Source organism: Corythoichthys intestinalis, chromosome 13 (genome assembly GCF_030265065.1).
Source record: "Corythoichthys intestinalis isolate RoL2023-P3 chromosome 13, ASM3026506v1, whole genome shotgun sequence".
NCBI classification, from domain to species: Eukaryota; Metazoa; Chordata; class Actinopteri; order Syngnathiformes; family Syngnathidae; genus Corythoichthys; species Corythoichthys intestinalis.
In genome coordinates, this window is record NC_080407.1 from 8,480,867 (window position 1) to 8,595,192 (window position 114,326).

The 114,326-nt window shown below is 37.5% G+C and overlaps 2 protein-coding genes across 7 annotated transcripts; both read right to left on the reverse strand.

The window, feature by feature from the left end:
* Window positions 1-2,411: 2,411 nt before the first annotated feature.
* On the reverse strand, window positions 2,412-85,272 carry kcnc2 (potassium voltage-gated channel, Shaw-related subfamily, member 2). 6 transcript variants are annotated; one of them, XM_057854800.1, is made up of 5 exons: window positions 84,503-85,272; window positions 20,829-21,762; window positions 20,581-20,751; window positions 8,775-8,869; window positions 2,412-5,911 (listed from the first exon to the last, which is right to left on the reverse strand). In XM_057854800.1, the coding sequence occupies exons 1-4, from the start codon at window positions 85,061-85,063 to the stop codon at window positions 8,808-8,810; spliced, it is 1,728 nt and encodes a 575-aa protein (XP_057710783.1). In that variant the 5' UTR covers window positions 85,064-85,272; the 3' UTR covers window positions 2,412-5,911; window positions 8,775-8,807. The 6 variants fall into 6 exon arrangements, 5 of the variants coding, with proteins under 5 accessions (XP_057710783.1, XP_057710781.1, XP_057710784.1 ...); XR_009066649.1 differs by having other exon boundaries at window positions 5,853-5,911; window positions 8,775-13,680; XM_057854801.1 differs by lacking the exon at window positions 2,412-5,911 and adding an exon at window positions 13,598-13,680 and having other exon boundaries at window positions 6,850-8,870.
* Window positions 85,273-91,754: 6,482 nt separating this feature from the next.
* ccdc107 (coiled-coil domain containing 107) lies at window positions 91,755-110,812 on the reverse strand. The gene is made up of 6 exons (XM_057856288.1): window positions 110,460-110,812; window positions 106,923-107,140; window positions 104,256-104,325; window positions 104,048-104,138; window positions 103,879-103,982; window positions 91,755-99,146 (listed from the first exon to the last, which is right to left on the reverse strand). Exons 1-6 carry the CDS (start codon window positions 110,599-110,601, stop codon window positions 98,830-98,832), a joined length of 942 nt encoding a protein of 313 aa, XP_057712271.1. The 5' UTR covers window positions 110,602-110,812; the 3' UTR covers window positions 91,755-98,829.
* Window positions 110,813-114,326: the final 3,514 nt, after the last annotated feature.

A 114,326-nucleotide genomic window follows, 5' to 3' on the forward strand; every position in this document is an offset into this window, starting at 1 on the left:
CGTTAAAATATTTGACGTAATTAACGCACATGCCCCGCTCAAACAGATTAAAATGACAGCACAGTGCAACGTCCACTTGTTAGTTTTGTCACCCTCTGCTGGTGCTTGGATGCGACTGATTTTATGGGCTTCAGCACCCGTGAGCATTGTGTAATTATTGACATCAACAATGGCGGGCTACTAGTTTATTTTTTGTTTGAACATTTTACAAATTTTATTAAAACAAAAACATTAAGAGGGGTTTTAATACAAAATTTCTATAACTTGCACTAACATTTATCTTTTAAGAACTGCAAGTTCTGCAAGACAGCGATTCATGCCAGACATCCCATGAATATGACTGAACTACAGCAGTTTTGTAAAGAAGAATGGGTTAAGATTAGTCTTGATTGATGTGCTAGACTGATCTGCAGCTACAGGAAGCTTCTGGTTGAAGTTATTGCTGCCAAAGGGGGGGTGCAAAATATTAAATACGATGTCATTGTTTGCATACTATCCTCATTAAAATATGAAAACCTATAAATGTTTGGGTGGTTTTAGTTATAGCAGACACTGTTTTTTCATCTGTGTGATTTTGACAAAGATCAGATCACATTTGATGGAGATTTTATGCAGAAATGTAAGAAATTCCAAAAGGTTCAGATACGTTTTCATACCACTGTACAGGGGGTAAGATTGTTAATACGCCACTATGTAGACACTGTTTCTTCCCTTTTGAAAATAAGGACAAAATACATCCATATTGAGTGTTTACACTTCCGTGGCAGGATTGATTATAAAAGATCACAAATTTAACAATGATTTTTGGTTATGGCAAATGTTGGAGCGGTCATCTGTTGCCAAGCAGAACAAATAAAAGCTTTTTTTCTCCCGCCTTTTAAACTGCGACTTTGAAATAAGTTAAAACACCAGTTTACACATGCTCTCTTTTTTTTTTTTTAATGAGGAAAAAAAACAGCGAAGTACTGACTGTTTACATCGCCGTGGCACGTCTGTGGCAGTTTCCATGGGAACCCGAGTAAAGATAGTTGAAATGCCTCAGAGATACACTGCCACAAATGTTGCCTAGGAGTGCTCACCATTCCTCCTAAACCTGTTGAAGACCCCGAGTATAAATAAAAACAAAGAACCATTCATTAAAAGATAGTTTATGTGAAACTTTCACATGGTTTTTACCTTTATACACATTATTCTCAACATGATATACAGTGTCTTTTTTTTTTTTCTTCAATCATTTGACTTTTTTTAGCATGCACTTCAGAAGGGCAGCAAAGGCTCCACAAACACAAGACGTCAAACTAGAATTTTTTCCTTACAAGTAAAACATACAAAACGTGAACTCTGATTCAAAATGTGGACACAATGGAGAAGCACAGCATTGGACAACCATGACTTTTACGTAAGGGCCTTGAACAGTAAGACACAAAAATACATGTTCTGGATTCAGAAAAATAAACAGATTTTTTTCCCCGCCCAAGTAACAACATCATTCTAAAAATACACAAAGAACGGTACTCCTTTGTCAAATTCAAGAGTAAAGCAGCGTGTGTACTACACAAGGAGGATCGTGGGTAGAGGTTGACATCAAATATGCCACCTGACAGTCCTCTCCGTCAATCCTATTATATTTTTTCCCTTCAGCCCTCGTGTTTTGTACTGAAATCACAGTGTGGATTGGCGCTTTCTATCTCTCACATTATTGCACCTCTAACAGGGAACGTTTGAAAGGATGGAAGGTTTTTTTGGATTATTTTTAGAGTTAGGTCAATCACAAGAGAACAATCAAAATTTTAACCTGGGTTAAGATAAAAATCTACAACTCCTAGCAAAAAGTATGGAATCAGCAGTCTCGGAGGAGCACTCACTCAGACATCATATAGAACAAACTCTGATAAAAAGCTTGAAAAAATACCGAATTAGTTCAAAAGTGCAACTCTTTAGCATTCAGAAACACTAAAAGAAATGAATAAAAAAAACATTGTGGTGGTCAGTAATTGTTACCTTTATAGAGCCAGTGCAGTGAAATATTTATGTGGAATCAATGCATTCTGAGGAATAAAATATGGAATCATGAGAAACAAACAAAGAAATAATAATCAAAACTAGGGTTGTTCCGATCATGTTTTTTTTGCTCCCGATCCGATCCCGATCGTTTTAGTTTGAGTATCTGCCAATCCCGATATTTCCCGATCCGATTGCTTTTTTTTTTGCTCCTGATTCAATTCCAATCATTCCCGATAATTTTTCCCGATCATATACAGTACTGTGCAAAAGTTTTAGGCAGGACACCTGCCTATACATATATATATATATATTTTATATATATGTATATATATATATATATATATATATATGTATATGTGTATATATATGTATATATATATATATATATATATATATATTATGGCATAAAACACTCAGGTGACTTGAAGTTCCACACTGAGACCCCCAATTTAGCCAACTTTCAAAATTGTCCAATATGCATGTGTGATACATCATTGGAAAGCTTAAAATCTCAATTTTCTGGGGAAAGAAACATTTTTAGCAGGAGGGCATTTTAAAAAAAAAATAAATAAAATTTTAAACAGCAAAACCCTATCTGGAGGCGAGAGCATGCGAGAACAGAATTACAGACGCCATGACTTTAACGACATATTATCGCGCGCTTACTTTGTTTCGATCCAAATACTCCACGTAGCATGTATCACTGAGTGTCAAGACACAGTTGTGAATGGCCACAACTGGATTTGTTTGGGATTTTATGGGTGAAACATGGTAATATAACAAGGGTCGCGATGCAGAAATCGCTCACATTAAGGAATGGTCGAGATTTTCTTTTTGATATATTTACCCTTTTAAAAGTTTTTTTTTCAACTTTTTTTTGTTTGGATCAATTATTTATCATCTAACATATCTGAGAAAATGTGACAGTAACAAAAAAAATTCAATTAAGCGATAGTTATGAGGTAGATATCTGTGACTTTTTTACAGACGCCATTTTTTTTCATTGTGACATAATTTGTTTAAAAGTTTAAAATATGTGAGTGAATAATTTTTTTAAGTTTTTTTTTTTTTAAACGAAATATGAGACATAAATGAATGATTCTAAGCTAAAAACGACAGACATTTTGAATAATGAATATAATTAATTACCTTCATTTTATGGCTGGGTTGAAACAAAAGCGGTTGCGCGACGTCTGTAAACGGGGGTTTTCAGGGTAAAACGGACAAATTGAAAATAGTTCGGGGGCTTCATGTGCCATGAATCTGCTATGGCAGCATATAGACATATTGTTCTATGAAACAAAACAGTTGTTTCCCCTTAAAATACAGTAGTTTCTTTTAAAGAGGAGTGCAAGAGCAGAAACTGCTTTTTCAGCCTTGTCTGTGTTTTCCGCCATTATCTATACATATATATATACAGTATATATAAAGTACTGTGCAAAAGTTTTAGGCATGTGTCCTGCCTAAAAGTTTTGCACAGTACTGTACATTTTGGCAATGCATTAAGAAAAAAATGAATAAAACTCGGACGAATATATACATTCAACATACAGTACATAAGTACTGTATTTGTTTATTATGACAATAACTCCTCAAGATGGCATTTACATTATTAACATTCTTTCTGTGAGAGGGATCCACGGATAGAAAGACTTGTAATTCTTGAATGATAAACGTGACTTTGTATATTGTGACTAAATATTGCCATCTAGTGTATTTATTGAGCTTTCAGTAAATGATACTGCAGCCATTTAACTTCTGCCCAAATGCATGATGGGAAGTGCAACCATGACTGTGCGTAGGGGCACCAATTGATATATCTTCTCTGCGTTGGGAAAGAACATAGGGTGTTAAGAAAATGATCAACTACAACCTTTCTTCCCCACATTGCCTCCCACGTTATTTTTAATTGCTGAGAGCGGTATTGTAAGGCTTTAGCCACAAAAAAAAATGACTCAAAAGGCTGTCAAAATTCTCTCTACTCATTATACGCTGCCTTTTAGCGCTATCTATAGGTAAAACGGCGTCTTTATAGATTGAACGCGACAATGCGTGAGTGGGTCGTGCAGCGCATGCGTTAATTATTTAACGTGATTAATTAAAAAAAAATAATCACCGCCGTTAATGCAATAAATTTGATAGCCCTACTTTAAGCCAAAACTACTCTGGATGAGTGTAAGACATTTTGTCTGTAACGTTAAATACAATTAGTAAACGATTTAAATCAAAAATATATATACAGCATATTTAAAAAAGGCATGTCCGATATTTTTTTGCCGATTCCAATACTTTGAAAATGACGTGATCGGACCCGATCTCGATCGGGACATCTTTAATCAAAACACATCTCTATTATTTAGTAGCACCACCTCTGTTTTTTATGACAGCTGTCCAATACAGATTCTTGACTCTTGACAAGGTGATGATGCTGGAACTTTTGTTTGGTGCTGTTCCAGTGAGATTTACAAAGAAAACTGCCTGAAGAAAACATCAAAATTCCCTCAGTCCTTGATGATATGGGGCTGCTCTTTAGCATTCAGAAACACCTTGTCAGATTCTTGACTCTTGACAGTCTCTTTAAATGTGGTGGAACGGGAGATTCGCATCATGGATGTGCAGCCGACAAATCTGCACCAACTGTGTGACGCCTTCATGTCAATATGGACCAAATTCTGGACCATTGTTGAATCAATGCCACGAAGAATTGAGGCAGTTCTGAAGGCAAAAGGGGGTCCAACCTGTTACTAGCATGGTGTACCTAATAAAGTGGCCAGTGAGTGTATATTTCCCTGCACTTGGTCTATAAAAGTAACATTTACTGACCACCACAATGTTTTTTATTCATTTCTTTTAGTGTTTCTGAATGCTAAATAGTTGCACCTTTGAACTAATTCATTAGTTTTTCAAGCTTTTTAACCGAGTTTGTTCTACATGATAAAATGTCTGAGTGAGTGCTCATCCGAGACTGGTGATTCCATACTTTTTGCTAGGGGTTGTATGACTTGAAATAAGTTCCATTTCTCGAAATAAAAAGTCTCATAAGTCAAATGAGAAGAGAGTAACAAGTGTGTCTTATTTAAGTTGTGGCTCTAAATCACTTTTCATTCATCCGATTGTTTTGGGACATGGATGTGCTACTGTGCAAAAGTAGCCATTTTAGAAGTCCCACCTTTTTTCATGTTTACTTCTGCTACACATTTTCTCCAGACGCCCCCCCAAAAAAGACATTTGGAAGAATGAATTCATTTAGCCGCCAACTCATGAGGAGTCATCCGGTCATAATCATTTGGTTCAGGTGAAGATTTGCAGCACTAACTCAGGGTTGTTGCATGGTTCACGGACAGTGGGAGACTTCTACAATGGCGCTTGCATCACAGGAGTAAGGGGCCACTTTTTCATCTGTCTCCATTTCCAAACGTTTCTTCATAATATACACACATACATTAACACACAGCAGAGCAACCTACTGAAATTTTACCAAGAGTAACAAAAGCAGGGATGTCACATTGACTCAACTTAGCACAGTTGTCTCTCTATACCGTATATACTGGATGTTCAAGTTCATAATATGAATACACTCCATTTTAGAACACAAAGTGCCTCGACTAATACACTTATTGCAAGGGGGGGTATCATAGCGAGAATGGAGTGTCTGACTGTGCAACTTGGCAACCAACAGCGTCGATAACCAAATGGGTGTTGTCGGTGACTTATTTACACAAGGCGATTGGAGCACGTGTCCTGTCCCGCTCAGGATTAAATGCTTGTCACAGTCCTCCTCGCTCAATTTCCTTGTCCGTGTACTGATGCACGGGCCGGGCACTCGTCTCCTAGTGCCTTTTGCGTCCACCCCGTCTTTTATTGTCCTGTAGGAGTGGTTGGGATGCCTCCAAATGGGGTCTTGCCACTGCAATAGGTCCTCATTATGTTACAGTCTCATCCCGGGTTTGTTATTCAAACAGTAAATTGGTTTGCTTTTATCCTTCTCATCCTGTCTCCATACGCATCTTGCCATGCATATCCCATTTTTTTGTAATACATGCACAAGGATGAAACATGGTGTATATTACTATTCTTGTGTTTCAGATGGAAGAAATCAATAATTTAGTCAACGGACAAGGAGAAATGTTTTTAAAGAGTGCTCTTTTGTTATTTGATTTTTGGCCAATCTATGTGCAAAATGCATCATCTGCAAGCCAGTTGCTAGGCAACCCTTTGGCTACTGCTAAAGACTTAATGTTGGAATGGGTGCGTGCACACACCTGTTTGAGCGCACAAGTAGTAAAGTCAAACTAGAAAAAAATCCATGTGAAAAAAGGAGGTCTGAAATGTAGAGACTTGAGGTGAGGTTTCAATATTGAGGGAAGGGGGGATATAACATGTTTAGATCAATTTGGCACCCAAAGTAAAGCACTACTCACTGTATGGGTCTTAAGTCAATTTCGGAACTTCACGTTCATGCTATCGAGTTGATAAATCCGCAAAAGTGCTGTCACAAGTTGAACAAAGGCTTAATAGGTGTCAAGAACATTAAAGATGAGGAAAATTATTTTAGTCTAGGTAAAAATACAAACTGCATGACGTTACGGGATCTTCGAGAGACAGCGAGAACCAAAAGTGGCATTTGCCATGTGCCAAAATGGATTTTGCCATGTGGCATTTTTTTGCCATGTGCAAAATGGATTTTGCCATGTGGCTTTTATTTATTTATTTGTTTTGCCATTTTGCAATTTTGCCATGCGGCATTTTTTTGCCATTTGGCTTTTTTTTTTGCCATGTGGCAAAATTGGTTTTGCCATGCGGCATTTTTTTTACATGTGGCAAAATGGAATTTGCCATGCGGCATTTTTTTTTTTTGCCTTACGGCATTTTATTGCCATTTAGTAAAATGGATTTTGCCATGTGGCGTTTTTTTGCCATGCGGCAAAATGGAATTTGCCACGTAGCATTTTTTTTTTTTTTGCTATGTGGCGTTTTTTTGCCATATGGCAAAATGGATTTTGCCATGTGGCATTTTTTTTGCCATGTGGCAAAGTGGAATTTACCATGTGGCATTTTTTTTGCCATGTGGCAAAGTGGAATTTACCATGTGGCATTTTTTGCCACATCGCAAAATGGACTTTGCCATGTGGCATTTTTTTTACCATGTGGGAATTTTTTTTTTTTTGTGGATTTTGCCATGTGGCATTTTTTTTTTCCATGTGGCGTTTTTTTGCCATATGGCAAAATGGATTTTGCCATGTGGCGTTTTTTTTTGCCATATGGCAAAATGGATTTTGCCATGTGGCATTTTTTTGCCATGTGGCATAGTGGAATTTACCATGTGGCATTTTTTGCCACATCGAAAAATGGACTTTGCCATGTGGCATTTTTTTTACCATGTGGGAATTTTTTTTTTTTTTTTGGTGGATTTTGCCATGTGGCATTTTTTTTTTTTTGCCATGTGCAAAATGGATTTTGCCATGTGGCTTTTATTTATTTATTTATTTTTTCGGTTTTTTCATTTTGCAATTTTGCCATGCAGCATTTTTTTGCCTTGTGGCATAATGGAATTTGCCATGTGGCATTTTTTTTGCCTTGCGGCATTTTTTTTGCCTTGTGGCATTTTTTTTGCCCTGTGGCAAATTTTTTTTGCCATGTGGCAAAATGGAATTTGCCATGCGGCTTTTTTTTTTTTTTTTTTGCCTCATGGCATTTTATTGCCACTTTGCAAAATGGATTTTGCCATGTGGCATTTTTTTGCCAGTTGGGAAATTTTTTTTGTGGATTTTGCTATGTGGCATTTTTTTGCCATGCGGCAAAATTGATTTTGCTATGTGACATTTTTTCGCCACTTGGCAAAATGGATTTTGCCATGTGGCATTTTTTTGCCGTTTGGCAAAGTGAAATTTGCCATGTGGCATTTTTTTTTTGCCACATGGCAAAATGGATTTCGCCATGTGGCATTTTTTTGCTATGTGGGATTTTTTTTTTTTTTTTTGTGGATTTTGCCATGTGGCATTTTTTTCGCCATGTGGCAAAATTGATTTTGCCATGAGGCATTCTTTTTTTTGCCATTAGCCAAAACTGATTTTTGGGTATGTGGCAAAATGGATTTGGGTTTGTGGCATTTTTTTGGGGGGTTATATGGCATTTTTAGGGGGCATATGGCAGTTTTGCTGGCCATGCATGTCCATGCCATTGACCGCCATGCACGTCCAAATTTTCCATTCATTTTAAATGGCAGAAAAACATGTTTGGCTGTGATTTTTGGCCATCCACTTATCATTACAGCGCATTGACATTCAACGGACACCCAAATCAGGCTATGCCATTGACGGCTATGCACGTCCACATTTTCCATTCATTTTAAATGGCAGAAAAACGTGTGGCTGTGATTTTTGACCATACACTTTACATTAGAGTGCCAAAAGAATGCCACTTGGCAAAATCCATTTTGCCACATAGCAAAAAAAATTGCCGCAAGCCAAAAAAAATGCCACATGGCAAAATCCATTTTGCCACATGGCAAATACCACTTTTGGTTCTCGGCCCTGCTTGGATCTTCTGCGATCCCATTCAGTTCAATTACATGTTCACATTATTTCAAGGCACTTTGCTAACACATGAAATAAAACCAACTACAAGCCCACAAAGGTCTCCCCTTCTGTCGTCTCATAGATTATTGAGTGACCTCCATCTTTGAGTGCATACAACCAAAACCACTAACATTTGGAGCCAATAACTAAGAGATATCTGCATTGAACCCATGACCCATGCAGAGGGGTTACCTTTCTGCCAAGGGCGCTGCTTTCCCAAAGCCATTAAGATAGAACGCCACTCTCTGCTTGTGTGAAACCAGTAAACACCATCTCTTTGCAGTTATCTAAGAGTGAACAACCAGAAACATACAACTTTTACGTGCATATATGTGCCGTCATGCGGAAAGGAAAGAACACCCTCTTTCTCGACTTTGTGCAACGGGACCCAAAATTCATTAAACACAATGTCAGCAAGTGAGCGATGACTTTTCTGTAATAACACTGATGGATATCTTTCAGTTTGACTAATGCAAAGTGACAATTTGTTTAAGTATAAGGGCCAAATGGAAATGAGTTTTCTTTTTTTTATTAATTAGGAGGAACAAATTTGAAAGTTACTCAAGTCAGAAAATACTAAAGTTAGAATTTAAAGTTGTCTCGGAATGTTACCCCCCAAGAAATTCCGATAATGTGGCAATGATACAAGACTGCATATGGGTTATTAGTGGCTGTTTGCCAACTTAAAGTAACATCGCCTAACTTAATGCACAGGTCCTCGTACTCAAGGGTGTAGGTTTGGGCTCAACATTGGTAGGGACGATATAACAGCATAACATGAATGTACACTTTTTGCTGGGGACGGGACATTAATAAGACCAAACAGATTGGGTAAACGGGGGTCAGGGCTACATTTCTCATGGATATGAACCTTATTATTTGATAGGCTAACTGATCATTTTCTGTTACGCCCCTCATAGGAAGACACTGTGCGCTCATGCGCTGGTCCTCATGGGAAACGCAGTCTTAAAAAAGACTACCGCTTTTGCCCACCAGCGTCGCTAAAATCGACCAAAACTGAAAAATTAACAAGTGTTGCTTTAAGACCACATAAACAAAACAAAAATGAAAATGGGGTAAAAGGGGGTAAACCTCGGTTCACTACATTTCTCACAGTTTAATTAACGTTAACAGCAGAAAATACATACAAAAGTGGAGGACACTTCTTTGTATTCCTACTCGAGTTTTGCAGGTTAGCAAATTCACACAGTTTAATGTTATGCAAACTCTGATGCAGGTTGTAGCAAAATTTCAGTCGCAAAATTAGAGGTGTGTCCCCCAACTCTATAAGATTGACGTCTTTTTACATGACTTACAGTGGCTGCTGCTGGCGGGAAAAAAAACTTTGAGTGTTAAAGTCTAGTTCACAGTTTAATGTGTCAGATTCTTCCACTTTAACAAAATATTACTATTTGTTCGTATTGAGCCCACACGTCTAAAAGTTGGTCATCTTTCACCTAAATCAAGAAAAAAATTCATTCAAATAATGTTTTCCACAATATTCTTGAATTAAGAACATTTCTGACAAGTTTTTCTTTTAAGATTAAATATATGAACTTTTTGCTTAAAGTTTATTACGCTTATTTTCAGCAAGCTGTTTTTCTTCAAGAAATCTCAGTGAGTAAAATCGACTTGAAGCACTGTAGCAGGAGCAAAATTAGTGGAGTGTTCCCCACCTCCACAACATTGACGTCTTTTTACATGGCTTACAGTGGCTGCTGCTGGCTGAATTTTTTTTTTTTTTTTTTTTTTTTTTTTTTTTTTTTGAGTGTTAAAGGCTAGTTAACAGATTAATGCGTCAGATTCTTCCACTTACTTTAATCAAATATTACTATTTGTTCATATTGAGCCCATACATCTAAAGGTTGGTCATCTTTCACCTAAATCAACAAAAAAATTCATTCAAATAATGTTTTCAACAATATTCTTAAGAACATTTCCGACTATTTCTATTTTCAGCTGTTTTTCTTATTTCAAGAAATCTCGGTGAGTAAAATCGACTTGAAGCAATGTAGCAGTAGCAAAATTAGTGGAGTGTTCCCAACCTCCACAACATTGACGTCTTTTTACATGACTTACAGTGGTTGCTGCTGGCAGGAAAAAAAACTTTTTCAGTGTTAAAGGCTAGTTAACAGGTTAATGCGTCAGATTCTTCCACTTACTTTAATCAAATATTACTGTTTGTTCGTATTGAGCCAATACATATAAAAGTTGGTCATCTTTCACCTAAATCGAGAAAAAAAACATTCAAATAATGTTTTCAACAATATTCTTGAATTAAGAACATTTCTGACAAGTTTTTCTTTTAAGATTAAATATACTGTTAAGCTTATTTTCAGCTAGCTGTTTTTCTTATTTCAAGAAATCTCAGTGAGTAAAATCGACTTGAATTAGTCGTAGCAAAATTAGTGGAGTGTTCCCCACCTCCACAACATTGACGTCCTTTTACATGACTTACAGTGGTTGCTGCTGGCGGAAAAAAACATTTTGAGTGTTAAAGGCTAGTTAACAGATTAATGCATCAGATTCTTCCACTTACTTAAATCAAATATTACTATTTGTTCGTATTGAGCCCAAACATCTAAAAGTTGGTCATCTTTCACCTAAATCAAGAAAAAAATTCATTCAAATAATGTTTTCAACAATAATCTTGAATTAACAACATTTCTGACAAGTTTTTCTTTTAAAATTAAATATACTGTTAAGCTTATTTTCAGCTAGCTGTTTGTCTTATTTCAAGAAATCTCAGTGAGTAAAATCGACTTGAATTAGTAGTAGCAAAATTAGTGGAGTGTTCCCCACCTCCACAACATTGACTTCTTTTTACATGACTTACAGTGGTTGCTGCTGGCGGGGAAAAAAAACATTTTGAGTGTTAAAGGCTAGTTAGCAGATTAATGCGTCAGATTCTTCCTCTAATATTACTATTTGTTCGTATTGAGCCCAAACATCTAAAGGTTGGTCATCTTTCACCTAAATCAACAAAAAAATTCAAAAAAATTCATTCAAATAATGATTTCAACAATATTCTTGAATTAAGAACATTTCTGACTATTTCTATTTTCCGCTAGCTGTTTTTCCTATTTCAAGAAATCTCAGTGAGTAAAATCGACTTAAAGCACTGTAGCAGTAGCAAAATTAGTGGAGTGTTCCCCACCTCCATAACATTGACGTCTTTTTACATGACTTACAGCGGTTGCTGCTGGCTGAAAAAAACTTTTTGAGTGTAAAGGCTAGTTAATGGATTAATGCGTCAGATTCTTCCACTTACTTTAAGTAAATATTACTATTTGTTCGTATTGAGCCCATACATCCAAAAGTTGGTCATCTTTCACCTAAATCAAGAAAAAAATTCATTCAAATAATGTTTTCAACAATATTCTTGAATTAGGACCATTTCTGACAAGTTTTTCTTTTAAGATTGAATATACAAACTTTTTCCTTAAAATAAATCTGTTAAGCTTATTTTCAGCAGCTGTTTTTCTTATTTCAAGAAATATCAGCGAGTAAAATCGACTTGAAGCACTGTAGCAGTAGCAAAATCAGTGGAGTGTTCCCCACCTCCATAACATTGACGTCTTTTTACATGACTTATAGTGTCTGCTGCTGGCTGATTTTTTAAATTTATTTATTTATTTATTTTTATTTATTTATTTTTTTTGAGTGTTAAAGGCTAGTTAACAGATTAATGCGTCAGGTTCTTCCACTTTCTTTAAGTAAATATTACTATTTGTTTGTATTGAGCCCATACATCAAAATGTTGGCCGTTATTCACCAAAATCGAGAAAAAAAATCATTCAAATAATGTTTTCAACAATATTCTTGAATTAAGAACATTTCTGACTAATTCTATTTTCCGCTAGCTGTTTTTCTTATTTCAAGAAATCTCAGTGAGTAAAATCAACTTAAAGCACTGTAGCAGGAGCAAAATTAGTGGAGTGTTCCCCAACTCCATAACATTGATGTCTTTTTACATGACTTACAGTGGCTGCTGCTGGTGGAAAAAAAAAACTTCTAATAACCCTGCTCTTTGAAGGGGGCGGATGAGGCGGCATGTTGGCGACATGTTGTTTTTTCGTCGAGTCAGTGCGTGTGTGTGTGGGCGGGGGAGGGGTTAAGTCATCAGCCAATCAAACGTGAGTTTGAGGGGGAAAAAATGGACTAGCACATTCAGCAAGTGAAAAGGGGTTAAATATAAGTCTGAACATAATGAAATAATTCACTTAATAATGGTAGGGTCAATTGTGTCCTTACAACGTATGGGAAGGCAATCTAAATTACATATATAACTGAAATCATTATAAAATGCAAATAAGGTTGCTTAGAAGTTGGTGGGGACAATTTGAGCATCCTGAAAAGTTGCTAGTGTTATGACCCTACCGTCCCTATGCAAACCTACACCCTTGCTCGTACTTAAAATCTGCCGTTCTTCCCTTTTCAGATGGCCGCATATATATGACATTTTCACAGTGTGCCTGGTGTGGTCTCCACTGGCAACATGGCTTGCAGACAACGATGGTTTACAGAGTGAAGTCCATGCAAAAACATGAGCAGGTGAACAGGACACAGACGTGTGTGATCTAGTGAATGACAAATGCCCCATCGGGGGGGAATCAAATCAATCTAAAATGGTGAAAAAAACATCTCTATCTCGCTCTTATTTTTGATGGAAGCACGTTTTCCCACAAGGCAATGAAATAGAGCAACATCTTATATTCCTGATTATAAACATGTCCTTTATTATTAAATGTTATGGCTGCTATTTCAAAAGCCACCGTTCAGTTTTTATTGCGATATGACAATATGTCAATCAAACAAAGAAATTTCAAGTGATGATAGCCAAGCACACTTATCAGTCTTTGCTACATGTGTTTAACACTAGTCATGATATCTAGCAGATAGTTCAGTTAGTGATCGTAAGGTATGGAATGCAAAAAAAAATTGTGGTGGCGCAGGACATCTCACAGGATGGAGGGAATAGGGGAACGGGAGCGCCGGAGTGGGCAGGGTGATCCGTACGGAGAGGTGACTGGAGACAACCTGAGGGCGTTACCGGTCACGCCCGCTATGTTGTTTAAACTCCGAGATTTCTCGTAGCCTTCGGAAGGCGTGCGACAGAGAGGTGGAAGTGGTGGTGGAAGGCAGTGGTTGTGCAGGACATGAACAACACACAGGCAGGCAGGCAGGCAGGCATCCAATTCCAGGCCGAGTGAGCCATGGCAAGACAGGAGACAGGAGTGAAACAGCAGCTTTCCAGCAGTTCCCGTAATTGTGAGCGCATGCACAGTTCATTGGAGCCTTGGACAAAATTATCTTTAGCGTGGCATGAGGCAAGCCGGGCGATTAATCGATAAACAATGCCGTTTCTTCAGTCGGTGTCAAAATAGAAAAACAAGCCGTAAGGTTTTAATATTTCATCACTCTTTGAGTGAGCAGTCTCCTATTAACTGGCGGCCTGTGGACCCAAGCCATCAATTTTCATCAGTGAATTTTTAACAAGTTTAATAACTACCCTTACAGCAACGTCTCCTCATATCACACTAATGGGGAGTTTAAATATTCATATAGGTAATTGGGATGGATGGGTTTTAAAGCAACTTTAGATTGCTTTGACAGAGCATAATTCTGTGAACCGTCTTCTGTTAGAAATAGGAGTACAGTATTCAATGCTTTAGATCACAATGTACAACCCCGAGCAAAAAATATGGACTCGCCAGTCTCGGACGAGCACTCACTCAGACATTTTATCATGTAAGACAGGGGTCCCCAAACTACAGCCCGCCTCCACATTTTGTGTTTGTTTTTTTTTCTCAATAGTGTTATTTATTTCCTTGCTTTTTTTCTGTGAAGAACCCACAGAGGGTTATTTGGCTATTACCTAGTTAATTAATAGTAGGGCTGCAGCTATCGAATATTTTAGTAATCGAGTAATCGACTGAAAATTCTATCGATTAATCGAGTAATCGGATAAAACATATTTTTAGGTGAAGAGCAATTATAAATATACTAGGGCTGTCAAACGATTAAAATTTTTAATCGAGTTAATTACAGCTTAAAAATTAATTAATCGTAATTAATCGCAATTAATCGCAATTCAAACCATCTATAAAATATGCCATATTTTTCTGTGAATTATATATATATTCTGTCAAATAAATTGTTGGAATGGAAAGATAAGACACAAGACGGATATATACAATCAACATACGGTACATAAGGACTGTAGTGGGCATTTCACTCTACTGTCATTTAAATCTGTCTATGCTGTCCTCACTCCGAAGCGTCTACTTTTTCCAAAGCTAGACAGCTAGTGAACGACGCCTTAATAATCAGACTTCTTCCTTTTTCATCTGATTTATTAATAAAATGGCCTCTAACCATTGTCCTCTTTAGAACCGTTTACGTAAAACTACAAAAAAAAAGTAAACAAGCATTGCATTAGCAACAACGTTAGCTTATCACGCTATACAGGTTGACTAAACATAAACAAAAAGCGTCTCATACAAAAAATATAACATTTCGCTTATTAACATTATATGTACATTCTTTGCAACAACCATACTTACAGACAAATCTTTTCCAAGGATCATATAAGCACAACAGAGACGTCGTGCAGCCATATTGAACTGGCAAGAAAAAAATAAACCATGTCGCAAAGCGACCACAAGAGTTCGCTGTTAGACAGCACAAAACGCCTTGCTGTAAAACTTACCAAAAGGCAGAATACTGTCTGAGAGGGACATGTGCGTTAATTGCGTCAAATATTTTAACGTGATTAATTAAATAAATTAATTACCGCGCGTTAACGCGTTAATTTTGACAGCCCTAAAATATACACGAGAAAACAAGACATTTCATCTAATCTTGAACCATTTTCAGTCAATCAATGTCTTTATTTTCGATGTATATTGTTGAAAACAGCCAACAATTGCATCTCAGATGTAACTAGAAATTTTAAAAAAGACTAATTCACTGCTTTCACTCAAAAAACTTTTAGATCTTATTAAAAAAAAATATATATATATATACATATATAACCTAAAAATGTGGTTACGCTTGATAACACACATCACTTAAAAGTTTTTTTAAAAATTTTCCCACGTGTGTCAATTGAATTACTCTTTGTGTCAAGCCATTTTAAGTTCTAGTTAAGTTTTAAGTTAGTCTAAACTGTAAGTCCTGATAGGATTTTGAGTTTTTGCAGTGTTCAAAATAAATGTGTGATACAGGCTGTATTGGAGCACATTAGGGACCAGTGCTACTTGGTGTTTTATCCAGCAATGACTACTGAGCTAAAATTGATAGTTAGCATTATTGAGTTTTTATTTGACACCCTCATCACTCCACAACGCTATGTTATGTTAGCGCTCTTTATTAGCGCTTAGCGCTCTACTGCTTTAAGATGGCGGCTGTTTACTAACGCTGCCCAGACGCGGCTGAGTCTGTCATTTCGCATCTACTTCAACATTCATGTGATCTCTATGAGACTCATCAGACGGTACCTGTTACCAACGTAGCATCGTGCGGGCTAGTATTTAGCAACGTCGGCGTCGTTTGTGGCGGCTGTCGGCTGCAGTAAGTTTTTTTTTTTTTTTCCCTTCTTCCTCTCCGCACGTGACAGCGCGTTGTCCCGCATTAAAAGTAGTCAGAGCAAAACGTGATGCTTAGAGCTGTCAAAATAAACGATTACTCGAGGTGAATAAAATTACTCGGATCAGTTTTTAAACTCGAGTTACTCGAGTTGCTCGAGTACTCGTTTCAGCTCTAATTAATAGTGTTATTATTATTATATTATATTATATTTAGGGTTGTTCCTATCATGTTTTTTTGCTCCCGATCGTTTTAGTTTGAGTATCTGCCGATCCCAATATTTCCCGATCCGATTGCTTTTTTTTTTTTTTTGCTCCCGATTCAATTCCAATCATTCATGATATTTTTTCCCGATCATATACATTTTGGCAATGCATTAAGAAAAAAATGAATAAAACTCGAATGAATATATACATTCAACATACAGTACATAAGTACTGTATTTGTTTATTATGACAATAAATCCTCAAGATGGCATTTACATTATTAACATTCTTTCTGTGAGAGGGATCCACGGACAGAAAGACTTGTGACTTTGTATATTGTGACTAAATATTGCCACCCTGACAAGAGATGTGTTTTGTTATTTCTTTGTTTTTTTCTCATGATTCCATATTTTTTTCCTCAGAATGCAGTGATTCCATAAACGGTGGGGCAAATAAGTATTTAGTCAACCATAATTGTGCAAGTTCTCCCACTTGAAAATATTAGAGAGGCCTGTAATTTTCAACATGGGTAAACCTCAACCATGAGAGACAGAATGTGGAAAAAAACAGAAAATCACATTGTTTGATTTTTAAAGAATTTTATTTGCAAATCATGGTGGAAAATAAGTATTTGGTCAATACCAAAAGTTCATCTCAATACTTTGTCATATACCCTTTGTTGGCAATAACGGAGGCTAAACGATTCCTCCATGCAGATCTCCTCTAGAGCAGTGATGTTTTGGGGCTGTCATTGGGCAACACGGACTTTCAACTCCCTCCACAGATTTTCTATGGGGCTGAGATCTGGAGACTGGCTACGCCACTCCAGGACCTTGAAATGCTTCTTACGAAGCCACTCCTTTGTTGCCCTGGCTGTGTGTTTGGGATCATTGTCATGCTGAAAGACCCAGCCACGTCTCATCTTCAATGCCCTTGCTGATGGAAGGAGATTTTCACTCAAAATCTTTCGACACATGGCCCCATTCATTCTTTCCTTTACACAGATCAGTCGTCCTGGTCCCTTTGCAGAAAAACGGCTTCAAAGCATGATGTTTCCACCCCCATGCTTCACAGTGGGTATGGTGTTCTTCGGATGCAATTGAGTATTCTTTCTCCTCCAAACACAAAACCTGTGTTTCTACCAAAAAGTTCTATTTTGGTTTCATCTGACCATAACACATTCTCCTAGTCCTCTTCTGGATCATCCAAATGCTACCTAGCGAACCGCAGACGAGTCCCTGGCGGCGCATTGTGTTACTGATAGTAGCCTTTGTTACTGTCGTCCCAGCTCTCTTTAGGTTATTCACTAGGTCACCCCGTTTGGTTCTGGGATTTTTGCTCACCGTTCTTGTTATCATTTTGACGCCTTGGGGTGAGATCTTGCATGGAGCCCCAGATCGAGGGAGATTATCAGTGTTCTTGTATGTCTGCCATTTTCTAATTGCTCCCACAGTTGATTTCTAAACACAAGCGTTTTACCTATTGCAGATTCAGTCTTCCCAGCCTGGTGCAGGTCTACAATTTTGTCTCTGGGGTCCTTCGACAGCTCTTTGGTCTTGGCCATAGTGGAGTTTGAAGTGTGACTGACTGAGGTTGTGGACGGGTGTCTTTTATACTGATAATGAGTTAAAACAGGTGCCATTAATACAGGTAAGACCTCGTTAGAAGAAGTTAGACTTCTTTGACAGCCAGAAATCTTGCTTGTTTGTAGGTGACCAAATACTTATTTTCCACTCTAATTTGGAAATAAATTCTTTAAAAATCAAACAATGTGATTTTCTGTTGGGTTTTTTCCACATTCTGTCTCTCATGGTTGAGGTTTACCCATGTGGACAATTACAGGCCTCTTTAATCTTTTCAAGTAGGAGAAGGGCCAGCCCAGGCCATTTGGGGGCCCTAAGCAAAATAATGCAAAGGGGCCCATATTTTTGGCCCACCATTTCGTCACAGTGTACTATATGTCCATATTTTGTATATTAATCAGATTTTGTTGCACTGCATACTTCAAACTTCTCACCCCCAAATGATTGTCAGTACTTACAGTAGATAGCGCCAAACCTTTTTCTAAAAGAGGAAAGAAAGAAGTTAAGGAAGAACTTTTATTTTTTTAAGCTTGTAATCAAGTATCGAAACTCACAAAAGTCAAATAAAGCAAACTGTAGTCAACAAAATAGAATAAAAATTAAACAATTGCCAGATTGGGGGCCCCATAGTGGTCAGGGGCCCTAAGCAGCTGCATAGTCTGCGTATTGGCTGGGCCAGCCCTGAGTAGGAGAACTTGCACAATTGCTGGTTGACTAAATACTTATTTGCCCCACTGTACATTTCCCTGCACTTGCTCGATACAAGTAACATTTACTGACCACCACGATGTTTTTTATTAATTTCTTCTAGTGTTTCTGAATGCTAAAGAGTTGCACTTTTGAACTAATACATTAGAGATTGTTCTTCATGATAAAATGTCTGAGTGAGTGCTCATCCGCGACTGGTGATGCATACAGTGCCTTGCAAAAGTATTCGGCCCCCTTGAATCTTGCAACCTATCGCCACATTTCAGGCTTCAAACATAAAGATATGAAATTTAATTTTTTTGTCAAGAATCAACAATAAGTGGGACACAATCGTGAAGTGGAACAACATTTATTGGATAATTTAAACTTTTTTAACAAATAAAAAACTGAAAAGTGGGGCGTGCAATATTATTCGGCCCCTTTACTTTCAGTGCAGCAAACTCACTCCAGAAGTTCAGTGAGGATCTCTGAATGATCCAATGTTGTCCTAAATGACTGATGATGATAAATAGAATCCACCTGTGTGTAATCAAGTCTCCGTATAAATGCACCTGCTCTGTGATAGTCTCAGGGTTCTGTTTAAAGTGCAGAGAGCATTATGAAAACCAAGGAACACACCAGGCAGGTCCGAGATACTGTTGTGGAGAAGTTTAAAGCCGGATTTGGATACAAAAAGATTTCCCAAGCTTTAAACATCTCAAGGAGCACTGTGCAAGCCATCATATTGAAATGGAAGGAGCATCAGACCACTGCAAATCTAGCAAGACCCGGCCGTCCTTCCAAACTTTCTTCTCAAACAAGGAGAAAACTGATCAGAGATGCAGCCAAGAGGCCCATGATCACTCTGGATGAACTGCAGAGATCTACAGCTGAGGTGGGAGAGTCTGTCCATAGGACAACAATCAGTGGTACACTGCACAAATCTGGCCTTTATGGAAGAGTGGCAAGAAGAAAGCCATTTCTCAAAGATATCCATAAAAAAAGTCTGGTTTAAAGTTTGCCACAAGCCACCTGGGTGACACACCAAACATGTGGAAGAAGGTGCTCTGGTCAGATGAAACCAAAATTGAACTTTTTGGCCAGAATGCAAAACGATATGTTTGGCGTGAAAGCAACACAGCTCATCACCCTGAACACACCATCCCCACTGTCAAACATGGTGGTGGCAGCATCATGGTTTGGGCCTGCTTTTCTTCAGCAGGGACAGGGAAGATGGTTAAAATTGACGGGAAGATGGATGCAGCCAAATACAGGAACATTCTGGAAGAAAACCTGTTGGTATCTGCACAAGACCTGAGACTGGGACGGAGATTTATCTTCCAACAGGACAATGATCCAAAACATAAAGCCAAATCTACAATGGAATGGTTCAAAAATAATCGTATCCAGGTGTTACAATGGCCAAGTCAAAGTCCAGACCTGAATCCAATCGAGAATCTGTGGAAAGAGCTGAAGACTGCTGTTCACAAACACTCTCCATCCAACCTCACTGAGCTCGAGCTGTTTTGCAAGGAAGAATGGGCAAGAATGTCAGTCTCTCGATGTGCAAAACTGATAGAAACATACCCCAAGCGACTTGCAGCTGTAATTGGAGCAAAAGGTGGCGCTACAAAGTATTAACGCAAGGGGGCCGAAAAATATTGCACGCCCCACTTTTCAGTTTTTTATTTGTTAAAAAAGTTTAAATTATCCAATACATTTTGTTCCACTTCACGATTGTGTCCCACTTGTTGTTGATTCTTGACAAAAAATTAAAATTTTATATCTTTATATTTGAAGCCTGAAATGTGGCGAAAGGTTGCAAGGTTCAAGGGGGCCGAATATTTTTGCAAGGCACTGTATACATACTTTTTGCTAGGGGTTGTATGGTGCACCAAAACAAGGCAGAAACAATTTGTATCGTATACGTACCTGTCTTTCTTATGCCTCCATCTGCGGGACAGTTATAATCACTAGCAGCGAGTAGAAAACACGTCCCCCCACTCCGGCGGTCTTGTTCCCGGGTGCTCGACCTTCGCATGGGGACCCTCTCCTCTGGAGACATGGTCAGGTCGCTGCCACCGCTACAGTCCGCTGACAGAACTGCGAGTGGTGATTAGCAAGACGTGCACACTCCTGATGGTTTAATAATATTAATTCGATTGAATTTCTTGGCTTACCTGAGCGGTTGCGTTCAAGTACCCTCCCGCCTTTGACGTGGCACAGGTCACCTTGAGTGCTGTTACAGGTGGTGGTGAGATCTGCTTTGCAGTAGGTCGGGGACCCTCCCTGGACTGCCTGAGGAATATGTTTCTTCCGCTTCTTGGGGAGCTTCTGCTTGGCCATAGCCAAGGAGTAGTACATCCCAAAGTTATTGACGATCACAGGCACTGGCATGGCTATCGTAAGCACTCCAGCCAAAGCGCAAAGCGCGCCCACGACCATGCCAGACCACGTCTTTGGATACATGTCGCCGTATCCCAGAGTGGTCATGGTCACCACGGCCCACCAGAAGCCGATGGGGATGTTCTTGAATTTTGTGTGGAGGCTAGCCGTGGGATCATTGGGCTTAGCGCCAATGCGTTCGGCGTAATAGATCATGGTGGCGAATATCAACACTCCCAACGCCAGGAAGATGATTAGTAACAGGAATTCATTGGTGCTGGCTCGCAGCGTGTGGCCTAATACTCGAAGGCCCACAAAGTGACGGGTTAGCTTAAAGATACGAAGGATACGAACAAAACGCACCACCCTGAGGAATCCCAACACATCCTTGGCAGCTTTTGAGGAAAGGCCACTCAGGCCTACTTCCAAGTAGAACGGAAGGATCGCCACAAAGTCGATGATGTTAAGCAGACTCTTAACAAATTCCAACTTGACCGGGCAGAAGGTCACCCGCACCAGGAACTCAATGGTGAACCAGAAGACGCAAACGCCTTCCACATATGTGAGAGCGGGGTCGGTCTCAATCTCGTACTGCGGTCCCAGATCCGGCAGGCTACTGTTCCGCGTGGCCTCCGTCTTGTTGATGATGGTGTGGAACGCCTCGTGGGTCTCCAAGCAGAAGGTGGTAATGGAAACCAGGATGAAGAACAAAGACGCAAAGGCAATAAACTGCAGGGAAAAAAAGAAGAAGAAAGCACACATACTAATTAATAGGGTTGTTCCGATCAAGTTTTTTTGTTCCCGATTCAATTCCAATCATTCCCGATAATTTTTCCCGATCATATACATTTTGGCAATGCATTAAGAAAAAAATGAATAAAACTCAGACGAATATATACAGTACATAAGTACTGTATTTGTTTATTATGACAATAAATCCTCAAGATGGCATTTACATTATTAACATTCTTTCTGTGGGATGGATCCACGGATAGAAAGACTTGTAATTCTTAAAGGACAAATGTGACTTTGTATATTGTGACTAAATATTGGCCTCCAGTGTATTTGTTGAGCTTTCAGTAAATGATACTGTAGCCATGCCCAAATGCATGATGGGAAGTGCAACCATGACTGTGCGTAGTGCTACCAATTGATATATCTTCTCTGCGTTTGGAAATAACATAGGGTGTTAAGAAAAAGATCAATTACTACCATTCTTCCCCACATTGCTTCCCACGATATTTCTAATCGTAGGGAGAGGGATTGTAAGACTTTAGCCAATTAAAAAAAGGCTCCAAAGGCTGCCAAAATTCACTCGACTCATGTTACGCTGCCTTTTAGCTCTCTATATAGGTAAAACGACACCATTACAGATTGAACGTGACAATGCGTGAGTGGGTCGTGCAGCGCATGAATTAATTGCATTAAATATTATAATGTGATACATTTTTTTAAAAATAAATTAACGCTGTTAACGGGATAAATTTGATAACTCTACCTTAAGCCTAAACTAAACACTCTGGATGAGTGTAACATATTATGTCTGTAAAGTTAAATACAATTAGAAAACGATTCAATTAAAAAATACACTGGATATATATTTAAAAAAAAGGCATGGCTGATATATTTTTGCCAATTCCGATACTTTGAAAATGACGTGATCGGACCCGATTGATTTGGACGCCGATCGATCGGGACAGCTCTAGTTTTAATATAAAGTTTCTATAACTTGTACTAACATTTATCTTTTAAGAACTACAAGTTTTTCTATCCATGGAGCGCTTTGAGAGAATGTTAATAATGTTAATGCCATCTTGTTGATTTATTGTTATAATAAATACAGTACCTATGTACCGTATGTTGAATGTATACAGTATATCCGTCTTGTGTCATATCTTTCCATTCCAACAATAATTTACAGAAAAATATGGCATATTTTATAGAGTGGGTTGAATTGCGATTAATTACGATTAATTAATTTTTAAACTGTAACTAACTTGATTAAAAATTTTAACCGTTTGACAGCCGTATCCAAAACGTACAACATTCGTATTCATCACGGATAGAAAGACTTGTGACTTTGTATATTGTGACTAAATATTGCCATCTAGTGTATTTGTTGAGCTTTCAGTAAATGATACTGCAGTCATTCAACCCAAATGCATGATGGGAAGTGGAACCATGAATGTGCGTAGTGCTACCAATTGATATATCTTCTCTGCGTTGGGAAATAATGTAAGATGATAAGAAAAAGATCAGTTGCTACCTTGCTTCCCCACATTGCTTCCCATGATATTTCTCATCGTAGGGAGAGGAATTGTAAGCCTTTATCCAATTATCCAAAGGCTGCCAAAAGTCACTCTACTCATTTAATGTTGTCTTTTATCTCTCTAAAGGTAAAACGGCGCCATTACAGATTGAGCGCGACAATGCGTGAGTGGGTTGTGCAGCGAATGCATGATAATTATTTTTTTTTTTAATTAATTACCACCGTTAAGGGGATAAATTTGATAACCCTACCTTAAGCCTAAACTAAAGACTCTGGATGAGTGTAACATATTATGTCTGTAATGTTAAATACAATTAGAAAACGATTTAATTAAAAAATATATACATATTAAGAAAAGGTATGGCCGATATTTTTTTGCCGATTCCAATACTTTGAAAATGACGTGATCGGACCCGATCGATCGGGACATCTCTTCTTATTAAGGTTGACTCTAACATGTCCGTTTATTTGCTGTTATACTGGCCTCCCTACAAAAATCAAGGTAAATCATTAACTCATGAGCAAGAGAATAAACACAGACAAGTTTAATTAACTTGCTTCAGTTTAAATCGCCTCAAGAGAGAGAAGCAATCTATTAACAAGTGAAACAAACGCACACACTTCTCCCTTTGCCCATGTTTACTCGAGGCACGGGAATATAGACGCCTTCAGATTTCATCCATTTATGTAATTTGATTAAAACAGTTCAGAAATAGCCTCTCTTTCTAACATATTTGATAGTAATTTGAGCATGTAGAGGACATGTTTAGCATGCAGAGAGTGTACACTTGGAATCGGTATGTCAAGAAGCGTGTCGCCGTTCCAATCACATGCTAGAGTAGTGCTTTTGCATGTTTTATGTCTCTAATAAATAACGGCGTGTGCTTCTATTTTTAATTTACCAAAGTCAAGACTAAAAACTGCATTGAACTGAATAAAAGGCTGACAGGATCAGTCAGTACCTAATATGACGATAGTGTGTTCCAAAATAGCACTGTGTGGTGGATACCTCTAACGCCACAATTAAGTGTTGTTCCAAAATCTGGTGAATTAGTTATTTATTTGATATTTTGAGTTATTGGGACATGTACAGTGCTGGCCAAAAATATTGGCACCCTCAGCCTATAGCTAAACAACTGCGAACAACCGCTTTCGGTATCCATCAGTGTGATTCTTACAATGCTCTGCTGGAATTTTAGACCATTCTTCTTTGGCCAATTGCTCCAAATTGCCATTTTCAGATCTCTCCAGAGATGTTCTATGGGATTCAGGTCTGGACTCATTGCTGGGCACTTTAGAAGTCTCCAGTGCTTTCTCTCAAACCATTTTCTAGTGCTTTTTCAAGTGTGTTTTGGGTCATTGTCCTGCTAGAAGACCCTTGACCTCTGAGGGAGACCCAGCTTTCTCACACTGGGCCCTACTTTATGCTGCAAAAATTGTTGGTAGTGATAAGATCATTATTAAATATTTGCTTTTACCAATGAAAGCTCACAATAAAGTATTGATTGCTATAATAGTATGTTCTATCATTGATGGCAGTAAATAGACATTTTTGTCATTGATAACTGTAGATATGTTTAGTTCTTGATAAAACTGCCTTGTCATTCTGACCGGTTTAAACCGGCCTAGGTTCCACAGGTCAACTTCGAGGACAAGCCACAAACATTGAGAAACTAAACTGTCTGGGACATTTAAGAAATCATATTGTGGCATTTTATTACTTGCCAAATGGTAGCAGTACTGGTAGCAGTACTGCTGACCAATTTATTAAGTCTGTGTGCGGGCCAGACGTTATTGATTTTATGACAGAGGCTGAAGTTTGACCAAGGGCCGCATTTGGCCCCCGGGCCGGACTTTGGACATGTCTGTTTAACGTGATTAATTTTTAAAAAATTAATTACCGCCCGTTAACGCGATAATTTTGACAGCCCAAGTAAAAATGATAATGATTTTTTTCCCCCATTCTCTTTTGTGTTTTTTTTTCATTGGAAGCCAAATAAATGAAGATATTACTAACAAAGTATGTGTAATTGCAATCATTTTCTGGGAAAAATTAACAATTATCTGACAGAATTGCAGGGGTGCCAATACTTTTGGCCAGCACTGTATTTTCTAATGGAAGCACACTTTAGTTGATATTTGTCTGAATATCTACTTGGTTTTGTTTTTCCAATTTGAGGTAATAACCACAGCTGTTGAAGACCTGGCACCTACCATCTGGAGGGGTGGTAGATTTTAGTTAATTCAAGTATGAGTGTTTGGGGTAATTTTTCCACTTTTTGTTTAACTGCACATTGGTTGATTTATTGTTTGAAGTTAATGTATGTAATTTTTACATGTGTTATTTTATTAAGTTGACAATGTTTGGGTAATTGGTTATCATACCTCCCTCCCTCAGGTGGTCGTTTAGTAGAGTCTGTCCTTATTTAAACGGCCACAGATTTGTGTCTGGAATTCAGTTTGGTTGAAATCCATTGTTAAGTTGATCCCTTTTATGTCGGTTTATGATATTTTGTAAAACTGTTTTTCTGACTTTATTAAATTGCATTTTCACCTAAGTTGAAACACCAATGTCCTTGTCATAGGCAGAGTTTGACTTTTGGAGTAGGGGGGGCACAACGTGTTGATGACCTCGAAACTCAGTGTCAACAATAAAATTAGCTTACAAGGATATTTATGATAAGTTGACAATGAGCGTTTTTTGTTTGCCATCATTCTTGAGGGAAATTCTAAATCAGGCTGCTAAGGCAATAATTTTTGACAAGATCGTCATCTATTGAATATGGTAAGCCCGCCGGTGTCGTGCCAATGTAGTTACCCCAGTCAAAAATTGTCTCCCCGAGGTGCTGCCATATGGAGGTAGATTTTTGTCTTTATGATTCAATAAAAAAAATTGCTTCAATTAAAAAAAAATTTCAATCAAAATATATATTTTCAACTAGGGCTGTCAAACGATTAAAATTTTTAATCGAGATAATTACAGCTTAAAAATTAATTAATCGTAATTAATCGCAATTCAAACCATCTATAAAAGATTCCACATTTTTCCGTAAATTATTGTTGGAATGGAAAGATAAGAAAGATATAAACATACAACATACGGTACATAAGTTTTTTTTTTTATTATAACAATAAATCAACAAGATGGCATTAACATTATTAACATTCTCTTAAAGCGATCCATGGATAGAAAGACTTGTTGTTCTTAAAAGATAAATGTTAGTACAAGTTATAAAAAATTTATATTAAAACCCCTCTTAATGTTTTCGTTTTATTAAAATTTGTAAAATTTTCACTCAAAAAATAAACTAGTAGCTCGCCATTGTTGATGTCAATAATTACACCATGCTCACTCATGGTACTAACCCATAAAATCAGTTGGACCCAAGCGCCAGCAGAGGGCGCCAAACATCAAAAAACAAGTAACGAGCGGACATTATACTGTACTGTCATTTTAATCTGTTTGAGCAGGACATGTGCGTTAATTGCGTCAAATATTTTAACGTGATTAATTTAAAAAATTAATTACCGCCCATTAATGTCATATTTTTGACAGCCCCCATATTATTATTTTCAACCAAAAAAAAGTCGCTTCAATTGAAAAAAAATGTGTAAGAATGCAAAAATAAATTTGAAACTAAAAAAAAACAAAAAACAAATAAATGCATGTGAAAGCTATTTTTCGTTTTTTTGTTGTTGTTTTTTCTTGTGATTGAAGCAAATTTTTTGATTGAAGTAATGTTGATTTGTGTTTGGGACACATTTTGGCAAGGACATTTTTGTCTTTAGTATTCAATCAAGAAAGCCGCTTCAAAAAAAATTTTTTTCAAAAAGAAAAATCAATCAAAGAAAAAGTTTTTCACTGCGACAAACTATTTGAGATTGAAACATTTGCATTTGAAGACTTAACTTTTCATTGAAAAAGTTTTCTTTGATTGAAACAATCCATGTTTTGGCCATATTATGGGTAGGACATTTGTGTAAAAATCAATCCCCCAAAAAGTTGCTTCAATCAATAAAAAAATATTTTCCATCAAAGAAAAAAATTGCCCTCCCCTATTTTTTTTAATCTATTATTATATGCAAAGCAAATTAGTGCTGCAACGATTAATCAATTAACTCGAGTATTCGATTAGAAAAAAAGATTCAAATTAAATTTTGCTGCTTCAAGTATTCGTTTAATTATTGTGGCGTTGTCATGGTTTATTTTGAAAGTGTTTGCCATCAGTTTTATAGATTTGAGTGGTTACACCGCGCTCTAGTCTGCCTCATTTTACATGGCTGAATCCAGCTGTTCCATGTTAAAGTTTTTGTTTGCGCTGTTTTTTTTTAATGCATTCGTAATTTAGTTTATGGGTGTATTTAGCCATTTTTAGTGGGTATATGTGTCTGAACCATTTGTTAAGAGCATTGTAAAAAAAAAAAAAAAAAAAAAAAAATTAACGTTTTATAGCATTTAAGCTAGTGGACTTTTGCTATGTAAGTTAGCCAATTGTTCCTTTGTTGTACATAGATCCTTATTTAATTGTTTTTCTATACCGTTTGAGGCTCAGCTCAGGTATTTTAATTTTTCATGTTACTTATCCGATTACTCGATTATTCGACAAACTAGTTCATCGATTAATCGACTACTAAAATAATCGATAGCTGCAGCCCTAAAGCAAATGACCATCTAAGGTGCTAGTCACATGATCTGTTCAAAATATAATTTTGACCCATTATAAAAATATATTGTTTTGTTCATTTCATTCATTTTTGCTGCAGTTTTATTGCTTTACAACTTTTATATTTATGTATATATATATATATATATATATATATATATTTTTTTTTTTTTTTTTCAGAAAGCCAAAATCAAATAACTTTTCTGTGTGTGTATATATATATATATATATATATATATATATATATATATATATATATATATATAGGAAAGTCAATTGAATGCAATGACACTTTTCGGCCACCAGCTTATGGTCCTTGTGTATGTTTGGTCCACAACAACCTGCAAGCAGTTTCCACACTAACTATCGTGAGGCACACAAAAAACCAATTATACTGGAAGCAGTTACGCGCTTGAGAAGTAAAGCAAAAGCTCTCACGGTAAACACCATTTAACTTTTAGCCTCTGAAATATTCTTCCAAACAGAGAGTTTGGTCTACTCAGCAGATACAAACATTTCCAGCCAATGAGCAAAAAATACACGTTTTCATAGCTTTTAGATGATTAAACTCATACGACCAAAACAGAAAAAACTCATGACTAATTCAGAGACTGCAGAGAACACTTAGTTCAGGTACCAGAGTTGAAACATTGCTTAACGAATTGGAATTTAACATAGTACATCAGCTCCGAGATTATGCACCATATGTTTTCTTTTAAAAAATTAAATTTTACCAGTAAATACGATAGATAGAATGATAGAATAACTTTATTTAGAATTTGGCCATTTTCAAAAATGAGTTTATTGTAAATGTCAAAAAAGGAATGTTTTATGGTGTAAACATCATAATGTTTTGTCAGAAGTTGGCTTACACACTCAATGTCATCTTTGAATGCACTGCAAAATTGTTCTCGGTCACTAAATCAACATGAAAGGTTTAAAGACACAACAAAGCTCTTAATTATATTACGTATTGTCTGCCCAAAAGTGACAGTCAAATCAACATAGCATTTATTTACGTGACCCTTTTAGACGTAGACGACGGGGAAAGTGACTGATGTGTCCTTTTGTTTATTCATCGTGCTGTTGCACTGGCTGGGAGTCACATTGAGCAGAACGGACTGTTAAGTGTGTACTCTGTGGATTCAAGTTGAGGAAAGACAATGATAACCCAACGTATAACGATGTCCAAATTGAGGTCAAGAATTAATTGATAGTGAGGAAATGGTAAGGCAGGACAAACTTTTACATTAGAAATTCTCTTTGAGCCCCTCACTATTTAGGTCGATTTTGATTGTCTAGGTCTTTAAAATGCATGGCTGGTCTTGTGAATGACATGGGTACCAGAGAATGAGAGTATTTTGACCACATATGAGGGCTCTGCAGTATAATCTTAATAGCAATGATAAAATATGATTATTAAAACACTAGACAAAACACATCTTGGTTTTGTTGAACAATGGACCGGTCAGGCAGGCAATCGGGTGGACAACCTTTTTACTGTATGTTTTAGTGTTGGTAACTGCTCAGTATGGTTGTCTACCTCATTTGCTCCCCAAAACGTATAAATATGTTCTATTTTCAATTGTTTCAGTGTCACAAAAATGAATTTATACGTCTTTTACGTTTTTTTTTTTTTTTTTCACAAGTCATCTCTAGGTTCGCCCCAAAGCACAACGCTCAAAATCCATTTTAAAACAATAAAACTGGACACTGGAGGGCAGTAGCGCATTTGGTATGAACTCATATCATTTTGACGCAACGGGGTGACCTACTCTCATCACGTCTCATCCCGTCTTTCCTGTTCAGTTTGCTTGTGCTGCTCTTTTTGTGAAATATAGACAGTGCTGTCATGCTCATTAATGGTTCTCTCAAATTCAATTTGAAAGGGATGAACAGATGACATGTTTATGTTGCTAGAGCCATACTCATGTGACGTCACCGCCCTGCGACGTCAACAACTATGGCGACCTATTAGTTAAACTCATTTTACAAATTGTATAAAAATGAAAACATGAAGAGGGGTTTCAATATCAAATTAAATTTTAACTCATAATGAAATCCAAGTCTTTCTATCTGTGGATCACTTTAACTATTTCCCTTTTCTTTTAAATCAAAATTTTCCTATTTTAAAACCATTTTGCTGCTTGTGTGTCACTCAGTACAGGAACAGAAGAGGGATTACCATTTTTTATCCTAATTAATTAATCAAAAGTTAATGCGTTCCATTAAATCTGCTTGCTGTGTAACAACGGCTGGTCTGTAGGAGGGAACAGTTCATGCCGGGAAATAGGCATGATGTCTTATTTTTTTTCCCAATGTCTAAAATTAAACGCCGGTTTTATCAATATTATGTCGTGCATTTAGCTGAATGGCTCATTAAAGCCCATTGTTGCATAATTTAACTGCCAAGTAATTGATGTACACTGTATCTCAGCCTCATTCTATTGAGACTAACCTGGATAATGTCATGCATTGAAAGAAAAGCATGCAGAAAATAAAGCCCGGGAGAAAAAAGTCCCAGAATATCCAATCCAAAATTTGCTTTCATCAAACATAGTCTTCCCTTGATCAGCCGCCACCATGGTAACGCTACCTTTATCTGTTTTTTTTTTTCCTTAATCACTATTCAAGATGGTGAATTGGACTATGAAGTTCAGAAAGATGAAAAGTTGTGCTACCTGAGGTCACAAAGAGGATAAAGATTTACAGCTCACATAGCATCCGCATGTAATACAAAGTTGGAAATCCGTCACCAGTGTTGTCACGGATTACTTAAAGTAATTTAATTACTGATTACACCTCAAAAAAGTAATCTAGTTACTTTACTGATTACTTTATCAAAGTAACTAAATTACTTTAAAAGTAACTTATCAGTTACTTTTTACCAGTTTTTCTCCTATTGCTGCCTCAACATAAGAATAACAGAAAAATGTCATCGCGTGTGTTTTCCGAAATTTCCAGGTTCGCGGTGAATCAGTAACAGGCACACTTTTGCAAAATACACAATGTTTATTGATTAGAAAATGCAGAATAAATGAGATTTATTGATTACAATCCCACAAAAGCAAGCAAACAAGTATCAAAAATAAGCATAACAAGGGTAACTATGACGCTAGATCGAGTTTATCAATCCCAGAATCCCCGCGAGACCGTTACAGCACAACCAGGTGTTGCTTTAGCAATGAAAATCGCTTACCGTGACAAATGGGCGGGAGCCAACGCTCCGGTAAGGCGTCGAAGGAAACAAAGCCAGGCGATCCGTACGTGACCCGCTGGCGGACTTCACGGATCACCCGGAAATGTCCGGTTTTTGTAGGGACGCCCGTCTAATGACAAAGCTACTTTGGTTCAGCCCCTCGAAAAAAGGGGCTTTTCCTTGCGTGGTTCCCAGCTTGTGCTGTCCGGTAGCACATGTTGTGTTCCCACGGTAAATATTATGAGTGCAAAACAAGTTATCTCGTGAGATTCCCTCCTAACTTATGGGACTCAAGCGCGTACTATGGTGCAAAACAAGTTATCTCGTGAGATTCCCTACTCAGGCGCGTCTCCGAACTATGGAAACAAGGTGAAAAACAATACTTGTTGCAATCTATGTCACAGAAGCAATCATACAACACAAAGGCAATATGTACCCTAATTTTCGGACTATAAGCCGCTACTTTTTCCCCTCATTTCGAATCCTGCGGCTTATAGTCCAGTGCGGCTTATTTGATGATTTATTTGGGTTAAAGGTAAAACGGGATCATAAGACTGTCATAAGAACGTCATAATTATGACATGACACTATCGTGGGCATTACTGAATACTTATGACGGATGTCAATATATGTCATGGCATAATATGTGACTCCATTTATGTCTAGCTCAGATCTTTTACGTCCTTTCAAAAGTGAGATAATTTGCTGGATGACACTAACCGACATCTATTATAAGCATTCAATAATGCTTATGACAGTGTCATGTCATAATTATAACAGTATTATGGCACCACTACCCCCAAAAATGTTACCAAATACAATAGCTAGCAATTAATGAAACAACTGGAACAGTAACTGAAGAAATAAATAGCACAGAACATGAATTTTAATTGGTATTTACATCTGTAGTGCCGCAATGCATACTAGGAGGAATGTTGGATGACAACAGTTTTGACAGCAGGTGGCAGCAGAGGTTGACTGTCTCCCCCAAGGGAGCAGTGATGGCCAAATGAAGATTTTTGAAACAATAAGGCATTGCAGCCAATTGGTTCAAAGCTTCATGGTGGTTCATTTGGTTTCATGACTGTCTTATAATGCCTTTGTCAAATTAAGTGTTACCAGTTAATATCTTTTGGTGGAAATATCCCATAATAAAATGAGGACAACTTATAGCCCAGTGCGGCTTATCTATGAACAAATGCCGTTTTCATGTCAAATTTGGTGGCTGGCGGCTTATAGTCCAGAAATTACGGTAATATTTTCCCCCATCAAGCAGACATTGTTTTTTCATCTGTGTGATTTTGACATAAATCTCATTTGATGGTGATTTTATGCAAAAATGTGAGAAATTCCTAAAGGTTCAGATACTTTTCTTACCACTGTAGGTTCCCGCTAACTTTTCGGAGATATTCTACTTGGGTAGTTGTGATGGAATTGTAATGTTTTGAGTTATGCTTAATCATGAGCATAGAAACCCATACGGAACTACTCAACCTGTTTCTTATCCAGTGTCATAGCATTGCTGTGATCCTATTGTCAGGTGGCAGTTTTAAACACTTGCCGTCACGTTGGCTCAGACATGCTTTCGGCTATTAAAATATCAAGACGGCTCAGTCTAATGAGGCCACACGTCTGCCTTCCCGTCCGCGTCTTTCTGATCCCTGCTCTGTTTCCGATTATCCCGTCAGACTTTCTGATGTGTCCTCGCCTTGAAATGTGATTAATGTCAAGTTTGGTCTCGCGGGATTTGGGAGCTGGGATTTAAACACACCAAATCAAAGACTTGTGTCTTTTATTGAAAATCTGGCCTGTCAGTGCCCTCATTTGGAGATATGCATGTCATCACAACTTTTTGGGGAGACGTGCAGTTTGGGGATGTGTTGGATATTACTTTAATATCCCAAATGTGGCATTTTAGAAGAGAGGAAAATGTTTTCCCTTCATGTTTAAAAATGGGGATCACAGCAGACAAATATTTAGAAGTCTTCGCAGAACAATTTTTTGGAAAAACCTAGCCAGTGAGTCTTTTATGCTATAGAAAAAACCGCTAATACATTGTAAACCTCAATGGCACATCGCTATAGGCAAGCTGCTGAAATATTAACGGCGACATAAGCAGATGAAAGGCAGACAGTTATATTTAGTATCGCAGTATCACTGGGACCTTTCAGGCAGTATTTTTAACTCACACCGATGCTGTAATGTCTTTTCAGTGGATGATTGTTCATTGACTACACTTGTGGCCAGCTGTTTACATGCATTAACTTATTTGCTCAATGCCCTCGTAGGCGGAGTTTGACTTTTGGGCCAGGGGGGGCACAACATGTTGATGACCCCAAAACGCAGTGTCAGCAATAAAATTAACTTACAAGGAAATGTATAATAGTAAGTTGAAGATGAGCATTTTTTGTTTCCCATCATTCTTGAGGGTCGGCGTCGTGCTAATGTAGTTACCACAGTCAAAAATTGTATCCCCTGGGAGGAGCCATATGGAGGTAGATTTGTGTCCTCATTATTCGATCAAAAAAAATGTGTTTGAATTAGAGCTGTCAAAATTATCGCGTTAACGGGTGGTAATTAATTTTTTTAATGATACACGTTAAAATATTCGACGCAATTAACGCACATGCCCCGCTCAAACAGATTAAAATGACAGCACAGTGCAATGCCAATTTGTTACTTGTGTTTTTTGGAATTTTGTCGCCCTCTGCTGGCGCTTGGGTGCGACTGATTTTATGGATTTCAGCACCATAATTATTATTGACATCAACAAGGGCGAGCCACTAGTTTATTTTTTGACTGAAAATTTTACAAATTCTATTAAAACGAAAACATTTAGAGGGGTTTTAATTAAAGTTATACCGATACTTGTATCAATCGGCAGGGGGCGCCGATCCGGCCCAAATTAAAGGTATCGGTATCGACGAGTACCAACATTTTGGGCGCCGATACCATCTACTGGCATGATGGCATCACTAGAACGCAAATATACTGTCCTCCCCACGTGAGCTAACTTCCCCAAATCTTTACATCTGTATGTCTTTGTCTTGAAATTACCAAACGAAATTTATACCTTCGTCTTCAATAGTACGGATGTACACCACAAGGCATATCCGCGATATTGCGCTACTCATCTAACATGGCATTCACAAACTATTAGCATGCGTAAGCTAATGCTTGCTGTTGAAGTGCCGATGGGATCAGAAAGGTTAAGACCGTGGAAGACTAAGCAAACTCATGGTTTCATGATGAACAATGAGTGGCACATTAAGAGCGCCGTACTTCAAACTCGTCCTGTTTATGAAAGTCGATTGTCATATGCTGGTGTTGTGCAGTAATGAGCAGAAGTGACTTCTGTGGCCAGAAAACACTCAAGCGGCGCAGCGCGCACACTAGATATCATCAAATGGCAACCTAGATGTCCTATGTTAGATCCCATGCCAACTCTCGCGTGCACACACTAGATATCATCAAATAGCAACCTAGATGTACTGCATTAGATCCCATGTCATTAGCTGCGTGAGCCCAGAGCGACGCGTAGTCCATATACTACACTGATGAAATAGAAAAAGCCATGACTGAATGGAAGTTAAGCAGGCCTAATCAATCCATACCAGTGACTATCGATAATGCTGCAAATACTGTTAATTCCGTACATGTTACAGATAGACTCGGACCACAAATAGGATGTTTTGCTTATATGGTAAATATAGCTGCTAAGAGAGCTGCAGCAAACAACAGTGTGCCCCACTTTACAAACAGTAAAGATTGTTCTCAGCACTTATGTACAAAATTTCTTCAGATCAGTAAGAAGTAAGCACATAAATATTATGCACTAAAATGCTTTTTTATATGATTGCACTGTTATTTTTGCTTGTCAGCAAAAAATAAATAAATAAATAATAATAATAACAGTTGTATTTTCTGTTTCAGAGCATTAAATGTATTGAATTGTATCGAAAATCGTACTGAACCGTGACTTAACTGTATTTTTGCATCCCTTATACGTATATACATTATATATATATATATGTTTTGTTTTGTTTTTTTTGCAAACAGAGTGGTATCGGAATGGTATCGGTATCGGCCGATACTGCACAGCCAGGTATCTGTATCGGTATCGGGCCCAAAAAATGGTACCGGTGCAACACTAGTTTTAATATGAAATTTCTATAACTTGTACTAACATTTATCTTTTAAGAACTACAACAAGTTTTTCTATCCATGGATCGCTTCAACAGAATGTTAATAATGTTAATGCCATCTTGTTGATTTATTGTCTTAATAAACAAATACAGTACTTATGTACCGTATGTTGAATGTATATATCCATCTTGTGTCTTATCTTTCCATTCCAACAATAATTTACAGAAAAATATGGCTTATTTTATAGATGGTTTGAATTGCGATTAATTACGATTAATTAATTTTGAAGCTGTAATTAACTTGATTAAAAATTTTAATGGCTTGACAGCCCTAGTTCGAATGCAAAAATAAATTTGAAACTCAAAAAAATGCACTTGAAAGCTATTTTTCCTTTGGATATTTGTTTTGATCGAAGCAACTTTTTTGATTGAAGTAATGCTGTTTTGCATTTGGGCCACAGATCATGTGACTAGCAAACATGGCAAAATGTGTCTGAGGAGAAATTTTCTACATGTCCGTCCATGATCAAACCTAAGTAAATATTCCTTTATTTAAAGAAAGTTTGTAGTGTTTACTTTGTCACCGCTGTATTCGCGTCCATTTTTAACATAAAGTTGCAATTTCTGATAGGGTGCGATATTTGACAGAACACCTGTTAACACCGATGGGCGTACCATATTCAATGGATGACGAACTTGGCGAAAAGTATAGCTGTCCTAAGCAGCCTAATTTAGAATTCCCCTAAAAAAATAATGGGAAACAAAAAAAACGCTTATTTTCAACTTATTATTATTAGGGCTGTCAAAATTATCGCGTTAATGGGCGATAATTATTCTTTTTTAATTAATCACGTTAAAGTATTTGACGCAATTAACGCACATGCCCCCGCTCAAACAGTTTGTCCACTTGTTACTTGTTTTGTTGCCCTCTGCTGGCGCTTGGGTGCGACTGATTTTATGGGCTTAAGCACCCATCATCCATGAGCATTGTGTCATTATTGACATCAACAATGGCGGGCTACTAGTTTATTTTTTGATTGAAAATTTTACAAATTTTATTAAAACGAAAACATTAAGAGGGGTTTTAATATAACATTTCTATAACTTGTACTAACATTTATCTTTGAAGAACTTCAAGTCTTTCTATCCATCAGCCGCTTTAACAGAATGTTAATAATATTAATGCCATTTTGTTGATTTATTGTTATAATAAACAAATACAGTACTTATGTACCGTATGTTGAATGTATATATCCATCTTGTGTCTTATCTTTGCATTCCAACAATAATTTAAAGAAAAATATGGCATATTTTATAGACTGTTTGAATTGCGATTAATTACGATTAATTAATTTTTAAGCTGTAATTAACTTGATTTTTAAAAAATTGAATCGTTTGACAGCCCTAATTATTATAATTATTCTTGGAAGTTAATTTTATTGCTGAAACTGCGTTTCGGGTTCATCAACATGTTGTGCGCCCCCTGGCCCAAAAGTCAAACTTCGCCTATAAACTTCTCTGATGAACATCCCGACATTTATAGTGATGGTTTTGTATCCTTTCCCAGCTTTATACAAAACAAAAATCATTGATCGCAGGTTTTCAGACGGCTCTTTTGACCGAGCCATCATGCACATAAGACAATGTTTCTTATCAATACATTTCTTACCAGGTGTGTGTTTTATAGTGGGCGGGGCAGCTTTATACCACTCATCAGTGATTGGGCACACACCTGATTTAAAATGTTTGGTAAAAATTGGTTTTAATTGCTCTTTAAGTCTCCATAGACAAAGGGTTCACTTACTTACTTTCCACCTTCTGTCATTGTTTGCATACTATCATCATTAAAATATGAAAATCTATAAATGTTAGGTTGGTTTTAGTTAAAGCAGACAGTTTTTTCATCTGTGTGATTTTGATGAAGATCAGATCACATTTGATGGTGACTGTACCATGAAATGTATTAGTTACTGTTATAAACCTCTAAAGCTTGTCAAACAATTTCTGTCCTCCCGTCCGCAGCGTTTGTGCTATTTACGGTTGCGTGTAGAAATGAGATGTCGGTGGACGTATTTGTCATGATTAAAAGCCTAGTTGGCAGGCATTCTCTGGGCCCTCCCAAGATTTACTGAATACATGAATACATTACTGACATTAAAAAAAAGGCAAATGTGCAATTACACGGCGAGTGGAATTGAAAGAAAATGAAGCGTCTCCTTTAATGTGTGAGCATTTTGGATTTCATCAGTTTGTCAGAGCCAGAACTAGAAACGTTTTTGTACCCCACTCCAAAAAAAGTCAGGAGTTACAAAAATTGTAATCTTCCAACAAAAAACAGGTCTTCGTTCTTCTTCATTCATTGTCGGAGTGCACGGCAGAAGCTCGAGAAATGAGGTAGGGACATTGGCTGTTGCTATGACGATGAGGAATGTGCGGAGTGCTGTGACAAAAACACGGGAACAGATCTGACAATGCCCGCGCCGGTCGACCCTGAGCGAAGACGAACTGAACTCTGTTTTTTATGAGGAAGAAGCAACGCGCCAGCTTCACTCTTTGCTATCCAATTTCATTCTAATGCTTTGTATCATGAAAAATCAGTATGATCAAAATCTTCTAAAACCAGGATGCTAATGCAAATAGAGGTGATGTTACTCTGCGGCCTCTGGCTTTATGTGAAACACCGCTGTTGAAATGCGACACGCCTTGTTTCCTTGCCACTCAAAGCCAAACATTACATTCACTCTGATCTTTAGAAGAGTTATTTGCAGAACAACTGCCTCCAATATCAATTATTCAATTTCTGGGGTGTTTTAAGGCCACGCGCTTAAGGCACATACATGATAAATTAATACGACAGAAGTTGCCGCTATTTTTTGATGAGTGCACCGATTGTACCATATTCGACTTATTGTGCTGAAATTTGGGGAAACTGTACAGATGATGTACAAAGCGTCTAAAAATAGCCATCCGTATAACTTACAAATTGGCTTCAAGGCTAAGGAACCGAAATATGATTTGAGAGGGAAAAATGTATTTAACTATAGCTATGCAAGAACAACACTAAAATCATTTTCGATCCACTTCACTGGTGTTCAATTTTGGAATAACTTGGATTCTGGAGTGACCAGCTCAGGGTCGTTGGCTGTTTTTAAGTGGAAATATAGTGGGGCAAATAAGTATTCAGTCAACCACCAATTGTGCAAGTTCTCCTACTTGAAAAGATTAGAGAGGCCTGAAATTGTCAATATGGGTAAATCTCAACCATGAGAGAATGTGGAGAAAAAAAAAAGTCACATTGTTTGATTTTTAAAGAATTTTTGTGCAAATTAGAGTGGAAAATAAGTATTAGGTCACCTACAAACAAGCAAGATTTCTGGCTGTCAAAGAGGTCTAACATCTTCTAACGAGGTCTAATGAGGCACCACTCGTTACCTGTATTAATGTCACCTGTTTTAACTCCTCATCGGTATTAAAGACACCTGTCCACAACTTCAGTCAGTCACATTCCAAACTCCACTATGGCCAAGACCAAAGAGCTGTCGAAGGACACCAGGCACAAAATTGTAGACCTGCACCAGGCTGGGAAGACTGAATCTGCAACAGGTAAAACGCTTGGTGTAAAAAAATCAACTGTGGGAGCAATTATTAGAAAATGGAAGACATAAAAGACCACTGATAATCTCCCTCGATCTGGGGCTCCATGCAAGATCTCACCCCGTGGCGTCAAGAACGGTGAGAAAAAATCCCAGAACCACACGGGGGGACCTAGTGAATGACCTACAGAGAGCTGGGACCACAGGAACAAAGGCTACTATCAGTAACACAATGCCCTGCCAGGGACTCAAATCCTGCACTGCCAGACGTGTCCCCCTGCTGAAAGCCAGTACACGTCCAGGCCAGTCTGCGGTTCGCTAGAAAGCATTTGGATGATCCAGAAGAGGACTGGGAGAATGTGTTATGGTCAGATGAAACCAAAATAGAACTTTTTGGTAGAAACACAGATTCTCGTGTTAAGGGGAGAAAGAATACTGAATTGCATCCGAAGAACACCATACCCACTGTGAAGCATGGGGGTGGAAACATCATGCTTTGGGGCTGTTCTTCTGCAAAGGGACCAGGACGACTGATCTGTGTAAAGGTAAGAATGAATGGGGCCATGTATCGAGAGATTTTGAGTGAAAATCTCCTTCCATCAGCAAGGGCATTGAAGATGAGACGTGGCTGGGTCTTTCAGCATGACAGTGATCCCAAACACACAGCCAGGGCAACAAAGGAGTGGCTTCGTAAGAAGTCTTTCAAGATCCTGGAGTGGCCTAGCCAGTCTCCAGATCTCAACCCCATAGAAAATCTGTGGAGGGAGTTGAAAGTTGAAACTCCAAAACTCACTGCTCTAGAGGAGATCTGCATGGAGGAATGGGCCAAAATACCAGCAACAGTGTGTGAAAAGCTTGAAGAGTTACAGAAAACGTTTGGCTCTGTTATTGCCAACAAAGAGTACATATCAAAGTATTGAGATGAACTTTTGGTATTGACCAAATACTTATTTTCCATCATGATTTACAAATAAATTCTTTAAAAATCAAACAATGTGATTTTCATGGTGGTTTTTCCACATTCTGTCTCTCATGGTTGAGGTTTACCCATGTTTACAATTACAGGCCTCTCTAATATTTTCAAGTGGGAGAACTTGCTAAATTAGTGGTTGGCTAAATACTTATTTGCCCCGCTGTATAAATAATTTATATTAAACAGTTATACTGCTGAACTGTACACGAGGTAAAAAGTTAAATAAATGAATAAAATGTTAAATGCAAACGTGGCTAAACTTGACATCTCTGTCACAAGGACAGACTTTCATTGGTTCTGTAAGCCCTCGAATGGACAGCAAACTCTGATTGTTGATAATAAGTACTGTCCCAAATCTGTAAAGACATGGAATTGGTAAATTGGTCACTAAGTGCTCTGGACAAAAACTTCTCTACAATGCGAACAAAACCTGGACAACGCCTGAACGAATCAACAAAATGAACTAACTCACACTGAACTATGTACTAATCTACCGGATCAAATCAACAAAAAACGACTATTGAGAAAATTAACATCTACACAATCAACGGGAGGGTGGGGGGAAAAACTTGTTTTACAGCTTAAAAATTAATTAATCGTAATTAATCGCAATTCAAACCATCTATAAAATGTGCCATATTTTTCTGTAAATTATTGTTGGAATGGAAAGATAAGACACCAGACGGATATATACATTCAACATACGGTACATAAGTACTGAATTTGTGAATTATAACAATAAATCAACAAGATTGCATTAACATTAACATTAACGTTCTCTTAAAGCGATCCATGGATAGAAAAACTTGTTGTTCTTAAAAGATGAATGTTAGTACAATGTATAGAAACTTTATATTAAAACTAGAGATGTCCCGATCGATCGGGTCCAATCACGTCATTTTCAAAGTATCGGAATCGGCAAAAATATATCGGACATGCCTTTTTTTTTTAACATATATATCATTTTTAATTAAATCGTTTTCTAATTGTATTTAACGTTACAGATATAATATGTTACAATTATCTAGAATCTTTAGTCTTAAGGCTTAAAGTAGAGTTATCAAATTTATCCCGATAACAGCGGTAATTAATTTTTTAAAAATGTATCACGTTAAAACATTTAATGCAATTAATGCATGCGCTGCACGACTCACTCACGCATTGTCACGTTCAATCTGTAATGGTGTCGTTTTACCTATATAGAGAGCTAACAGGCAGCGTAACATGAGTCGAGTGAATTTTGGCAGCCTTTGGAGCCTTTTTTTAATTGGCTAAAGCCTTACAATCCCTCTCCCTACGATTAGAAATATCATGAGAAGCAATGTGGGGAAGAATGGTAGTAATTTTAAGTAATTTTTCTTAACACCCTCTGTTATTTCCCAACGCAGAGAAGATATATCAATTGGTAGCACTACGCACAGTCATGGTTCCACTTCCCATCATGCATTTGGGCATGGCTACAGTATCATTTACTGAAAGCTCAACAAATACAGTAGATGGCAATATTTAGTCACAATATACAAAGTCACATTTATCCTTTAAGAATTACAAGTCTTTCTATCCGTGGATCCCTCCCACAGAAAGAATGTTAATAATGTAAATGCCATCTTGAGGATTTATTGTCATCATAAACAAATACAGTACTTATGTACTGTATGTTGAATGTATATATTCGTCCGAGTTTTATTCATTTTTTTCTTAATGCATTGCCAAAATGTATATGATCAGGAAAAATTATCGGGAATGATTGGAATTGAATCGTGAACAACAACAAAAAAACAATCGGATCGGGAATATCGGGATCGGCAGATACTCAAACGAAAACGATATTATCGTTTTACTAAAATTTGTAAAATTTTCAATCAAAAAATAAACTAGAAGCTCGCCTTTGTTGATGTCAATAATTACACCATGCTCACTCCCCAAACCCATAAAATCATTTGGACCCAAGCGCCATCAGAGGGCGCCAAACAACAAAAAACAAGTAACAAGCGGATATTACACTGCTGTCATTTTAATCTGTTTGAGCGGGGCATGTGCGTTAATTGCGTCAAATATTTTAACGTGATTAATTTAAAAAATTAATTAGCACCCGTTAACGCGATAATTTTGACAGCCCTAGTTTTGGATTGTTGCCTGTCCACGTCTGAAACAACAACTTTCTAGAGATTGCATTTTGCTTTTGTTTTGTTGTCTTCCAATACGTCAATTAAACTTTGCAGTTTCTGTAATTGGCCTAACAATTACTGAACACTTGGTGCTGCCTTTAGGGGTTTCACAAGGATCAATATTAGGGCCCCAGCTTTTCTTGTCTATTGCTGTGTTGACGACAGATTTATCTTCAGTTATATATTTTTTGTCATCTGCTGTATTCAATAAACCATAAAACGCAACAGAATAACTTCTATTTTAGCTAGGCAGTTCTACTTTTGGATCAAAACTCCAGAGAACATAGTCACATTTATATATGCAAATGTGCGATGACAGCGTGCCAAAACGCTGTCTGGAAGAAAACCTACCATTAGTGCAATAATTGCATTTCTGTCTGAAAGCTGATTAGATAAAAAGAAACAAGGAGACAAGCGAGCGCAAGGAGGGAGGCTCACGACGCCTCCAAAAAGGAGGCATGAAAAATGGAAGACAAAAGCAGATTACAGACATCGTCAAGGAGGAGCGAGTGACGATAATGAATGTTGCCGCTCATTGCGGCTCGCTCCGATTCCGACCGTCCATTGTCCGACGATTCCTCTTTAAATAATACAGATAAAATGGAAAAGCTCTCATCACCCGCGTCCATTAAGCCAAATCGCACTCTCTTCTGGAAGAAAAAATCTCTTTAATGATTTATGGAGCGGCTTCCATTACCATCAAACAGACTGGCAAAGTAGCAGCGCCATACAGCCGGTAAAAGGTTGAGCATTTTTAATGTAAGTATTAAAAAAAGACAAAGAAGGTATTAACATTTTGCTCCGTAAAATACAATATAAACAGAAAGCTGTTCATGAAGACTGCACCATCCTGCTTGAAACTCAAAACACATTTGCCTCTTTGTAACAGACATTTGATCCTCTCAAAAACTCAGCAGCCCCTTAGCGGATATTTATCAACACCAGGCATTATGGCCGAACTTATCTGGCACTCCGCATCGAGTTAAGGCCGATTACCCTGGAGGAAGGAAGCAGCGTAACGGCCAAAGAGAACTCAACTCTTAGGCTCTTCTCAAGGCTTAGAAGAGGAGCGAGCAAACATGACTAGAGAGAGAACTATAGCAATGATTATTACAGAAAAATCTCACAAACTTGACTCAGCTTTGAAAAATAAACTAAATACCGTATTGGCCCGAATATAAGACGGCCCTGATTATAAGACGACCCCCTCTTTTTCAAGACTCAAGTTTGAAAAAAGACTTTTTGAACACCAAATTAACTTTTATACAGAAAAAAATTGGGATGGAATGAAATTTTATTGTCATCATCATCGGTATCATTGACAGTCATTGACAATTACAAAATGTGATGTGATTTGCACGAAGGAACCGAAGAAGACAAAGGCGGACGGGATGAAGCACCAGAAAAGCTCTGTTTGCACCAGGCGGCCGCTAACCTCATTCGCTTACATAGTAGCATGGTACTTTGACAATATACGTAAAATAAATGCTAACTGCATGGTTTCTTTGCTTTTAACCAAGAATCGAGACTGTTTTATGTCCATATCTATAAAGAATTTAGGGATTTAAGTTTTTATTCACAAGAATTTTCACCAGAAAAGCTCTGTTTACGGCAGGCGGCCGCTAGCCTCATTCGCTAACAGAGTAGCATTGTACTTCCACAATATATGTAAAATAAACGCTAACTGCACGGTTTATTTGCTTTTAAACAAGAAACGAGACTGTTTTACGTCCATATCTATAAAGAATTTAGGGATTTAAGCATTTATTCACAAGAATTTTTGTCGGAAAGGCTCAGTTTACGCCAGGCGGCCGCTAACCTCATTCGCTAACATAGTAGCATGGTACTTTGACAATATACGTAAAATAAATGCTAACTGCATGGTTTCTTTGCTTTTAACCAAGAATCGAGACTGTTTTATGTCCATATCTATATAGAATTTAGAGATTTAAACATTTATTCACAAGAATTTTTGCCAGAAAAGCTCTGTTTAGGTCAGGCGGCCGCTAGCCTCTTTCGCTAACAGAGTAGCATTGTACTTCCACAATATATGTAAAATAAACGCTAACTGCACGGTTTCTTTGCTTTTAAACAAGAAACGAGACTGTTTTACGTCCATATCTATAAAGAATTTAGGGATTTAAGCATTTATTCACAAGAATTTTTGTCGGAAAGGCTCAGTTTACGCCAGGCGGCCGCTAGCATCATTCGCTAACATAGTAGCATGGTACTTTGACAATATACGTAAAATAAATGCTAACTGCACGGTTTCTTTGCTTTTACCCAAGAATCGAGACTGTTTTACGTCCATATCTATAAAGAATTTAGGGATTTAAGTATTTATTCACAAGAATTTTCACCAGAAAAGCTCTGTTTATGTCAGGCGGCCGCTAGCCTCATCCGCTAACACAGTAGCATTGTACTTCCACAATATATGTAAAATAAACGCTAACTGCTCGGTTTCTTTGCTTTTAGCCAAGAATCGAGACTGTTTTACGTCCATATCTATAAAGAATTTAGGGATTTAAGTATATATTCAGAAGAATTTTCACCAGAAAAGCTCTGTTTATGTCAGGCGGCCGCTAGCCTCTTTCGCTAACTGAGTAGCATGGTACTTTGACAATACAGTATACGTAAAATAAATGCTAACTGCACGGTTTCTTTGCTTTTAACCAAGAATTGAGACTGTTTTACGTCCATATCTATAAAGAATTTAGGGATTTAAGTAGGGCTGTCAAACGATTAAAATTTTTAATCGAGTTAATTACAGCTTAAAAATTAATTAATCGTAATTAATCGCAATTCAAACCATCTATATAATATGCCATATTTTTCTCTAAATTATTGTTGGAATGGAAAGATAAGACGCAAGATGGATATATATTTTCAACATGCGGTACATAAGGACTGTTTATTATAACAATAAATCAGTTCTAAATCAGTTATAGAAATTTTATATTAAAACCCCTCTTAATGTTTTCGTTTTAATAAAATTTGTTAAATTTTCAATCAAAAAATAAACTAGTAGCCCGCCATTGTTGATTGCAATAATTACTTACACTATAAAATCAGTCGCACCCAAACGCCAGCAGAGGGCAGCAAAACTCCGCAAAACACAATTAACAGGTGGGCCTTTCACTCTAGTGACATTTAAATATGTCTGAGCTGGGCAAGTGCGTTAATTGCGTCAAATATTTTAACGTGATTAATTTAAAAAATTAATTAACGCCAGTTAACGCGATAATTTTGACAGCCCTAGATTTAAGTTTTTATTCACAAGAATTTTCACCAGAAAAGCTCTGTTTACGGCAGGCGGCCGCTAGCCTCATCCGCTAACACAGTAGCATTGTACTTTGTCAATATACGTAAATTAAATGCTAACCACACGGTTTCTTTGCTTTTAACCAAGAATTGAGACTGTTTTACGTTTTAGGGATTTAAGCATTTATTCACATGAATTTTCACCAGAAAAGCTCTGTTTATGTCAGGCGGCCGCTAGCCTCTTTCGCTAACAGAGTAGCATTGTACTTCAACAGTATACCTAAAATAAACGCTAACTGCACGGTTTCTTTACTTTTAACCAAGAATCGAGACTGTTTTACGTCCATATCTATAAAGAATTTAGGGATTTAAGCATTTATTCACAAGAATGTTCGCCAGAAAAGCTCCTGTTTACGTCAGGCGGCCGCTAGCCTCATTCGCTAACAGTATCTAGTGTATAATGATTATAAAGGTCTATTCTATTCTATAATAAGTTGTGATTGGATATAGAATTTATTAATAATCTATTTACATATTATTTATAATTGATTCTGCATGTTTACCTCAAGTATTAAGTTTCTGATGTTAAATTGAGTGATTTATTGGCTGTTGAAAGCTTGCAGTAAACAAAAAATAAGTTGCTATTTTGGTTTAAAAACTTATATGATATGTTAAATATTGCTATTGATCCTGAAAATATAGATGATTATCTCTGCCTTTGGTGATTTTTTTTTTTTTTTTTTTTTTTTTTTTTTTTTTTGTGCATCTCGTTTAACATCTGAGACTTTTATTGCCATTTTAAGTTGTGTCATACTTATATAAAAGATAATTAATGGGGATTTTATGAGGGAACGACTTTGAATTTTTTGATGCCGCTGCTCATGGAGCCTCATGGAGGTGGGTTTTAGGTCGGTAGCTAGGGTTGTTCGATCATGTTTTTTTGCTCCCGATCCGATCCCGATCGTTTTAGTTTGAGTATTTGCCGATCCCGATATTTCCCGATCCGAATGCTTTTTTTTGCTCCCGATTCAATTCCAATCATTCCCGATAATTTTTCCCGATCATATACGTTTTGGCAATGCATTATGCAAAAAATGAATAAAACTCGGACGAATATATACATTCAACATACAGTACATAAGTACTGTGTTTATTATGACAATAAATCCTCAAGATGGCATTTACATTATTAACATTCTGTCTGTGAGAGTGATCCATGGATAGAAAGACTTGTAATTCTTAAAGGATAAATGTGACTTTGTATATTGTGACTAAATATTGCCATCTAGTGTATTTGTTGAGCTTTCAGTAAATGATACTGTAGCCATGCCCAAATGCATGATGGGAAGTGCAACCATGACTGTGCGTAGTGCTATCAATTGATATATCTTCTCTGCGTTGGGAAATAACCTAGGGTGTTAAGAAAAAGATCAATTACTACCTTCCTTCTCCACTTTGCTTCCCACGATATATCTAATCGTAGGGAGAGGGATTGTAAGGCTTTATCCAATTAAAAAAAGGCTCCAAAGGCTGCCAAAATTCACTCTACTCATTTTACGCTGCCTTTTAGCTCTCTATACGTGTAAAACGGCGCCATTACAGATTGAGCGCGACAATGCGTGAGTGGGTCGTGGAGCGCATGCATTAATTGCGTTAAATATTTTAACGTGATACATTTTTGAAAAAATTAATCACCGCCGTTATCGGGATAAATTTGATAACCCTACCTTAAGCCTAAACTAAAGACTCTGGATGAGTGTAACATATTATGTCTGTAACGTTAAATACATTTAGAATACGATTTAATTAAAAAATATATATATTAAAAAAAGGCATGTCCGATATTTTTTTGCCGATTCCGATACTTTGAAAATGACGTGATCGGACCCGATCGATCGGCATCATCTCTATCGGTAGCAGCTTTGGTTTTGAAAATATTTGAATTTGAAGTTTTTGAAAATCGGCCCCGTTTCCTGTGTCATGTCAATAGGTTATGAAGTCTATGGTTAGAACCCTCAAGCGTCAAGGTCCAGAAGTGAAACACCAATGATAAAAAAAACAAAAAACAGCTTTGTTTTCCCCGGAGGTGGCAGAGATAAGCGACACGTTGACGGACGGATGGAGTGAAGAGGCAGCCCTGCAGATTGATGTTTATGTGAAATGAATTGCCAGGGGAGGTCGGAAGGCGGATACTGTATTGTGTTCCGGGATATGATAAGACGACGGGCCGGGAGCTATCGGTGTGTGTAGAATATCTGCGGACAAGCATGAATGACTTCAATATGGAGGGAAAAAAACGAAGCTTGAAAGCACAATTTTAAAAGGTTTTCAGCAAGATATGGGACCCTGAACGTAGCTTTTTCTTTTTTTCTTCTTTGGCTCTCTCACCATTGTGTCTGGGTGTCACCTTCTGGCATGAAAGCATGCCAAGGAAAACATCGACACTAATCCCTCCCCAGACTCTCCCCTAGGTTTCCAAATTCTCCCGCCTCAAGGTCAATGCCATCAATGGTCTGACAGACAGAGGAAGGAGATGTTTATTCAGGACTTGCGACCTAAAAAAGGATAGAACTCCTTTTTCAGGGGTGAAGTTTTCAGCCAAACCAAACAAAAACAAAGGAATGACTCATTTATCATTTTAAAAAAAAAACAGCAATTCAGAGTCCTGACTGATTTGCATAGTTTCATATGTCTTGTTAAAATGAATAACTAAATAAATGAATTATTTGGCTATTTGCTGGATTCAATAAATTGGAAATACCTGCCAGTTTTGTGACGAAAAAAAGGAGGACATGTGTTGCTTGGAGGTAGGAAACACTTTATATGCACTGTGCAAAACGCACACTAGACAGCATTAACGAGTACATACAGTATTTTTTTTTTTTTAACAATGCCTAAGGGCGGAGTGTGACTAAAAGACACAAAGGGGCTAGTGAATAGAGCCTGGTATCTCAAAGCAAAGATGTTTGCGCCTTGAGGTCCACCTTGTCCATCCCGATATCCCGATAATCACTGTCTGACCTCATGCTACTACCATTTCACACTTAGACGCCATTCATTAAAGTGCTAAAAATATTTGTATCAAACACGAGAGGAGGAAGGTGGTAAAACGGACGCCTGTGACAAAGCAATACAATTAACACTTAAGGGGAATTTTCATAGAGGATACAGTGCTGGAACCCCTGCAATTTTGTCAGATTATGCTCAATTTCTCCCAGAAAATGATTGCAATTCCAAATGCTTTGGTAGTAATATCTTCATATATTTTCCTTGCAATGAAAAAACACAAAAGAGAATGGATAAAATCAAAACCCTTTGAAAAATCATGTGATGCTTCACTAATTTTTGTAATTAACAGCACCAGTTACTTACCCGTGGCACGTAACAGGTGGTGCCAATAACTAAATCACACTTGCAGCCAGTTAAAATGGATTAAAGTTGACTCAACTTATGTCCTGTGTCCTTGTGTGTACCATATTAAGCATGGAGAAAAGAAGGAAGACCAAAGACCTGTCTGAGGACTCGAGAAGCAGAATTGTGAGGAAGCATGGGCAATCTCAAGGCCATCTCCAAAGACCTGAATGTTCCCGTGTCTACCGTGCTCAGTGTCATCAGTAAGTGTAAAGTCCATGAAGAATTCGGGGAGTTAAGCATTTATTCACAAGAATTTTCGCCAGAAAAGCTCTGTGTATGCCAGGCGGGCGCTAGCCTCATTCGCTAACATAGTAGCATGGTACTTCGTAAATCTACGTAAATAAATTGTAACTGTATGGTTTCTTTGCTTTTAACCAAGAATCTAGACAGTTATACGTCCATAGCTATGAGGAATTCGGGGATTTAAGCATTTATTCAAAAGAATTTTCGCGAGAAAAGCTCTGTTTACGCCAGGCGGCCGCTAGCATTATTCACTAAAAGAGTAGCATTGTACTTTAACAATATACGTAAAATAAACACTAACTGCACGGTTTCTTTGCTTCTAACCATGAAACGAGATTCTTTTACGTCCATATCTATGAAGAATTCGGGTATTTAAGCGTTTATTCACAAGAATTTTCGCCAGAAAAGCTCTGTTTACGCCAGGCTGCCGCTAGCCTCATTTGCTAACATATTAGCATGGTACTTCCTAAATATACATAAGATAAATGCTAACTGTATGATTTCTTTGCTTTTAACCAAGAATCGAGACTGTTTTACATCCATAGCTATGAGGAATTCGGGGATTTAAGCATTTATTCACATGAATTTTTGCCAGAAAAGCTCCTTTCACGCCAGGTGGCCGATAGCCTCATTCACTAACATAGTAGCATGGTACTTCGTAAATATACGTAAAATAAATGCTAACTGTACAGTTTCTTTGCTTTTAACCATGAATCGAGACTGTTTTCCAACCATATCTATGAGGAATTCAGGGATTTAAGCATTTATTCACAAGAATTTTCACCAGAAAAGCTCTGTTTACACCAGGCTGCCGCTAGCCTCATTCACTAACATAGTAGCATTGTACTTCGACATTATACGTAAAATAAATGCTAACTGTACAGTTTCTTTGCTTTTAACCAATAATCGATACTGTTTTACGTCCATATCTATGAAGAATTAGGGGATTTAAGCATTTATTCACAAGAATTTTCGCCAGAAAATCTCTGTTTATGATAGGCGACTGCTAGCCTCATTCGCTAACAGTATATAGTGTATAATGATAATAAAGGGCTATTCTATTCAATAATAAGTTGTGACTGTATATAGAAATTATTAATTATCTATTTACATATTATTTATGATTGGGTTAGGGTTTCATGTTCCCTATCCGATTACTCGATTATTCAAACTAACTAGTTCATTGATTAATCGACTACTCAAATAATTGATAGCTACAGCCCTAATTACTTCAATCAAAAAATTGCTTCAATAAGAAAAATTGACTTCAATCAAAAAAAAGAAATTCGATTCAAATTTATTTTTGCATTCAAACACATTTTTTCTTATTGAAGTGACTTTTTTAAATTGAAAATATATATTTTGATTGAAGCAACATTTTCTTTTTATGATCGAATAATGAAGACACAAATCTACCTCCATACTGCTCCGCTCAGGGGATACAATTTTTGACTGAGGTAACTACATTTTCACGACCCCGGCGGACGTACCATATTCAATGGATGATGATCTCGGTGAAAAGTATAATTTTCCTGCCAGCAGCCTGATTTAGAATTCCCCTCAAGAATGATGGGAAACAAAAAAACGCTCATTTTCAACGTATTATTATAACTATTCTTGTAAGTTAATTTGTAAGTTTCGGGGTCATCAACATGTTGTGCCCACCCTGCCCCAAAAATCAAACTCCACCTATGATGTCAATAGGTTATGAAGTCTACGGTTTTTAAATCTCTTTCCAAGTTCTTCCCTATAGAAACTGAAATGGATTTTGCATGAACATGCAGATGTGAACCAAGATAATGCATGATCCCAATTTAAGCATTCTGATCCCCTCGTAAAGGATAACCCTGAAAGAGCCGTCTAAGAATATCCATCTAATGGGAAAATAAACATGAATGTGGGCCAAGTCAGTAAGGCACAGTGTAGAGGGAAAGCCAAGAGAGCTGGCCAGATTTGAGCTCATCCCCAGTGTGTCTGGTTTTTTTTGCTCCAATCCATTTCTGATTGATCACCACGTCTGGCTCAACAGGTATCTGGAGCTCATGTGAAAAATAGATGGATTACAACAACAGGTGGACGAAAAATGCACACAGAAAAGATGAGTGGGGCTTTGACGGGAACCAAGTATCTTAAGGTGTGATGATTTTAGGGCACTTTAATCCCCTACAATTAGCGTCTAGGTAATACAAGATGAAAACCATGCTGCCTTAATGTGTAGGCACAAACCGGCTCTATCCAAAATTGTAATCCATTAGCATCCTCACCAAGTCATTTTAAACAACCAGACACAGACAGAAGGCTTGGGCTCAGACAAATGTATCTGCCTTGGCACGGCTGCAGCATACATTATTCTGACATTACCAAGCAAAATCAGCATTAAAATTGATGTGTCATCCTCTCGTCTTTGTTACAGCTCCTGATACTGTACATGAGCCCTGGGCGCTGATCAATAATAGATAGGTTATCAGGAATACAATAACCCTTACGCTAATGCCCACACCCATAGGAGGATCTACTATTCAGTCGAAGTAGGCGATCGCCTTAGGCCCCCAACCAGTAGGGGGCCCCCAACTTATCCCAACGAGCAAGGGCTTGGGCCACCGGAGCCAGCAGCATCCCCAACTATTTGTCAAGTATAATTATGTCAGCATACCAAACAAAACAAAAAAATAATAAAACAAAAAAGAAAGCCATTTGAATGCTGCATTTATATTATCTCTCCCCCCCCCACACACACTACAATGGACTGTTCCACGATGATGGACTGAGTATCAGTCGCTTAGCTTCATTTAGCGCCGTTGAGCTTAGCTTAGCTCCGCTTAGCTCTTCGTTAGCTTCACTTAGCTCTCCCGCGTTTTTCACACCACTAAGCTCAATATTTTTACAGCTCACTTGCTACTTTGCACGTCGGCTATCGTTTATTTCGAACACATGAGCGAACGTGCTCTCCATGAGAGCCAAAGTGCAGTGAAGGAGACATTGCGAACAGGCCGCTAATGCCTCTTTTAACTTTCTTCTTCACACCGAACATAAAATACACGACAGCACACCCTGTGGCAAAACAATGCAGTACAGTTCCAATCACTCATAAAATAACACTCAGCAGCTGGTTAACAGCATTTTCTAACGATAAAAAAATTTAATCTGTTAGTGACACCACAAGCAATGATGAAGAATGTTTTTTTACGGAGTGTAAAGCTTTCGGTTAGCGGTTTAGTCAACGTACCTCCGGTGAACATTTCAAAATAAAAGCATGTCATGTTTGTCATATAAAAAACGATTTCTGGAGTTAATCCCACATACTTCAGAATTAATATTATAATCTGTTGAGTAAATACTACAGAATACAGATTCTACACTAAGAATAGCTTTCAAATGACACTCTTTATGACAAATTTGATTGGCAATGAATAATTATTATTACACTATTATTATATATAGTAGTATACTATAATAATAATGCTAGAATTTTTCAATTGTTTTGAATAATGTTGGAAAGGCAAAGTCAGTGTTCTGAATCTGTTTACTTTCCATTCTTTTGCACTCGTAAATGCTATCAGCATTTAACCTCATTGTTTATTTGTGATTAATTATTGTTATTTACATGATTATTTGTACTTTAATAAAGAATTTAAGTGTTCCAAAATGGTTTTGTGAATTAATAAGCGTAAAAAAAAAAATTTCATTGCTAAATTAGTAGGAAAAAAAAGACATTTATTCGATTAGTCGACTAATCGTAAAATGTACAATGTGATTTTCTGTTTTTTTTTTCTCCACAATCTGCCTCTCATGGTTGAGGTTTACCCATGTTGACAATTACAGGCCTCTCTAATATGGGAGAACTTGCACAATTAGTGGTTGACTAAATACTTATTTGCCCCACTGTACGTTGTTACTTTGTGAGTTTCAATGTAAATAAAACAACCCGGCTTGGCTCAGTGGTCCGACACTCTTTCTCAGACTCCTGTCCGAGCTCGCTACACAGTCAACATTTAAACGAAACGGATCGCCGTTACGTTCTCTTCAAGACAACATCGCCATATCACGAAAAAAATTATTTACCACACGAAACTTGATTATTATATCACTGTTGTTCGGATTAGGTAATATTGTGCTGGTCCATGCTTACAATGGAACATGAATCATGATGAATTTTTTCTGTCTCCGTCCCTGTAGCCGTGAATAACGCGCTCCCATGATTTTACGAGTAAATTTTGGGGAAAAAAGTGCACGTTATATTCAGGAAATTATAGTATTTGTGTCACTTTTGATTAACTATGTTCTTAAATAAACAATTAATTGGTTCAAAGGTGGAAAATAATAAGATTGATGGTGCACAAGAGAGAATTTTCCAGGACCAAACTGGGTAAGTGGGTCCTCTTTCCTGACAAAAAGAAGAGTTGTGACTCACCCAAGCCTTTTCTGTTGCTCTACTTTACACTAATGGAGAAAAATAGACCTACTGGAAATATCCAGACATTATAAAACATCCCCAAAAAATCCAGTCCTGGGCACCACACATAAACACACCAATCATTTTGACATAGTAAAGCTATAAACAGAAGGACAGTTCTAACTTTTTATATATCAAGTTGCTGATATGGGAATTTATTTTCGCATTTTAAGTCCACCAATGAAAATTCTTTCTACATATGAATACGGCAGACTAACAATATGCTAAGAGGAACATTGAAACAGGTCATTGTGTTTGTAATGTTGAATAATAAAGATAATTGTGTTCACAACAAACAAGGTTCAAACATTTTTATTTATTCTTTTTTAAACTGTCCTGTTCAGCTGTTTGACACAGAGAATGGAAGTCTAAGTGTCTGGTTTGCCTGAACAGTTTTAATGTTTCACATTGAGAGTATGACATATTCCCATTGTGATCATTCAACATACCTCGTTTATTATGACAAAGCAGCGAACAGGAAGGGGCAATGGGGGAACAGAAGGAAACAAAAGAAACACAAGAAAAGAAAGAAAAGAAAGACGAACAACAACAAGAAATACATTGAACGCCTACACTAACTATGAATATGTTGGTGCTATTGTCAGCTAGATGTATTTCTGGTTGACACCATGTGGTGGGACTGTTGATCAGGGAAAGAAGGGGAGCGGGTGGGGGAGTCTACAGTCCAGATCTCTCAGGGTGCAGACCAGGGGTCCCCAAACTTTTTCCTGTGAGGGCCACATCACTTTTTCCTTCTCTGATGAGGGGCCGGGTCAGTTTGTAACAGAAAAAGTGTGACGATTGCAGGAGTGCCTAGATGTAAACATTTATTGTTTTTCAGAAAGCCACAATCAAATAACCCTTTCTGAATTTGTCACGGAACAAAAGTAAATAAAATAAAAATAATTATAATATAATTAATATACAGGGCTGTAAAAATTATCACGTTAACGGGTGGTAATTAATTTTTTAAATTAATCACGTTAAAATATTTGACACATTTAATGCACATGCCCCGCTCAAACAGATTAAAATAACAGCACAGTGTCATGTCCATTTGTTCTTGTGTTTTTCGGTGTTTTGTCACCCTCTGCTGGCGCTTGGGTGCGACTGATTTTATGGGCTTCAGCACCATGAGCATTGTGTAATTATTGACATCAACAATGGCGAGCTACTAGTTTATTTTTTGTTTCAAAATTTTACAAATTTTATTAAAACGACAACTTTAAGAGGGGTTTTAATATAAAATTTCTATAACTTGTAGTTCTTAAAAGATAAATGTTAGTACTAGTCTTTCTATCCATGGATCGCTTTAACAGAATGTTAATAATGTTAATGCCATCTTGTTGATTTATTGTTATAATAAACAAATACAGTACTTATGTACAGTATGTTGAATGTATATCCGTCTTGTGTCTTATCTTTCAATTCCAACAATAGTTTACAGAAAAATATGGCATATTTTATCGATGGTTTGAATTGCGATTAATTACGATTAATAATTTTTTTTAAGCTGTGATTAACTCGATTAAAAATTTTAATCGTTTGACAGCCCATAATATAATATAATATAGTTATTTTTATGTAATAAAACACTATTAATTAAATAGATACTAACCAAATAACCCTCTCTGGGTTCTTCACAGAAAAAAGCCAGGAAATAAATAACACTATTGGAAAAAAAAAAAAAAGTGTTCAGGGGGCCGGACCAAATGTGGAGGCAGGCTGTATCCGGCCCGCGGGCCGTAGTTTGGGGACCCCTGGTGCAGACAATTAAAAAACCGTGTGGCATTTTTAGGTTTTAGATTTTTAGGATGATCGGTGAACTAGTTTGTCGCGTAATCGAATGAGTAACATGAACAATTAAAATACCTGAGCTGAGCCTCAAACAGTATAGAAAACATTAATTAAATAAGGATCTATGTACAACAAAAGAACAATTGGCTAACTTACATAGCAAAAGTCCGCTAGCTTAAATGCTATAAAAGGCTAACTTTTTTTTTTTTTTTTTTTTTTTTTTTTTACAATGCTCTTTACAAATGGTTCCGACACAAATACCCACAAAAAATGGCTAAATATACCCATAACCATAAACTAATGATTTTGCTCATGATTTTGCCACCACCAAACTTCACTGTTTTGTGGCAAAAGGTGGATTTTTCAGATGAATCTTCCATTGAATTACCCCACAGTCGCCGCAAATATTGCAGGAGACCTATTGGAGCCCGCATGGATCCGAGAGTCACTCAGAAAACAGTGAGGTTTGGTGGTGGCAAAATCATGGTCTGGGGTTACATCCAGTATGGGGGTGTGCGAGAGATCTGCAGGGTGGAAGGCAACATAAATAGTCGGAAATATTAACAAATCTTAGCTGCCTCTAACATTCCTAACCATAAAAAGGGACAAATTCTGCAGCAGGATGGTGCTCCATCGCATACTTCAATCACTACCTCAAAGTTCCTCAAGGCAAAGAATATCAAGATTCTCCAGGACTGGCCAGCCCAGTCACCAGACATGAACAATATGAAAAAGGAAGCATGGAAGACGAAACCCAAGAATGTTGATGAACTCTGGGAGGCATGCAAGTCTGCTTTCTTTGATGTTCCTGATGACATCATCAATAAATTGTATGAATCCTTGCCGAACTGCATGGATGCAGTCCTTCAAGCCCATGGAAGTCATACAAAATATTACATTTAGATCTCATAGCACCACTACTTAATTTGCTTATGTTATGTAACATATTTTTGTATTTGAAGTACATTTTTGTTAAATTTTCACAATAATTTCTGTAGGCGACAAAACTTTTGTCTTGCCAAAATTTGACCTTGAAGTCTTCATTAAATGATCAATCTGTGGAACAAATATATTTTTGTACATTCAGCATCATTTGGGAGGGTCTTAGCTTTCTGATGGACCATTTCTGAAACCAATTGAATAATTAAAAGGCAGGTTATTAGGAATTGTTTCTACAAAATGGATTAGCGACAAGACTTTTGTCAGGGACTGTACAGGATAAGTGATTGGGATGGGGAGAGCGTACACAAATCATCTCTGTGTTCTAGAAACCAGTAATCGTGTGAATCACTTGTGAGTGTAAGCCCGTCGGCAACCGACCCTACGCTGCCCGGGGCCCCCCACCTGAGTGCACCCAATCACATCCAGACGCGCGGGTACGGCCCTCATCCAGCCAAGATTCAAACTTTTTCTGAGTGAAAGTTGATAGACAAAAAGTCACCCCAACAACACATTTATTTGAACAAATATATAAATACAAGAGTCAAAAGAAAAACAGGGCCAAGGAATAAAACCTAAAGGCTAACTTTGTCATTTTCTTTGCCATTTAATAAACGTGACATCAGTCAAGTCCAGTTTAACACAATATATCTGAGGATAACTCAAATTGTCGTTGTTCCGTTATAAAAAATGTACGAGAAGCTTCATAGTCCTTCTTATCATATCGATTTAAAGGTTTCAAAGCATCCAGCAGTGTTCAGCACTGGCCTCTTTCATAGAAGTGAGTAACCTAATTCATCACAACCTATAAACAACATCATAAATCACCGCATGAGAGGATGAAGGAACATTAGTAAGGGTGAATTACCCACCGGCTGATAAACAGGAGATTGTGATAACATTTCCAGGAGTCTTGGACAGGATAGAGACACCTCTCTTGGGCTCAGCGGTAGGGTAGTCAATCCCAACCCAGAAGCTGTGGGTTTGATTCCCCGCCCTTGTGATCACGTCTAAGTATCCTTAAATAAGTATTAAGTTAAAAAAAAATGTGCAAGTAGCATTTATTTTGCGGAAATATTGCCAACTATGAGGCTAGTCACAAAAATTAGCCACCTCCATATGTAAACTAAGAAGAAAATTCCTGCGAATAAATGCTTCAATCCCTGAATTCTTTGTAGATATGGACGTAAAACTGTCTCGATTCTTTGTTAAAACAGCAAAAAAACGGGCATTTACGCATCTATTATACATATATATATGTCGAAAAATGACGCCAATGCCGTAGCGGTTCCCATTCTCCTATTCATTTTTTTTCACAACGTTTTCAAATTCATACAGGGTACGAAAAATATATTTACCTTGAATCCTCGAACAAATCATTCCTGAGACAATCCTTCCTGTTTGTATGCGGTACAGCTTCAAAAATTCAAGCTTGAATCCAGTTGAGACATGAGCGTGTGCCATCTTCGTCTGACTATACTAAATGAAGCTCGGCCCCCTCTGATAAGGCGTGACGCAAAGAATGACGAAATGTCACGTCAATAAGTAATGAAGTCTATTCCTTGATACACTAAATTTCTTACGGCTGAGTAGAGTTAACTATATTTCTCAGTTTAATTAACGTTAACATAGTAGAAAACACACAGAAGGTCACTTCTCCTAAGCAGCTTCCGACTCCGTTAGCAAGTTCACACAGCTTAATGTAATGGTAATGCTGAACTGTGATGCAGGTCAGACTTTCAGTAGCAAAATTACCGTAATAAATATATATATACAGTGGGGCAAATAAGTATTTAGTCAACCACCAATAGTGCAAGTTCTCCTTCTTGAAAAGATGAGAGAGACCTGTAATTGTCAACATGGGTAAACCTCAACCATGAGAAACAGAATGTGGAGGGAAAAAAACAGAAAATCCCATTGTTTGATTTTAAAAGAATTTATTTCCAAATTAGAGTGGAAAATAAGTATTTGGTCACCTACAAAGAAGCAAGATTTCTGGCTGTCAAAGAGGTCTAATTTCTTCTAACGAGGTCTCCACTCGTTACCTGTATTGATGTCACCTGTTTTAACTCATTATCGGTATAAAAGACTAGCCTGGTACTCCAGACTCATCGCTGTTCCAGCTATTGAGTCTGACTACCATTAAGCAGATAGAATTTCCAGGGCGGAGCAAGTCACAGCAAACAGACAGCGGAGTGGACCAATCAGCGACGGGCGGATGTGACGTTAGAAACGCGATGAGGGACTTGCGCGCGGAAGTAAACATACGAGGAGAGCGGAGTTTTTTCAACATGGCTAGCGCGAGACAGACTGCTGTAATTGACTTGTGTCGATGTGTTTTGGGTAATTTAAAACTGATTTTACCGTGGATTGGAACATATTCTCGGCTCTCCTGTTCGCCATCTGTGTTGTTGTGGAGACGACTTCCGACGCGGAAGAGTGACGTTGCTCGTTAAGAACACGTCATGCAAATAAACGAATCTGATTTGACGATTGATTTTGCACTTGCTCGAGAGGCCGTTAATTGGCTGGGTCCCAGACTATTCTGTCAGTGTTTGAAAAATACAGGGAGAACAGTCTGGCCGTGCCAGGCAAATAAAAGACACTTATCCACAAGCTCAGTCAGTCACACTCCAAACTCCACTATGGCCAAGACCCAAGAGCTGTCGAAGGACACCAGTGACAAAATTGTAGACCTGTACGAGGCTGTGAAGACTGAATCTGCAATAGGTAAATCGCTTGGTGTAAAGAAATCAACTGTGGGAGCAATTATTACAAAATGGAACACATACAAGACCATTGATAATCTCCCTCGATCTGGGGCTCCACGCAAGATCTCAGCCCGTGGCGTCAAAATAATAACAAGAACGGTGAGCAAAAATCCCAGAACCACACCGGGGGGACCTAGTGAATGACCTACAGAGAGCTGGGACCATAGTAACAAAGGCTACTATCAGTAACACAATGCGACGCCATGGACTCAAATCCTGCACTGCCAGACGTGTCCCCCTGCTGAAGAAAGTACACGTCCAGGCCCGCCTGCGGTTCGCTAGAGAGCATTTGGATGATCCAGAAGAGGACTGGGAGAATGTGTTATGGTCAGACAAAACCAAAATAGAACTCTTTGGGTAGAAACACAGGTTCTCGTGTTTGGAGGAGAAAGAATACTGAATTGTATCTGAAGAACACTGTTGAGTTAATTATCGAGGGTTGATTGAATATTTGCTTGTGCTCATATTTACCTAATACATATTTTTTTTATTGATATAACCAGTAAATGATTATTGCCTGCTATAATAGGTTGTAGTCTAATGTTTAAACTGTTATAAAGTATTAAAGAGGGTCGGGGTGACAACTGCCTTGCTTCATGGCCGCAACATTGCGTAACTAGACCTTCTGGGACATCTTCAGCATCTTACGTCTAGACTTTCGAGGACATCTTCCATTCGAGGACATCTTCCATGGCCGCAGCGTTGCATAACTGAAGTGTCTGGGTCATTCTGACCCCTTTATCTAAATGCCCTTGCTTACACACGTGTATTTAGTTAGTTCCGCCTACATGCTCACACATAGCCAATCAAAATCACATGGGTGTCTCCAGCTTGCTTTCCCCCTACTGTTAGGGCGGCACCTTTCTGTGTTAGGACAAGCCCCTAGTAAAAGAAAGAGCAAGGAGTTTAGTTTTAGATCAATTTTGGTGACTAAACAGCGTAATCTAGCAATTCACTGTCTAGCCTTGGCCAAGAAAACTGAGTGTCTTCTCTCCTTATTATTGGGTAATTTTACAAATGTCTACCTAAGGATCTATTTTTGAACTTGACAAACACCATACCCACTGTGAAGCATGGGGGTGGAAACATCATGCTTTGGTGCTTGATTTGCAAATAAATCCTTTAAAAATCAAACAATGAGATTCTCTGGGGTTTTTTTTCAAATTCTGTACCTCATGGTTGAGGTTTACCCATGTTGACAATTACAGGGCTCTCTAATATTTTCAAGTGGGAGAACTTGCACAATTAGTGGTCGACTAAATACATATTTGCCCCAATGTAAGTCAAAAGAACTCTACTGTATAGTTCATTTTGTCAACGTCATCTTGCGATCAATCCGTGCTGTACGCCTGCAACAGGAAGTGCATTAGCTTGGTGGTGAGAAGGCGGGACCGGAGAGCAAAAGCTGGCCAGATGGCGTCAAGGCGGGGCGCTGCCAGCGTTACCAGCGTCTTGCCGTCTGCTCGCCAAAGATGAAAAGTGGAAGTGGAGAAAATTCCCATGATGACTAATGCGATATCAACGTTTGCCTGCATTTCCACACTTTTTTTTTTTTTTTTTTTTAAACATTATTGTTCATTTACACTGTGAGTGACCCAAATGGAGACCGTTCGTCTCTTCGTTTTGACCACTTATGGCCCTACTTAGAGTACGATTTCCATCTTTGCAAGACGCTTCTAATGGAACGAGATGCGCGGTTTGAAACAGAGCAATTAACATCGTTGTCCACGTTGGGTGATAGTGGCTAAATGAGGGCGAGTTATATTTGTAAGTGTGACAGCACGACATTTAAATGTGATACCACAGCAGTAAACAAATTGTGAAATGATGTGACACAGAATTGCTCATAACTGCTGGCAAGACTTCTGTTTGAAATTGTGTCTCCATTTAGCTTTTCAGCATGACCCTGAGATATCCAACCTTATTTGTCAGCAGGTGAAGATGACAGATAGCAGGAAGTGAAGGAAAAAAACAGGGAAAAAAAAAGGAGCAGAGTCATTGTCCTCAGATATCACTTTCACCCCGAAACTGTACTGCGAATGATTTAGAGGTAAACAATTTGACTTTGGCAGGATTGCACTTCCATCCTCGATCGCAGAGTTTCAGTCACAGGTCTTCTAAGGTATCACTGTGACTGCAGCTCAAGGACATGAAGATGCTGATTAAAAAGAACTTCTTGTATAACGTGACGAATACATTCATTTAATCATTATTTTCCAATATTTCTTATATATATTACTTACAAGCTGCATTCACGATGATAAACATTAAAATAAAAGGCTATTGTAACAGGCTCCAGGAGTGGAAACCCAATACGGTTTAAGTTGTGAAGGAGACCGTCTAACTGTTTGTATTACTCTAACACACCCAATATAAAATAAATAGCACTTATACCATAGTTTAAGGAAAACATGTAGAATATAGGGCATAAGGGATAAACAACGCCTTCTTATCACGGAAGCCCAGCGCGTGCGTCATACAACTAACTGAGCGAGATTGACGCTGACAAGCACACGTATGAACCACCAAGTCTCGCAATCAGTTCTCCCGGACAGTCCACAACAAATGGCGGGACGGTCTGTCGAAACACAAGGACCACAGGAGAATATCCCAAAATCCCAATATCCAACTGATGACACGACTGACAAGACTCCAAGAGCCCCTTTGACGCAGAGGTGGCAAAATCCACAACCCTCATTACCCGGACAACATTAATTATCCTCCTGTCCAATCCACAAACAGACAATAATCACAAACACACCCTTCTTACTGCCCACGGCCCGCCCATAAGCGGATTTTATGGGGGGCCAGGCACCCCCACGGTGGCCAAAAAAATGTCATTGCATGTAATTGCCTTTCCTATATATATAAAAGTTGTAAAGCAATAAAACTGGCAGAAACACGAACCGCTAGGCCTAGCCGCCAGCGCACCCACATGAAGGCATCGGAGGGAAGGTTTTTCCACGCAAGGCTGACACACGCGGACCTGCATGTGTTACACTATCCATATTCTGCATAGCAATAGATGAGCTCGCCAACATTTGTCATGACCAAAAACTGTTGAATTTGTTAGTTTCTATATTCAAGCCTGCAACTGAGAGCTAAACAGTCAGTATGCTGCATTTTCCCTGACTTCTTACTTCTATATCAGTCTACATCATCTTCTAGTGTCTACATTGGGGGTCCCCAACTACGGCCCGCGGGCCGAATACGGCCCGCCTCCACATTTGGTCCGGCCCCCTGAACAATTTTTTTTTTTTTTTTTTCCCCCAATAGTGTTATTTATTTTCTGGCTTTTTTCTGTGAAGAACCCAGAGAGGGTTATTTGGTTATTATCTATTTAATTTATATTATATTATATTATATTATATTATATTATATTATATTATATTATATTATATTATATTATATTATATTATATTATATTATATTATATTTAGGGCTGTCAAAATTATCGCATTAACGGGTGGTAATTAATTTTTTAAATTAATCCCGTTAAAATATTTGACGCAATTAACGCACAAATGCCCCGCTCAAACAGATTAAAATGACAGCACAGTGAATGTGAAAATGTGTACTTGTGTTTTTCGGACTTTTGGCGCCCTCTGCTGAAGCTTGGGTGCGACTGATTTTATAGGCTTCAGCACCCATGAGCATTGTGTAAGTAATTATTGACATCAACAATGGCGGGCTACAAGTTTATTTTTTGATTGAAAATTTTGCAAATTATATTAAAACGAAAACATGAAGAGGGGTTTTATTATAAAATTTCTATAACTTGTACAAACATTTATCTTTTAAGAACTACAAGTCTCTCTATCCATGGATCGCTTTAACAGAATGTTAATAATGGTAATGCCATCTTGTTGATTTATTGTTATAATAAAGAAATACAGTACTTATGTATCGTATGTTGAATGGATATATCTATCTTGTGTCTTATCTTTCCATTCCAACAATAATTTACAGAAAAATATGGCATATTTTATAGATGGTTTGAATCGCGATTAATTGCGATTAATAACGATTAATTAATTTTTAAGCTGTAATTACCTTGATTAAAAATTTTAATAGTTTGACACCCCTAATTATATTATATTATATTATATTTTGGGCTGTCAAATGATTAAAATTTTTAATCGAGTTAATCACAGCTTAAAAATTAATTAATCGTAATTAATCGCAATTCAAACCATCTATAAAATATGGAATTGAAAGATAAGACACAAGACGGATATATACAGTAGAGTCAACATACTGTACATAAGTACTGTATTTGTTTATTATAACAATAAATCAACAAGATGGCATTAACATTATTAACATTCTGTTAAAGCGATCCATGGACAGAAAGACTTGAAGTTCTTAAAAGATAAATTTTAGTACAAGTTATAGAAATTTTATATTAAAACCCCCCTTAATGTCTTCGTTTTAATAAAATTTGTAAAATTCTCACACAAAAAATAAACTAGGAGCTTGCCATTGTCAATAAATACACAATGCTCATGGGTGCTGAAACCCACAAAATCAGTCGCACCCGAGCGCCAGCAGAGGGTGACAAAACACCAAAAAAGACTAGAACAAATGGACATGACACTGTGCTGTCATTTTAATCTGTTTGAGCGGGGCATGTGCGTCAAATATTTTAACGTGATTAATTAAAAAATTTAATTACCACCTGTTAAAGCGATAATTTTGACAGCCCTATATATTATATTATATTATATTATATTATATTTATTTAGGGCTGTCAAAAGATTAACATTTTTAATCGAGTTAATTACAGCTTAAAAATTAATTAATCGTAATTAATCGCAATTAATCGCAATTCAAACCATCTATAAAATATGTCATATTTTTCTGCAAATTATTGTTGGAATGGAAAGATAAGACACAAGATGGATATATACATTCAACATACGGTACTTAAGGACTATTTGTTTATTATAACAATAAATCAACAAGATGGCATTAACATTATTAACATTCTGTTAAAGCGATCCATGGAATGAAAGACTTGTAATTCTTAATAGAAAAATGTTATTACAAGTTAGAGAAATTTTATATTAAAACCCCTCTTAATGTTTTCGTTTTAATAAAGTTTTTAAAATTTTCAATCAAAAAATAAACTAGTAGCCCGCCATTGTTGATGTCAATAATTACTTACACAATGCTCATGGATGCTGACTCCTATAAAATCAGTCACAACCAAGCGCCAGCAGAGGGTGGCAAAACTCCATAAAACACAACAAGTGAGCGTCTCACTGTGGACTGTATTTAAATCTCTCTGAGCGGGGCATCTGCGTTAATTGCGTCAAATATTTTAACGTGATTAATTTTTTAAAAATAATTACCGCCCGTTAACATGATAATTTTGGCAGCCCAAATTATGTTATTTACTTTTGTTCCATGACGAATTCAGAAAGGGTTATTTGATTGTGGCTTTCTGAAAAACAATAAATGTTTACATTCAGGCACTCCTGCAATCGTCACACTTTTTCTGTTACAAACTGACCCGGCCCCTCGTCAGAGAAGGAAAAAGTTAGGTGGCCCTCACAGGAAAAAGTTTGGGGACCCCTGGTCTACATACTGTAAAAATTCATTGGTTGCGATTGATGCCCAATCCATTTTCACTGTGAGGGCCTGACACTAAATGATCACATTGAAATATGATCAGCCTCTCCGATTTTCAAAGCCAATGAGTTAATAAGGAGAAGAAGACAAATTACAAGTCACTTCTACATTGACCTTAAAATCCGGACATGGCAGCCCTTTCTGTCACGGACTGTAACAAGTCAGGCATGAACATCCTCCTCTGGTCTAGAAGGTCCTTTGTGTCACCAAAAGTCTGAATCCAGTAGAGAATTACTAATATGATAGATTCTGCTATCAGTGAACCATAATAGAAACTTCAGAGAGAGAAAAGTCTGCAGGGTTGGGGTCACTTGGCTTTCATGTAAGGCTGAAAGAACAAGATACGAATCTTTTTTTTTTTTGTATTCCCTCTGTTCTGATGTGAACGCTGACACAAAAGTATCATCTTTTATTCATACACCTTATTTTTGGTGGATATATAGAGGGAATATGTGCCCACACTTAACTTTTGATCTCTTTCCCAGCATTCAGGGAGGATTCTGTTACCCGCCATCGTCAATATCCGGCTGGCACACCTTGCTTTACCATATGTCATCGTCATTAGTCAGTGACCCTTGAGAGTAATGAAAGAAATTGCAGTGATGTTTACAAGTAGATGTCTGGAGAAGGGGCTGCAGTATTGTACTTGTTTTCAGCCTCCTAAGTACCTTGGAGTGCTCTCAGTTGATTTTGAGGGCAGGAACTCAATAAATTGTAGAATGTTGCAATTATAGCTTGTATATTGTTTGGATTACCGTAATTTCCCGAATATAAGGCGCACCCGTGTATAACGCGCACCCCAAATTTACTTGTAAAATCTAGGGGAAATTATTGTACCCGTGTATAACGCGCACCCTAATTTTAGCACCAATAAATAGAAGAATACAAGAAAACAGAGCTCGTGTACAGATACAGAATTGTCATTTTACTGACTGGTGAAACACAGCACAAGCATAGCACATTGGTAGTTTAAAACATTACCGTAAACCAGGGGTCCCCAAACTTTTTCCTGTGAGGGCCACATATCTTTTTCCTTCTCTGATGAGGGGCCGGGTCAGTTTGTAACAGAGAAAGTGTGATGATTGCAGGAGTGCCTAAATATAAAAAATTTATTGTTTTTCAGAAAGCCACAATCAAATAACCCTTTCTGAATTCGTCACGGAACAAAAGTAAATAAAATAAAAAATAATAATAATTAGAGTTGTTCCGATCATGTTTTTTTGCTCCCGATCCAATCATGATCGTTTTAGTTTGAGTATCTGCCAATCCCGATATTTCCCGATCCGATTGCTTTTTTTTTTTTTTTTTTTTTTTTTTGCTTCCGATACAATTCCAATCATTCCCGATAATTTTTCCCGATCATGTACATTTTGTCGATGCATTAAGAAAAAAATGAATAAAACTCGGACGAATATATACATTCAACATACAGTACAGAAGTACTGTATTTGTTTATTATGACAATACATCCTCAAGATGGCATTTACATTATTAACATTCTTTCTGTGAGAGGGATCCACGGATAGAAAGACTTCTAATTCTTAAAGAATAAATGTGACTTTGTATATTGTGACTAAATATTGCCATCTAGTGTATTTGTTGAGCTTTCAGTAAATGATACTGTAGCCATGCCCAAATGCATGATGGGAAGTGCAACAATGTGCGTAGTGGCACCAATCGATATATCTTCTCTGCGTTGGGAAATAACATAGGGTGTTAAGAAAAAGATCACTTACTACCTTTCTTCCCCACATTGCTTCCCGCGATATTTCTAATTGTTGAGAGAGGGATTGTAAGGCTTTAGCCATTAAAAAAAAGGCTCCAAAGACTGCCAAAATTCACTCTACTCATTTTACGCTGCCTTTTAGCTCTCTATATAAGTAAAATGGCGCCATTATAGATTGAACGTGACAATGCGTGAGTGGGATGTGCAGCGCATGTGTTGATTGCGTTAAATATTTTAACGTGATTAATTTTTTAAAAATTAATTACCGCCATTGACGCGATAAATTTGATAGCCCTACTTTAAGCCAAAACTAAAGACTCTCTGGATGAGTGCAAGACATTTTGTGTGTAACGTTAAATACAATTAGAAAACGATTTAATTAAAAAATAAAATAAAAAAAGGCATGTCCGATATTTTTTTGCCGATTCCGATACTTTGAAAATGACGTGATCGGACACGATCGATCGGCATCCTGATCGATCCGGATATCTTTAATAATAATATAATATAATATAATATAATATATAGGGCTGTCAAAATTATCGCGTTAACGGCCGGTAATTAATGTTTTTTAATTAATCATGTTAAAATATTTTACAAACAGATTAAAATGACAGCACAGTGTCATGTCCATTTGTTCTTGTCTTTTTTGGTGTTTTGTCACCCTCTGCTGGCGCTTGGGTGCGACTGATTTTATGGGTTTCAGCACCATGAGCATTGTGTAATTACTGACATCAACAATGGCGAGCTACTAGTTTATTTTTTGTTAGAAAATTTTACAAATTTTATTAAAACAAAATAAACTGTGAAATAGACTGTGCCAGTGATTTCTGTAAGTCTTTAGCAGACACGCTAGGATTTTTTTACCTCTCTGAGTACTCTGCGCTGAAATCTCGCCGTCATCTTTGGTGGACGGCCATTCCTTGGGAGAGAAGCAATAGTGCCAAACTCTCTTCATCTGTAGGCACTTTCTCTAACTGTCGATTGATGAACATCCAGACTTTTAGAGATGGTTTTGTATCCTTTCCCAGCTATATACAAATCCTTGATCGCAGTTCTTCAGACAGCACTTTTGACCGAGACATCATACACATCAGACAATGCTTCTTATCAAGACATTTCATACCAGGTGTATGTTTTATAGTGGGCAGGGTAGCTTTAAACCACTCATCAGTGATTGGGCACACACCTGACTTAAAACGTTTGGTAAAATTTGGTTCTTCTTTGGCAAAGGGTTCACTTACTTATTTTTCCCCCTTCTGTCATTGTTTGTATGCTATTCTCATTAAAATTTGAAAACGTATAAATGTTTGCGTGGTTTTAGTTAAAGCCGACACTGTTTTTACATCTGTGTGGTTTTGACAAAGATTCGATCACATTTGATGGTGATTTTATGCAGAAATTTGAGAAATTCTAGAAGGTTCAGATACTTTTTCATACCACTGTACCATGAACTGTATTAGTTACTGTTAACAACCTCTAAAGCTTGTCAAACAATAGTTTTTTTTTTGTCTATTATGCCAGTTCCCGTTACTGTATAAAGAAAATTCTGCATTCTGACAATGTGTTTGTGGTGCAGGAAAGCACTGGGGGCAAGTCCTACGAAACCCTGACGATGAGCGTCACAGTGAGAAAAATATGATACACATGAATGTTTCAGTGTCAGACTGTTTTACGTCCATATCTATGAAGAATTCGGGGATTGAAGCATTATTCACAAAAATTTTCACCAGAAAAGCTCTGTTTACATTAGGTGGCTGCTACCCTCATTCGCTGACAGAGTAGTATTGTACTTACTTACATATATACGTAAAATAAACACTAACTGCACGGTTTCTTTGCTTTTAACCAAACATTGAGACTGTTTTACGTCTATATCTATGAAGAATTTGGGGATCTGAGCATTTATTCACAAGAATTTTCGCCAGAAAAGCTCTGTTTACATTAGGCGGCCGCTAGCCTCATTTGCTAACAGAGTAGCATTGTAACTTCGACATATATACATAAAATAAACGCGAACTGCACGGTTTCTTTGCTTTTAACCAAGAATCAACACTGTTTACGTCCATATCTATGAAGAATTCGGGGATTTAAGCATTTATTCATAAAAAGTTTCGCCAGAAAAGCTCTGTTTACGCCAGGCGGCCGCTAGCCTCATTCGCTAACAGAGTAGCATTGTACTTCGACATATATACGTAAATAAACGCTAACTGCACGGTTTTAACCAAGAATTGAGACTCTTTTACATCCAATCTATGAAGAATTCGGGGATTTAAGCATTTATTCACAAGAATTTTTGCCAGAAAAGCTCTGTTTACGTCAGGCGTCAATCAGCTGTGTTTTATAGTGGGCAGGGTAGCTTTAAACCACTCATCAGTGATTGGGCACACACCTGACTTAAAGCGTTTGGTAAAATTTGGTTGCAATGGCTCTTTAAGTCTTCTTTGGCAAAGGGTTCACTTACTTATTTTCCCCCCTTTTGTCATTGTTTGCATGCTATCCTCATTAAAATAAGAAAACGTATAAATGTTTGGGTGGTTTTAGTTAAAGCAGACACTGTTTTTACATCTGTGAGGTTTTGACAAAGAGCCGATCACATTTGATGGTGATTTTATGCAGAAATGTGAGAAATTCTAGAAGGTTCAGATACTTTTTCATACCACTGTACCATGAAATGTATTAGTTACTGTTAATAATCTCTAAAGCTTGTCAAACAATACTTTTTTTTTTCTATTGTGCCAGTTCCCGTTACTGTATAAAGAAAATTCTGCATTCTGACAATGTGTTTGTGGTGCAGGAGAGCACTGGGGGCAAGTCCCACGAAACCCTTACGATGAGCGTCACAGTGAGAAAAATATGATACGCATGAATGTTTCAGTGTCAGGCCTAAACATCTGGCCTATAGCTCAAATGAATTTCAGCATGGTGACATCGCTTGACTGCCTGCAGGGGTGATCCGAGACAGGGAGCGAACCTTTACCCCATCCATAAATGCATGATACATATAACATAAACCAGACTAAAAGCACAGCTACTGTATAATCCATAATACACTTGGGCGTTCACCTGCCAAAAGCCTAACAGTGCAATAGTGGTCCAAGTCCAAATAATGATGATTTATTCAGAAGATTGCTTTGACAAATATTAGAGTGAGAGAATATTAGAATAATCCGTTCTGTTGTAAAAGATTTGGTGCAATACTGATCTAAGTCCAAACAGATATTAATTACAGTGGGGAGAACAAGTATTTGATACACAGTAAATGGGAAAACCCATTGGCAGTGTATCAAATACTTGTTCTCAGTCAATGGGAAAACCCATTGGCAGTGTATCAAATACTTGTTCTCCCCACTGTATATTCATTTTACATGCATCATCATATTCATCTAAAACAGGGGTCCCCAAACTACGGCCCACCTCCGACCCCTAGAACAATTTTTTTTTTTTTTTTCAATAGTGTTATTTATTTCCTGGCTTTTTTCTGTGAAGAACCCAGAGAGGGTTCTTTGGTTATTATCTATTTAATTAATAGTGTTATTATTATTATATTATATTATATTATATTATATTATATTATATTATATTATATTATATTATATTATATTATATTATACTATATTTTGGGCTGTCAAACAATTAAAATTTTAAATCGAGTTAATCACAGCTTAAAAATTAATTAATCGTAATTAATTGCAATTTAAACCATCTATAAAATATTCCATATTTTTATGTAAATTATTGTTGGAATTGAAAGATAAGACACAAGACGGATATATACATTCAACATACTGTACATAAGTACTGTATTTGTTTATTATAACAATAAATCAACAAGATGGCATGAACATCATTAACATTCTGTTAAAGCGATCCATGGATAGAAAGACTTGTAGTTCTTAAAAGATAAATGTTAGTACAAGTTATAGAAATTTTATATTAAAACCCCTCTTAATGTTTTCGTTTTAATAAAATTTGTAAAATTTTCAAGCAAAACATAAACTAGTAGCTTGCCATTGTTGAGGTCAATAATTACACAATGATCATGGTGCTGAAACCCATAAAATCCTTTGAACCCAAGCGCCAGCAGAGGGTAAAAAAACCAAAAAAACACAAGAACAAATTGACATGACACTGTGCTGTCATTTTAATCTGTTTGAGCGGGGCATGTGCGTTAAATACGTCAAATATTTAAACGTATTAATTTAAAAAATTAATTACCACCCGTTAACACGATAATTTTGACAGCCCCCTATATATTATATTATATTATATTATATTATATTATATTTTGGGCTGTCAAACAATTAAAATTTTAAATCGAGTTAATCACAGCTTAAAAATGAATTAATCGTAATTAGATGAAATTCAAACCATCTATAAAATATGCCATATTTTTCTGTAAATTATTGTTGGAATTGAAAGATAAGACACAAGACAGATATATACATTCAACATACTGTACATAAGTACTGTATATGTTTATTATAACAATAAATCAACAAGATGGTATGAACATTATTAACATTCTTTTAAAGCGATCCGTGGATAGAAAGACTTGTAGTTCTTAAAAGATAAATGTTAGTACAGGTTATAGAAATTTTATACTAAAACCCCTCTTAATGTTTTCGTATTAATAAAATCTGCAAAATTTTCAAACAAAAAATAAACTAGTAGCTCGCCGTTGTTGAGGTCAATAATTACACAATGCTCATGGTGCTGAAACCCATAAAATCAGTCTCACCATAGAGCCAGCAGAGGGTGACAAAACACCAAAAAACACAAGAACAAATGGACATGACACTGTGCTGTCATTTTAATCTGTTTGAGCGGGAAATGTGCGTTAAATGCGTCAAATATTTTAACGTGATTAATTTAAAATTTAATTACCACCCGTTAACGCGATAATTTTGACAGCCCTATATATTATATTATATTGTATTATATTATATTATTATTTTATTTACTTTTGTTCCATGACGAATTCAGAAAGGGTTATTTGATTGTGGCTTTCTGAAAAACAATAAATGTTTACATTTAGGCACTCCTGCAATCGTCACACTTTTTCTGTTACAAACTGACCCGGCCCCTCATCAGAGAAGGAAAAAGTTATGTGGCCCTGATCTAAAAGACAGAATGTCTTGACCATAGTGGAGTTTGGAGTGTGACTGACTGAAGTTGTGGACAGGTGTGTATTATACCGATAATGAGTTAAAACTAGGGCTGTCCAAATTATCACGTTAACGGGCGGTAATTATTTCTTTTAATTAATCACGTTAAAATATTTGACGCATTTAACGCACATGCCCCGCTCAAACAGATTAAAATGACAGCACAGTGTCATGCCCACTTGTTACTTGTGTTTTTTGTCTCCCTCTGCTGGCGCTTTGGTGCGACTGATTTTATGGGTTTAAGCACCGTGAGAATCGTGTAATTATTGACATCAACAATGGCGAGCTACTAGTTTATTTTTGGATTGAAAATTTTACAAATTTTATTAAAACGAAAACATTAAGAGAGGTTTTAATATAAAATTTCTATAACTTGTACTAACATTTATCTATTAAGAATTACAAGTCTTTTTATCTATGGATCGCTTTAACAGAATGTTAATGTTAATGCCATCTTGTTGATTTATTGTTCTAAATAACAAATACAGTGCTTACGTACAGTATGTTGAATGTATATATCCGTCTTATCTTTCCATTCCAACAATAATTTACAGAAAAATGTGGCATATTTTATAGATGGTTTGAATTGCGATTAGTTACGATTAATTAATTTTTAAGCTGTGATTAACTCGATTTAAAATTTTAATCGTTTGCCATCCTATAGTGGAGTTTGGAGTGTGACTGACTGAGGGTGTGGACAGGTGTCTTTTATACCGATAATGAGTTAAAACAGGTGCCATTAATACAGGTAACGAGTGGAGCCTCGTTAGACCTCGTTAGAAGAAGTTAGACGTCTTTGACAGCTAGAAATCTTGCTTGTTTGTCGATGACCAAATACTTATTTTCCACTCTAATTTGGAAATAAATTCTTTAAAAATCAAACAATGTGATTTTCTGTTTTTTTTTCCACATTCTGTCACTCATGGTTGAGGTTTACCCATGTTGACAATTACAGGCCTCTCTAATCTTTTCAAGCAGGTGAACTTGCACAATTAGTGGTTGAATAAATACTTGTTTGCCCCACTGTATGCCTTGTTTTCCCCCGTTAAAAATTACCATAATGGAGTAAGCCCACTCTAGATCTCATTGGCTCACTTACTCTTCTTCGAGACGTTTTAAATGTTCAGACTCACATCTCGTGGATGCCAAATCTGGCGCATTATATGTGATGCCAAATAATTTAAGGCCTTTTGCAAGTGAGTGTGCAAGACATTCGTTTTGTGTTTGAGAGTGTTTGAGGGTGGAAGAGAAGAAACGGGAAAGACAAGACAGGGACCGCAAAACCCGATGGGAAATCCGTATATAGCTGTGAAGGAAGACTCCATTCAAGCATAATGAACAAGTTGCCTTTATTAACTATCTAACAGGGCTTTTTCTCTGTTGCTCTGCCTATTTTCAATTTCACCAAGCTGTTACGGTTACCAGCATGGTTATGCCACCATGATTGGCGGGGCAGATTAACATGACTGACAGGGGCTCCAAACATGCCCGACAGGGTGCCGACACTACCCACGCTCTGACGGCCGCTCACCCTGCTTTCCTACTCGAACGTCAGGTTCGCTGACGTTTACGCGTCGACCTTTATTAGCTCAGATATTTTATTAGCACGACGACTGTTTCCGCCTCGGAAGCTATACAATGGAATTTGACAGGTTTTTTGCAGATGTAGTCCGGTTTCGATAAACTGTTGGCGACCCCGTGGTAATACCTTTATCTACTGTCGGCCACTTTTTGAAAAATATGAAGACATTTGCTCATTTCCAAGCAAAAACCTTGTACGGAAATGGACACTCATGAGGTTATCTTGTAGCTCTAGTTTACACATGGAGGCGGCAAATTTTCGTAACTGACTAGCCTAATAGTTGGCAAAATTTACATAAAATAAAGGCTAACTGCACGGTTTCTTTGCTTTTAACCAAGAACCGAGACTGTTTTACGTCCATATCTTTGAAGAATTCTGGGATTTAAGCATTTATTCACAAGAGTTTTCGCCAGAAAAGCTCTGTTTACGTCAGGAGGCCGCGAGCCTAATTCGCTAGCATTGTACTTCGACATTTATATGGAAAAATAAACACATACTGCAGAGTTTCTTTGCTTTTAACCAAGTATCGATTTACGTCTATATCTATGAATAATTTGGGGATTTAAGCATTTAGTCACAAGAATTTTCACCAGAAAAGTATGTTTCTTTGCAGGCGGGCGCTAGCCTCATTCGCTAAAAGAGTAGCATTGTACTTCGATATATATACGTAAAATAAACGCTAACTGCACGGTTTTAACCAAGAATTTAGACTCTTTTACGTCCATATCTATGAACAATTCAGGGATTTAAGCATTTATTCACAAACATTTTCACCAGAAAAGGTCTGTTTACGTCAGGCGGCCACTAGTCTTATTAACTAACAGAGTAACATTGTACTTTGACATATATACCTAAAATAAACGCTAACTGCACGGTTTCAACCAAGAATCGAGACTGTTTTACGTCCATATCTATGAAGAATTTGGGGATTAAAGCATTTATTCACATTAATTTTCGCCAGAAAAGGTCTGTTTACGTCAGGCGGCCGCTAGCCTCATTCGCTAACAGAGTAACATTAGACTTACTTACATATATACGTAAAATAAACACTAACTGCATGGTTTCTTTGCTTTTAACCAAGAATCGAGACTGTTTTAAGCATTTATTCACAAGAATTTCACCAGAAAAGCTCTGTTTACGTCAGGCGGCCGCGAGCCTCATAAGTTAAGAGAGTAGCATTGTACTTCGACATATAAACATAAAATAAACGCTAACTGCGCAGTTTCTCTGCTTTTAACCAAGAATTGAGACTTTTTTACGTCCATATCTATGGAGAATTCGGAATTTAAGCAGTTTTTCACAAGAATTTTCGCCAGAAAAGCTCTGTTTACGTCAGGCGACCGCTAGCCTCATTCGCTAACAGAGTAACATTGTACTTTAACATATATACATAAAATAAACGCTAACTGCAAGGTTTCAACAAAGGATTGAGACTGTTTTACGTCCATATCTATGAAGAATTTGGGGATTTAAGCATTAATTCACAAGAATTTTTGCCAGAAAAGCTCTGTTTACGTCAGGCGGCCGCTAGCCTCATTCGCTAACAGAGTAACATTGTACTTCAACATATTTACGTGAAATAAACACTAACTGCACGGTTTCTTTGCTTTTAACCAAGAATCGAGACTGTTTTACGTCTATATCTATGAAGGATTTGGGGATTTAAGCATTTATTCACAACAATTTTTGCCAGAAAAGCAGTTTACGTCAGGCGGCCGCTAGCCTCATTCGCTAACAGAGTAGCATTGTACTTCAACATATATATGTAAAATAAACGCTAACTGCATGGTTTCAACCAAGAATTGAGACTCTTTGACGTCCATATCTATGAAGAATTCGGGGATTTAAGCATTTATTCACAAGAATTTTCACCAGAAAAGCTCTGTTTTTTGCAGGCGGCCGCTAGCCTCATTCGCTAACAGAGTAACATTGTACTTCGACATATATACGTAAAATAAACGCTAACTGCACGGTTTCTTTGCTTTTAACCAACAATCGAGACTGTTTTACGTCCATATCTATGAAGAACTCGGGGATTTAAGCATTTATTCACAAAAATTTTCACCAGAAAAGCTCTGTTTATGTCAGGCGGCTGCTAGCCTCATTCGTTAACAGAGTAGCATTGTACTTTGACATATATAGGTAAAATAAACGCTAACTACATGGTTTCAACCAAGAATTGAGACTCTTTTACGTCCATATCGATAAAGAATTCGGGGATTTAAGCATTTATTCACAAGAATTTTCACCAGAAAAGCTCTGTTTTTTGCAGGCAGCTGCTAGCCTCATTCGCTAACAGAGTAGCATTGTACTTCGGCATATATATGGAAAATGAACACAAACTGCACAGTTTCTTTGCTTTTAACCAAGAATTGGGACTGTTTCACGTCCATATCTATGAAGAATTTGGGGATTAAAGCATTTATTCACAAGAATTTTCGCCAGAAAAGCTCTGTTTACGTCAGGCGGCCGCTAGCCTCATTCGCTACCATAGTAGCATTGTACTTCGACATATATATGGAAAATGAACACAAACTGCACAGTTTCTTTGCTTTTAACCAAGAATCGAGACTGTTTTACATTCATATCTATGAAGAATTCGGAGATTTAAGCATTTATTCACAAAAATTTTCACGAGAAAAGCTCTGTTTACGTCAGCAGGCAGCCGCTAGCATCATTCGCTAACAGTATATAGTGTATAATGATAATAAAGGGCTATTCTATCTATAATAAAATGTGATTGTATATAGAATTTATTAATAATCTATTGACATACTATTTATTTTAATTGATTCTGCATGTTTTCCTCAAGTATTAAGTTTCTGATGTTAAATTGAGTGATTTATTAGCTGTTGAAAAAATTTAAGTTGCTATTTTGGGCAAAAACTTCTATGATATGTTAAATATTGCTGTTGATCCTGCAATTATAGGTGATTATCTGCATTTGGTGATTTTTGTCTATCTATCTAGTTTAAAATCTGAGACTTTTATAGCCATTTTAAGTTGTGTTATACTTATATAAAAATAATTAATTGGGATTTTATAAGACTTTTGTAAGACATGGAGACTCATATATGGCTGAGGTAGGTGCTTGTTTTGGGTATTAGGTCGGTAGCAGCTTTGGATTTGAAAATATTTGAAGTTTTTGAAAATAGGCCTCCTACGAATCGGCCCCGTTTCCCGTGTCATGTCAAAAGTTTATGAAGTCTATGGAGGTGCTACGATGGAGTTTGACGAATTTTCGGTAGCATGTCAGAGGCACGTAAGTAACACGATGCAAAGACGACATATAAGCCGTCACCTCGCCCATTGTCCAAACAGCATGCAGAGTCACGCTTCAACACGCTTCATTTTCAATGCATCGGCACCTGGAAACTAACAAGCTGGCACGCAATGGTTACCCGAGCAATAAGGGGGTTCATGGTCGAGCGGGTTCCTGAAATCAATCTGTTTCACAGAGCAGACGGATCTCAATGAAAACAGGCCGTGGTGATGAGCAATGATGTTGCCATGACAACGCGGAGGCTGAGCGTGCAGCCCGGCTTTGGTGTCTTCAGGCGTGCGGCGGGCGGCACCCAGACGGGTTGGATTTTTAACCTCTTAAGTGGCAGAAAGCAAGCGGCGGTCTCGGATGAGATCATAGACGAGGATGGGAAGCGGACATGGGGGTGCGTGGGTGAGGGCGAGGCATGTGAGGCTAAAGGAAAAGAGTGGGGCGGGTGCCTCAGCACGGATACGGAAAATGGAATCGGTGGTGCATGGTTGAAATTTGTCTTTCTTTAGTTGTTACCGTCACAATCCAGCAAGGGCCAACTACAGAAATATGAGAGGAAGGACAAATAGGCACATTGACATACAGATAACACAAAACATAAAAAACACTAACATCCATACACATATTTTTTTTAATAAAAATTACAACATTAAAGTGACACAAAAAATGAAAATATCTTCATTTTTTATTCCCATAATGCATCAGATTTCTGCACTTCTGAAGAAAAACATGAAACAAATCTCACGCAAGTTGGAACCCGCTGCTTGACGATTAGAGAGGCTGCGTGTGTGAGGGAAGAGAGAACAGGATGGCTACAACAATAGAAAGAGCGTGGGGAGCCCACAGAAACACGACTGCTGGCAGGAGTACTTGCAAGTTCATTAAAGGGACATTCTTTTACTTTGGGGCTTTGAGCTCGCCTGGAGAGACAAACTCATTGTAAAAAGCATCTTTTGGTCAATGGAACAAAGTGAGAAAACGGTAAAAAAGTGTAAAAAATGTAAAGGTTAGTTCATGACTTAGCCAAAAGAGGAAGTTGAATCAGCTACAAGCTGCTCCAATTTCATCAAAATGGAGGAGTATCTTAGCAACACTTCATATGTAGGCAGTTGCCACCTATATTGTCCTGTATGTAGTTATGGGGAGCCGTTTGTAAAGTAGCACATGCTGAAAATTACAACAACATTTTCTCACATTTAGCGCCGCATCGGTGTTTAAAATGTGGTGTGAAAATGTTAGAGTCACTTTTTTTGCACATTTACGACATTATTTAGCCGTTTATATATTTATTTTTAAATAACAAGTATTAGGCTTAAATATTTAAATTGAGAATTTAAATCTTTAGTCTAAATCTTAAATGTAAATCTCACATATATCTTAAATTTAAATGTTAAATATAAATCCTTAATCTAAATGTTAAATCTAAAATGTTAAATCAAATCCTAAATCTAAATGTTAAATCTAAATTCTTAATCTAAATGTTGAATCTAAATCTTAAATATAAATCTTAAATATAAATCTAAATGTTAAATCTAAATTCTTAATCTAAATGTTAAATCTAAATCTTAAATCTACATTTTAAATATATGTCTTAAATCTACATCTTAACTATATATCCTAAATGTAAATCTTAAATATAAATCTCAAATCTAAATTGTAAATGTTAAATGTAAATCCTAAATCTTGAAACGGTTGGAACTAAATATTTATGTAACATGTAAATTCATATGACTGGTGACCGGAAGTTAAAAAAAAAACAACAACAAAAGTTGGAGCAGCTCAGTCTGTGTTTGCATATTAGCTAAATATTTAGTTTCACCCGTTTCAAGATTTAGATTTAAGATTTAGATTTAGAAAAGGGACTCTAAAATTTTCACACATTTTAATAACTGCTGCGTTAAATGTGAGAAAATGTCGTCGTAACTTTCAGCATGTGCTGCTTTACAAACAGCGCCCCATATGGAGTAGCTGAGTAAATATTCAAGAGTCATTGTTGCAGGCATGCTGTCACCTACAGTGAGGCAAATAAATATTTAGTCAACCACTAATTGTGCCAGGTCCCCACTTGAAAATATTAGCGAGGCCTGTAATTGTCAACATGGGTAAACCTCAACCATGAGAGACAGAATGTGGAAAATCACATTGTTTGATTTTTAAAGAAGTTATTTGCAAATTATGGTGGAAAATAAATATTTGGTCAATACCAAAAGTTCATCTCAATACTTTGTTATGTACTAGAGATGTCCCGATCGATCGGGTCCGATCACGTCATTTTCAAAGTATCGGAATCGGCAAAAAAATATCGGCCATGCCTTTTTTTTAATATACAGTATATATATTTTTTTAAATTAAATCATCTTCTAATTGTATTTAACATTACAGACATAATATGTTACACTCATCCAGAGTCTTTAGTTTAGGCTTAAGGTAGGGTTATCAAATTTATCCCAATAACGGCGGTAATAAGTTTTTTAAAAATGTATCACTTTAAAAAATTTAACGCAATAAATGCATGCGTTGCACGACCCACTCACGCATTATCGCACTCAATCTGTAATGGTGCCATTATACCTATATAGAGAGCTAAAAGGCAGCGTAACATGAGTCGAGTGAATTTTGGCTAAAGCCTTACAATCCCTCTCCCTATGATTAGAAATATCATGGGAAGTAATGTGGGGAAGCAAGGTCACATTTGATCTTTTTCTTAACACCTTATTTTATTTCCAAACGCAGAGAAGCTAAATGAATTGCTAGCATTACGCACAGTCATGGTTCCACTTCCCATCATGGTTCCACTTCCCATCATGCATTGGGGCATGGCTGCAGTATCATTTACTGAAAGCTCAACAAATACAGTAGATGGCAATATTTAGTCACAATATACAAAGTCACGAGTCTTTCTATCCGTGGATCCCTCTCACAGAAAGAATGTTTCTTTCTTTCAAATTTCTTTTTATTGGTTTTACAAAATTACAAAGCAACCTCCTCCCCAAACTACAAAAAAAAAAAGTTTCACAAAGTTGTCCAACACAACCAACCATGAAGTCTAAGTCTAATCGTAAACTTCCAGAGAGCCATAAAATGTTCTTCCGTGCCATCACTTCCAATACCATAATGGTTACAGAATCAAAATACAATACAATACAATACATTCAAATGTCCCACCAAACAGGAGCAGCATGGAAAGCGACCGTACCATTGCCCACCCCCATAGCTAAATTAACAATATAACAGTGCATATATCATTCCTGCACTTGTATAGCGGTGTTGTCAAAGAATGAAAGAAAAGGTCCCCATGTACTATAAAATTTCTTTTCAGAACCGCGAAGAATATATCGGATTTTCTCGAGCCTAAGATTCATCAGCACATCCCTTATCCAATGCGACATTGTGGGTGGGGCAGCCTCCTTCCACCTCAGAAGAACCAAACGTCGCGCCAAAAGGGTGGTGAAAGCTCAACAAATACACTAGATAGGCAATATTTAGTCACAATATACAAAGTCACAAGTCTTTCTATCTGTGGATCCCTCTCACAGAAAGAATGTTAATAAAGTAAATGCCATCTTGAGGATTTATTATCACAATAAACAAATACAGTACTTATGTACTGTATGTTGAATGTATATATTTGTCCGAGTTTTATTCATTTTTTTCTTAATGCATTGCCAAAATGCATATGGTCTGGAAAAATTTATCGGGAATGATTGGAATTGAATCGGGAGCAAAAAAAAGCAATCGGATCGGGAAATATCGGGATCGGCAGATACTCAAACTAAAACGATCGGGATCGGATCGGGAGCAAAAAAACATTATCGGAACAACCCTATTATGTACCCTTTGTTGGCAACAACGGAGGCCAAACGTTTTCTGTAACTCTTCACAAGCTTTTCACAGGCCCATTCCTCCATGCAGATCTCCTCTAGAGCAGTAATGTTTTGGGGCTGTCGTTGGGAAACATGGACGTTCAACTCCCTCCACAGATTTTCTATGGGGTTGAGATCTGGAGACTGACTAGGCGACTCCAGGACCTTGAAATGCTTCTTACGAAGCCACTCCTTTGTTGCCCTGGCTGTGTGTTTGGGATCTGAAAGACCCAGCCACGTCTCATCTTCAATGCCCTTGCTGATGGAAGGAGATTTTCACTCAAAATCTCTTGATTAGGGCTGCAGCTATCCATTATTTTAGTAGTCGATTAATCGATAAACCATTAGTTCGAATAATCGAGTAATCGGATAGAGAACATGAAAAATTAAATTAACTGAGCTGAGGCTCAAACGGTATACAAATAAATGAATAAATGAGGATCTATGTACAACAAAAGAACAATTGGCTAACTTACATCACAAAAGTCCGCTAGTTCAAATGCTATAAAATGCTAAAACTTTTTTACAATGCCCTTAACATATGGTTCAGACACATATTCCCACAAAAATAGGCTAAATATACCTATAAACTAAATTACGAATGCATTAAAAAAAAATTCCTCAAAACAGAATGTTGCTTATGTTGGTCTTAACAGGGAGCACCTGGATTCAGCCATGTGAATTGAGGATGAATAGAAGGCAGTGTATCCCCCCAAATCAATAAAACTAAATGCAAACACTTTCAAAATAAACCATTACAACGTCACTTTAATTAAACGAATACTCGAATCAGCAAAATTTAATTCGAATATATTTTTCTAAGCGAATACTCGAGTTAATTGATTAATCGTTGCAGCTCTACTCTTGATACATGGCCCCATTCATTCTTTCCTTTACACAGATCAGGTCCCTTTGCAGAAAAAACCCCCCAAAGCATGATGTTTCCACCCCCATGCTTCACAGTGGGTATGGTGTTCTTTGGATGCAATTCAGTATTCTTTCTCCTCCAAACATGGGAACCTGTGTTTCCACCAAAAAGTTATATTTGTTTTTATCTGACCATAACACATTCTCCTAGTCCTGTTCTGGATCATCCACATGCTCTCTAGCGAACCGCAGACGGGCCTGGACGTGTACTGGCTTCAGCAGGGGGACACGTCTGGCAGTACAGGATTTGAGTCCCTGGCGGCGCATTGTGTTACTGATAGTAGCCTTTGTTACTGTGGTCCCAGCTCTCTGAAGGTCATTCACTAGGTCCCCCTGTGTGGTTCTGGGATTTTTGTTCACCGTTCTTGTTATCATTTTGACGCCATGGGGTGAGATCTTGCGTGGAGCCCCAGATCGAGGGAGATTATCATCTATTTTGTATGTCTTCAATTTTCTAATAATTGCTCCCACAGTTGATTTCTTTACACCAAGCATTTTACCTATTGAAGATTCAGTCTTCCCAGCCTGGTGCAGGTCTACAATTTTGTTTCTGGTGTCCTTCGACAGCTCTTTAGTTTTGGCTATAGTGGAGTTTGGAGTGTGACTGAGTGAGGTTGTGGACAAGTGTCTTTTATACTAATAAAGAGTTAAAATAGGTACCATTAATACAAGTAACGAGTGGAGCCTCGTTAGACCTCGTTAGAAGAAGTTAGACCTCTTTGACACTCAGAAACCTTGCCTGTTTGTAGGTGACCAAATACTTTTTTTCCACTCTAATTTGGAAATAAATTCTTTAAAAATCATATAATGTGATTTTTTGTTTTTTTTCCACATTCTGTCCCTCATGGTTGAGGTTTACCCATGTTGACAATTACAGGCCTCTCTAATCTTTTCAAGTAGGAGAACTTGCACAATTGGTGGTTAACTAAATACTTATTTGCCCCACTGTAAATTGTCCTGTATGAAGTAGCTGAGTAAATATTCAAGAGTCATCGTTGCAGGCATGCTGTCAAAATCTCAAAAAGGCATTTCAACGGCAATCTGACGTAATAAGAATAAGAAATGACGTTAAGGAATTTGAAATTGAGCTGTGGGTCACCTTGAACGTGACACTGTGTAGTGTACGCATGTGAATATAAATGAAATGCATTACTCGGGGACGTTTCATGAGTATATTCAGCAGTCTTTTTTTTTTTTTTCATTAGCCTGATAATTTAACTGTTGCGTCTCGGGAACTGTCAGCAAATAAACATAGCTTGGGCGGTTAACGCACTTTTTTTCTCCTTTTACCAGATTAGTTATTTGGCTAGAAAGTGATCATTCAATGCCAGTTCAAATAGATTGGAAAAAGGGCGTAGATTTGCATCGGGACGGTAGGGACATGACACTACCAACTTATTAGGATGCTCAAATTGTCCCTACCAACTTTTAAGCAACCTTATATGTTGTATGGATAGAATTGACCCTAGCATTATTAAGTGAATTACTTTCATTATGTTCAGGCTGAAATTTACCCCTTTTCACTTGCTGAATGTACAAGTCCATTTTTTCCCCTCAAACACACGTTTAATTGGTTGATGACATGACCCCCCTCCGCACGCACTCACACCCCAGACAGAAATACAACATGTCGACAATATGCCACCTCCTCCGCCCCCTTCGAAGACGATGGAAAATAGAATTTTATTTCGGCCAGCAGCAGCAGCAGCAACCATGTAAGTAATATAAAAAGACAACAATGTTGAGGAGGTGGGGAACACACCAGTAATTTTGCTACTAAAAATCCAACCAGCATAAAATTTAGCATAGTTAGCATAACATTAAACTGTATGAATATGCTAACCTGCAAAACTCGAGTAGGAAGCTGCTTAGAGAGAAGTGTCCTTCAGTATATTTTAGGGCTGTCAAAATTATCGCGTTAACGGGCGGTAATTCATTTTTTAAATTAATCACGTTAAAATATTTGACGCAATTAACGCACATGCCCCACTCAGATTAAAATGACAGTACAGTGTCATGTGCACTTGTTCCTTGTGTTTTTGGAGTTTTGTCACCCTCTGCTGGCACTTGGGTGTGACTGATTTGATGGTTTTCAGCACCATGAGAATTAATGGTGCTGAACAATGGTGAGCTATTAGTTTATTTTTTGTTTGAAAATTTTACAAATCTTATTAAAACGAAAACATTAAGAGGGGTTTTAATATAAAATTTCTATAACTTGTACTAACATTTATCTTTTAAGAACTACAAGTCTTTCTATCCATGGATCACTTTAACAGAATGGTAATAATGTTAATGCCATCTTGTTGATTTATTGTTATAATAAACAAATGCAGTACTTATGTACAGTATGTTGAAAGTATATATCCGTCTTGTGTCTTATCTTTCTATTCCAACAATAATTTACGGAAAAGTATGGCATATTTCATAGATGGTCTGAATTGCGATTAATTGTGATTAATTACGATTAATTAATTTTTAAGCTGTGATTAACTTGATTAAAAATTTTAATCGTTTGACAGCCCTATATAGTATATTATATTATATTATATTATATTATATTATATTATATATGTATATATATATAACATATATATATAATATAATATATAGTATAATATATAGTATAATATATATGTGTGTATATATAATATCATATATTATTTATTATATATAATATATAATATATATAGTATAATATATGTGTGTATATATCATATATATTATATATTATATATAATATATGATATATATATACACACATACATATATATTATACTATATATATTACAATATAATATTATATAGATAGATAGATAGATAGATAGATCTTTTTTTTTTTTTTTTTCATTTTATTTAGGTCCGTGAAGAATCCAGAATGGGTTATTTGATTGTGGCTTTCTGAAAAACAATACATTTTAACATTTAGGCACTCCTGCAATCGTCACACTTTTTCTGTTACAAACTGACCCAGCCCCTCATCAGAGAAAGGAAAAGTTATGTGGCCCTCACTGGAAAAAGTTTGGGGACCCCTGCTTTACAACTTTTATACATACATAGGAAAGTCAATTACATGCAATGACACTTTTTGGCCACCGGGGGGCTGGCTCCCTGGCTCCCCCCTTAAACTCAGCTTATAACACCAACCCAATTTATATCTAATTTACCAAAGAATGCATAGAAGTGCATAAATTGAAGTTCAATAATTTTCACGTTTATTATTTTGTCCCATTTTAAATCATTAATTTGCCATTTCAAATCTAAATGTTGTTTTATATTATAAACAGTGTGTAAAGTTATAATGGGACTTATTTTAATGATAGTGGAAAACTTTTCATTTGTTGTAAGCACTTGATGTGAAAAGTTGAAGAAGTGCGAGACGACCACCGACCAGATGCGTCCTTACCCTGGCCGCCCTGGATGAATAGGGGTCCTCGAAAAGATTCCAGACTACCGGTTGCCACTTCCTCCATAGGCTGCCACTCCCGTCGGCGGTCTGCACGTCCTCGATTCCGAGCCTCTTCCCCACGTCGTCGTCCTCCTGCTCCCCGGTATCCACGTTGAGCTCGAACACGTCCAGCGCCTCCTCGGCATCGCGGTGCTGCCGGTACGTCATCCAGCAGCACGGTTCCACGTCCGTCTCATCGATACCCCAAAAGGAGAGCTCCTCCTCGAACAGAGGTCCGCACACATCCGCCGGGCAGTGGAGCTTCCCCGTGCGGTAGTAGTTGAGCACGTAGGCGAAGACGCCCGGGTGGCGGTCGAAGAAGTACTCGTTGGTCCGCGCATTGTACTCGATGAAGCCAGGGACTTGTTGCAGCTGATCCAGCACCGAACTCAGGTCGGAGTCGGAGGCGAGCAGGGCCAAGCGCGTCCCCGGCAGGGTCTTTAGAGTACTCTTATACGTCTCGTGCCTCGTACCCCCGACGTTGAGGATTATCCTCTCGTTGTCATCAAACTTGCCCATCGCTCTGGATTAGACATGACTCGATGCAGGAGAAGCGGCTGCAAGTTGAGCCAACGAGTGCGCACGCATCCGCGGTCCTGATGCTGCTGCTCAGCCTAAAAGCTCCATCTCTCTTGCCGGAGTCGCCCGTTTCACGCCCTTTTAGGTCATCGTGAAAGGAAAACGACGAGGGCCCCTTGTGCCACGGTCTGAGACGACTGTGGCGTTTACGCGCGTGTGTCCTCCGCCCCTGCCTTCCTTCTCCCCCTCCTCTTCAGCCGTCCCTCAAGACGCACGTCAGCGTCACGCCCACCCCACACCCTCCTCAAAAAAAAAAAAAAAAAAAAAAAAACACAACACAACACAACAAAAACATGTGTGCCAGAATATGTAGCGCTGGCATCAGCATCGTTCAATAAAGATGAGTCATTCACAAGGGCGTATAGGTTTGCACGGGGGAATTAACACGAGCAACTTTTCAGCATGCTCAAACTGTCCCCATAGGCCAGTGCTTCTCAATTATTTTCAGTTATGCCCCCCACAGAAAGATGTAAATGTTCCGCGCCACCCCCCCAACTCTCTGCCGCCACTGTAAATATACTGTAGTATCATTTGTATATAAAGTTATTGTTATTATAAGTACACCTCTGCATAACATTGTGTTCTTTTTAATACTAAAATAAAAAAGTAACATGGATCAACCTACAATGAAGTGTAAAAAAAAAAAAAAAACATTACTGTACAAACACTTTTACACATTTTTTGACCGTTTGATACTGAAAATTAAAATTTAATAAAATCAATAAATAATAATAAGATGGCAACATTAACTCATCAGGATAATATGCCAAACAATTAGACTGAATAAACAAAAATTAAAAGAACACTTATCATTTAATGTAGACATAAGGGTCAAATTTTAGGAAGGCAAAAGTTTTGTCGGCTACAGAAAGTAGTGTGAAAATTGAACAAAAAATGTACATCAAATTAGGGCTGTCAAAATTATTGCGTTAATGGGCGTTAATTAATTTTTTAAATTAATCACGTTAAAATATTTGACGCGTTTAACGCACATGCCCCGCTCAAACAGATTAAACAGTGTCATATCCACTTGTTACTTGTGTTTTTTGGTGTTTTGTCGCCCTCTGCTGGCGATTGGGTGCGACTGATTTTATGGGTTTCAGCACCATTAGCATTGTGTAATTATTGACATCAACAATGGCGAGCTACTAGTTTATTTTTTGTTTAAAAATTTTACAAATTTTACTAAAACGAAAACATTAAGAGGGGTTTTACTATAAAATTTCTATAACCTGTACTAACATTTATCTTTTAAGAACTACAAGTCTTTCGATCCATGGATCGCTTTAACAGAATGTTAATAATGTTAATGCCATCTAGTTGATTTATTGTTATAATAAACAAATACAGTACTTATGTACAGTATGTTGAATGTATATATCCGTCTTGTGTCTTATCTTTCAATTCCAACAATAAATTACAGAAAAATATGGCATATTTTATAGATGGTTTGAATTGCGATGAATTACGATTAATTTATTTACAAGCTTTGATTAACTCGATTAAAAAATTTAATCGTTTGACAGCCCAAAATCTAATATAATATAATTAGGGCTGTCAAAATTATCGCGTTAACAGGCGGTAATTAATATTTTTAATTAATCACGTTAAAATATTTGACACAATTAACGCACATGGCCCGCTCAGACAGATTTAAATGACAGTAAAGTGAAATGCCCACATGTTAATTGTGTTTTATGGAGTTTTGCCGCCCTCTGCTGGCGCTTGGGCGCGACTGATTTTATAGGTCTCAGCACCCATGAGCATTGTGTAAGTAATTACTGACATCAACAATGGCGGTACTACTAGTTTATTTTTTGATTGAAACTTTTACCAATGTTATTAAAACGAAAAAATTAAATTTGAAGCTGTGATTAACTCGATTAAAAATTTTAATCGTTTGACAACCCAAAATATAATATAATATAATATAATTAATAACACTATTAATTAAATAGATAATAACCAAATAACCCTCTCTGGGTTCTTCACAGACAAAAGCCAGGAAATAAATAACACTATTGATAAAAAAAATTTTTGTTCAGGGGGCCGGACCAAATGTGGAGGCGGGCCGTAGTTTGGGGACCCCTGTTCTACATCATTGATATCTCTGATGGCAGCACTGTACGGGATATAATAATTCCAAGTAACATCTTAAGTTTGAGCACAACTCAATCAACTAAGAGACTAAGCAGAAGGCTCGCCTTTAATCACATGCATCATTATTCCCTAATGCTCTGTACAGCTGCTTTGTGAAACGCCAGCCTCCCAGTAACCTAATTACTCATTACTTCTTGTGTTTACATCTGTACAAAATGGAATTAATGGGATTTTAGGTTTGGCGTAAAGCAATCGTAGCTGTAATTTCAAAATGCTTGTGTATCCTTCAAGAAGAAACATTTTTTCTTGTATCTCTGTCTGGGACTCTGAGGTCAAAACAATCAGTGGTCCAATGAATTGTTGTCACAACCTGTGTGTGTGCACTAACAAACAATCCGGACGGAAAATTGCTTTGAAAGGTCAAGCTATAGAAAGTAAAAAAGCCAGAATATAGAAACATATTAAGGAACTGGATTGCCATTGATGGCTACATTTAACCTCGGATGACTTTGTAAGAACTCGCAAAGCTGCAAAAAGAGTTTTCTGGTTATTATTTTTCATTGCACACTGTCGCAAATGCACTTCCACGTGAACCGTTTTGTGATTTACTAATAAGATCATTCATCACACATGAATGTTGAGGGTCAAAATTGGTCCTCAATTGGTCTCAAACTAATAAACCAACTCAACTGTAGGACTACCACTAGTAATAACAAGTCCCTATGGAGCAAATGTAGCATAACGTAGTTTAAAATAGAATCCAGACTAAGTATTTTTTCTTCTTTGCTCTATAAATAGAGCCACCAGATAGCCGATCCTTATCGGGAATTGCAGGCTAACTGCAGTGGGGCAAATAAGTATTTAGTCAACCACCAATTGTGCAAGTTCTCCTACTTGAAAAGATAAGAGAGGCCTGTAATTGTCAACATGGGTAAACCTCAACCATGAGAGACAGAATGTGGAAAAAAAAAAACAGAAAATCACATTGTTTGATTTTTAAAGAATTTATTTCCAAATTAGAGTGGAAAATAAGTATTTGGTCACCTACAAACAAGCAAGATTTCTGGCTGTCAGACAGGTCTAACTTCTTCTAATGAGGTCTAACGAGGCTCCACTCGTTACCTGTATTAATAGCACCTGTTTTAACTCATTATCAGTATAAAAGACACCTGTCCACAACCTCAGTCAGTTATGGGGCGCCTTTTGTAAAGCAGCACATACTGAAAGTTACGACATTTTCTCGCATTTAACGCAGCAGTTTTTAAAATGTGTGAAAATTTTAGAGTCACTTTGTTTTGCACATTTAATCTAAATCTTAAATTTAAATCTTAAATCTAGATCTTAAATCTTAAATCTAAATCTAAAATCTTAACTCTTAAATCTTAAATTCTAAATCTTAAAACTAAATCTAAAATCTAAATGTTAAATCTAAATCTTAAACCTAAGTCTTAAATCTAAATCTTAAATCTAAATCCTTAATGTAAATGTTAACTCTAAATCCTGAATCTTAAATATAAATCTTATATTTAAAATGTAAATCTTAAATATATATCTTAAATGTAAATCTTAAATCTAAATCTTGAAACAGGTGAAACTAAATATGTAGCTAATATGCAAACACAGTCTGAGCTGCTCCAATTTTTATGTTTTATACTTCCGGTCACCAGTCATATGAATTTACATGTTACATAAATATTTAGTTCCACCCGTTTCAAGATTTAGGATTTACATTTAACATTTATGATTTAGATTTGACATTTATATTTAAGATTTACATTTAGGATATAGAGTTAAGATGTTGATTTAAGATATATATTTCAAATGTAGATTTAAGATTTAGATTTAACATTTAGATTTAAAAATTATATTTAAGACTTATATTCAAGATTTATATTTCAGATTTAGATTTAACATTTAGATTAAGAATTTGGATTTAACATTAAGATTAAGGATTTATATTTAACATTTAGATTTAAGATATATATGTCAGATTTACATTTAAGATTTAAAGATTTAAATTAGTTCTGGATTTAAACATTTAAGCTTAATATTTGTTATTTAAAAAATAAATATTTAAATTGCTAAATAATGTCGTAAATGTGCAAAAAAAAGTGACTCTAAAATTTTCACACCACATTTAAAACACTGATATGGCGCTAAATGTGAGAAAATGTCGTAATTTTCAGCATGTGCTGCTTTACAAACGGCGCCCCATAGTCAGTCACACTCCAAACACACTCTGAATCTGCAATAGGTAAAACGCTTGGTGTAAAGAAAGCGTTTTACCTATTGCAGATTCAGTCTTCCCAGCCTGGTGCAGGTCTACAATTTTGTCTCTGGTGTCCTTCGACAGCTCTTTAGTCTTGGCCATAGTGGAGTTTGGAGTGTGACTGACTGAGTTTGTGGACAGGTGTCTTTTATACCAATAATGAGTTAAAACAGGTGCCATTAATACAGGTAACGAGTGGCGCCTCGTTAGAAAAGTTAGACCTCTCTGACAGCCAGAAATCTTGCTTGTTTGTAGGTGACCAAATACTTATTTTCCACTCCAATTTAGAAATGAATTCTCTAAGAATCAAACAATGTGACTTTCTGGGTTTTTTTTTGTTTGTTTGAGGTTTACCCATGTTGACAATTACAGGCCTCTCTAATATTTTCAAGTAGGAGAACTTGCACAATTGGTGGTTGACTAAATACTTATTTGCCCCTCTGTATATAAAAGCTGGAAAGCAACTTTTTTGATTTAGCCTTTACTACCCTCCTGTGGCCGTCACTGATTACTACACGCTACTCTGTCAATAGTAATCTTACAGGAATGAAATCTTAAAATTTAATACGAATAGAATTTAATTTGGAAATACCATGGCTTTTAGCTCAGCTGTTAGTGAACTCATGTTAAATGTTCTGCGAGGCACATCCACGCGAGCTTAATAGGTAACACATATTTCTATGGCGGAAAACACTCAGGTGACTTGAAGTTCCGCTGTGAGACCCCCAATTTGGCCAAATTTAAAAATTGTTCCATATGAATGTGTGATACATCATTGGAAAGCTTAAAATGTCAATTTTCTGAGGGAAGAAAATTTTTGAACAGGAGGGAGGTTTTAAAAATAATTAACAGCAAAACCCAAACTGGAGGTGAGCGCACGCGAGAGCATCATAAGCGGATTTTAACGGGGGCCAGGCCACCCTCTGGTGGCCGAAAAGTGTCATTGCATGTAATTGACTTTCCTATGTATATAAAAGTTGCTAAGCAATAAAACTGCAACAAAAATGAATGAAATGAACAGAAAAAAAATTATATTAATGTAATAAAATTATTTTTCGAACAGATCATGTGACTAGCAACTTAGACGGTCATTTACTTTGCATATAATAATAATAATAAAAAAAAATAGAGTAGGGCAGTTTTATTTTTCAGTTGATTTTTTTCTTTGATTACATTTTTTTTTTTTTTTGATTGAAGCAACTTTTTGGGGGATTAAATGATTTAGACACAAATTTCCTACTCATAATATGGCCCGGACACAAAAAGGATTGCTTTAATCAAAGAAAACTTTTTCAATGAAAAATGAAGTGTTCAAATGCAAATTTTTTAATCGCAAATATTTTTTCGCATTCAAAAACTTTTTTCATGATTACAATTTTTCTTTTTTTGATTGAAGTGATTTTTTTAGGGGGGGGGATTTACAGTTTTTTGAAGCAACTTATTTTTAGATTTGAATAATAAAGACAAAAATGTCCTAGCCAAAATGTGGCCCAAACACAAATCAACATTACTTCAATCAAAAAAGTTGCTTCCATCAAAAAAATCTTGACTTTTAATTTTTTCATTGTGTCGTAATTTGTTTAAAAGTTCAAAATATGCGAGTGAATAATTTTTTAAGTTTTTTTTTTTATATATATATATAACTAAATATTAGACATCAATTCATGATTCTAAGCTAAAAATGACATTTCGAATAATAAATACGATTACTTACCTTCTTTTTATGGCTAGGTTGAAACAAAAGCGGTTGCGCGACGTCTGTAAACGGGGGTTTTCAGGGTAAAACAGACAAATTAAAAATTTGTTTGGAAGCTTAATGCGATATGAATATGCTATGACAGCATATAGACGTATTGTTCTATGAAACACAACAGTTCTTTTGGCTTAAAATACAGCAGTTTCTTTTAAAGAGGGGTGCAAGACCAGAAACTGGTTTTTCGGCCTTATCTGTGCTTTACGCCCTAAACTTATGTAATGTCAGTGTGCAGTGGCCTTCTACAAATAAGCGTGTGCAGTGATCGGGAGGAAACATAAGCACATACAAAAATAAGTGAAAGAAAAATAAGTGGTCAACAGAAAATTGGCACAGTCTTCTCTTTCCATACATCAACCAAACCTGCACAGAAAGTCACAGGGGATATTAGATAGGTGACAGAGGGATGGTGACACACCCACGTCAACGCCCACAGACACTTTTGATTTGGAAAATTCATAATTGGAAAAAAATAAGTTTTCTTACCGCTAAAAAAATCCCCACAGGAGTGTGACAGTGACACCTTTTTATAACCTTCGGCTCTCGTAATAAACAGCTATTACAAACAAAACTTCTCAACTATCTTCTTTGAATGAAAAGACATTTAAATTTGGTGAGAGAAAACAGCAATGAACGACAATTATAAAGCAGTCGGAAGTAACGTCACAATTTGCAGGCAAGGAACTCACAAAAACACACAACACTCTTATTTGAAATGTAAGGAGCATCATTACAAACTGTATGTAACAGGATTATGTAACATGAGAAATTAATTGAGGTTTTATTTTCCCTTTTTTCCCCCATGTAGGTTGAAAAGCTTCCTTTTTAAGACACTGTGGTTAACAAAAAAGGTGTTTAAACATGGATATACCGTATTGGCCCGGATATAAGACGGCCCTGATTATAAGACGACCCCCAAGACTTCTTTCAAGTTTGAAAAAAAAGACTTTTTGAACACCAAATTATTTTTTATACAGAAAATAATTACAGTACATCCGAAACAAATGATTATAACAATATATTTGAGAGAAAAAGCATGGTATTTTGCCTCATTCAAATCTTAATATCTGAACATTTAAATATGTAAACTAAAGTGCAATCACATCCGTAAATGAATGGCTTCTGGATTTTGAACTATAAATCAACCAATCTATTGTGATAAAACAACAAAATTGCAATAACTGCATTAACCATCAAAGTGAAGTCTAACTGTAACTGTAGTCTTGAAACAAATCTGAATAAGGAAAAACATTGCAATAAAAAAATGCAAAACGGTTCAACTTGAGAGGAGCAGAGATCTGTCATGACAGAACATCGCTTCAATGATATCTGGCGCCATCTAGTGTCGTGAATGGGGAGAGTAGCTGAGATCTGTCATGACAGACAGTGGCGGACTTGGCAATTTTGGGGCCTAAGGCGAACATATCTAGGGGCCCTTTTTAGGGATGGGAATTGAAATCCAATTCCGAACCGGTTCCTACTGTATCGAGGCCTCGACATCACAATGAAAAAGCCTTAACGAACCCTTTAACGATTCCTAAAGACGCGAATTGCGTCATCACGTGACGTGTCTTGCTGTCCAGACGAATCAAACTAGCATGGCGCCAAGAACCACTCGCTCCAAAGTTTGACTGCACTTCCCCAAGAAAGAGGTTGAAAATCGAAGGTTACGATAGTTTAGCACGAGCATTGCAGCCGTAAACATAACAATGACAGCACGTAGGTTCAAACGCTCGAAAGTGTGTCTTTACTTCACGAGGAAAAATTACAACAAAGCGACTTGCAGTCATTGCAAGGTGGAGATAACTGCATCGGGAGGGAATACGATTGCATTGTCCTCACCGAGACGTTAAGACTCAGTCCTGGCTATACAGCCAGCTAAACTCCAAAATCACGATGCAGAAGACGTTGGTATAATTTGCTGACTTTATTCAACCGTCACTTGAAGAGTGAAACTAAAAATAGAAATGAAACAAATCAATGTCGTCCCCAATAACAAACTGGTTCGCATCAACGTAAATCAGCGATGATTAGCTGCTAATACAGTAATAACACAAACGGTTAGCATGCGTTTGCTAGCATTAGCACATCGTTCAAACCACTACACAATTGGATTTAAGTGTCCGATCGCGAGTGGAAAGAACAACACAAAAGATGATACATACAGGCATTGCCTCTGTAGATATTTTACAAACATTAACAAAGGACGTAGGCTCGTAGCAGTGTTTCCCTCTCTCACTAACTCGCTCACTCGCTTGGATGCGGCACTTCGTCTTTGCGTGTAAGCGCACTCTTCTTCGCGTGTGGAAGCGCAAGGGCGCCCCCACTTGAGCGTGAAAGCACACTAAAAACTAAAAGGCATGGATTTCAATAAAATGTTAAATAATACACTTTAACACATATTGCCAAAGGCAGAACAACAACCTATATGCCAGTATATACCAATTTCTATTAGAAAAATGTTTCAGTAAAATGTTACACATTCTTGTGTATTTGCCACTTATTTCCACAGTTAACATTGAGACCTTGGGCCTCTTTTGACCTCGTTGTGAGTTTGTAAGGTTGTGACTTCTGATGAAACAAACTCAATGCCAATCAAAATGTTTGTTCTTCTTTTTCCCCAAATTAGAATCGATAAAGAATCGAATCGTTAAGCAATATCGATAAGGGAATCGGAATCGTGAAAATCGTTTTAATTCCCATCCCTAGCCCTCTTCATGGGTCAGGGGTTAAAACGGTGAGAAGGGTGTGGAGGAAATATGTTCCGGTACACTAGGGCTGTCCTAAACGACAAATTTTCTCCTGATTAGTCAGCCGACTAGTTTTACGATTAGTCGACAAATCTAATAACTTTTTTTTATTTTTACTAATTTAGCAATTAAATTTTTGTTGAGGCTTATTAATTCACAAAACCAATTTGGGAACACTTAATTTTTTTATTAAAGTACAAATAATCATGTAAATAACAATAATCACAAATAAATAATGAGGTTAAATGCTGATAGCATTTGCTAGTACAAAAGAATGGAAAGTAAAACAGATTCAGAACACTGACTTTGCCTTTCCAACATTATTCAGAACAATTCTTTAAAAAAATTCTAGCATTATTATTATAGTATATTACTATATATAATAGTAGTATAATAATTATTCATTGCCAATCATATTTGTCATAAAGAGTGTCATTTGAAAGCTATTCTTAGTGTAGAATCTGTATTCTGTAGTATTTACTCTACATATTATAATATTAATTCTGAGGTATGTGGGATTAACTCCAAAAATCGTTATTTATATGACTGCTAACCGAAAACATTCTTCGTCATTGCTTGTGGTGTCACTAAGAGATTTAATTCTTTTTTTTCGTTAGCAAATGCTGTTAACCAGCTGTTGAGTTTTATTGCATGAGCGATTGGAACTGTACTGCATTGTTTCGCCACAGGGTGTGCTGTCGTGTATTTTATGTTTGGTGTGAAGAAGAAAGTTAAAAGAGGCATTAGCGGCCTGTTCTCAACTTCTCCTTCACTGCACTTTGGCTCTCATGGAGAGCACGTTCGCTCATGTGTTCCAAATAAACGATAGCCGACGTGCAAAGTAGCAAGTATGCTGCAAAAACAGCGAGCTTAGTGGCGTGAAAAACGCGGGAGAACTAAGTGAAGCTAATGAACAGCTAAGCGGCGCTAAGCAATGCTAAACGGAGCTAAATGGCGCTAAATTAAGTGCGTGTGTGTGTGGGTGGGGGGGAGATAATATAAATACAGCATTCAAATGGCTTTCTTTTTTGTTTTGTTATTTGTTTGTTTGGTATGCTGACATAATTATACATGACGAATAGTTGGGAGTGCTGCTGGCTCCGGTGGCCCAAGCCCTTGCTCGTTGGGGCAAGGGCAGCTGGTTGGGGGCCCCCTACTGGTTGGGGGCCTAAGGCGATCGGCTACTTCGCCTGAATAGTAGCTTCGCCTATGCATGCCACCTCCTCCGCCCCCTTCGAAGACGATGGAAAATAGAATTTTATTTCGGCCAGCAGCAGCAGCAACCATGTAAGTAATATAAAAAGACAACAATGTTGAGGAGGTGGGGAACACACCAGTAATTTTGGTACTGAAAGTCTGACCTGCATCAGAGTTAGCATAACATTAAACTGTATGAATATGCTAACCTGCAAAACTCAAGTAGGAAGCTGCTTAGAGAGAAGTGTCCTTCAGTATGTTTTCTACTGTTAACGTTAATTGGGTGAAATGTTGTGAACTGAGGTTTAACCCCTTCTCCCCAATTTTCTTTTTTTATTCATGTGGTCTTACAGCAGCCCAAAGGAGCTTTCATTTTTTGTTGAGTTTGGTTGTTCGTGGAGAAAAGCAGTCGTGTTTTACCTGAAGCAAGGTTCCATTTTTAATTATTTTTGGTATTCCCTCACTAAGATGTTTTTTCAGTTGTATTTAATTACTTTATTTAGACAGACAATGTTGAGTGGTCTTAAGACAATTGTTTTGTTTTTTGCATTCCTGGACAGTTAAGAGATTATTGTGTATGTTAATATAATTTAAATTCTGTTCAAATATTGCCATTTAAACTTGGTAAACAACCAAAAAAATCCAGGCATTCATTGTGGAAGTTTTCAAATGTTTCTTAAGTAGTTTTTGAAAACAAAGGTTTGAATCGAACGATGTATAATTTAAGCTACGCGAAGCTAAACGGCGCTAAATGACGCTAAGCGACTGATACTCAGTCCGTCGTCGTGGAACAGTCCATTGTAGTGCGTGTGTGTGGGGGGGAGCGATAATATAAATACAGCATTCAAATGGATTTCTTTTTTGTTTTGTTATTTGTCTGTTTGGTATGCTGACATGACATGACGAATAGTTGGGGGTGCTGCTGGCTCCGGTGGCCCAAGCCCCAGCTGGTTGGGTGCCCCCTACTGGTTGGGGGCCTAAGGCGATCGGCTACTTCGCCTGAATAATAGATCCGCCTATGATGACAGAACATCGCTTCGATGATATCTGGCGCCATCTAGCGTCGTGAATGGATATAATGTCTACACCGTGAATATAAGACGACCCCCTCTTTTTCAGTCTTATATTTGGGCCAATACGGTACTTAAATCAACATGTAAAGTTATGTCATGAAATGCCCGCATTGCCCGTATTGATATGACAATGCCAACTTTAAAAAGGCACATCTATGTTATGCTATTTGTCATCACATATTATAACAACAGCGGACTGCACTTTTATGAAATCTGCAACAACTAACCAAGCCCTGTTTGAAATCTTTTTGGGGGACGATAAGTTGATGAATACAGTACCTGACAAAAGTCTTGTCGCTTGCATACACATGGACCTGAAGTGTCTCTCTTATATATTTGTAATCAATATTTTCTTACAAGAAATGGATCATTTTAATCCCAACACGGAATAACATTTCGGTGCCAAATAATACTGTTGAAAAGTGTTCTGATGTTTACAGCTTGGTAAAGCCCATTGAGTTCATTGTCACCTTGTCAAATGATGCACACAATCCCAGATTAGGGCATCACCTGTTACCAATAATGGATCAATTAACTGTCAGGTGTGTATAAAAAGAACCCCAGTGCACTAGACTGCCACATTAACTGCAACCTAACCTCGGACTAGATGCCTAAGATTCAAGGGTGCAGGTTTACATAGGGACGGTAGGGACATAACATTACCAACTTTTCAGGATGTTCATATTGTCCCCACCAACTTTTAAGCAACCTTATTTGCATTATACAGTGCCTCTCCATGATTATTGGCACCCCTGGTTATGATGTGTTTTTTTAGCTTCTAATAAAGTTTAAACAAAAAAAAGAAAAATCCAACCTTGAATACAAGTGCATTTATTATTAAAGACCCAGTGACGACCCATCTTCAGCTTTCGGGCAGAGCGCAACATATTTTGATTGAAAATGTCCTGGTATTTCAAAGCTTTCATAATGCCACGCACCCTAACAAGGTTCCCAAGGCCTTTGGAAGAGAAACATCCCCACAGCATCACTGACTCACCCCCAGACTTCACAGTGGGTATGAGGTGTTGTCTACACGCCAACAAGCTCTTTGGGAGGCATGCACGGAGAAAACCTTTCCTCACTCACAATCATAAACGCAAACGTCTGGAGTTCGCCAAGCGGTATTGGGGCTTCAACTGGGACCGTGTGCTTTGGTCAGATAAGACCAAGATTGAGCTTTTTGGCAACAAACGCTCTAAGTGGGTCTGGCGTGCCACGAAAGAAGCGCATGCTGAAAAGCACCTCATACCCACTGTGAAGTATGTTACACCACAGTCGCCGCAAATATTGTAGGAGACCTACTGGAGCCCGCATGGATCCAAGATTCACTCAGAAAACAGTGAAGTTTGGTGGTAGCAAAACCATGGTCTTGGGTTACATCCAGTATGGGGGTGTGCAAGAGATCTGCAGGGTGGAAGGCAACATAAATAGTCTGAAATATCAACAAATCTTAGCTGCCTCTTAACATTCCTAACCATAAAAAGGGACAAATTCTGCAGCAGGATGGTGCTCGATCGCACACTTCAATCAAGATCCTCCAAGACATGCCAGCCCAGTCACCAGACATGAACATCATTGAGCATGTCCGGGGTAGGATGAAAGAGGAAGCATGGAAGGCGAAACTCAAGAACTCTGGGAAGCATGCAAGACTGCTTTTTTCGATGTTCCTGATGACTTCATCAATAAATTGTATGAATCCTTGCCGAACCGCATGGACGCAGTCCTTCAAGCCCATAGAAGTCATACAAAATTCTCACAGCACCACTACTTAATTCGCTTATGTTGTGTAACATATTTTTGTATTTGAAGTAGGGCTGTCAAACGAATTTTCAATCGAGTTAATAACAGCTTAAAAATTAATTAATCGTAATTAATCGCAATTCAAACCATCTATAAAATATGCCAAATTTTTCTGTAAATTATTGTTGGAATGGAAAAATAAGACACAAGGCGGATATATGGATTCAGCTCAAGCTGTGTCCAGACGCACCCCTCCGAGCTCTCTCCCACCAGCAACTTATCTCAGCTGATAAGCGCTCAGGGCCAGCTTGGAAGCTCGACTCCCAGTATGGCTCCAAAGAATCTGAAATCCGTAGACCAGAAATTGGAGGTCTCATTGACTGACTTGATTCAAAGCCAGAATCAATAAAATCAAAGGAGAAATCAAGAAATCGTCAGAGAGCTCCAGCTAATGCGTGCTGAAAATGCATGTTATGTAACATATTTTTGTGTTTGAAGTAGAATTTTGTTCAATTTTCACACTACATTCTGTAGGCGACAAAACTTTTGTCTTGCCAAAATTTGACCTTTATGTCGTCATTAAGTGATAAATCTTTTTTCAGTGAAACAAATATATTTTTGTACATTCCACATAATTTGGGAGGGTCTTAGCTATCATATGAGCCATTTATGAGACCAATGGAATAATTAAAAGTCAGGTTATTAGCAATTGTTTTTACAAAGTGGATAAGCGACAAGACTTTTGTCAGGGACTGTATATCCATATTTGGCGTAAAATCAGACAATAAATAATCTTATCCTATGAGTTTTTTTCCACAGTAAGTTCATTCAGGAACATTGCGCCGCCTGAGGCCGCACGACTGCTGAGCTTTGCCGCTCTCCTCACTGCTTGTGTCCTCAAGTGAAGGCATGAAATCAAACTCTTCATATCCTTCCTCTTTTCCAACCTCAGTTTCCTCCACTTGGTCTCCATCCTCCTCCACTGTTTCCTCTTCCGATCTATCCGGCGGTGTTTCTTTCACTTCCTCGCCTTCCGTTTCGGTTTGTGGCGTTTCGTCGCTTTTATCCACGTCCGCCGACGAAGTCTCGCTGGCTCCCAGTGTTTCGATGAGGTGGTCCAGACTCTGCTCGAAGCAAGCTTCTGAAAGTCGAGATTGCGAGAAGAAAGTAAACCACATGCAAAAATTGTCTCAAAAGAAATGTTTGAAAACAAAGGAACTGTAAAGGTCTAAAACACGATGGCTCCTTTGCTGGCCTGGATGTGATTGGGCGCTCAGGTGGGGGGTCCCGGTGCGATGTGGCGGCGTAGGGTCGGTTGCCGACTGCCTTACACTCACAAGGGATTCACACGATTACTGGTTTCTAGATCACATGGCTGATTTGTGTACACTCTACCCCTCCCAATCACTTAGCTTATAGACTCTGTTGTCGTTTGCGTTTCTTTTCTTTTCTTCTGTTCCCTCATAACCCAAAGCGCATACAAATTGTCTTCCGCATAACTTACAAATTCACTTCCAAGCGAGGGAATCGAATTATGAGTTAAGACTACAGTCATGCCAGAACCACTTTAAAATCCTTTTCGATTCCAATCATTGGGGCCCGCCTCTGGAATGCTCTAGACCCCGCACTGACTAACACGAAGACCCTAGCAGCCTTTAAGAAGAAATATAAAGAACTTACTCTATACCTTTTCAGAGTCTGACCTCTAGCATGGATAAGAACTGTACAAGGTTCAAAATCAGGGCATTAAGCCAGACACACAGACACTACATAGTGTCCCCATAACAAAAAGTGGAGGAGAAGGAGAGACAAAAGATTAAGTGAGACATGACATGCCTTAATAATCAGCTCTGTCACAACGACAGAACATCAGTTGTTATTCATCTGCTGACATACGCGAACGCTGTCGAGTTGTGATTAATTCTGTACCAATCTTATGTGTCATGGAACTGCTTAATTGGTCTCTAAGTACCTTGGACAAGATTTTCTCAACAATGCAACCTACATCGAGCCAACGCCCATGTCCGGCCAACACTTTCACGTCTGGATTTACGGAGGATAGCTGGGGGAGATGGTGGCCCACATGTTTGACCCCTTCCTATTTGCTGCTTTGTCAAAATACAGTGCCTTGCAAAAGTATTCGGCCCCCTTGAACCTTGCAACCTTTCGCCACATTTCAGGCTTAAAACATAAAGATATAAAATTTTAATTTTTTGTCAAGAATCAACAACAAGTGGGACACAATCGTGAAGTGGAACAAAATTTATTGGATAATTTAAATTTTTTTAACAAATAAAAAACTGAAAAGTGGGGCGTGCAATATTATTCGGCCCCCTTGCGTTAATACTTTGTAGCGCCACCTTTTGCTCCAATTACAGCTGCAAGTCGCTTGGGGTATGTTTCTATCAGTTTTGCACATCGAGAGACTGACATTCTTGCCCATTCTTCCTTGCAAAACAGCTCGAGCTCAGTGAGGTTGGATGGAGAGTGTTTGTGAACAGCAGTCTTCAGCTCTTTCCACAGATTCTCGATTGGATTCAGGTCTGGACTTTGACTTGGCCATTCTCACACCTGGATACGTTTATTTTTTAACCATTTCATTGTAGATTTGGCTTTATGTTTTGGATAATTGTCCTGTTGGAAGATAAATCTCCGTCCCAGTCTCAGGTCTTGTGCAGATACCAACAGGTTTTCTTCCAGAATGTTCCTGTATTTGGCTGCATCCATCTTCCCGTCAATTTTAACCATCTTCCCTGTCCCTGCTGAAGAAAAGCAGGCCCAAACCATGATGCTGCCACCACCATGTTTGACAGTGGGGATGGTGTGTTCGGGGTGATGAGCTGTGTTGCTTTTACGCCAAACATATCGTTTTGCATTGTGGCCAAAAAGTTCAATTTTGGTTTCATCTGACCAGAGCACCTTCTTCTACATGTTTGGTGTGTCTCCCAGGTGGCTTGTGGCAAACTTTAAACGAGACCTTTTATGGATATCTTTGAGAAATGGCTTTCTTCTTGCCACTCTTCCATAAAGGCCAGATTTGTGCAGTGTACGACTGATTGTTGTCCTATGGACAGACTCTCCCACCTCAGCTGTAGATCCCTGCAGTTCATCCAGAGTGATCATGGGCCTCTTGGCTGCATCTCTGATCAGTTTTCTCCTTGTTTGAGAAGAAAGTTTGGAAGGACGGCTGGGTCTTGGTAGATTTGCAGTGGTCTGATGCTCCTTCCATTTCAATATGATGGCTTGCACAGTGCTCCTTGAGATGTTTAAAGCTTGGGAAATCTTTTTGTATCCAAATCCGGCTTTAAACTTCTCCACAACAGTATCTCGGACCTGCCTGGTGTGTTCCTTGGTTTTCATAATGCTCTCTGCACTTTAAACAGAACCCTGAGACTATCACAGAGCAGGTGCATTTATACGGAGACTTGATTACACACAAGTGGATTCTATTTATCATCATCGGTCATTTAGGACAATATTGGATCATTCCGAGATCCTCACTGAACTTCTGGAGTGTGTTTGCTGCACTGAAAGTAAAGGGGCCGAATAATATTGCACGCCCCACTTTTCAGTTTTTTATTTGTTAAAAAAGTTTAAATTATCCAATAAATGTTGTTCCACTTCACGATTGTGTCCCACTTGTTGTTGATTCTTGACAAAAAAATGAAATTTCATATCTTTATGTTTGAAGCCTGAAATGTGGCAAAAGGTTGCAAGATTCAAGGGGGCCGAATACTTTTGCAAGGCACTGTAAACGAGGTAGGTTGAATGATAACAATGGGAGTATGTCATACTCTCAATTAAGGCTGTCAAACGATTGAAATTTTTAATCGAGTTAATCACAGCTTAAAAATTAATTAATCGTAAATAATCGCAACTCAAAACATCTATAAAATATGCCATATTTTTTCTGTAAGTTATTGTTGGAATGGAAAGATAAGACACAAGACGGATTTATACATTCAACATACTGTACATAAGTACTGTATTTGTTTGTTATAACAATAAATAAACAAGATGGCATTAACATTATTAACATTCTGTTAAAGCGATCCATGTATAGAAAGACTTGTAGTTCTTAAAAGATAAATGTTAGTACAAGTTATAGAAATTTTATATTAAAACCCCTCTTAATGTTTCGTTTTAATAAAATTTGTAAAATTTTCAAACAAAAAATAAACTAGTAGCTCGCCATTGTTGATGTCAATAATTACACAATGCTCATGGTGCTGCAACCCATAAAATCAGTCGCACCCAAGCGCCAGCAAAGGGTGACAAAACACCAAAAAACACAAGAACAAATGGACATGACACTGTGCTGTCATTTTAATCTGTTTGAGCGGGGCATGTGCGTTAAATGCGTAAAATATTTTAACGTGATTAATTTTAAAAAATTAATTACCACCCGTTAACGTGGACACAAGGAGAAGTTGTTACAATCTGGGTCACAGAGGCAATCATACATCACAAAGGCATAATGTGCTAATGTTATGGCATCACATAATATTATTTTCCCCCATCATTCCGCCCTTTGGCCCAGATCGAATTTATCATAAGGCATAATGTGCTAATTCACTTCGGGTCACATAATATTTTCCCCATCACTCACCATTGTTGATGTCAATAAATACATTACATTATGGTGCTTAAACCCATAAAATCAGTCGCACCAAAGCGTCAGCAGAGGGAGACAAAAAAACACAAGTAACAAGTGGACATGACACTGTTCTGTCATTTTAATCTGTTTGAGAGGGGCATGTGCGTTAATTGCGTCAAATATTTTAATTTAATAATTAAATAATTTAATATTTTAATTACCACCCGTTAACGTGATAATTTTGACAGCCCTATAAATTATATTATATTATATTATATTGTATTATTATTATTATTTTTATCTTATTTACTTTTGTTCCGTGACAAATTCAGAAAGGGTTATTTGTTTGTGGCTTTCTGAAAAACAATAAATGTTTACATTTAGGCACTCCTGCAATCGTCACACTTTTTCTGTTACAAACTGACCCGGCCCCTCATCAGAGAAGGAAAAAGTTATGTGGCCCTCACAGGAAAAAGTTTGGGGACCCCTGATCTATAAATTCTGCCATATTTTTCGGTAAATTATTGTTGGAATGGAAAGATAAGACACAAGACGGATTTATACATTCAACATACTGTAAATAAGTACTGTATTTGTTAATTATATCAATAAATCAACAAGATGCCATTAACATTCTGTTAAAGCGATCCATGTATAGAAAGACTTGTAGTTCTTAAAAGATAAATGTTAGTACAAGTTATACAAATTTCATATTAAAACCCCTCTTAATGTTTTTGTTTTAAGAAAGTTTGTAAAATTTTCAATCAAAAAATAAACTAGTAGCTCGCCATTGTTGATGTCAATAATAATTATGGTGCTGAAACCCATAAAATCAGTCGCACCCAAGCGCCAGCAGAGGACGGCAAAACACCAAAAAACACAAGTAACAAGTGGTAATGACACTTTGCTGTCATTTTAATCGGTTTGAGCGGGGCATGTGCATTAAATGCGTCAAATATTTTAACGTGATTAATTTAAAAAATTAATTACCGCCCGTTAACGCGATAATTTTGACAGCCTTACTCTCAATGTGAAACATTAAAATTGTTCAGACCATCCGGACACGTAGACTTCCATTCTCCGTGTCAAACACCTGAATAGGACAGTTTTTTTTTTTTTTTAAAGGGAACTCTAAAGGTTTCACGTACATGCAAACGACTATGTTAGGGCCGTGTGGGAGTAAAATATGATGCAAAGTGAGGTGTCGGCATTGAATTGTAAATTGTGGTTTTGCCCATCAGCGTGACACTACCATGCAATGTAAAGCCTTACTTACCATTGAGAGGCGGGCAGTCCATTCCTCTCTTTTTCATGAGATAACGGATGGTCTGGAGTTGAGTCATGATCTCGTTCTTCTGCTCCTGGGCTACGGATTTTGCACTGAAGTGTGGAGATCCGTTATATCACAACTAAATACCTGGAATAAGCAAACGAGGACTACTCACCAGTTTGTGAGTGGGTCTAATTGCGTGAGAATTGAATTGAGCATCCTCTCTGTTTGCGCAAGCCTTTGTTCCAGTTCGTTTAACTGGTTCTCTATATGGGGGGAAAGGGGGGGTCAACATACACATGTTCTATTAGTTATAGCAAACAAATGTGGATGAAAAGCAAACAAGGCACTCAAATGGAAATCCCGGTGTATGCAAAACACACCTGCCTCAGCAGATTTTTTGGCCCCTTTGGCAAATTTGTCCTTTTGTGCCTCGTCATCGGAAGACTTGATCTACAGAGGGAAAAAAAAGTTCTGTGTTATTCTGCAACTGAGGAGAATGTTTAAATCAGGGGTCCCCAAACTTTTCCCTGTGAGGGCCACATTACTTTTTCGTTCTCTGATGAGGGGCCGGGTCATGTTGTAACAGAAAAAGTGTGACGATTGCAGGAGTGCCTAAATGTAAAAATTTATTGTTTTTCAGAAAGCCCAATCAAATAACCCTTTCTGAATTCGTCACGGAACAAAATTAAATAAAATAAAAATAATGATATATTATAATATATAGGGCTGTCAAAATTATCGCGTTAACGGGTGGTAATTAATTTTTTTAATTAATCACATTAAAATATTTGATGCATTTAACGCACATGCCCTGCTTAAACAGATTAAAATGACAGCACAGTGTCATGTCCATTTGTTATTGTGCTTTTTGTGTTTTGTCACCCTCTGCTGGCGCTTGGGTGCGACTGATTTTATGGGTTTCAGCACCATGAGCATTGTGTAATCATTGATCTCAACAATGGCGAGCTACTAGTTTATTTTTTGTCTGAAAATTTTACAAATTTTATTAAAACGAAAACATTAAGAGGGGTTTTAATATAAAATTTCTATAACTTGTAACTACCTTGTACTCTTTTAAGAACTACACGTCTTTCTATCCATGGATCGCTTTAACAGAATGTTAATAATGTTAATGCCATCTTGTTGATTTATTGTTATAGTACACAAATGCAGTACTTATGTACAGTATGTTGAATGTATATATCCGTCTTGTGTCTTATCTTTCAATTCCAACAATAATTTAGAGAAAAATATGGCATATTTTATAGATGGTTTGAATTGCGATTAATTACGTTAATCGTTTGACAGCCCAAAATATAATATAATATAATATAATACATTATATAATATAATATATTATATTATATTATATTATATTATATTATATTATATTATATTATATTATATATTATATTATAAGTGTAAGACATTTTGTCTGTGACGTTAAATACAATTAGAAAACGATTTAATTAAAATATATATATATATATATATATTAAAAAAAGGCATGTCCGATATTTTTTTGCCGATTCCGATACTTTGAAAATGACGTGATCCCAATCGATCGGGACAGCTCTACTTTCGAGCGTTTGAACCTACGTGCTGTCATTGTTATGTTTACGGCTGCAATGCTCGTGCTAAACAGACCCGACATCTCTAATTATATTATAATATAATATAATATAATATAATATAATATAATATAATATAATATAATATTATATAATATTATATATGTTATATATAATATATTAATTTAATATAATAAAATACAATATAATATAATATAACATATTATATTATAAGTGTAAGACATTTTGTCTGTGACGTTAAATACAATTAGAAAACGATTTAATTAAAAAAATATATATATATATTAAAAAAAGGCATGTCCGATATTTTTTTGCCGATTCCGATACTTTGAAAATGACGTGATCGGACCCGACATCTCTAATTATAATATAATATAATATAATATAATATAATATATTAATTTAATATTATATTATATTATATATATTTTTTTTAATTAAATCGTTTTCTAATTGTATTTAACGTCACAGACAAAATGTCTTACACTTATCCAGAGTCTTTAGTTTTGGCTTAAACTAGGTCTATCATGTCGCTTTCAGTCTATAATGGCACCGTTTTACGTATACATAGAGTTAAAAGGCAACGTTAATGGAGTAGAGAGAATTTTGGCAGCCTTTGAAGCTTTTTTTTAATTGGCTAACGCCTTACAATACCTCTCTCAACAATTAGAAATATCGTGGGAAGCAATGTGGGGAAGAAAGTTAATAGTTGATCTTTTTCTTAATACCCTATTTTATTTCCCAACGCAGAGAAGATATATCAATTGGTATCACTACGCACAGTCATGGTTGCACTTCCCATCATGCATTTGGGCAGAAGTTAAATGGCTACAGTATCATTTACTGAAAGCTCAACAAATACACTAGATGGCAACATTTAGTCACAATATACAAGGTCACATTTATCCTGTAAGAATTAAAAGTCTTTCTATCCGTGGATATCTCTCACAGAAAGAATGTTAATAATGTAAATGCCATCCTGAGGATTTATTGTCATAATAAATATAGTACTGATGTACTGTATGTTGAATGTATATATTCGTCCGAGTTTTATTCATTTTTTTCTTAATGCGTTGCCAAAATGTATATGATCGGGAAAAATTATCGGGAATGATTGGAATTGAATCGGGAGTAAAAAAAAAAAAAAAAAGCCATCGGATCGGAAATATCGGGATCAGCAGATACTCAAACTAAAATGATCGGGATCGGATCGGGAGCAAAGAAAACATGATCGGAACAACCCTAAATATAATATAATAATAAGAATAATAACACTATCAATTAAATAGATAATAACCAAATAAGCCTCTCTGGGTTCTTCACAGAAAAAAGCCAGGAAATAAATAACACTATTGAAAAAAAAAAAAAAAATGTTCAGGGGGCCGGACCAAATGTGGAGCCCGCGGGCCGTAGTTTGGGGACCCCTGGTTTAAATTCTGTTAAATTCAAGCCCACCTTCAAAAACTTGTATGCGGCAAACACTCCGACTCCGACGGCATATAAGGGCATGAGCGTGAACACGTAACCCTTGCTATTATTGTTGGATTTGAATTTGTCGCCCTTCATCTCCTGCTCCATCAGCTTCTTCATCTGCTGCATGCTTTCGGCCGACTGATGTGAGCTCGGGGCGCCCACGCTCACCGCCGGACCTCTAAGTGCGCCTGAGCCAACTCCTAACACAAATATGATACGGACCAGAAAAGGCACAATGGAAAATTGAGTATAGTTATAGTCGAAACAGTAGGGTCAAATACTGCAACATTATTACAACACAAGGGCGTAGATCTGCATAGGGACGGTAGGGACACGACACTACCAACTTATTAGGATGCTCAAATTGTCCCCACCAACTTTTAAGCAACCTTATTGGCATTATATCATGAGTTCAGTTATAGTGTATCACAAAAGTGAGTACACCCCTCGCATTTCTGCAGATATTGAAGTATATCTTTTCATGGGACAACACTGACAAAATGAAACTTGACACAATAAAAAGTAGTCTGTGTGCAGCTTATATAATAGAATTCATTTATTTTCCCCTCAAAATAACTTAAAATATAGCCATTAATATATAAACCCCTGGCATCAAAAGTGAGTCCACCCCTTAGAAACTACATCCCTAAAAGTCCAAATTCAGTACTGCTTGTCATTTTCCCACCAAAATGTCATGTGACTCGTTACAGGAGTGCTGTCAGCATTGTTGAAGAGATTGATAAGGTGGGGGGGTCAGCCTGTTAGTGCTCAGACCACGGAGGAAGTCGGCGTGATGTCACGATGACGTCACCTCGCTTAACAACGTGTCGCCATTTTGTGAAGGGGGAACGCACAGCTAAACATTACACAGACAAACATCTGAAATTAATATATTTCAGGTGTGTTTTGCGTCTTTTTTTCCTAAAAATGTCTTAAATGTGCTATTATCACGAGTCACTGCCGACAGACGCGAGGAGGCGATGGAATTTAAAATTAGCGTTTATTGGCTTACAAAGCTGCCGATACAAAGTCGCAGCTGATAGCTGGATAAACAAAGGAATGGCCTGCAGTGAAGTTCGGAAACATCTACAACTACCTCATAAAGTCACCCAGTAAGTTGACCTTTATCATTTACGTGGAATATGTACTGTGTGGAACTGAGAAAATTGGTAGTATATACGAAGTGATTATTTCTGCCGTAACCGGTAATTCGCCTCCAAGCGTTATTTAGCCATGAGCACGTCACGGCATAATAACCAATTCCCAACAGGCCAATAATATACCGATTGACTAATCAGAGCAGTTCACGGCAAAAGAAAAATAACGCTTTGCCAGTTGCCGGTTACGGTAATAATAACCACAGCCTAGTCTATTGAATCCTAGCAGCTAATTGGGGCAAAAATTAAAGTTTACTCACCAGTAATAAAATCTCGGCTGCAAACATAAATGTGCTTGGATTTAGGTTCCCACAGGCGAGAATAGTCCACGGAACCGTCCTCTTTTACTGTTCCTCAATTAATTGCTCTCAGCCATTTGTTTCTCCTTTTCTTCTCACGTGGAAGAATGAAGAACTTCAAATGCGGCTCAGAACTCTTCCTTGTGTGACAACCCGCAACACAGCAACTTTTAGTCATTCCGACGGAAAAAAGACCGCAAATAAAATGAAAGTTAAACACGTTTGTATTACAATGCACGATAGAGCAACTGTTTGTGACACCATAACTCGTCTTTTGCCCCATTGTCAATATGGCGACGCTTTGTTGTGGCTGGTGATGTCATTAAATGCCCGGATGTCCGACTTCCTCTATAGACGCTACTCACCGACGTCACAGAATGACGTGTCGCTGTATCTGGCCGCCATATTGTCCGTCTCTGTTTAGCCCTATTCTCAATGGTTTCAATTAGTCGTTCAGTTTATAGAGCAATTCATGGAAGCCCCGGTGCTTTCAGACGCGGTAAACTCATTGGATGCGTTGCATAAAAGGCGTTATGTGGAAAAGCTTCAGTCTATCCATTCGCCAGATCCATATTTGATGCCTAAATCGATATTTTTCGACCCGCTGTCTTCGCCCTCTCCGCCTGACATCTGCTACCCTGATATCTACAACTATCTTTTCCACAGAAACTCGGCCTATTCTCACGAAACTTTGAAAAACATTAAGAGCAGCACTCTAAGCAACATTACCCTGTGTGATTTCTAAAATGGCGACAATCAAGAAAGAAAAAAAAAGTTGACTGCGATGGCCGACACTTTAAGGATAGGTGGTTATTGGACTATTTCAGTCGCTGTTTTCAAAGAGTTCGATGTGACGCGTTAATAACAAGACACGCTGACATGTACAAAATGAGGGGCGGCTAGCTTGACTTCATTTTAACGAGTGGAGGGTGGCTTGACTGCAGTTTCGCAAGAGCCCGAGTGTCGAAAGAGAACGCCACAAAGACGAGACTGTTGAAATTATGAATTAAAAAAAAATAATAAAGCAAATGTGACACACAGAAGGGCTTGCTAACATTTGTTTAAATATATTGTTGTATGTAAATCAGCTAAGGTAAAATGTAATGATGGTGGAAGAAATAAGCATCTTGAATTTGAAACTGTATGTTGTCGGCGATTAGCCTCGCAATGTTCTTAATTGAGGTTGTCAGCCCAAAAACCCTCTAAATATATATTAAATGCATCTTACCAGATATAAAATGACTACTACATAATCCGTGGTAATCGTTTGGAGCCCAGTTTTCTCGTCGAATTGCAGCAGTCCATCTCGCTCTCCTCTCCGGGTCTCTCAGAATACGGTAAAACTTCAAGTCTCTCCGTCTATCTTCTCTGTTACTGCAACCGACCGCCACACACGCCTTCACCATTATGATTATTAATGTTAACGAGCAGAAAAACACACCATAATAGAGGAATTTACGTAGCCGTAATGCATATACACGACAAGTAGACGGACAACATGGCGCGGAGGCGTGGTTGTGACGTCACGTGAGTAGGGTCTATACGCTGCACTCTACATCAAATTGGTGTGCATGGTTGTCACCCCAGGAGGAAGCCTCTTCTGAAGAAGGTACACAAGAAAGCCCGCAAACAGTTTGCTGAAGACATGTCCACAAAGCACATGGCCCCCCTGGCCCCCCTTAAAACCCGCTTACGAGCATAACAATGTTATTTTTAAAAATTCAGTCTTATTGTACTTTAAAAGTGTTGAAATTCCGTAAAATGCACACATTACTTGTATTTTTAGTTTGAAACTCATTGTATGGCTCTCACAGAATTACATGTAAAAATATGTGGTGTTCATGGCTCTCTTAACAAAAAAGGTTCCCGACCCTTGATTTAGCCTATCAATTATATTAGTGAGAAATGTATCCCTGACCCCAGTTCACCAAATCTGTTTGGTTTTATTAATTTCCCATCACCAGCAAAAAGTGTACATGCAGGTTATGCTGTTATATTGTCCCTACCAATGTTGAGACCAAACCTACGCCCTTGTTACAACAACAACAACAATCTTACGTCACCTTTTCTAGAATACCGAGGGTCGAGCCTCGACTCCTTCGGCTTGGCCCCGGTGCCAACGCCGAACATCTTCGGGAGGACGACAAACGTAAACAGCACCGCCGTGAACGCCAGGGCGACTTGTTGAGATGTTGACAAGACCATCCTCGACTTGCGATGGTTCAGTCAAGGATGACGACCCCTTAGATGACTGGATAAATGACTATATAGGACATACATTCACTAACATAGTCCTAAGACCAAATCAACATCCGTATAGGGACTTTTCAGTATTAGAGCGCTGTTTTAACGTCATTTATTGAATCGCATTTGTCTAAGTTGATTCCAAATAAAAACGATCTGTGCGGGGTTGAGGAATCACGTGTTACATATATGATACATTCCGTTAAAATATAAAACATACATACGTTAGTTTCTCTAACCTAGCGTTTTCTGACATTATTTTGAAAATTAGTACAGATACTTTTCCGGGACAGCTGATGTTGCGTTCAGGTAAAATTTAAAAAATCGGAAAGTATGGTTCAATAGTGTGGAAAAATGTTACAATGCTGCCCTCCAGTAGGAAAAATTTAGAACTACAACTGGTTATTCGCAGAAAAAATGCACTTCATGAATGAATGCTTTTACTACATTGTCATTGCACAATTGTAAAGACTGAACTGCTGTTGCACCCATTTTCAAAATAAAACTGCTGTATTTTAAGCCAAAGGAACTGTTGTGTTTGACAGAACAATCAGTCTGTTTGCTGCAATGTATTTTTAATTTGTCTGTTTTACCCTGGACATAGGCGGAGTTTGACTTTAGAAAACAGTGGCGCCACCAGGGGGTGGCTAGGGGTGGCCACGGCCACCCCTACAAATTGGTTGGCCACCCCACTGCATTAGATTGTTGTAGCATCAGTTATGCATTTCATCCCAAATGAATGAATTTATTTTGTTTTGTTAAATGTAGGGCTGTCAAATTTATCACATTAACAGGCGGTATTTTTTTTTTAACTAATCACGTGAAAATATTTATCGCAATTAACGCATTCGCGATACGACTCATTCACGCATTGCCGCAAACAGCCCACAATGGCACCGTTTTACTTATATACAGAGATAAGAGGCAGTGTCAAGTGAGTGGAGTAGACAAGCATTCATTGGGGCCGTGCTTTTAATTGGCAAAAGCTTTGTCATTTCCCACAGCAACGATAAATATTGTGGGAAGCGATGTGGGGAAGAATGACAGGAGTTGATCTTTTTCTTAACACCCTGTAGTGTACCCAACGCAGAGAAGATATAGCATTTGCAGCCATCACACACAGTCATGGTTGCACCACTTCCCATTATGCATTTGGGCAGAACAGTTAAGTCGCTACCGTATCATTTACTGAAAGCTCAACAAATACACTCGGTGGCAATATTTAGTCACAATATACAAACTCGCATTTATCCTTTAAGAATTACAAGTCTTTCTATCTGTTGATCCCTTTCACAGAAAGAATGTTAATAATGTTAATGCCATCTTGTGGATTTATTGTTGTAATAAACAAATACATTACTTATGTACAGTATGTTGAATGTATATATCAGTCTTATCTTTCCATTCCAACAATCATTTACAGAAAAATATGGCATATTTTAGAGATGGTTAGAATTGCGATTAATTACGATTAATTAATTTTTAGGCTGCGATTAACTCGATTAAAAAAATTTAATCGTTTGACAGCCTTAGTTAAATGTACACCTTATGCCTAATATATACATAACAGAATAAAACAATTGTTGTGGAACTCTAAATGTTGACTGGACAGTTATGAACTATGCACATTCAATCATTAGTAACATCAAATATTACACAATACACCAAAGTATATCAGTAGCCGTGTCCTTAAGTCTTTCGGATAGTTTCCCCCTGACCTTTTTACTGCAATAATATAATGAAAACCGGAAATTATGGCTTTTAGGTGGCCCCATCTGGCAATCCCTATGAAAAATGTCTGGAGGCACCACTGGACTTTTGGGGCAGGGGGGGCACAACATGTTGATGACCCCGAAACGCAGTGTCAGCAATTAAATTAACTTACAGGAATATTTATAATAATAGGTTGACAATGAGCGTTTTTTTTTTTTTTTGTTTCCCATCATTCTTGAGAGGAATTCTAAATCAGGCTAGCGTTAATGTTAACAGTAGAAAACATACTGAAGGACACTTCTAAGCAGCTTCCTACTCGAGTTTTGCAGGTTAGCAAATTCATACAGTTTAATGTTATGCTAACTCTGATGCAGGTCAGACTTTCAGTAGCCAGCGTAGTTAATTTTACTTTAAAAAAAGTAATTAATTAGTTACAAATTACTTCTACCAAAAAGTAACTGCATTAGTAACTCAGTTACCTGACTGTAAGAGTAATTAATTACTTGGCAAAGTAACTCGTGATAATTTTCATGTTTTTTTTTTTTTTCTTCTACAAAAAAAAAAAAACCAACAGGTCACACAATGTGAAGTTTAAAGGGTTTTTGGGACAAATGGCCCTAGCCCAATTCTTTACCCTCCACTTAACTAGACACAAGGGTATTGCGATAACTAGATAGTAACCTTTGCTATGTGTGGAAGTCATTTAAAGTTGTGGATCAACCGTTAAAGTTGTTAAAATTGCTCCCGTTATTGCGTTTGTTCCCTTCTGTCTACTTTCAACATGTAAGTTTTAAAACGGTTTCATCATTAGATTAAGATAATCATATAGATATAAGTCAAGATTTTGCCGATTTAGGAGCATTTTAGATTAAAAAAAAAAAAAAGTTACTTAGGTTCGCTAGGAAGGATCTCTACAACAGAGCCTTCCTGAGAGGTCTACTGCTTTAAGATGGCGCCTGTTTACTAACGCATGTAGCCCTTAAAATTTGTTGCCAATGCAGCCGTGTCTGTCATTTGCATCTAGTTCTATAATATGTGTTATCTACCGTATCATGTGGGCGTAGTTTGTCGGCTGTCGGCTACTGTCAGGTATTATTGGAGCCACCTAGCATCGCGTTTGCAACGGCGTCTTCCCCACTCCTGCTCTGCGCTCACGTCTCCGTGAGTCCGTCTCTCTCTGACTTTTTTTATTCAACCAACTTAGTAACGGATAGTAACGCACGCCTTTCCCGCCTCAGTAACGGTAACGGCGTTGCAAAGATGAGAAAAATAATTACATTACTCACTACTGAAAAAAATAACGCCGTTATAGTCTAACGCCGTTATTAACAACACTGTCAGTAGCAAAATTAGTGGTGTGTTCCCAACCTCCACAACATTTACGTCTTTTTACCTTACGTACAGTGGTTGCTGCTGCTGCTGGCTGAAATTCTAATATCCCTCGTCGTCGAAGGGGGCGGCATATTGTCGACATGTTGTATTTCTTTCTGGGCTGTGAGTGCGTGTGTGTGTAGGGGGTGGGGGGTTCAGGTCATCAGCCAATCAAACGTGTTTGAGGGGGAAAAATGGACTGGCACATTCAGCAAGTGAAAAGGGGATAAATGTAAGCCTGAACATAATGAAAGTAATTCACTAAATAACGGTAGGGTCAATTCTATCCATACAACATATAGAAAGACAATCTAAATTGGCTATATAATTGAGCTCATAATATGCCGATAAGGTTGCTTAAAAGTTGGTGGGGACAATTGGAGCATCCTGAAAAGTTGGTAGTGTCATGTCCCTACCGTCCCTATGCAAATCTACGCCCTTGCTGTGACCCTCCATTCACCTGTCAGGGTCAGCTGTCATTCCTTCCAATTGCTCAGATGTGAACACCAGTCAAACAAAAACAAAGAAACAGTATATTCCCAGACCTCACAGAGTCCGCCATCTTGGATGTATCCCACAATGCTCTGCAGCTATACAGTGGG

Coding starts and splice junctions, on each gene's coding strand:
- kcnc2 (XM_057854801.1), bottom strand. CDS start 85,063: ATGGGCAAGTTTGATGACAACGAGAGGATAATCCTCAACGTCGGGGGT. Junction 21,763..84,502: donor ATTCATCCAGGGCGGCCAGG/GTAAGGACGCAT, acceptor TTTTCCCTGCAG/TTTATTGCCTTTGCGTCTTT. Junction 20,752..20,828: donor ACTTGAACGCAACCGCTCAG/GTAAGCCAAGAA, acceptor CACCACTCGCAG/TTCTGTCAGCGGACTGTAGC.
- ccdc107 (XM_057856288.1), bottom strand. CDS start 110,601: ATGGTCTTGTCAACATCTCAACAAGTCGCCCTGGCGTTCACGGCGGTG. Junction 107,141..110,459: donor CCCTCGGTATTCTAGAAAAG/GTGACGTAAGAT, acceptor TATTTGTGTTAG/GAGTTGGCTCAGGCGCACTT. Junction 104,139..104,255: donor CAAAAAATCTGCTGAGGCAG/GTGTGTTTTGCA, acceptor CCCCCCATATAG/AGAACCAGTTAAACGAACTG.